The following is a 144,179-nucleotide window of genomic DNA, read 5'->3' on the forward strand; positions in this document are numbered from 1 at the left end:
GGACCCAGTCTGGATGTTGACAGTAAATATCTGCCTTTACACACACGTGCCTCTAAATGGATGGATGGAAGTTCCATAGAGTGCAGTCCAGTGACACCTCCCGCGGTTTCCAATGCAAAAGAGGAACGGAAGTAGTTTGATGCCTCCATCTAATTGAATACATTATTAAAAAGTGTTTCATAACAATGCCTTCCTAATTTTTATTTTTATAATTTGTGACTCAGTGTTCTTTTTTAAAGCTTAAATGGATCTTAAAAGCCTACCAACTTGTGCAGTATTTATTTGCCCTTTATTTAATATTCACATATTTCATGGCATTATACAACGATTTTATTATATAAAAAAAACATCAAAAACATGCGCCATCGTGAATGTTTTTAGTCCGAGTCAAGGAAAAATGCATTGTGGTGTGATTGAATCGGGGGGCATGTCTAATTGCCTATTTTATTCAGTTGACAGAATTTGCCAGGAAGATTAAAAAACACCCCTGCTGCCTCTCCTTTCTCGAGCGCTGCTATCATGCAATCCCATGGTTTGGAAACACATTTGCCCGTGGTTTTATGCAATAGATGGGGGGGGGGATTCTGTGGTGGTGGACCTGCCTGTTTTAATTTAAATCCTTTTGATGTCTGTTTGAAATCATGACTTGGTCTGTGGCGGTAGAGGCGGAAGCATTGGCCCTCTCTGCAGATCCGTCTGACTAAAACTGTCTGGCACTCTCTCCCACACAAAACACTGCCTCTATAAGCAGATCGCATTCCGGCAGCCGGCTGCATGCCCAGGAGCGCTTCCCGGCGGCAGCAGGTTGTCCGAGGTCACCGTCGGAGTTCTGTCAATGATGTGCGTTGCATGTAAAAGGGGCGCAAACCTTTGAGCCCTTTCATGTTGGGCGAAGACGTGTTGAATGGCGCATTTGCATTGTCATCGGGGTTGTCCTGTTCTCTAGGGGCTGTAAATGAGGTGGTCGTCAGCTTTGGAGGGGCGGCATCATGTGATCTGATGTGAATGAAGTCAAAGTACACTGCGCGGTTCCCATCTACATTTATTAATTTTGCAGATGCTTCTCTCCAGTGATGTAGAAATCAGAGCAAACAAAAGTGCATCAAGAACAGTTGAAGCACTTTGGACACACACGACTGATTATTGAAGCACAGCTTATTTGTCTGAGACCACCTTGCTGTTCGTTCACATCCCTCAAGTAGCTCCTATAGAAGTGACATTTAAAGAGCAAATACACAGATAATCATAGCAGATGGTGTTGGACTCATTTAAAGAGCTTTCAGGAGATCAGGAGAGAAACTGGTCTGGCAGAGATGGGTTTGAGACCCTTCTCAGATGCTGGGAGGGATTCAGCAGTTCTGTGGGACGGAGGGAGTTTATTCCGCCACTTCGAGGCCATAACATAGGGCTGTCATACTTTTGTTTTTGGGAACCTCAACTATTGGACAACTCAAAAACCAGACTTCAACGTCCCTGGATGCGGTCAGTGTGAGTGTCTGTGTAATCAGCCCTTCTACACTTACAGAAGGGTTTGCTGTAAACTACACATTTTATGCAGATCAGAAACAGAAAGTGTGGCCCTTATGGGGAAAGTACAGAAAGCTCACAGTGCCTACAATGTTCCATCATGAGGGATGTAGCAGCCAAGAGGTACTCCAAAGACCAGCACTTGGCAGCGCTGCAAAGCAAGACCTAGAAAAGGTCTCAAAATGTATTGACGTATGCATGAGAACAGAGAGTTTTTCAGGAGCTGGTATTTTAAAAATTAAACAAAATAACTAAAAATATTGAGGAGATGTGAAGCTGCTGCTCCATCAAGGGAAACTATAGACAGGGTGGTGAAGAAATGTAGAGGTTCTTACCTCTATCTATCTCGTAAGTGGAGGATCTGCAAAATGACACAGAACATGGCAACGACTCAGTGATCTCATCTCACCACCTTGTGGTATTGTGACTGTGACAGGTTTGTGAGGTGTAAGTGATGGCCTGTTATCGCAGCGTGTGCAGATCACCATTTGTACCTTTAACAGCCTCTTGACTGCTTGGACGCTTCACTCGAATTTAATTGGGCTTTGTGTGCAAGTCCTTCGCTGCAACTCAAAGGGAGCAGCAATTCAAAAGACTCACAGCTGACATGTTTACACCACCAGGTATTTTATTGAAGAAGTACACATTAGGTACCTTTCCGAAGATGTCTGAGTGTCTGACCTTGAGATTACCATGGTGTCCTTCATCACGATACTGCCTGCTCGCCTAATCTCCTACGACATCAAACCTGGCTCAGCAGTGCATTTCCATTGTTTCCAAAAAATCACAAGCCAACAATGAGAGCTATAATTAAATTGTGGCAAAAAAAATCAAGTGGATTTAATATTAACGAGCTGTTTAACAATAACAATAACATAAATTATGGATGTTACACAAACCCCGATAACTCGAACAGCGCTTTCCCACTGCGATGTATCAGGAAGCAAACATCACCGGCATCACTATTCTCTTAATGCAAATGTTGCTGTGATGTGTGGCACATTGGATCGCAATTGTTATCGCAGCTGTAATTTAGCAAAAGATGAAGTTTATTGCTGTTTCTCAGGTCTAAATCTACGAGTGTGCAGAACGAATCGCTGGTTCTTTTTCTGCTTGAGTCTGAGTTTGAAGGCCCTGAAAGGAGATCAATAAAACAAAAGGCTTTAGTGCAAACGTGGAATTGACGGAACGGTCACTGTTGGTTAGCTGGGTGGAAGGAAGAGTAGTCATGTAAACCCAGAGACCCAGGTCTCAGAATATTGGTGTTTGTCAGGCTTATTTTGCCTTTTTCGACGCCCGTCTCTAATAATCTGTAATACTGTTCGTCATATAACTTGTTCCAAGTCTTCCTCTCCCTGCCCTCGGCAGACAACAAGAAAGCTTGAATCATGATTTAATTCCTGAATATCTGAAGTATCTTTGCTTAAAATGCACAAGTTATGCAATTATTAATGTGAAACTCTCCCAAAAGCCATGAATTCTTAAACAAAACAATCTCCCTAAAATGGATTTTTGTACAAATCTGGACAGGAATTGCTAGGACTTATCAAGGTTAACCTGATGTTGTCTCAACATGAATTAAAGATCATTTCCAGTGTGTGCTCATACATTACCGCCTCTGAATTACAGACGTTTAATGTGGCCGCATTGCTATTCCATACAGGTGGTCTTTGAAAATTTCACAGCGATGCACATTTTCAGAGTCACTCTTTGCTGCCATATGACTGTGAAAACGTTCATTCATCAGAGGGGCACAGTGAATGGGACGTTCCCAAGCTCAACTGGAAGTCCTTCAATTCATCTCTGATAATCTGGTAGGCAGTGGGCACCGTCTGTGCATGTCCATGGCGGAACGATGAAGAAATCAACAGGGTCTTGAATTTAGTTTAAAAGTTTATGTGTTGATTATGTGTACATCTGTCATACTTTTTTGTTCTAACGCATAAAGGCCGCTTTTAAGAGATCAATCAAATCCTAAAAACCAAATACCTGCATTGGCAGCTGTTGCAGGCAAGAGCTCTGGCCACGCCCCCATCCGCAAGACTGACAGCCATACCTGGGTGGAGCTTTTTAGGTGGAAACAAGAACCAGGTGAGGCCAATTCAGGGTTTTGTTTGATGTCACTTCACAACCCAAACGAAATGTGGTTTGTGCAGGTTCCAGGGCAACATAAATCAGACTAGTGGCACATTGCAAAATTTCACAAATATCAATACGTGTATTACAAATGAGGGGGCGCGGTGGTGCAGTGGGTTGGACTGCAGTCCTGCTCTCCGGTGGGTCTGGGGTTCAAGTCCCGCTTGGGGTGCCTTGCGGCGGACTGGCGTCCCGTCCTGGGTGTGTCCCCTCCCCCTCCGGCCTTCCGCCCTGTGTTACCGGGTAGGCTCCGGTTCCCCGTGACCCCGTATGGGACAAGCGGTTCTGAAAATGTGTGTGTGTGTGTGTGTGTGTGTGTGTGTGTGTGTGTGTGTGTGTGTGTGTGTGTGTGTATTACAAATGCATAATAAAAATATATACATGATATAAACAAATAAGACGAGGGGACTTCAGTCAATGGATTCCAAGGTAGGAGTAACATTTTTTCAGTTTGACGTGTTTGAAAAGCCTCGACATGTAAAGAAAAGCTCATGATGGGAAAATGTGCTTTGTGTTTTTAGACGCTGACAGTATGTTCTGTTTTTACCTCACTGGTAATTTAGTTGTGTTTATGCTGTTTTCACCTTCCTAATTTTATATATATATATTCATATATTTCTATATATATTAAATGAAAAAAAAAATATATATATATAGGCCTGCTCTGTGGTTGGTCTCAGGTTCAACTCCACAAGGCTGAAGGGGGAGGGGACACACCCAGGACAGGATGCCAGTCCATCACAAGGCACGTCAAGTGGGACTCGAACCCCAGACCCACCAGAGAGTGGGACCTGGGCAAACCTGCTGTGCCACCACACCTCCCATGTCTGCATGTGCATGTAAATTTTTTGTTTTTTGTAATATATAAATATTTACTTTAACATTGAGTTTTGGTTGTGTTGAAGGTACGTTTGGTACACTGGGACAATAAGGAAGGCAGCTTTTTCCCATTGGAAGGCCGTGTCTATAGCTACAGTTACATTTTTTCATTGGGCTGTTGCTTTTCTCTAAAGCAAGTACCGATTTTAAGATACTTTAAATTACTTACCGAATTTATGCAGCTGGAATATATTTCACAGATAGTATTATAGTCTGTCAAAGTGTCAGGTAGGCATACAGGTACAGTATATTGGACGTAAAGTGTGGGGAATTCACTGAGGACATATGAGTCACAAATTATGCCATATATACTGTATATTTAAAGGGTTATTTATATGTGAGTAAAGTAAAATGAAACCCATTTTGTGCATCTACTATAGTAATAAAAAGTAATATCAATTAATTATTTCCTCTGGCAGATATTCTCTTGCTCAGGGCAAATAACTTAACTTCCATTTCAATTAAATGTCACATTTCACCATTTCTGTTTTTAGAGCTGAATATTCAATGGACACATTTAGTATGGTAAAATGAAATGCTATAATCAGTAGTCTGGCTTCAGTGCCTGTGTCAATTTTATCATTAATTACAAAGCTTCACATTTATCTTTTTCAAGCCATAGATTAATACATTCAATGAATGTAGTGTAAAAACATGCAAAATTTTAAGCCAATTCCATCAATGCGCTATTTGGAATCTGTCTCAACGTCGGTTTAAATTTGTATTCCTTTCCAAAAATGTTGCTTCTCATTAACCCTCCAGGTAAAATTGACAGAGAGAAGGTAGACTTGTTAATTTGATCAAAGTCTGGGGAAAACACATTTACCTTTCACAGATTAATTTCATATTGCGCTCATTTTGACGGCACTCAAACCACTAGCAGAAAGTGAAGTCTTTCATCTCGTTTAATTACATTTAATTGGGGGGTGAGATTTTGCTGGAAAATGAGACCTGTTTCTCGCGAAACGTGATGATTTCTCCCATAACACTGGAAAGGGGTTCACTTTCCAAAGTACACCTTCCGTATTTATTTCCTTAGAACTTTCTCAGTAAAAAAAAAATAAAATATAAATAAATAAATAAATAAATAAAAATCCCCAGGAAAGGCCACAGTTGCTGTGACTTGGAGCTCAATTTCTTTGGCATGCCAGTCCCATCGGGGAATTTTATTCTTACGGATTCCTTTTGCCTTTAGCTCTCTACTTTTCTCTTCTTTTTGCGCTTTCTCCTGACAGTTGGGTTGAAAGATTTCTCATGTCTTCCTCCTGCCATGATGCTCGACACTGTCGATGAGGTGTGCCTGGCCGCTCGGGACTCCTTCTGTAAGTCCTATAAACACGAGGAACCACGTGGATTTGATAAGAAGCCCCAATTCAATGGCTACGTTCCCGTTACAGACCCATCGAAGGATCTAAAAATAGCCCTCTGGTCCATCACGTGAAGCTGTAGGCCTCCCTGAAGAAATATGTATCCCATCTGGCTGGTAATCAATACGACGGAGAGTCAGCATTTTGGAATCGCCGGCACGGAAACGTCAATGTGTGTAAATGATTTTCCGCTCTAATGGTCTGTTTAATACGAGCCACAGTAGTTGCAGGGTTAGACGTTTACCTTTGCACGCCTTGCCTATTTGCATGGGGAGTCGAGCCTTTGCTTAAGCGAGGCATTCATTCTGCCAGGTAGGAAAGCGGAGGTGTATAACCCCAAGACTCTTGTGCTGAAATTAATGTTTGCTTTGTATAATGCTTAACAGATCTCAAAATCATGACCATACTTTCGTTCATGAAGCCAATGAGACTTTTGAATATGATCTGCATAAAATGTGTACCTGACAGAAAACCCTTCTGTAAGTGCAGAAGGCCTGGAACAAACTCCCTCTGTCTCTCGGAGCTGCTGAATCCATCTCCGCATTCAGAAATGGTCTCAAAATCCATCTCTTCCAGACCCATTTCTCTCCCAAGATGATAGACAGCTACATAAATGAGTCCAATATCATCTGCTATGATTATCTATGTATTTGCTACTTGAATGTCGCTTCTACAGGCAACTACTTGAGGGATGTGAATCAGCAACATGGTGGTGTCAGAAAAGATCATCCTTTTGTTGATACACTTTTGTGTGTTCTGAGTTGTAAGTCACTTTGAATAATTGCATCTGGTAAATGTATAAAAATCTACAGTATAGGCAAACTTGCAAGGTCTTGAGCATTGGAGTTCTGATTTTCTCCACATTTTACCATTGGTAAACTAACTTCAAAATTTCTGAAAATATTACTGACCCTAAAGGTCATTGTATCATGGTGAATGGTGTTATGCTGCTATTACTCAAACTGAGGCTTATGACTGTTAATCGTAATGGGTCAGAAGAACTGTGTCTCATAGTGTACTTAATATATACTATATACTGAATATAATTCAAAAACTATAACAGGGGGTTATTTCAACACTGTGGCCAGCCCACATAGACCCATATATCACTTTCTTTAAATGACAAGAGAAATATTTACTTCCCCCTTACGCAATAAATCGTTTTCAAAAATCCTCTTATTTCTAATAAATAATTCAGCATAATCACAAAGCTGAGATATCATAATGTAGCACATCAGACTGTACACCCATAAGCTGCTGTCCTGTTAAAGGACTCCTACATCTATCTGAAAGTTGGTGCTTTAATTATTGTTTCACTAATGGTGGGCAGTATAAATCTGTATGTATGAAGAATTGGAACATTTTTCTTAGGTTAAATGACTCAATGATCTCCTATTACACATTGGAAATGTTTTTTTCTTTTTTTTTTAGAAGTAAAAGGCCTTTACTGGTACAGCACAGCTTACCTTCGAATGAAAACCACATAAAATTACTTAAAAGATGCCGGGACTGCAAAATATTGTGGCAGGAAAAGTAAAATTCAAATTTTTACATCTGAGGTATGCTGAATATCAAGGGAATTTACAACTAATTTTGTTACATTTTTATGAAATCAGCTAAAACAATATAATACCTATTGAAGACCTGCAGCATGAAACAAAGAGAGTTAATGATATGTTTATACTATACTTATATTTTACATCATTTCACTTTGACCACAGTCCAACAAACGGTACAGTAACTCTAAAATTCAAAAAACCAGTCCTGTGGCAATAATGAATACCTGACACAACTTTAGAAAACACTTCTAGTTGCTTCTGTCACCACTGTTTCTTAAATTAGGTAAAATAAAATGAGCTCAATCTATTGTCTTATCTATGAGTTCTGCATTAATAGAAGTGATTCTCAACCTCTGAAACTGTGTATGATGGGCTAATAAGTATGGAATAACTGAAAAATCTCCAAAGGACAAACTAAAGATGTATCTTCAGTTGACACATATGAAAATGAAAAAATATATTGACCATATTGTGTTAGATCCTGGGTTTTTATCATCCTGTCATGTCCCCCTGTATGTCTTCTACAGTAGGTCATATATCTTTATTGCCTCTGATTAATGACCTTCCCTTGTTTAAATTTATCGAAATCTTATTCAAAGAAGTATGAAAGCAATTAATACATCTCAGCTTGTGACAGACACACTGGCTTAGAAATTCAGGGAATCGACCCTGTATAACAGCATTTTTCCGTATAATATGGAATACATTATATATAATTCCATCTATTCATATCCGGTTAGATAAGCATAATCAGATCTGGAATCCCTTGGAATCCTGTTTTTCACTGATGCCATCATATGAGACTTCAGCCTTTGCAAAAAAGGGACAAAGTTCATGCAATAAGCTGAGAAATGATGTTCGAGACTATTGATGTAACTACATTATATTATATATGTATATATATATAATATATATATATATATATATATATAAATAAAATATACATATAAATATATGTAAAACATACAATTATATAATATATAAAAAAACAATTATATACAGTATATTACAATTCTATATATATACAGTATATATATATTCACGATTTTGAATAAACAAATCTACATACAGATTTCAGTTTGTTTAAACTCCAGAAGCTTAACCTATAGAATGTCAAACATACTAAACATATTCCACATAAACACACACACACACACACACACACACACACACACACACACACACACATTGGTTGAAACCGCTTATCCCAAGCACGGGTCGCAAACCTGAGCCTAATCTGGCAACACAGGGCGCAAGGCTGGAGAGGGAGGGGGCACACCCAGGACGGGATGCCAGTCCGTCACAAGGCACACCAAGTAGGACTCAAATCCCAGACCCATCGGAGAGCACGACCGTGCCCCCCACCCCCCCCACATATATATGTTAAACTGTAAACAAGCTACATGGAAAAAAAAAATACAATAAAATTTCATCTTAAGTGTGGAATTGCTGCGGAATCATTATTTATGGCAATGAAATGATTTTTAAAAATATTCACATGGACTCCAGAATAAAAAAAACTTTGCTGAATTTTTACCGATGTAATTTGTTTAACTACTGTCCATCTAATCCAATTTGAGTTCAGTACATATTTATTTAGGATTAAATACAGCTGTAGTCATTGAACAAAAGTCACGTTCGCTGTGGATATGGGTATACAATAGAGTCGCCGTAAAATACCATGTGACTGAAGACTGCGAGCTTCTTATGATAGATATAACACGTGACACTCCAAGGAAGGGGACAGTGCGGCTGGCGGCCTCATCGCGTCCACCCAGCTCCACAATGCCGACTCTGCAAAAATTCATTAACTCCCGTTGCAGCATTCATCTGCTTCTCATTTAGTTACTTATTATTTATTCATTTATCTGACCCTCTCCTCAGAAGCAACGTATAGTGTTCAGCTACTTACACTAATTTAACCATTTACACAGCATGGTGATTTTTACTGCATCGATTCAGAGTAAGTGCTTTGCTAAAGTGCAGTACAGCAGGAGGGGCGATTCAAACCTGGGTCATTTGGTTTTAAGAAGACCTTTCTAACGGCTACGCCACCTGCTGCCCTTACTTTCACATGAAGAATAGTGGAAAATAACAACAAGATTAAAATGACAAAAATAGCTCCTAGACAATAAAGGTGGCATCAAACAGTCTGAAGGGAGCAATACATTTTGCAGAATCAGGAGTCTTCTGTATGAAAAGATACGTTGAAAGTAAAAGTTTATGGCTTCCCCATATGTTTAAGCCCAAAATATCATCCAAGTGAGATCATTCGCTCATGTTTATAAATAGTACCAATAATTATGGAGTTGAATGCATGTGTCAGAATGTATCTCTGATAAGTTCTCCATCTGCTGGTGGCATCTGAAAGACTCTTAAGAAAATTTCTATTTGTTGAATGAGTCTTTGCACAACATCGGGCTGCGGTCGGGCTGCTTCTGTCCCCACCTTACAGTATAGTAAAGCGCATCTTTGAGGAACATCAGCAGAACACCTGCTTTACCACATATATTTTATGGGCCCCATATTTCATATTCATATGTACATATCCCTCCTAGTCTCCCTGTTCTCCCTTTATGTTTCATCCACAGCAAAAACATACCCGCGGACTAACACACAATAATCTGTATATTAATTCCCGTATTTTGTAATGTCAAAAGAATCTCGAGATGCTGTTATGTACGAGTTATTTTGAACAGGATGTAAATGGGTCCTCATTTCCTCGGAATGGTGCGAATTAATCGGGCACGTCGTTCAATCCAATCAAAATAGACTCATTCCGGCACGTTTGGCAGGCCTGCAGTCGCATTGAAGTGGCGACACGAGATCCCTGCTCGGAGCAGCCGCAGTCTTAATCGTCCCATTGTGATTTTACCGAAAATAATAACGTCTCATTCATATTTCAAATTAGTTTTGAAGCCCTGGTAAGGATTACAATACCGCAGCTCTCTATTTCTTCGCGAGGCGACTGAGATATCTCCGGAATCCACTCTGCAGAGAATAATTTGAAGACAAGGCTGCTTTTTTTTCCCCCCGCAGCCCATGCAGCCTCTCTCTTTTTGAGTTCTTTGTAAATAATTGAAAGCGAACCGACAGCAGCTGGATCCTATAAGGGGCGACAGAAATAAATGTGAGAGGGACTTGTTCTGGATTCCTCCAGCACGTTCTCCAGGAGCCGCGACGTCTGTAGTGTCTGAAGCTACATATATACTGTATGTTTATTTATTACTATTTTTTGCTGCCAGGAAAAGTAGATTGAAATACACTGCCATAACCTCAGTGAGATATAGAGTTCAAGTTCAACTTCAAGGTTTTTTCTGAAGAACAAAATTGCATTTGCAGCCCATCAAAATAAAATCTCAGAATTATTAAATACAAACCATAGTGAAGAAGAGCACGTTGCTGGAATGCTCTTCATGGAAATAAAATGCCAGTTATTGATATTCTTCTGCCCAGAGCAATGTTACTCCAAGACTTTTTTCTCCTTCTCCGTATTAACAGAAAAAAAATTTGTGAGGATGATCCATATCTAATTGCAGTGGTGCAATGGGTTTGGCCCATATCTGCTTTCTGGTGGGTCTGGGGTTCGAGTCCCGCTTGGGGTGCCTTGCAACGGACTGGTGTCCTGTCCTGGGTGTGTCCCCTTCCCCCTCCAGCCTTACTCCCTGTGTTGCTGGGTTAGGCTCTGGCTTGCCTCGGGACAAGCGGTTTCACTCAATGTGTGTGTGTGTGTGAGAGTATGGGACCACTTTATTCAACTCACTTTCCCAATATTTACCACTCAAGTGGGCATTCCAAAGAACTGATGATTTTGACATGTTTACAGGATAGCTCGGTCGACAGTCAACACTGAAGATGACAAAATACTTTCAGTCTTTCTAAAGTGGTTTTGTTTTGAATAAAACTTGAAAGGTGATAAAAAAATAAATTATTTTTATTCACCATGGCTTTAGTTGAGGTCTTTTACAGAACCCAACCTGCGAGTAAATCAAGGGACTGTATTACTGCAATTGGGATGATTGTCACTTAAGAGTAAAAGTGAGTTTAGAGTTATGACCAATATGAATTATGAACAGACCTTTGCTCCCAGTGCAAGTGTGTAAAATGTTTAATCTGTGCATTTTGGCCAGCACCTCAGTCTAGGTGAACAAACAGCTGAACCGCTATTTACTCTGCACTGGGACCAGTGCTGGAAAGAGATTTAGTTGAACCTGGTCTTCGACTAAAAAGAATGTTCAGTGGAGAATCCCTATTGACAGAGCAATTTAGTCCCAGACCGGGGTAACTTAATCAGTGTCCAGAAAACCAGCCCTAGATGTGTGTTTTTTCTCTTTGCTCCCATTTCAGTGATCACATCCAGAAAATGCATGTATTTCCCACAAATCATCATTCCATTTTAGCCATCGTATTACTCATGCGGCAAGGGCTGTAGAGCAGATCAGTGGCAGACCTGAGTGCATATTAGATTGGAATTGAAATGGACTTCAAGTAGAGCGCTCCGTGTTTTCATTGGACTCCATTTACGCGAGGAGGACACTGTACTCACAGCAGTGATGAATGGTATCCCCGTACCTCAAGCGCTGCCATTTATTTATTTTATTAGGAACTTGCTGCTTTTTTAATAATTCTTCCCTGCCGAGATTTCCGCTCCTGTTGAAGATGAAGCTTTTTCTCTATGTTACTTCCCCCTCTGCGTCGGCGGAACAAATTGCCCCCTTGTGCAAAATAAAGATTTATCGATTGGGTAATATTGACTGGAAATAATTAATGTCCTGCGTGTTCCCGGAAATGAGCGCACTTAAAATAGTGAGGAACGAGGGTTGGAGTATGAGGCAAACAGGAGGTCTGCACTGCAATGAATCAGCACAAGTGTACTAGTAGAGGGAAGATTTGCTTTTTTTTTTTTTAAAAAACACCTGCAGAAATATACCATCTCTCTCACACACACACACACACACACACAAAGAGCACTGCCTGCTCTGGATCATACTATATATCTCCTATCTGCTCTTTGCAGCCGCCCCAACTAATTTACCTGCAGCGTCTGCCTGTTGTCCCAGAGGCAAGTGAGGCTGAAGCCAAATAATTCTAAGGGCCGTAATCCACCTCAAGGTGAAACAATGGAGCACTCTGTTATGTGAGTCTGACATATTCAGGTCCCACATAAAAGCGCAGACGGTAAACTGAGGTAATGCGTGATGGTGGGGTGGTGTGACGCTTTGCCCATGAAGCAGCTTTGTTTATTTGGATATGAAGTGGCAATCGTCAATTCAGTCTGTGGGGTGAGAGAGGCAAAGAGAGAGAAAAAAAAGTTTAATTTGTCCAAGTTCAGATGCCTTCAAATAGCACAGTCAGCAAGGTGGCATTAGGGACAAAGCCACTGCAAGGCTTTGTGTGTCACTTTTTTCGGAAAGGTGAAGCTCATGATTCATTGACTTGAGTGATGAATAAGTGATTGAGGCTGAAGAGTATTGGCAGGAGAGCAGGCAGGGCATTAATCCCCTTGAAAAGGGGGGTGGGGGTGTTCTGTGCTTATCACTGCTTGCTGCATCTATCCATCCATTCAAGTTACCAACCAACCATCTGTCCATCCATCCATTCAACAATCCTATCAATTAACCATCCAACCAACAATCCATCGATCTAACCAACCACCTAACCATCAAGATGTATCAATCACATGTCATGGACATGGTGCTCAAGGCTGACCCCTGAAAACAACGGTCAAGGGCAAAGTGCTGCAAAACACCATGAAAGCTGTCAAACATGGTAAAACACTGTGCACCATCTTGACACTCCTGCCCCGTTTACATGGCGGGAGAACACATGAGACCATTCCAAACACGAAGTCGATGATTCCTTCCGAGCTGAACCAGACATAAACCCCTGGCCTCTAAAAGATAAAAGACTTAAAATACTGCGCTTGACGCCCACTGCTGCTTTTGCATTGAGACGAAACAAATTTGCATAAGCAATAAAAACTGATATGTAAATACATCACAGGCAACATACAGCGGCTGAGGCAGAGGCTTAACATATGGAGAGGAAAAAATAAAGGGCGTGAGGATTACCAACGATGCTCGCCGTCAGCTGAGGGGGGCGTTACTCTCACACCTCACTCTGCTCCTAATTCCTAAACATAGATCTGGGGGGCATTTAGAAAATTAGCACAAGGTGCAAATTTATGCAACCCTGAAGCACAACATATTAAGAAACACACACCTAGTGGGAAATATGTCAAGATGCTCATTTTATGGACCTGTAACAGGTTATTTTGGCATGGTGAACATACCTGCATGTGCTACTGATGGACTGCAGATTATGTGGCTCTTTAGTTTTTTGCCCTAACATTTCAGTTGCATTCTTCAGAATGAATAAAAAAAAAAAGGTAAATGTGTCAATAAACAGGGCGTAGAATGAAAGACCTTTCGACCTCTGCGAAGAGTGACTAGAAGAAACATCTCGCGCACCATGTAATCGTAGTCCATTGGCAGTCGCAAGGTGGTGCTTATTGATCAGTGTGGAAAATAGCAGTCTGGCAGGTACCTCTCCGCAGTCAGCTTCTGAGATCTTGCAGACATAGGAGAAGCTTTGTCTGCCTTTTCCGTCCCCTTCTCAACTGACTGAACTACAGTTTTTCTACCGTATGAACAGCAGTTAGTACAATGGTAGTTACAATTACTGGGGCAGCAGATGGTGCAGTTGTTAAAGCCAGTGCCTTGCAATTAAAAGCACCAGGTTCAAATCCCCCTTCCTGCTGTAAAACCCTTGCCCAAGGCCCCCTAAATTGATCTGCTGAAAATTGGCCAGCTGTATATTTGGATATTGGTGTAAACCTGACACTGAAAGTGACTTTGAAGAAAAGCATGAGATAAATTAAATGATAAAAGGGCTTAACTCTTCCCATAAGGGTTAAGCATAGTTATTACGTATTAAAGCATGACATTCGTTTTTCGGTAATTTATATTCTTGTGGACATGTAGATAATTGCAAGCAACTTAGCATAGTGTATGTAGCCCTTCCAGCTTTGGATGCAAACAGCTAAATGCGAGGTAATATTAAAAAATAAATTTTCTCGGATAGCTCTACAATAAAGCCCATATGAAATGTTGCATGGTACGTGACTCCACAGTGCCTAATGCAAAGCGTCAGAAGGAAGCGGGATATCGCACTGTCACGGCCGTCCAGTGTAATACCCAAGGACAAGCAGTGTATTACAAAGCTGAGCAAAGCAATCCGGTGCGGTCGATAATTCAGAGGGTGGGTGGCGGAGTGAGGGGTGGGTGTGTTGCAGTAAAACCTAATAAATCACTGCAGCCCCTATTGTTTTTAACCCACAGCACTCAGTTTACAGAGTCCCCAGTGCGTCGTGCAGAGCGCACAATGGCATAATGTGCACCGCTGTTCTCAGTTGCAGTACCAGGACATGTTGCATGAGCTAAAGGCCGTTTTATTCATAAATGATTCACTTAAATTAACTGATACTTGTATAATATGCTCTGCTGCTCTATTCTGCTGCTTGGAGCTTGGACTTCCTGGCCATAATACTCAAGCAAATGTTCCTGCATAAATTATTTAGAGCTTAGCCTCTGCCTAAGCTGCTGAAAACAAACACACATACATGGCACCAGTGTAATTTAACAAATATGTTCAGCTGTGGCTCAAAAAAAAAAAGAATTTTCAATGGAATGGATCAAGTACTTCTTAACTGGTGGTAACAATCGTAATAAAATAAATTAGCATCTGGACTTGTCGGGGGGGTAGGAGTACCACAGTGGGAGTTTTAGGCCGACCTCTGTTAGAACGTGTGAGAGTGGAGCGAATTTGAAGGATGACACGGTGCTGCGGCCGGAGGCAGTGTTGAAAGATCGACCGTTTGAACAGGTCAGCGGGCAAATTCCCACGGGAGGCACAGAACCCAAACTGCCATGTAGGTCACTGGGGATTTTTTTTTTTTTTTTTTTTAAATGTGGTAAGCAAATAAAATATAAATAAATACAAATAAGCACAGAGACATCCTGCCGTGCTAGCAGGCGACGACAATGAGCGGCTGATTAAAGTGCTGTAAGAGGCGTGCGTGCTGTTGTGCTTTAATTTACTCTGACGGGAGAGATGAAGTGACTGAACAAAGCCGGGATCCGTCAGTGCTTCTCCCCTTGTGGGAAGACCGCAGCATCAGGACCGCTTCCCGCTCTAAAGCCCACTGACGCACAGCTCCCATTCATCAGGCCGCCGCTCGCTCCGAGAAAGACATGCTGATTACCCGAAGAACAGAACAAAACAGGAAAATAATGATTCTGCATACTGCGCATCATCCCACCGTCTCCGCATCTATGCGACTATAATATTTTCTGTCATTTTGTACGCTTCACAACTGATAAAATACCCTTGATCAAGGGACTTACCCTGAAGTGATACAGTAAGAATTACTCAGCTGTATACATGGTTAAATAATTCTAAGTCTAAATGTAATATTTTATGCCATTTTGGGGAGAAAAAGTTTATAACAATAGTTATAATAAAAGAGATAAGGTTTATTAACTGAGTTACATGACCCACCTATTCTCTGTTTTAGGATACCTTCCATTTTCTGTGTCGGTGAGAAAAGCATCATACCTGCCTAGAAAAATCATCTCAACAATATTTCAGTGGGCATTCTTGTGTCCTTTCTGCCCCTGGTTTGGACTTGTCTTTGCTTATTTTTCACCGCACAAACAAAAGAGGAAAATTTTCAAAGCTGGATATTTCAGTTTAGCATTTCCATTTACTTTTATAATGAAAATGATTACCCATTTACATATTAAGTATGTGTTAACCACACACAAAAAAATCCCATTGTGAAGTGTTTGGTTGGTCAACCCATTAAACTGCAGTTGCTGTCGGGGGGGGGTGAACACTTTTGAGTCCCACTGTAAAGGCTGTTCACTGACACAAAGCTCCCCTTAAAAAGAAAAACTGCTAATTTTTCTGAAATTTTTAATAAATATAATTGTATAACAGCCCTCCTGTTCCAACAGATGGGGCCCCTCACACACATTATACTCCCAGGCCTCCATGTAAAGCACTCCCTGCTGGTGAGCTGTGGGGACGGAGTGGGCTGTGGTTGGAGATTCTTTCCGCCCGCTCTCACCTTGAGAAGTGTGGATTCAACATTCCTCACCGGAGCGCCGGGATTTTCCAGAAAGCGCCGCTCTGCCTTTCCTTCTGTCGGTCAACTATCAAGCAGGAAGATAAATGGTTGTACTTTCAGCATGTGCTTTAGGGAACTGCCGTCATCACTCATTGGGCTTAATATCACAGTGCAAAATGGTCCTGAAACTGTCAGTGAACTAAGAATATCAATACATTTAGTTTTTATATGAAACTCAACTATTCAATATCCCTTATGGCTTTTACCTTAAAGGGAAATACAGCTCATATTACACAGATGTTAAAATGGGTATGACCTGTATAGAGATGTTTAGGTGGAGAAATTCATTAAAATGTTAAATACACTACCACACTTACAGCTTCCTGATGGCTGTTGAAACCTAGTGGTTCCCACATTGGGAAACATGCAGGTGTAAAATGACCACGGCCATGTTCTACTGCACCATCCATACACTGATGTAAAATGCAATGAGCAACAGCAGAGTTGAAATACAAGTGCATAGTGCTAACCAGGAACTGAAGTGCATGGGTGAAATGAAAGACATGGAACAAAGAGACACAGAATGTTATACAATTAGTAAACAAGTGATGCATGAACAGAACTAATACAAAGAGAGATGACAAACAGGACCCGGATGGGACCACAAAGGATAGGAAATCAGGTCAGTAACCATCATCTAATCACAATAAAGGGCTTGACAAGAATCCATCAAGCACTGTAATGTGACTTCAACCCCTTTATAGGGCTGGGAACTGATTATCAGGTAAATCGAAAACAGGTGTATTAGCTTAATGACATGGATCTCAGGTGCTGCCTCTGGTGGACCTCAGGGCTTTCACCCCCTGCGGCCGTGACACATTTTATTGGCACGTGACACATCTGATTGACTTTTGTTGGATCCAATTAACTTTTTTTGTTTTTTTTTTTTTTTTGCTGGAACGGTTCTTTTTTTTAATCATTGCAGAGTGAGCACCAGATTTAAATAGGCTTGCGGTAATTTATCAAAACTCACCATATGGTTGTCATCAAATGCTTCAAGGTCTAATTTACCAGAACCGAATTAGATTTAAAATGTCAACATTTAACTCAATTCAACATGGAGTGAACAGATAGGTGATACAAAATAAGTATGTTTCATTCCAGTTGTATTTTAAAAAAATTAATCTACTGTATGTATGTGTTAATTGTTTTTTTTTTTTATATGTGTCAATACAGATACATTAGCATTTTGGATTAATATATTCAGGTTATCACAAATTTAAATTTGACACATCTTAACATCAGCCTCAAAACACCTCATGTCTGGAGTTTGTGAGAGCAGAGTTGATTTTTTGGGGGGTTTGCTTAGGGCTTATAATGTTCATTTCACCCAAAAGGCTCCGTTGGTGGGAGGTCCTTCATCACTGCTGAGTCTCACTCATGTGGAGATTCCAGAGGAGAGAAATTAATTCATACATGGAGTTCTGGGGTGACTTCCAGCACAGATCATGAGCAAGAGAGGCATGCAAACACTTCTCAGCATCTTCCAATGGCTCTCATTCAGAATGAGGAAAATTGCATTTTTAAAACAAGCAATTAAGTCACTTGGCACACAGATATGTATCTTCTGTGCTGTTTAAGTAGCATTCAAAATGTGTTAAAATGAACAAAATCTCTAAATAAGAGCAGTTTAAGACTTGTTCAATAGTCTTAGTAATTCAACAGTAAATTACAAGTACTGTGATAATATAAAGACACCTTGGGTATTAATTATTCCTAAGGATTATTTCTGAATGTCATTAATGATACTTTCATGTTTTAGTATGATAAATATGGCATCAAGGATGCTCTTGCAAGCTCCATGGTGTTATTACAAAGAAAAGTGATGAGGTTGAGCAGCAATGACATTGGGCACTCCTGGCACTGCCAATGGCTGCTTCTTACACTGACAAGTCACCTGAAAGACAGTTCTCTTAGCCAGTGGCTGCTTGTTGTACTGACAGGTCCCCTAAAACACTCTACTATCAACCAATGGTTGCTTGTCATACTGATGAATCCCCCTGAAAAAACACTACTTCCATCCATTATGGCATTTTCCATCCAATTTCTCCCCGTTGTTATTTTTCTTCAGGAAATACATTCTTATTATCATTATTATTATTATTATTATTTTATTAGTCATAGTTTGATTTCAACTTGTGAATAAAACTGTGCCAAGAGCTGTTTGGTTCTCTGGACAAATTTCACATGAGAGGCACGGCACAGGAGATGTCAAAGCAGCATTTTGCCATCAATAAATGAGGTGACATCTACACTGTGGTTTCCCCCAGAAGGGCTCCCTATTCTGCATCTGGAGCGGAATTAAAACTTCAGTAACACCCACAGGCAGTACAAATCTATCACGAGTAATTGGATACGATAAGTCATTTGTCAGGGCACTGATAGCTATATGTTCACATGTAGCACAAGTGCTGTTGGTACTATTTCTAATTTGCACACAAAATGAAAAAAAGATTGGATCATGGCCTCTCCTTTTTTTAAAAAAAAGAACTCCATAGATTGTTTAATACAACATACCATATTTTCAGTTTCAACAGTTTTAACATCAATAAAATAATGTTGCTTAAAAAAAACAGAATCTGCATATTACCTTTATTGCACATAACAATCAGAATGTATTTTTATCTCCAAATTTTGTTTTTGAATTTTAAAGTATGTTTTAATAAAAAGTTGGGACAGACTACGCATTCAGCGTAGCCTTGGGTAAACATTAAAAAAATAAAAGAAAAAAACACTTGCAGTGAGTCTTGGAATTAAACTGGTGGGTGGGACAGGGGTGTGGGGTTGAGGGCAGTACAATAGACACTAGGCAGTACAATAGGAATTTGTTTAATCAGTACAGAGCAGAATGGGTTGTATCCAATGGTTCAGAAAAAAGAATCTTATTTATATAGTACTGTCAAGGCTCGAACCATCTGCTGCTGAGAAGGATGCAGGCTATGTCATCGCTTTCTAGCCTGCACCTCCAGCCCTTTCGCTCAAGCCACAGGTTCTAATGTTACCCGTTATCAATGTCGAGCCAGCGCTTGCATGTGCTCCACCAACCGTCCACGGAACAAACTCTCGAGACGCTGAGGGCTCCCTTCATGTAGCTGCGATCACTGGCGAAGACGACCTTTAAACTTCGAGGACCACACATGGTACAAGGACAGACAACTGCTATTCTTCAGGGGTGGTTCACTTAGAGAAAAATCATTTCTTAATGTAAAAAAATAAGGAAATTAAATCTATTCAACTGACTTTTCAGCTGATGTTTTTTGCAAGGATCTGTACTGGGAAGGTTTTGAAGGTTGATGAACACATTATTTTTCGAGCAATATTGAAACTACAACATTTGTTTGACAAATGGACATGTGTGAAGCATAATGGATAGACAAACGCTGTATTGTTGTAATTGTGTTGCATAACACGTAAGGGGTTTGCAGGAAACCAGCAAGACATTTCGATACGGTATCTAACAAGATTAGTTCTCCTTGCAGCAGCACAAGGGCTGGAACACCTCCATGTCAGAAAAGAAAAAGTGCTTCTGATGTCGGCTGGCAATCACAGTGGAGCTTAGAAGAGAGATGGGATATTCTTTGATGTTGCCAAGCAACACTTTACGGAAAGAAAAAAAAACATGGTTTTATCCTACATATTCAATTTGTAGGTTATGCTAGCGTATATCATCTTCTGACACATCTTCAGTTTTTTTCAACCATCTTTTCAGAGGCTGTCATACAGATAGATCTGACATGTTACTTAGATTTATGCTTGTATTTCGCTACAACCTCTCTCTTAAACATAATCATTAAAATTTTTAAAAATGCATACAGCCACGCATGCGCACACGCACATACCCCGCTGAAGACTGAAGACAGCTGCCCAAGACTTTATACGAGTTGTGTTTGAACAACATACATAATTTAGTTGACAATAGCTCACTCGAGTTGCTGTATGTGCAGGTGTCACCTATTGCAGCTTCATCATACAAAAACTGAAGGCGTGAAGAAGAATTCTAGGACAACAGCATGGCCTTGTTGTACCATTTTATGCAATGGTACGACTTCCCCAAAAAGAGAAGAGCCACACTAACTGTTCAGTTGCTGCAACTCTTATCAATCGACTTTCACTTTGGCCGAAAATAAAGTGCACGCATAAAGTTAATTTAAAATAACTTTTTAAATAATCCATATTACAAAAATTAACCTTGCGTTCCTTATGATTGTCAAGTCTGGTTTTTAATGATACATTTATAAATGACTTTATTATTTCTTTATGAACGTATTTGTGTGTAACACTTGACTTATTTACTCCTTGTTAATGTAAAATAAATGAGTCGGGAATGTTTGCATGCAATATGGTGATGCATAATAATGTGCTCATCAACCCATTATTTAATTGTTTGGAGTGTTTCAACGAAGCATACAGCATGTTCCCATTTTCATTAAAAAAGAACAACATATGAAAAAACAGGCAAAAGGACAGCAAAGGATAAAGATGATCTGCCTTTCGCATTCCAGCTGATGATAAGAACATTTAGAAGTGTTTATTTATTTTTTAACCACTTTTTTTTCCATAAAAATCCACAAGAATCAGAGTCCTTTACAACAAAGTTTGCTTTCAAAGTAATGGTCCCTGAAGGCCGAGCAGAAATTGCCATCGAGAAGAGGCATCTGCTGTGATTTTTTTCCCCTTGAATTCAACACGCAATGAAAGCAATGAGAATCCCTCCCCAACGTACAAGTCAGGAGCAATTCCAGCAGTCTCTCTCAACGTTCCAGGAGTGGGGAGCTTTGTAGGAGAGAAGGGGAAATTCACAAAAAAATTTTTTACGCATTCTTTTTTTTTGAGACACATTTTCTTTCCTGTATTGACTAGTCCATCATATCATTTTCATGTTGAACTTCCTGGGGGCATCTGCAGCAGTGCTGCTTATACCAGCATCTGATTTGCGGGGCACATACTCAATCTCGATGTTGTGCTTCGTGTTGCCCTTTCCGCGGCTCCACAGGAAAAGGAGCACGAGGCAGAACAGGACGACGCCCAGAAATGAGATAAAGCCCATGGTGGTGGCGATGATCAAGGTCTTTATGTCAAATGGGAATGGGGCTGTGGCCCTGGTCCCATTGGCACCATTCTCATTGGGCTGGTTGGAGATGAAGGCAAAAGTTTTGTTGGGCTGGTGAGGCCAGTCGGGTGAGTAGCTGTGTACGTGCAGGTGAGCAAGTACAGTGTCATTGCCCCCTGCGTTGCTGGCGATGCACACGTATGTACCGTTATCCTGGATCTGAGCATAGCGCACCTCCAAGGTGCCATCGGGAAACACAGTCAGTCGTCCAATGGTTTTGGTAGTGATGTACTGTTTCCGAGGGGACAGCCACATGATGGCCGGAGTGGGATCACCATCTGCCTGGCACACAAAGTGAACAGTAGTCCCTTCATCCACAAATTTCTGCTGGGCCTTGTGATCTTTGATCCTGGACTTGCGGCAGGTGAAGTAGTTGGGCTGGAGAACATCTGGGAAATCCTTGAACTCTTTGCCTTGCACAAATTCCGGTGAGGCACAGGTAGGCTGCTGCTTGTTGAAGTTCAGTCTCCAGCGGCGGCGGAAGACCCACAATAGGCGGCAGTCACAGGCGAGCGGATTGTCGTACAGGGCTAGGGTCTCCAGGTTGCCCACAGAGTGAAAGACAGACTCTTCCAAGGTAGTCAGGAAATTACTGGAGACGTTGAGAATTTTAAGATAGTTAAGACCCCGGAATGCGTAGGGCTCAATGGAAATTAACCTGCCTCCAACTAGGTGAAATTCCTGAAGTCTCAACAAGTCATGGAGCTTGTTACCTTCTATGATGGCAATGGGATTATAGGACAGGTTCAGGAAGCGCAAATATACAAGATGCCGAAGAGCCACGTAAGGAATGCTTGTCAGGTTTCCGTTAGTGATCGTCAACGATGTGAGGTTGAGCCCATAGAGTGAATTGGAGGTCATTGTGTCTAGAAAGGGCCAGTTGGCTATCTCCAGCACTTTGAGTCGGTACAACCTCTTGAAGGAGTAGTCCCTGATGCTGTTGATGTTAAGGTGCCGCAGCTTGAGGGAAATCAGGCTGTGGAGGTGAGTGAAGGCCTCGGTGGGTACCAAGGTTAGGTTGCACTTCTCCAGTGTAAGGTGCTCCAAGCTGCTGAGGCCATGGAAGGCGCGATGGGAGATAAAGACTAGGTCATTGTCACCCACCTCCAGGGACCTCAGGTTATAGAGGTCCTGGAACATGTAGTCCAGAAGGATGACAATCTTGTTTTCACTGATGTCCAGATGGGTAAGGTTGCTCAAGCCTGTAAAGACGCCTAATGGGATGAGCTTCAGCTTGTTGCTGCGCAGGCCCAACGTCCTCAAGCCGTACAGGTTGTTGAAGGCCCCGGGCTCGATGGCCGAGATGGTGTTCTCGTTCAGCTCCAGCTCTTCCAGTTGGGGGAAGCTGACAAACTCGTCTGGATTGATGGTCTTGATACGGTTTTTGCTGAGGTCCAGCAGTCGTGTTTCGGATGGGATGCCCTCAGGAACCGCCATGAGCTTCCTGCGGTGGCACACCACTGAGCGTTCCTGGGCATTGCACTCACAGCGGGAGGGACAGCCTGTGGCGGAGCCTGACAGCACCGTGCCCAGCATCAGGATGAGGATGGGCTGCCAGCAGGCCACCAGGTAGCTGTGTCCGCTCGCCTCCCCGGCCACCATCCTACTTGTTACCTGAGAAGAAGCAAAAGAAGAATGGAAACAGCTGTGAAAACAGCAAAATCCTTCCGTTTACACTTATGGTTCTACTTTAATTAGAAAAACACTGACACGTCATTCCCTCGGATCAATGCAAGGAGCGCTGACAAAACACACATGGCAGATCTGCCCTTCATTAACCCTCTGGCGATACACCAGGCCCTGATCCCACTCCGCCTGCCACCGTGAGTTTAGTTTTCGTCAGTCAGGCCCTCATAACTGAAATGACCATCGCCGCTAAATTAATCTAGGGCAACTTAATCACTGCAACCATGTTGTCCCTAGAGTTTGCGGGTTCAGAAGTTTAGCACCTCAGACTGATTAATTGTAATTTAATGTATTCCACAGATCCAACTTGTAAAACAGGACAATATGATGAGCTGCCATCTAGCTTCGCTTCCCGCAATGTAGATTTAATACCCCTAGACTGAGTAACTGATACAACATCTTAGTTGCAAAGAGTAAAAACAGATGTAAACTGTGGCCTGCAAGCCCTCCGACAATGGAGACCACATCCTTATCATGTTTTTTTCTCCATGGATGGCTATGCTTGTCATTATATTAAGACGCATAAAAACAATTATTATAGCGGCTCCTCTGATGCACGGAATTGCTTTTTACATCAAAGGTGAGCAGAATGAAGATGGGAATTTGTGACACACAGAAAAGGGTAATGAAGATGATGTGTAATGGAGAGAATGTTTGAGCTCAAATTCCCGTTTATCGGACCTTTGCTCGATACACACTTTGCATGCAGAGTGCTGAGTTGTGGATGGATAAAAAAGGATGGAGGACACGCAGGCGGGGATACCTCCGCTCTTTATTAATTTTTTTATGAGATTTTGACATAAAGCTGTACTCCGACAGCCGAGCCAATTCCACTTAAGAATTAGCAAGCACTGCAGCCTCTCATCTGATCTCCTTAACCCATCTCCCGAAGAAATGTCTGAAGGTAACAGCCCTAGTGAATCGCCACTAGGGAGAATCTTTAGCTGGATGAAATTTCCATGCTCCGTTAAAGATAAACAAAACATACTGGGCACTAAAATGGCAAACAAACGTCCGGCTCATGGGTGAGGCCTAATGTGGGAAAAAGCGGCATGCAACTGTTTGAGTGTAAAGGGATAGAAAGCAACAATTCTTGTAATGCAAATCTTGTTTTAAGAAAAAGGCAACATTTTGTAACGCCCATGCCTTATTAAAGAGTAGGAAAGAGCACTGAATAAGCGGTAGCACAATTATAAATAGGTATAGGACAGGCAATCATTTAACATGCACTAAGATTTCAGGACAAGGCAGAGAAATTAAAGGACTCAGATTTAGATTAAATCACATTATTATTTACATTAAAATAATCAGATCCTTGGAAACTGATCGTTGGAAATCGGTGTCTTTCTGCCTATCCAGTAAAAAAAATATTCTCATCAAACAGCTTTGAGACATGCAAGTCAAGGTCAACGAGCTGATTGGTATTAAGCAATGGCACTTCAAGACGGAGCCAGGTGCTGGCAGAATTGGTTGAATTTCTCAAAAAATAATCAAAGTCACACTGTGTCGGGCCCACTAACAGCAGGCACATATGCGGGATGTATGGTTTGTGTAAATTGTCTGTTTTTTTGCCTGGCTTTGCGCGTGTGATGGGTGACATAGTTATGGGGGTGGGAGGAAGAATGAGCTGCAGCAGGGCACCTCTGGGGACTCATGGTGACAAGTGTGTTGCGTGTTCTTGTTTTAATTCTTTTTCTCCCTGGAAAAATGTGGAAAAAGAGTTTCCACTTTTTAACTGACATCAGGTTTTCGTTTCCTGTCCATTAACTGTACGCTGCACAATTGATTTTGCCATTAGGATTTTCATTTTTTATGCAAAGGCTCATAATGGCAAAGTGCTTATTTGTATATTTATTGAGCCAGTGACTGTTCAATAATGCAGATAATCTCAAACTTCTTTTTTCCTTTCACTTATCCCAGAATAAATGGCATCGCCGATGCAGTTGATCATTAGGTACAATAAAACAATGCAGTCATTTATCGTTTTCTGCGTTAATGCATAAAGATATATTTTGCTATTAAAAAGCTAAATACTCTGACAGTTTCCCAAAATCTGAAGGCTTAAATGGATGAAGTACTGCAGTGAATTACATTGCATGGCAAATTAAAGTATCAATATTATGTTAAAAATTCTTGAAGGTGGGTATTTTTTTCCAGAGTGACTGTGAGGTTACAGTTTTACATTATAATCATTTATGTGACATGATTTATTAAGTTCTTTAAAGTTTAAGTATAAAAAGTAGAAAAATATTTGAACTGCTGCAAAATGTTTTGGTTTTTACACATATGTTGAAGAAAGGAATTAATGCTGCCTAAAACTAAATTGATATTTAAAATGAAATACGCAAGTTGCAGGGTATATGAAGCTGAGTCGAAGTTGAGTCTTGCCGGCCAGTTGCAGGGTTTGCACGTGACTTTAGAGCGTAGGAGGAATCTCACGGAAACGCAGGACGAAGATGCAAACATCACGCAGACCAAGCTAGATTTGAAGCCAGGTGTTAAGCACAGCCCTTAGCAAACAGCTACCCAAAGCTAACATTTGCAAAATGTGTATAACTATCAGTGAGCATCATTCACTCCTTTTCACATCCAGGATCTTTAGCATTAATACGACACGTGAAGTGTGGAATCCAACTGATGTGATTAACACTTGCACATTGCTGTGCATTTTGAAGAAGAATCGCGGCTCACTCGAGCAGTTAGCTGTGCAACCGTTGGCGGCAGTCCCATCCCGGCGACCCTTCCTCTCCGAATCATTACTTCTTTGCTCCTCGGAGGCAGCAGTGGAACTTTAAATGGGATTTCATCAGGAGGAGAGTACAGTCAGTATTGCTGGACCAGAGTGCCGTGCCAGTAGTGCTATAATAAAATGTGAAAGAAAGCTATGCCCACACCGTTCCACCGCCTCATCAATTTTCTAATTTCCACTGGTGCCCTGAGTCAGTTTCCGTTAACCTGGCATCTTACTTGCACAATGGTCCCCTGTCTCCATGTGTTTTAACCTCTCCTTATTAACCCGTACCATGGTGTCCCATAACTGAGTGTAAAGGTTACTGTTTTGGCTCCATGCCGCAATAATCGCGGGCTGGGAAACATCTTCATCTGAACCCTGCTGGTATGCGGTGGTCTACCTTAGAAAAATCTGTATTTCTGGGGTATTTTGTCAGACTTTTTCATTTACTTGAATGTCCTCCTCGTAACATTGGTGTGATCTAGACGGGACGCAGCTGAGAAACAGCCAGGGAAGTTCTCTCATTTCTCACAGGTCACTAATATTCAGACTTTTTTCCCCAAGGCTTCTGATGACCCCCAGGAAACACTTTCTGAGTGAGATGTGATAGGAAGAAAGTGACAAAATCACATCCCATGTGCTGCTCTGCCCCAAGGGCTATAGTTCATGCACTGCAGCAAACAGTGGAAAGATGCTGGGAGATATAATGGTAGAAACTACATGTGTCAGACAATTAAAAAGGAGAGTCATAGCAGGAACTAAATATTCTGGGCAAACAAAAGAGTAATAATAGAGAAAACTACACTTGTGAGAATAATGGCAGTAATGGTAGCAATAGCAGGAATTGTAAATGCTGAGCAAATAAATGGGGAATGATGATGGGAACTACATGTTAAGCAAATAAATAATTCTGTTTTGTACCCGATGTGTAAAACAGGGGTTTAGTTCTAAATGAAACTGATTCCCTCTCCGTTCATTTTCACGTAAGATGCTTTTTAAATGCTCGGCTCCATGGGTGTCACTGTTCATATTTTCAAACGGCGAGCGCATAAACACTGAGTCAGATTAGGTTATCCCTGCATAAAGAGAAAATATTCCATTTCCAAATGTTTGAATTCATAATGTTAGATTCTTTCCCACAGTGTGATTAACATAACATAAAGGTCACATTCTTGAATAAGTCTTATCATGGCTTTGCAGGGATGTGGCGTTCCCGTAATTCCTCCTGGCAACCTGTACGCTAGTTTGCACTATGAGACACAAATTAATTGCAATTAGGCACCAAACTGAGCTTATCGAAAATGCAGGTGTGGGGATTTAAAGTGTTGAGAGCCATCTAAGGTAACATAAGGTACCACAATGATGTAAAATTCTGAAACCAGTTTATCCCTATGGAGAGCATAGTATGCATGTAGGTGTGTATTTATGTGTTAGTACTAGAGGAACAACTGGCAATTAGACCAGTGCTGGTATAATATGAGACTCTACATTTATAAATAAACTGAAAAATATAGCATGGGGGGGGGGGGCTAGAAATACAGAATATGATAGCAAATTTTTACAGCAACTAATTTTGGCTCTGTCATAAGAGAACAAATTGGTGACAGCATCCATACTTGGAACAGCTCGAAGGAACACATGACACTAGCTATTTTAACCTGTATTATTTGTATATTTAGCGGGGGGTGCGGTGGTGCAGTGGTGCAGTGGGTTGGACCGGGTTCTGCTCTCCAGTGGGTCTGGGGTTCGAGTCCCGCTTGGGGTGCCTTGCAACGGACTGGCGTCCCGTCCTGGGTATGTCCCCTCCCCCTCCGGCCTTACGCCCTGTGTTGCCGGGTTGGCTCCGGTTCCCCGCGACCCCGTATGGGACAAGTGGTTATGAAAGTGTGTGTGTGTATTTGTATATTTCTGCTTTGAATTTCCTAATTTGACAACAGTCATGTGCATTGTGCTCAGTCTCCATACTGTATTTTCAAGGCTAAATTCCCAGGTTTGCATTTACATTTCCAGACGGATTACAGATCTACTTGCATGACAATAATTAATCTGCAGAGGTGCACATTCAGTACTGAGCATATTTAAAATTATATTAGTAAATAAAAATTATCCATTGGACTGATCTGAAGATTTTTCTACTACATTAAAGCTTTCAGTAAACAGAACGGACTAAAATGCAAACTAAACTGAAACATGTCCATAATATGTTGCTTAAATTGACTGCAATTTAATTAACAGTAATGTACTCTCCCATCTCATTAAAAATCTATAAAAATCAGTAAAATCAACCCCATATATGTGCTTCAGCTGTTGTAATAAGATGTATTACATTGTGCATTCATGTGTTAATCATTATGACAAAATTATAGAAAATATTTTCATGATATGTAAGCAGTTACTTAAAAATAACCTGTTTTCAGTGTAGAGTCACTGAGTACTTAAGACTACAAAACAGCTGGTAACATTATACAAATAAGCTTGTGCTAATGGAATTGCAGTGTGGAAAATAAATAACGTTGAATTAGCAAGTGTGCTTTTTTTGCCTGTCATAACTCATGAGTGCAGATCCTGTTAAACAATAGAATACCTGTGATCTCCAGGCCAATCCCTCTTATGCTGCTCCTAGCAGGTGAGGCACTAAGTGCTAAAAGCCCAAGGTAAGGCCAGATTAGCATGTATTGGGTCTAATCTGCTGAGAGCTGCTCCTTTGTCTTCCGGCTGCTCTGTTTTGTCCATTAACTTGTCTGTAAAACTCTATTTTATCTGTTTGTGTATTCATTTGTGTATGGCTTCCCATATTTCATTGGCTTTTGAACCCAAGTCGGGACTGGGCTCTGTGTATGCCATCCCCTGTGCCCCCCTGCACTCTTGATTAATTAAGAACCGTTTGACCAATGTGTGCCTTTCCAAATAATGTTCAGTTAAATTTGTTTCACATAAGGAATACCTGTAAAGATCAGAAAATTAGTTTTTTTTATTGGTTAAAATGAATAATCCTCTGGGAATTATTTCAGCTAGATGTGTGTAATCGCTCTTAGCCTTCCTACAACAAAGCAACTAATTCAAATGAGCTTGCGTTCCATTTTGTTCAGCGTTGTGAAAGTTTCATAAAAGATCAGATAAATGAGGAATATTTTACTGGGGCTGAACCACCTGCGATGCTTTTGTTTTAACCTATCACAAAGTCGATTTCACGCAAAAGTTTACTTATTCCTCCACGCCTTTGTTTCTGTGTTTTCAGCTGTGTGCTTGATTGAATTCAAGGCTAAATTGCAATGTATTCATGATTCTTCTCCAAAAGCTCAAACACAAGCAGAGATATTGGGCGAAACTGGGGTGGATTTACCCCAGGATCCCTAGTATTGCAACCTTCAGGAAAACTCTTAGTAGTGTCCTTAGTCCTGATTCCATGGAGCTGTGTGTTGTGTCTTTCGCTTTGTATTAGAGAGCTCTTAGCAACTACGGTAAGCGCAGAAGACCGTGTAGAAGAGTACCACTAGGGACAGAGCGACATCACTTGCAAGTGTTAAAAGAAGGTGACATCATTCTCACAATATGTGACTTCCACCAACTCAATGCTGAAGGTGACCAGTCCTGAACACTGTGCAAAGGTCCATCACATGGTCCGCTGCGGTCTCAGCTCTCCTGACATACACTGGTGTGTACTGTGCCTCTTCACCGCGAGGTTCGTACCAGCCCCATTCCATCGCTTCTCCTGTTTGCTGTCTCAGTCACTGTCGAAGGTGACCCCCACGTCAATGTGATTGAAAAGTAGATCAGGGTGGTGGGAGGGCCCGGGTCCGGTGCGATGCGATGAGGCTCAAATCGGGGCTGACGGCCGACAGATGGGTGGTGTGGCCCTAATCCTGCGAAGGCAGAACTTGGCTGGTACAGCAAGGCATGGGATTCCCAAGGTGAGCAGCTGGCCTTGTTCCACCTGCAGTTTGCAGGGCTGCTGCAGTGCACCCCCGAATGCTCCGGGCGAACGGTTTGCAGTATGAAGACCTGTAAGGGACAATCTTAGAAGCAAAATCGCAGCCACTGCCCTGCAGTAACTGTATTTGTACACTCCTCCAGTTTATGGAATGCAATTACGAGGGCTTTGGGTACTGAGGTTCATTTTTCTGTTCTTGCAGAGGCTGATCTTTGACTGCTGTAACACAAACCCTTCTCCACCGCAGAGATATTCACACTCATAATGCTGATGTGCTGCCGAGCAAGTCAGCTATATGAAGGAGAACGAAGGCCAAGTGCTGATAATACTGGAATTATACACCACTGGCAGTGAATGTGGAATGTGAAAGGCGAAAGGGGCAGGCTGCGATAGTCGCTGGCCCCCGAGGCGACAGGATATGGACCCTCTTTGCTCGCAGCCTTATCTTTCATGGATGAGCAGTAAGGATTCTGCAGTGGTCTGAGGGTCCCATTCATTTGTATGCATTCGGATCTTGCTGACAGCCTTGACTGTCCATGTGATTTGTGAAGCAAACTTCCACCTGCGCACGGAGGTCCTGGGATCGGTTAACCCTTCGCCTCCACCCTCCCTGCACTCGTGGATCCAGTGTCCAGAGATGGAGCGCTATGCAGTGATCCTTGCATTTTATTTTTTCACACCTTCCAGTGCTCATATGTACGCTCTGAGAGAGCAGTATTTATAAAGAAAATGTTCTTCTCCTTTTGGCAGTCACCCAGTCATGATGTCTGCATTTCCTTACGTCTTTGTAATGCAACTTCTCAAAACAATTGCAATTACCATGTCCCAATTTGGCATTAAGGCCACTCTCCTCAACATCAGACATAAAGAGACTGCATAAAAAGGGTCTCCTGGATTTCCATACTGAGCTCCAGCAGCCGAACTGAACAAAATCAACAAACAAAAAAGAGTTCGTGTAAACCACCCCACGATAAATTAAAGTTTAACGTACGTTAATGTTCAAAATAATGATGCGATGAGGACATGGAGGGGCAGGGGGAGGGTGACCCGAATTTCTCGGTAGCAAGGAGATGAGACATACATCAACCTGAATTACACAGGAAAAGCAGACAAATAGCTCAAGAGAGTGCTGTGGGCTAAGCCTTGGCGATTACTAACTGCTGAGGACTTGAGGGTGGCGTTGGGGCATGGACAGGGATACGTCCCACTTGGAGCACATTCCCTGTGGCACACATCCTGATTACCATCAGTCCTCACTGGCCACCTTCCCCTGTTCCCACATCTCTCCTGTGGCATTCGGTCTTCACGGCCACACTTTTCCAAAACCAAACCAGCGCTCCGCTGGGGGAAAACAAAGAATAATTAATTTAAAGGTCACCTAGCCAGCTCAGGTGACTTGGGCCGATGCCATGTTCTATATGAATGCACCTCTGCTGGTCCACCTCTTTGCCCAAGGACGTAGGAGACCTTCACCGATTTACACATCATCATACATCAAGCATTATGCTTGCTTCTTACTAAGTGTAGGCAGCAGTCATGCAGCAGCTTTTTGCCATTTCTACCCACAACTCTATTGAGAAAGGAAACGGACATTTTATGGTAGCTACCCTTTATGTACACCACAGATTTCATTTCGAGCTTGTTATCGACCAAAAGGAGAATTCACAGCCATCCTTGGGCTGTAAGCATTGTGGCTATGACCTTTCAATCAATAAAAATCCAAATATCCAGAAATGTCCCTCCCCCTTCTTTCTACAGGCAGAATTATGGTTCGAAATGAGCATTTTCTTGCCAAGGCAGTAAACCACCCCAGGACCCGCATTTAAATAACATCCAGGAACACATTTCATTTCAAAGGCTCCTTGAAGTTGTATTCTCATAAAATATACATACATTGATTTTTCTCTTTCACTTTGAAGTAAATATGATTAACATCCCAGCTACTTTTTGCCGTTGACCCTGTCTGTTGGAATAAGGGGCTGCTCTTCACTTGCCAGTCTTGCTGCACTGCATGAAGCATCATTAAGATGGAGATCTTGAAGCTCACCTCCTCTGAAGACACGGGCTGGAAAGCCAGCGGAAGAGGACAGGAAACCAGCCCTCAAATCCTGACTGTACTAATGTTTATTGACTTTGTATCTACTATAGCTATGCGCAGTTAGCAGATGTAATACTGACTAATGTTAATTGGTGTTTGCTGCAGTAAACGGTATTTTTCGAGGTCTGTTTTGTTCTCTTTTTTCTCTTTGTTACCAAATTTTTACAGGAGAAAATCAACATTTAATGTGACGACAGCATGCTCTAGGCTGTAAAAACTAACACAAACACGGAGGGTCTTATTCTCACCAGCATCTCTGGGCGACTGACATTCCATCTTCTCTAACTCTAATCACAACAGAGAAGGCTAAAAACGAACACCTATGTTCACATATTCAGACCACTGACTCACTATTTAGAATTACTTTGCCTCGGGCAGGGTCCAGATCCTGTCCATGGAAAGATATTATGCTAGGTTAGGAAGGTAAATCTGCAGATCAAATGCCGATCCATTGAACACTTACCTTGTATTTTTATGGTAAAAATGACCCTGCTGTATACATGGGTAAGTTTGTGTAAGTATAGGGTGAAAAATAAACACTCTTAGTCACCTTGAAGAAAAGCATCAACTAAACAGATAAATATACAGTAAATGCAATGAAACATACTGCTATGGAATGCGGTTGGTAAAGGTAGGCTGAGTACAGAGAAATGGAGCACATCACAAACCACAGCCGTGACACATGCAGCAATAACATATAGCACTTCTTAAAAAATTCATGAATAATACATAATGCATTTTGTCTAATACAGTACTTTTAACGTGTCTTTTTGGGTAGGTCTATGAAGCACAGTCATTCATGCTTTATTGTTCATATTCATGTTTTCATGCAAAAAAAGTTCAAAAGGCCAAGATGTTTAATGTCTATTTCGTCCTGTTTAGAGGAATTGAGCAGTTTCGAGCGTGTCAGATGTTAGTACATGTATGTAGCTATAAACACTGAATATCCATCTTTGAGAATAAAAAAGGGGGGCAAGACCCACCAAAAAGATAAACCCAGCAAAGTTTTTCTGCATGTAACTGTTCACACATCTTTGACAGTATAGTGGATTTCAGCACAAATTAAATGTTGTGGCCATACTTTTTCCACTTGGAGTCAAACAGGAGATCAGCGAGACTTAGTCTAACCTAATTCATATTGTAGTACATTTATGAGTAAAGCTAACATGATCTGTGGCTGAGGCCCTCTGTATCTATCAGGTGGAGAGGCTCCAGCCTCAGCAGCTCTTACAAGGACCCCCTATCACCACATCTACCTCTTCTCATCCTGACGTCTTGCACAATTCCATGATACATGACATACACACTGAGTCTGAGCTGCTGGTCAGGCTGACCTTGTGGAGACTGTGTCATGCGGTGCCATTATGTGACTTCCTTTTTAATCACATCCTCCCATCCCTTCCTCTCCTGCCATGGGCTGCAAGCTACATCAGAAGTGAAGCACTATTATGCCCACTGGAGAAGTGACCCCATCTCACCGAACAGACTCATCCCAACATAGCTGTCACTTTTATTATAATAAAATGACATAAATATTTAAGTGAAATGGGCGGAACTCAATAAGAGTCGGGTCAACCCCCACCAACTGGAGCAAATGCATACGTCAGGAAGGCTCAGAGTGACACAAGCAGGGTGCTCCCATGATGCAAGTACATGAACAGTGAATGTATCTTTTGGTTCTTTAACTAGAATTTGCCTGAGGAATGAAACGTCGGTGGTGAAAACGCTAGAAAAATGCTGCAATTGCACAAGTGTGCTCGAGCGGCTGATAATGAAGCGGATAAGGGCCGTGGTCCAGGAGATAATACACTCGAACCTCTTCAGATCCACCATCAGCGTCAGGATCTGTAAGAGGGGTTAAAATGATTCAGCTGCTGTGTGAGAATGAGGGCGCCGGCTTCGCTTGCCAGGAATTGGAGGGAAACTGAAAATGGGGTAGCTAGTAGCCTAGTTGTTAGAGCTTCTGCTGCTTTTGGATCCAAAGGTTGCCAGTTTAAATCTCACCTACAGCTGCAGTACCCTTATGCATGGTACTTACCCTAAATTGCTCCAGTAAAATTACCCAGCTGTATAAATGAGTAAATAATCATAAGCAGCTAAACACTATAAGTCACTTTGGAGAAAAGTGTCAGCTAAATAAATAAATGTAACTGAGGGCCTGGAACACGGAGCCCAATCAATGCACTAAAACACACGTGACTGGACGGATAACTGAGACACTAACGGTAAGACTGACAAACACTGCATTGCATTTAGTAACAGCCTTAGACTGGGGGGAAAAATAAACATTCTTTGATTCATTTGGAAAAAAGAAATAAGTGCTGAAAAATCTGGTGACATCTATTATTTAGATCTGCCCACACTTTCATTGTGCACTGTGAGCTGTCAGAAAGAAAATATGACAACTTCCCTTTGTCATAGAGCTCTGGAGCTAAACAACGGCCAGAAGTGACAGCCCGTTTGAACACACAGGGTTCATGTAATTTTAACAGTCCCGGACACTCATATGGATACTAATTTTGGTCTGTTTTTATAAATATAATTAATGTGCCAAATACACACAGGTTCCTCGGGTTATGAAAGTTATGCATTTTCAAAAACAGACATTTTCTATTTTAAAACGCATTTTATTGCATTTTTTTTTTATTTATGATGTGAAATCTCAGTTGATTCCTGGAGGTAACTGTCATACCCATCACTTGGATCACGCAGTGTTGATTGGCTCTCTGTGTTAACAACAGTTCAGTTACGTTTTACAGAATACCAGTTTGTTCATTCAATATTGAATGGATTTCCTTTACTCATCGATTTTCTGTTTATAACCTGTGTTTATCCTGTAAACCAATAAATGGCAGTTAAGAGACCCCTAACAGGAGTTGGGAACACCTTAATTCACCACTCTTCTATAGCGATTACAACGTGTGTCTTGCGTTCCTGTGTGTCAGAACGCTGCAGTCTGTATTTGTAATAGCGACGTTGCAGTTATAAACAAAACAAGTTACAAACTGCAGCTCGAGGTTAGGTTCATAAGTTCAGGAGGCGGTGTAACTAACATTAAACGCATCTAAATGTGAATAAATGGGGATGTGGATTTCAATTCTTTTGGAAAGACTGCGTCTGCACTCCCTCTGCTGCGTTCAGCAACAAAAAATCCAGAAGAAAGGCCCCGTCTCTGAGACTGGAAGCTTAATCCAGTTCCTCAGAGAGATTCCTTGGAAAAAAGAGGGCCTTAATTAGTCAGATAAGCTCAGTGAACGAGGGTATTGATACGGACTTCTAACTGATGACTAAGCACAATGAAACAAAGCCATTGGGGGGGGATCAGGAATGATGGAAGAGCAAGGTCCCTTTCTCAAGTCCCTTTCTATTTCCTACCCCTCCAAATCTCTGCCAGATTCCCCACCTGCTTTAAGGGTAAGGAGCTTACACAAGAAAGTGCAAACTTGCTTACGTCTGTCAACAAAAGATTAAGAAAAGAATAAAGGAACATGTTTTCAAATCATAACAGAGAGAGCAGATGGGAGAGATGGGTAATTAAGGAGCCGTGTGTTGTCTAAGCTGTCCTTCAGGGGACTTCCTGGCTTAAAGGACTCGTACCTGCGTGTACATTCTTATGGAGGGATGGCAGCTGGTGGAGCCATGATATGGGGTGAGGTGGACTTTCTGGACCATATTACCTGATCGAGGCCAATTCAGCCTAATGAAGACCAGCTGCCCACAGTTAAAGTTCCTTTTAAACAGGACATTTAAGGCAGCTGGACTGAAGTAAGGGATGAGAGAGGTTGAGGTGCATCATAATTTATGGCTAGGGCTTAGAGGCTCATTTAGTTTTATGTTTCTGGAAGAACCTTGATTCCTTTTTGGGTAAAGTATACTGTCCCAGGTATCTGTCCCGCCCTCATATTACCATCTTTGCTCCACCACTGGCTAAAATACAGATACCTGAGATTTATGTTAGTGTAAAAGCCGACTCTTACGACTTAACATACAAAGACAGACCTTCTCTTTGGCTTGGAGCCTTGAAGCACTGTCAAAGAATCCTGTGGACAATTGGACAGTGTTTAATTGGTCTAACCCACACACAAAGGTCAATCTGTAGTCTGCTAAATTGTAAACCAGATTACCTCTCACACACTGCACTGCTGGAGTGTTCAGAGATCCTTTGGGCATTTAACTTGGCCCTTTTTAACGTGTACGGCCTTTCTAAGAATCGGACCCACGGCAATACGGATGCCCTCCAATGAAGCGGTAGGTTGCGAATCTCCGAGTCACAGTGGCCTTGGGGCCCTTTCAGAACAGAAGCGGTTCCGGGGGACGCAGCTGGGATCGGACCTCACGGTCTCCCAGTCCCCCTGTGGTCACCATTGCATGGCAGAGCGCGAGCAGTGAGAGCGAACAGCAACTCATGTGGAGGCCGCTGGGAAAGAGAGCCTGAAGAAGCGGAATTATTTATACGACATTTGCATATCAGCCAAGGGCTCAGGCCGGGGGAAATTGTATTAGGGGAGATTAATTCCGAGCTCCTTTCACACATAACACGGCCTTCGCCAATTTACCGAGCCCATTACTTGTCATCTTAAGTAAAAACGCGATGCATAAAAAGAGGCGAGTTCAGTTGTGGCGGAGACCTACAGGGGACAAGCATTTCTTCACCTGAAACTGACCTTTAACTTGGCTTTGTCCAGTTTGCGCTTGTAAATCAGTGGCGCGTTCCCTCGTCTGTCTGTTCGGTTGAACGACGGGACCTGATCAGGGTTGCGGACGCCGGGTGGGAGGGTGCCGCTGCTTTCTGGAATTTGGAGCGAGCAGGACAGGACAACTCAACGCCGGATCGTGGTCTCGTTGCAATCCAGACACTGCTAGAATGTTCCGCCCTTAGACCTCAACTGGTTTATATCGCTTCCCACTAGGGTTTGGCTCCTTGGCAGCTATGCCAGCGCCGCTGTGTGTGTTCAAGACTGACTGCTGAACTGTGAGCCACCGTTACGTAACGGAGCGACACCGGGCTATCATCTCATGGCGTCAAGAGGAAATATTTCCACTCAGGCTGTAACACACGCAATCTCCTTCAGATGCCATGCCCCAAATTCCGTCGTCTGAACAGACAGCCGAGGGAATGCGCCACGTTAATTTACATTTCGATAGGACACGGGGTTTCAGGAACCCCGCGAAGACACGCTTTCCAGATAAAGAAGTTGTTTACGACCTAAGTGAATGAGCACCAAGATGGCAAGCTATTTCTTCAGCATTAGAACTCCACCTCCTCAACTTACAAACAGTAATCTGTCCATAATTTTTTCTGTTTGCAACTTCGAAGCCACTTTTACTGCTAAATTGCGTTCAACAAAAGAGTAATAACACAGACAGCAAGATTTATTTCTTGGATGGGTCTGGTAAAAATCTCGGACAAAACTGTAAAAAACAAAGCGTTTGCAAGTCCCTGACAACTCCTCTAGGAGCCAAATGAAGAGCCAGATAATTTTACAGCCTCCGATTACTATTTTCATCTACTACTCTTGATACTGGGGCAAGGTGTGCTTTTGCAGTATTTGGACTTTTCTGGCCAGGTAAGTGGCTGCTGTTGCACCTCTTCAAAGGAACCTGGAGCAGAATCCTTTCAGGAAATATCCATATTCATGGGCAAAATGTAAGATAAGGTCTGACAAGGTTTTACAGAAAACAAACCCCTTGAAACCCAGTACTGCTGCAGGAAAAGGTAAATTGACACCTGGATTTTATTTATATATAATGTTTTCAAAAGCAGACACAGCTTCAGAAATGCAGCGCACTTGTACTAACCGTGTGTTTCGACGCCAGCCTGTTCACCTCGTCATGAAGGAAATGTGTTTACTCTTGCCGGAGACTGTGTGGTCCCCCCTGAACACGACTGTGCGCGATGTCTGACGAAAATGATGAGCCCAGCATCTTATTAGGCTCCTGGAGGCAGCTGCCACACCTGTCGCTTGGACCACGCCGAAACGTTTTTACCGCACTGTTTAGTCTCTGTGTAAATATTTTTCCTCACATTTTCTATTAAATCTGTGCCTTTAATTAGTAAATTGCAGGAAAAATAGTTAAATAAGAGAAGTATAAAAACCAACAGACTTTGGCATCCCCTGAAGTTTTTGATTTAAAAACCTTTTTAACAGTTATATGCTGGCTCCTTGTGTTAAACAAAATTGAAATTGTGATTACAAAGGTTTTATGGTTTATATTTTAAGTGGTATTGCTTCTATACGAGAGGGGGTGCGGTGGCGCAGTGGGTTGGACCACAGTCCTGCTCTCCAGTGGGTCTGGGGTTCGAATCCCGCTTGGGGTGCCTTGCGGCGGACTGGCGTCCCGTCCTGGGTGTGTCCCCTCCCCCTCCGGCCTTACGCCCTGTGTTGCCGGGTTAGGCTCCGGTTCCCCGCGACCCCGTAAGGGACAAGCGGTTCTGAAAGTGTGTGTGTGTGTGTGCTTCTATACGGAAGGGGGGTGCGGTGGCGCAGTAGGTTTGACTGGGTCCTGCTCTCCGGTGGTTCTGGGGCTCGAGTCCCGCTTGGGGTGCCTCACGACGGACTGGCGTCCCGTCCTGGGTGCGTCCCCTCCCCCTCCAACCTCACGCCCTGTGTTGCCAGGTTAGGCTCCGGCTCCCCGCGACCCCGTACGGAACAAGCGGTTTCAGATGATGATGATGTGTGTGCTTCTATATGTTTTTTAAAATGTGTGTTTGTAAGGGACCAAATGCAAACTGTTGACTCTCCTAGCTAATAGATGGAAGGAAAGAGCATCTAAAAGGAACAGTGTGGGACTGCTTTGATTCCATTCACTTCCACTGTGTTTACAGCTCGTGTCTGATGTTCTTGGGTATCGGTAGCAAGTTAGCATCGTGCGCAATTACAGAAGAAATTGATCAATAATCGGCATTAAATTGGAGTTTGTGGAGAACCTTTTTTTTTTTTTTTTTTTTTTAACTGTCAGTTGCTACTTTTAAATCAGTTTTTATGCTAATGGAGCTCAAAGTTAACCATAAAAATTAATAATTGAAATAAGAAATATCTGGTAACTTTTTATCACAGCTTTAGCTGAGATTTTGACGGCGCTTAAGCCATAAATAAATCGAGGGTCATCTGCGTTATTTCATTGATTCGGACTCAGAGTGACATAAAGTGACTTTGGAGTTATGAATAAAATGAATTTGAATTATGAACAGAGTTCCAGTCCCAGCTGTGTTGCTGGTGAGGAGCCAGTGCAACGTCCTGTTCGAAATGCAGCACGTTGCACACGTATGGTATCGCTGGCAGACGATCTCAGACAATCTTCTCCTGCTGGCATTAGTCCGTCACTCAGCATTACTGCTTTTGTGCACCGTTTTCGAAAAATGGACTTGTGGTATTATATCATTTGAGCATTATGAGCAGCCGCTTTGTGTCTTTCATTTCTGTCTCCTGTGTGCTTTGGAACAAGCTCTCCATCATACACCTCTGCTCTCCTCGCTCCACACAGTCCAGATCCTTCACCAGGGAACACCTCGCCTCTGTTTGCGTGCCGTGCCATGCCATGCCCCCCCCTCCTCCGGCTTTGAATTCTTTGGTGCCTCAGATCTTCCTCTGACCCCTTTCTGGCCTGGCATTCTCAGGTCCTCCTCAAAGCCTTGCTGGACTCCTCAGAACTTGGAGAAACCTTTCAAAAGGCCTCTGGGTTCAGTCCTGTTCTCTTCCTTTACTCATTCTCCTCTGGATGATCTCAGGGTTCAATCCTAATTCCTCACAAACAGTGACTGAGATCTTCCCTCAAGCAAACATCTCATGTCTACATTTATCTGACACATACCTAGAATTATTTACCCATTTATACAGGTGATTTTTTTCTTTTCTTTTTTTTTTTTTTTTTTTTTTTTTACTGGAGTTATTTAGATTAAGTACCTTGCTCAAGGGGACTGCAACTGGAGGTGGGATTTGAACGTGCAACTTTTGGGGCCAAAGGCAAATAGTTCTAACCCCTATGCTATCAGCTATTTTCCTCTCCACCAGAGGACCCTCAGCTCAGAAAGGTGGCCTTCCTGTGCCCAACCCCCCCCACACACGCTACTCTGCACCGGTGGCCTTGGCTTGAGCGACCGTCTTCGGAAGCTCTCTCGCGGACCCCACAGCGACGAGCCGCGGCGGGCCGCAAATGAGCTGCGATTACGGGCTCCTTCTGGCGCAGCGTGCAAATACGTGCGCCGTGTCAATGAATGCGACTCCCCCCACCCCCCAAGTCCCGATTATCCCACGCGTGCTGCCACGGCTGTTTGCTGTCGTATTTCAAAAGCACCCCGTTGGTCTGTTCATCAAAGATAAGTCGTGGTTATGAAAAATAGCGCGTGGGGTGTAATAGATTTTGCTAAGAACCGAACCTCACAATAACACGATCGTGGTGACCAAGCACGATTTATACAGGCCTATTTATCATGGGACTAAGGCCACCGACACCCTGCCAGAATATTCAAACTAAACTCTAAAATGGACTTAAAAGCATCATTGTTCCACGGTAAAAGACACATTATGGCAAAGCCATGAATGCTTGCAAGACCCATAGTGCACTGGTGGGGGGGGAGCACCGAAGCATCACGATCAAACAGGGAAGTGAACAACAGGTTCAAAACGCATTAGGAATACTCACACAATCAGAATAAACTGCAATTCAAGCACCGAGGGCTCCAGTATGACAGCATTGGCCCAGATGGAGTGTTAGTCTGCACATCCCTCAGATGTGACCATCCAGAAACAATTCAGTTCATGTTTTATATATATATTTTTATAATACAGCCTTTATCTTAAAGACATGAAAGCAACCCACCATAATCTGTTACATTCTCTTTTTAGTTTTTTGTTAAGGCTGTATTTAATCACTACTGCTGTATTAATTCTGAACTCTCCAGATGCAGAAGGGTGTGTAGAGAGTAATGCAATCACCTTGAAATCAGCAAACTTTGGTTGGAATCCCTCTCCCTACCCTCAGTCAAGGTGCTTAATCTGAATCGGTGTAGTAAAAGTTTCCCAGCTGTGTAAATAAATCAATGTAAATAATTTAGAGTACAAACTTCACATAGTAAGTTGCTTTGGATGAAGGGGCCGGCTAAATCATTACTAGTAATAGTGTGTTATAATGCTTAATAAGTTTTTAAAAAATGAGAGAGAGAGAGAACAAAGCCAGCCAGACGTCATTGTGGACGGGTACTTTCATGTAAAGGCCACACTCATCGATTTTTCTATGGTTGTTTAAGGGCAATGAGGCTTTTGGAAAGATACCGCTTTTCCAAGAGAAACACGTTGAAATAAACCATTATAACATTGTCCCCGCTTAGTTATGCTTTGGTGAACAATTAGTTCTGCAATTGAACTCTTTCTTTTCGAGATGTGCAAAGAAATTAATGCCAAAAAAAAAATGAAAGAACAACTGCCGCAGTTATTGCCTGTTATGCTTCGCGGGCTCAAGCTTTCAGAGTCGTTCCCGTCGTCTGCTCTTTCTCCACGTTCAATCTCGGGGATGCTCTCGCGGCAGAGCGCTCCCTGTGGGCTGCGTGGGGATATGGCGAATGAATAAATGCCATTAACCACTGCGTTTACCAAGTGGGCGCTCAAGAGGGTGGATGCTAAAGAGGGAATCCTTGTGTGGAACCGCTGCTCATTGACGCCAAGCAGCAAGTCCCACACGTGTGGTTCCTGCCGTCTTTCCAGTTTTCAGACAAAGGACGAAGCGGACGTCCCCTTTTTAAAGTTTGGTCGGTAGTTGCATCGGACATCTGCACTCAACTGATTTCCTGGGCAGGTTTTAAGACTCTGGCGAAGTTCTCTGAAAATAGCACGCTGAGATGATAGCCACACCCCCATTATGGAATTAACCAATCAGGCTCCACAACCCCTGGTGAGATGCATATAAATTAGCGGAAGTGCATAAGTCAGTATGTATAAATGTCCTATATAGAAGAGTAAATCATTTTAAGTCGCTTAGTGTACAAACTTAACATTCTGAGTGACAAAGAAAAGCATCAGATGAAGTAAAAGTATTTACATTGAGATTGTATCTTCCTTTATGTGCTACTGTGTTCTATAACTTATGTGTTATCAGTCGTCACTATTGCCTCTATGAAATCTTGCGTTGGTCAGCACCTATACAACACACACACACACACACACACTGTCTGAGACATTTTGTCCTGAGCAGGGTCGCAGCGAACTGGAACATTACCCAGCAACACAGGGCGCAAGCCTGGAGAGGAGAGGGGACACGCCCAGGACGGGACGCCAGTCCCTCGCAAGGCACCCCAAGCACGACTTGAACCCCAGACTTGCCAGAGAGCAGGACCCGGCCGAACCCGCTGCGCTGGCGCATCCCCCACCTACACAACATTAGCTACTTATTTTTTTCTAAACTGTCATTGATGTGCAACAGTCCTCAATTTCTACCATGTTTTCACATTGCATCAGAAAAACCTGGAAGCTACAGAATGGACAAATGAATACATGTGGTCGAAAATAAAAGGCCTCCCCTGCTCCGCACCATTTCTACATCCAGTCTACAGCAATCACCTCCTCTAGATGTTCGGTTCACTTCCGGAGACCAGGGGCACTGATCTGAGCTCACTACGGACTTTCCATTCCAAGGGACTGTGACCCGGCACAGCCAGTCCTCTGACACCCTCCAGCTTTGACCCCCAGTTTAAGCACAGCATCACTATCTCTGCCGCTGGAGCGCCGGGCACCTTTATTTCCCTGAAAATGACAGGGGCGAATTGCTCCCTGTGGAATAAGCTGCCTGACATCTGTCACTTGAGCAGCAGGTGTGCGAAGCAGGAGCAAGCTAAGAAACCTTGATTCCACAGGGGAAGTTGCCGTTAACATGCCGATCGCGTTAGCTTCTTCAGGAAAGCCACACGAGTCCGGCGGTCCCCGTCTGGCACTGAATGCGGCTGCTCTTTGGTTGATGGCAGCTCCACTGAAGCTCCAAAGTGCAGGTGGAAATTGGGATGAAAAAAGGCATATAGAGTGTCGCCTTTGGACAAAGAAGTGGCGTAAATAATGGTGGCGTGTATCTTGCCATTGTCCCAGCGTGTGGCCCTTGCGGTGTCTTGGAGATGCATCATCCTCAATGGGTACCGCTATTTAAAGGGCAACCAGGCACTGTGGGATCTCCGCCCGCGGCCCACAACCGTGGCACATCAGGCACCGGTGCCCACATCTCCAAAGCGTAGCAATGATCCATTTTCATACAATGGGACGAAAAAGTTCAGAAAAACAGAACTTTGGCTGCAGACGGCTCTGAGAGTCGTTCCTGGCTGGGAAACAAATTTCCAAAGAGGTACCTGCAGTGCATTATGGGTAGCGGTGTCAGAGCAACACGGCACGGCAGTGCATTAGGCAACGGTTCTGAGCCGACTGCGTAACCTGCGCGAAATGGACGTGCGCTGCTTGCACGATGGGTATCACATCTGAAAATCAATAGTGTGCCGTGGGTTTATCATTTCTGTGTGCATTTCTAATCAGATCCCACAGGAGCGCGGTGCTCAGCGCCGCCGGTGACATTATTGGTTTAACGAGCTCCGGCACGGACCGAGAGGAGGCGACCGAAGAGGGTTTGTCACTGTTTTGCAGCTGTCGCAGTAAATATCCATGACGTTTTCAGGCGTGCTCTAATTGCTTCTGGGAGTCTTCAGCTGCAGCACATATCACCATCGCAGCACCGCACACTTATCCCTTTATGCCGTTACTCCCCATTTACGCCTTTCTGTGCTCTTCATTATAGCCACCGTCAATACCGAGATAAACGCTTATCATCAAAACTGCGCAAACTTTTCCTCTCATGGTCGTTTAGGGCAGCAGGTGGAGTAGTGGTTACCGCGGTCACCGTGTAATCCAAGGACCTGGGCTCGCACCCTGCTGCGGTCCTTTTGATCAAGGTACTTACCCTGAACCGATACAATTAAAATTACCGTTACATAAATGGGGAAAACAGTGTAACTAGCTTCACGATGCAAGTTGCTTTAGAGCAAACCATGAGATAAATGAATAGAAAATAATATTAATATGTTCTGTCTCGCTGTGGCATCCTAATAATGTGCAACAGCGCATATTAATAAGGGCCAGAAGGAGAATTCCAGCTCTCCATGGTGAAAACCCGTCCTTGACACGTATGTGCGGAGCGCAGAGGCTGGGCGTCCGACTCGGACGAGCCGTCTGCCCGTTCTCCCGCTTTCCAGGCTGCCTGAGAACAACTCCGGATAATTAAATTGACGGCGGCTGGAATAAAGTGGCGCTGTGTAGAAAAGCTGTACGTAGAATAAGAAATCCCAGGGCGAACCGAACAGATGTTCTCCATGGCCTACAGCGCTGTTGGAGCCCCCCCGCCCCCTGGAGCCAGCAAAAAAAAGCTTCCAGCAGGGGGCGGTGCACGTGAGTCTGGGCTAAAAGAGTCAGGGGTCTGATTTGCGTCTATTAATTTAGGCCACGGGGGAAGGGGGACTCGTTTCTCCATAGACCACTGCTCAGCCTTAATGCACCTGAGCATAAGCAACAGGTGAAACAGCAGACGGAGCGACACACTCCGTTTAAAGATTTGCGTATCAGCCATTCTATATTTTGCCGCTATGGGTGACAATATGAAAAAAAGAGATATTCAAATTTAAAGCAACAGAGGTTTTAATGATTTATCCCGGGAGAAAGTCGGTTATACACGCCTTTTTCTGCACAGAGGAACGGGGGGCAAGATACTGTATTTTGCTAATGATCGATTAAGATTTTTCTCATGGCAAAAACGTATATTTACAGATGCTGGGGGGAAAAAAAAGGGCAGAGACACGAAGCAGAAATATTAAAATGCATCAGATTTAAAGCTCTTTAATAAAGATACGCCTATTGGCAGGGGCCATTAATAGACCTTGAGAATTCCGTCCATGTGCTCCGTGACGGGCTGTTAGCTGCGCGCCCAGAAAGAGGGCAAATCAGTAAAAATGCCGGTGTGACAAAGGGATGGCTGAGGAGATTAATCCGGTGCCAAATCATGGGAAAACTACGTTGGCTTAACCTCAAGCCGTGTGGTAAATCTGAACAGCTTCAGTTAACGTTGAGGAGTTATTTGCCGACGACATTTAAAGCTGTGATGAAATAACCGAACAGAAATTTTGTTCATATTAACTATAGCAGGTATGCTGTTGTGCTTGGACTGCTTTGGGATAACGAAAAACACGGGCTGGATTTCGAGTAAAAATATTGCCTTGACGTGGTGGTGTCACAACGAGCCCCTGGCCGAGCGGCTGCGACGTGCGACCTAATTGCCCTTCCAGCACCGCACAAGGTTCGACTCCACACCGTGATGAGCGTCTCCGGGAGATGCCAAGGCTCCAGAGATCGTCACACAGCAACCGGCCGACCGGGCGGGATTCCCTGCCAGCGGCCACGAGTAATTAACACCGCCGATGCTGAGAGGCCGTGTTACCCCGGCGTGAACAAATACGGCGGCAAGCGGAGTCAACTGCCAGTCCGGTGACCCGGTGATCATGGAGCCCATCCAAGGAGGAGGACCTAGCTGGAAGGAGTATGAACACGGCGTTCCAGCAGCAGCAGTTCCACAAAGATATCGAATTAATAAAATGTGATGCGGTTTACTAGTTTAAATTTTTACCTCACTAGTCCCATCAACACATACATATTCATTAATTTTATTAATTAATATTTATGTCTGCTTGCACTAATCAGGGTCACGGTGTTCCAGAGCCTATCCTGTAAGCGTAGGGTGTTAGACTGGGGAGGGCACAGCCTGGATGCCAGTCATCACAGGGTAGCATCTCTCTCTCGCTCTCTCTCTCACACACACACACACACACACACACACACACTCTGATGGGAGCTCATACAAGCTCCTATCAGTACTATTGTTGCTATAAGAGGTTTATTTCCTCCTGTCTGATGGCAGTCTGGAGCTTTTGTTTTTTTCTCCTCCGTTGCCAGCAGGCCACCTCGTCATCACTTCATCGTCATAAAGTACATCGCTGAAAACTCCGCAGCATTTCTTTCATGTTTACTGAAATATTTCTTAATTTATCGAACTCTTTGCTTTTTGTCTTTCTTACCTCCGTTGTGCTTTAATATACTATGATGTTCTGCAAAATGTGTGTTATTCGCGATGCTTGATTTGTAGATTCTTATGCCTTGCGAAGGAGCTCTGAGTCTTCAGGAGAGGTGTACAAATATAATATCAGAGTTATATTATAACGAGTTACATTGTAGACGGGTCACCAAGTCAAAACGAGATAAAGCTACTCAGGGTGCCGCTCTTTTGATGCACGGAGCTAATTTTGCTGACTTGTTTGGACCGAAAACGAGGCGTTTGGTTTCATGCGGAGGAGCTGTCAAAAGCAGATTAAGGAAGGAGAGAAGTGGCGTGTGGAAACGCAGAGGCTCAGCAGCCTCGCAGCCTCGCAGCCTCGCGGCATCGGGTACAAGCAGCTCCTGGAGCAGTAGGAGAGCCTGGCGGATCTCGGAGGTCTTTGTGAGGGCGGTGTCCGGAAGCCGTGAGGGAACGAAGGACGTGGGCTCGGTGTGAACAAACTAACTGAGAAGGAGACAAACAAACAGGCCACACCCTTACAGATGGCAGGAGTCGCTGCAAAGATTGATGTTTCCGAGCAATATGATTGGGGGTTATGGACACGCTCCTGTATGACCCCCTCCAACAGGTAGACATATGGTCACGGCACATTCTAGAAGGGTCTTCAGGTGACGCTCTCTTATTGGTCCACTGATGACCAAACGAGAACTATAGGGCGACAGGATGCGAACCTAACACCCATCCTGACACAGCTGGTGGTGGTGGGGGGGTGGGGTTTGGGCTGTCCGGGAAAGCAGGGTGCAAGGAAAACACACTGAACAAAGTGTGTGTGTGTGTGTTGGGAGGGGGGTATGAAAGGGGTGCACAGGGGAACGGCTGATGTGTGTGTGTGTGTGTAATGAAGGTGTGTGTCGCTCTCTCTCTCCCTTTTCCATCTGTCTCGTCCTCTCTCTTTATTCTTTATTTCTCTTCCCCCCACCCCCCAACACACACACACACACACACACACACACACAGTCCGCTCCGCAGTTCATCATGTTCGGCACCGCGGAGACACCGGTCCCCCTACCACACCCTACACACAAACACACACAGAGAGACCGCACTGGCAGCTGAGTTCTAAATATACCCGAGGACTACAAACACACACACACCCTCTCCTGAGAAGAACCGCATATGATATGAACACTCCATATTTTATTCTGATATACCATGAGACTGACACGATCGATCACACACACACACACACACTCAGCGCGTGCACATCGCCGAACTTCAGTCCCCCGTTCAAACACGCAGTGTTTCATGCAGTGAGTGTGTTAAAATGTAGCTCATCGGTGCCCTCGCGCAGGGACGCGTCCCTCGGACCCGCAGCCTTCTGTCTCCCTCTCCCTGTCAGTCTGCGGCTCGCGCCGCTTTGCACTGCGGTCCCTGCGATGATTTGAAACCCTCGAGTCCACAAGTCGGTCCGTTCGCCCTCCCGAAGTCATCATCAGCATCATCATCATCATCATCATCATCCTCCTCTCCCTGACGGAGCCGCATCCTAAGTAAGCACCCCCTCCACCCTCAGCATCCCCACTCACCTCCAGCCGATCGCGAGCATCCCCACGCAACGCGCCCCACAGACACTCCCACGCAGAAACACGCACGGACACGCAGCGAGTCCCGCAATCCGAGCGGCACTATCATCCGAGGTCCATTTCTTGGGCAGCTCCTGCTCGCTCCCGCAGATCCGTCCTCCGCCGCCGATGCTTCACTGAGAACAGACGGTCCCGCGGCTCGCTCCCATCGCGCACGCCCGTGTGCGCGCTCCCGTCGGCGCGCCCCCGGTGGAGAACTCCGTTTACTCTGCTGCCTGTTCCGACTGCGATTCCGGGCGGAGGATTAGAAGAGCGATCTCTGTAAACGCCCGCACGGACCCGCGCACACGCGCACGGAAGCTTCTCAAGGTTATTGAACCACTGCAGCCTGACTGAGGAGAAAAAGGGAGAGAGAGAGAGAGAGAGAGAGAGAGAGAGATGGATGAACGAGGTAGATGCAGAGTGAGATGTACAGGTAGAGGTACAGGCAGATGAACAACGTAGATGTACAGGGAGATGTACATACAGGTGGTGGGACAAGTAGATGTACAAGGAGATGTACAGGTAGAAGCCCAAGTAGATGCACAGGTAGATGCACGGGGAGATGTACAGGTAGAAGTACAAGTAGACGTACAGAGGCTGCCCAGCTCCTTTCTGTTTCATCACACTCCACAGACCTCCTCCCAAAGAGTAGAAATAAAATTTCAGACACAAAGTCACACTATAAACACAGGGTTATGGTACCATAGCAGTGTCCAGAATTTACTATTTAATATTCCACAAACAACAATGACCCATAATGACCTTCATATTCTCTATGCGCTGGCAACTTCTCAGGGCTCTATGAACCCGACGTACGGAAATACTGCATAATCATAATTGGAGTCAGACATACAGAGATGTAAAATGCATTCATGCTTTATTACCCTTACAATAGCTTCTGCTTTTTCTATTAGTCATTTTAATTTCTATGGCAAATATTAGCAGCTGTCAGGGTCGGCATTATAGATTAATAATGCCATTTTTAGGAACAAATACTGGTTTGATTCTCAAACTGGCACCAGCACATATTTCTTTTACATGGAGTGCATCAGTATGAGTATGAGGGGTATGAGTAGGAGTAACATGAGTGTACAAGGAGCATAATTCTGAGGGGTATGAATATGAGTAGGAGGGGGCACAGTGGCTCGGTGGGCTTAGGCTGGTCCCGCTCTCTGGGGGGTCTGGGGTTCGAGTACTGCTTAGGGTGTCTTGTGGTGGATCGGCATCCCGTCCTGGGTGTGTCCTGCCCCCCTCCAGCCTTGTGCCCTGTGTTGCCGGGTTAGGCTCCAGCTTGCCGTGACCCTGCTCGGGACAAGCGGTTTCTATCAGTGTGCGTGTGAGTATGAGTAGTATAAGTATGGGGTATGAATATGAGTAGTGGAGGGGTGCGGTGGCGCAGTGGGTTGGACCAGGTCTTGCTCTCCGGTGGGTCCTGGGTTCGAGTTTTGCTTGGGGTGCCTTGCGACGGACTGGCGTCCCGTCCTGGGTGTGTCCCCTCCAGCCTTGTGCCCTATGTTGCCGGGTTAGGCTCCGGCTCCCCGCGACCCCGTATGGGACAAGCAGTTCAGACGGTGTGTGTGTGTGAGTAGTATAAATATGAGGGATATGATTATGAGTAGTATAAGTATGAACGGGTATGAATATGAGTAGTAAGTATGCCATCATGCAGGGAAGGGGGACAAGTGACTGACAGAGCTGAAACCCCTGTGCGGTTCAGTGTGTACCCTGGTATTCATAACCCCGTTTGGGCAATAACACGTATGGTATGTGAGCGGTGGGGTCTGAAGTGCTGCTCTGGATGTCACACTCCTGCCGCTCGACACTAGCAGACAAAGCGGGGCACCGGGATCCCGGAGCCTCGCTCATCCTTGAAAGCTTCCCGTCGACAGTAATACCGCAGTAGGAAGGCCTGGTGGCACTGTGGGCTGCGGGACGGCCGGGTGCACCGACATAAAGCAGGAAGACGTCTCCCTCCGTCTCCACCCCCCTACTCTCTCTCCCTCTCATTTTTTTGTCAACTTAGTGTGTTTTGTTGACATTACAGTCAACTAGACATGGTTGAATCGTTTTATGAACAAAATGTTCTTATGATAAACCATAAACAAACAGATGAATGAATGAAATAAACAGGTTAAAAGAAGTCAAACTGATACCTGAAATAGTATAAATAAGAACAAAAACAATAATTTAAAAGTAATAATAATAATAATAATAATGTAATCATAACTGGGGAGCGCGGCGGTGCAGTGGGTTGGACTGGGTCCTGCTCTCCGGTGGGTCTGGGGTTCGAGTCCCGCTTGGGGTGCCTTGCGACGGACTGGCGTCCCGTCCTGGGTGTGTCCCCTCCCCCTCTGGCCTTACGCCCTGTGTTGCCGGGTAGGCTCCGGTTCCCCATGACCCCGCATGGGACAAGCGGTTCAGAAACTGTGTGTGTGTGTGTGTAATCATAACTTTGTCTCTCTCCTGAAATATTCCTCCACTTTTTTCCGTCTCGGAGCCGAATCCAGAAAGGAGGTGCTCAGATCCCCCCGGCGGAGCCCAGCAGCCTTTGTTCTTGCATACGACTCTGAGTGACGCTGCTGCACGGAGACGACGGCGCATACATTTTTAAAGCGTTGTGTGATATGAATGTCAGAGATAAAGGGTCCCAGACAGACACGGGTTACCGGGCAGCACGGGGCCTTGTTGCGGGGCTGCTGCGTTTGGACAACGCGCCGTTTTCGCCAATCCGACTTTTACGCATTTTAGTCCTCCAATCACTCCGTCGGATGTGAATGTACTCACTTGTCAGCGAGCCTTTGGGCTCGAACCTTTTCGCACCTGTCCGGCCTGCTCTTTAAAACCCGTGCGCGTCAGAATTAGGGGCAGGGAACCCATCCACTGCCGGGGGAAAAGGAAACTAATTTCTGCTGGATTCACGTTTACTGATTATTCTGATGCTTTTTACAAACTTACTTACAGTTTTTCACCCCTTCGTACAGAAGGTAAATTTTCACTGTATTAATTCAGGATGAGTAAATTAATCAAGGATACGACAGCAGGAGGTGGGATTTGAGACCATCAAGTGCAAGGAGGTAGCTCTAACAACTACCCCACCTGTTGGCCTTGCTGCTATATTAACAGTTATTAATTCAGCAGACACTCTTCTCCAAAGCAACATAATAAAAATATTATTTTTATTATTACTGTTGTTGTTGTTGGTGGTGGTCATTTTTGTGGCTAAAGAAAATTCATTCCTTGGATCACCTCTATACTGTGAACAAAATATGACGGCTAAATTAATAAAGTTAAAGGAAAGGAAGATAACAAAGGGCCCAATAAATTTCAAATGCACCGTTGATTATTAGCTAATATTCAATAACTATTATTTGGTTAATGCTGTTATCCAAGTAAGCACTGTTAGACATACTACAGTAAACTCCCTACAGTCATTCACAGGGCACAACAACATACCACACTTGCTCACTCACTCTCTCTCTTGCTCTCTCTCTCTCTCTCACACACACACACGCACGCACAGCCAGGGCAATTCAGAGTCGGAAACTCAAATGGAACATGTCTTCAGACTGTGGGAGGAAACCAGAGCACCTGGTGGAAACCCATGTGGGTGCGGGGAGAGCATGCAAACTCCCACAGACTGAGCTGGATTCAAACAAACGTCCAAAGGCCCTTCGGTATCCCTTCAAACCAAACGCCTCCACAGCTGCACCACATTCTAGGGAGCCGCAAAAAGGCCCTTTTCTCTCCCTCGGAACCGCACTGATATCTAAGACACACTGAGTTCCCCGCCTCTCTCCTCTTCTCGCGCTGCCACTTCCCAAACTCCTTCACTTTCTCCTTCCCGCCTTCTCTCGCCCTGCTTTTGGCCGACTTCATTTCCGTCGCCGCCGTCAACTTTACCGGAGTCGAGCAGCCACCAGTAATCAAATGGACTCTGATTGGGCCGAATGAGATGGCGATCGGAGGTAATAGGATAAGGGCCAACGCTGCTGCACGCGGTGATAATAACGAAAACCCCGGCCCGTGGTGCTCGGCGGCTCGACCGAGAGCGCAATTGTATTTGTTTTATGGGAAAGACGCGGGCGGCGGAAACAGCATCCCATCTCTCCGTGGGAGTCCTGCTCTAAAACGGGCTCATGCTATTAAGGGGTAATGGCAATTTAATTTCCGCCGTTGCCGTGTATTTTTCCCTCGGAAATCAGAAATTTAATCCCTTTCGCGGTGCAAAACTACAGTTATTTATGGGAAGCTTCATCGGACAAGGAGATCCTGTGTGTCCATGCGGACGACTTGACGAATAAAGGTATGATAATAATAATAAAACCCGCGCAACTTGCAGCCTTCCTCATGTGACCATGTAAACCGAGGAATATTTTGAAACCGTTTAACATTATTAACAGCGGAGTTCAATGGTTCACACATTTTCCAGATTATGAAATTTCACAGCATTTTCTTCACATCTTTTTTGCTGTGAAGCAAATGTTACCTGTATTTACCCTCCAGGCTGATAGATGGCAGTTAAGAGCACCCAAGCAAAATGCCGGGGGGAGTCCATCTTCATTCAGTTCACTTCCACAGTATTTTCGGTCTTCTATTGACTGTTCCTGAATGTGTTCATGTGATCAAACATCCCTGAATATGAGCTGAAAATAGTTCAACATCTCTCCTCACTAAAAAAAAAAAAGGATTAAATTTTTTTTTTTTTTTTTGACTAAAAAGTCACTTTGGAGCTATGAGCAAAAACGAGTTACGGACAGATTTGGGCTTGGCGAGAAGCCCCATTATTCCTGGCAACCAGTTTCACGTTACACGGAGGAACCTTTCTGAGCCGATAACCTTTAATGTCTTTTGATAGTCCAACGTGGTGCCTGACCTTCCTCCTGCCATTCCCACTTCAAATACCTGACTTTGCTTCAGTGAAAAAACCAAAGTAATTTCAAAGGGGGGGGGGGGGGGGGGGGGGGTTCCACGGAAACTGGTGTCATGTTTTTGATCCCTGTTTAGATCCTTAAAAGAATGCTTCTGTCGGCGAGTTTAGCCACTGCTGCCACTTGCTGTGTGCAACAATGCTGCTGTTTGGCTCTCACTCAGTCCTCCTTTGGCCTGAGAAATGTGCATCCCGGAGGAGGGATGGTGTTCCGGGCCCACCGGGACCCGGGGGTCCACGCTTGTGGATTTGCTCGGTGTAAAACGAAAGCCTTTCTGCATTTATTCCCACAAAGAGGGCCGTGGTCTCATCGCCCAAGCGGCAGTTTTACGACTCTAAGTGTGTCTCATGAAGGATGATGATGGGGTGCGGAGGGAGGCTGCACTGACGCCCGAGCCCATCTAATCTGGACACTATCAGATCTGGCCCCTTTGTTCTCCACTTGATAGGCGGGGGAGGGGCTTCTTACTGCCCTCCATCAAACGTGGGAGAAACTACTGCCTTCCGAGGGGCGTCTTTCGGGCGACTTCACAGTCGATTCTTTTAAAAAAACAAATAAACAACAACCCTCGGGCCAAGCAGATAACAACTCCCTGCTGGCTGAAAGGCCTTTCACGAATATAATATTCCTCACGTTTTAACACGACGAGAATAAAAGCGGTATTTTGTAATACTCTATATAGGATGGTGCTGAGTACAGTACCAATAGGCATAATGACAAATTTGTGTGCGCCTTGTTTAATACAGACCAGGCTTAAGAGAGCAGTGTCACAATATTCAATTACCTTTACATTTATTCATATAATTTTCCACTAATGTGATGTACGAAACAGTTTATTCCACACCTGAAGAAGAGCTTTAATTGCAAACCTTTGTCGAAACGCAGCCTGTTCGTTCAACACCAATGTTTCTGCCAGCACAAATCAGCTGAGTAGCTGGATATGGAACTGATAAGAAATATGAAAATGGTTTATACTAAAATCATTATAATGATAATCATTATAATAAATTAATGCAAATTTATTAAGATGACTCCAACTGGGTGTGAAAGAGATGAGTTCTGAGACTCTTCTTGAAAACTGGGAGAGATTCAGTAGCTCTGAGGAAAAGAGGAAGCTCATTCATCTAAATTTCATCCAAAACCAAAAAGCTGCAGACTTTCGATTTCAGAGCTACTAAATGACCAATAATAAATCTTTCATACAGCCAGTGTGATGCAAAGTTTAATGCATCCAGATCCAGGAAGAAGCTGAATTAATTCCATGGAAACAGTGTTTCGGCAAGGCTCAGAATCGCTGCAAGACCTGCGAGCAGAGCACATGTTGTCGACACTCTTGATATTACCTACGGAACTAACGTCAGACTCTCCGTGCAGTGATCTGGACATAAATCATATCTGATGTGATGCAGTTCAGAGAGGGAAACATACAGAAATGCATATGAAGCCATTGGAATGAAACACCGGGAAGTGCCACCGGCTACATGTAAAAATCCCATCATTAGCTGAGCGGTGAACTACAGACACACACACACACACACACATTTTCAGAACCGCTTGTCCCTTACGGGGTCACGGGGAACCGGAGCCTACCCGGCAACACAGGGCGTAAGGCCGGAGGGGGAAGGGGACACACCCAGGACGGGACGCCAGTCCGCCGCAAGGCACCCCAAGTGGGACTAGAACCCCAGACCCACTGGAGAGCAGGACTGCGGTCCAACCCACTGCACCACCGTGGGACAAATTACACATTTTCATATTTTGACTCAAAGAAACAAAAAAAATCAATCTTTTCTGCCACAGTGACCGGATGGCTAATGGAAACCCAGGCATCTGATATTATTGGCTGCATTTCTAGAGAAGCCACGCCCCTTGAAGTTGTTTACAGAACTTCAGTTTGAGTTGTCACGGCAACAAGACCCCTTCATGTCGCCCTTTTTCCTCTTTGACAGTTGCCCGGCAGTTGCCATGGTTCCTTATGTTCATCACACGGAGCAACGTTATTCATCCACTTGGTGGCGATGCCCAGCACAGGGCTCCGCCCACTTCTCTCTGCTCTCCCCTTTAACAGATTGATGCTGCCCTGGGAGCAAAATAACGACTCCTCTCAACTTGCTTGACCGTGTCCCTCGTTACTGCTACTGCCAACAGCCAACACCCTGCATTGCACACACACAAATTATTGAAATTATGAAATTATGGAATACAACTTGCTCTTTTGTCACCATTGTCACCACGTTATCTCCTTTTGCTCCTGGACCAGACTACAGTGACGATTGTCACTATACTGGGTATTACAACACGCGGCCCCAGACTATAGCAACCCAGAAGTGACCGATTAGCAATTACCCCACAGTTAGCCTTAGCAGAACTCAGAGTGGTGCAGAGGACAGAGGTTTGAATCCTTTCATGTTCATCTGTAGTCCTAATTAATCTGGGTTATAAGTGAAATCCTCACCACAAAATCATGGCTAAATTCAGCATTTTCTTGTCAAAGTCCAGAAAAAAATTTAATGTTTTTATATAGTGTGTATATATATTTACTATATATGGTGTTGCTATTTCACCAGATAGCAGAATGGTCATATCATAGACAACCTTAGTTATTCATTCCAAAGGTGTTAGTTACACACACACACTTTCTGAACTGCTTGTCCCATACAGGGTCACGGGGAACTGGAGCCTACACGGCAACACAGGATGTAAGGCCAGAGGGGGAGGGGACACACCCAGGAGGGGATGCCAGTCCGTCACAAGGCACTCCAAGCAGGACTCGAACCCCAGACCCACTGGAAAACAGGACCTGGTCCAAGCCACTGTGCCACTGCACCTCCAGTGCTAGTTATACATTTACATTTATTCATTAACAGATGCTTTTCCTCCACATCTCAGACTCCAACACAGCTGGCTGCAGGTTCAGGTTACCTGTTTGTGGTTTGTCATACTGTGTGTCCAGAATGTGTGTATTTATATGTGCCTTTATGTGTGTTTTTATATTTCTATGCTTTTATTATGTTGATACTTTCTGAAGTGACTTAAAATTTCTGCTGTTTATATAGCCTCACATTTCAGTTGGAGGAGTTAATTTTTAGTACCTGGGAGAACAGTACAACAGAATGGGTGTTTTGGCTATGTGAACCAGCAACCTTCAGGTCACAAAGGTGTCTTTAACTGACCTGGCCAACCTGGTGATATGCCGGAGGGGGAATGGAATTGAAAACATCAGGCTGGACTGACAGCTGAAGGCGTGATAGAAGCTGCGAAAGACGAACCCGGACGAAGACAGAAGTGATGGACAGACTCCCAAACATTCTGTCAATAAATGTCCATTCCGCTGCTTTGCAGCTTCTCGCAGCTGGGAGGAATTCTAAGAACGGACACGCCGGAGAGACGTGCCAGAGGAACGATGCAAGGCCATGGATTCCGAGCCCTTTTGAACTTCTCACTGTGCACCTTAGAGATGTGGCGGCTAAATATATATGGAGGTTAAGCTGCTTTGGTGTTCCTATCTACAGATCTGGAGAGGGTGGAAGGTTCCTCATACAGGCAGATTGGAGATGAGCTCAACAGCACAATGTGTGTGTCGATGTGAGCAAACGCAAACTGGACAGAAGGGCTTTCAGCCGTCGAAAGAGCATGTGTATGTTTACGCGTGTTGAAATGTACACACGAAACGGTGGGCTGCCTTTGAATGGGATGCTTCATGGGTGCCATCTGCACAAGAACAAAGGAGTTCCTAAAGAGGGAGTCATGCTGTGTTAGAGGTCCCCATGGGACAATATGTTTTGGAATCTGCTGCTGAGGGCCTGGGTGTGGTTTGAGGAGGGACGATCATCGATGCACATCAGTACCGTGGTGGAAAATAAGCTCCAAGCTGACCATAAGGCCCAGAGATGATCAGAAAGGACCAGGTGGTCCAGAGATGATCGAAAAGAACGAGGAGTGGCCAAGGAGGTTCAGAGATGATCGGGAAGAACCAGAAGTGGCCCAGGAGCGGCAAAGGAGGTCCTGAGATGTTCAGAAAGAAACAGGAGTAGCCCAGGAGTGACCAAAAAGAACCAGGAGTGACCAAGGAGTTTCCAGGAATGGCTTTGATCCAGCAGTATCCAGGGCAACTCAATAGCCCATGTTCATACTTCTCTCCAGAGCAAAAATCACTCAGTTAATGGTGTTAAATATTATCCACACATCTCATTCCACTCAACCCCTCTTACCCCATCCCAATAGACAGGAGGTACAAAAAACTTATTTCACACCCCATTAGGGAGTCACATTGGACACAAGCACCAACAAAAATGGAAAAAAAAAACTTTAAACGGTTCTTCCTTCGAATAAGAAAAGGTACGAAATCTGTGAGAACCCCCAATATTAATCAGTAAGAGACATGTTTATTAGTATTATTACAGACCATTATTAACACTTTTCCAACCTCAACCCTCAGGTTTGTACTCTAGTTACACTGATTTATCCCTTTATACAGCAGGACAATTTTTACCAAATCAAATCCAGGTAAGGATCTTGTTCAAGGGTCCTAGAGCAGGAGGTGGGATTTAAACTCTGGTCCTGAAAATTACACAGCAACAGCTCTAACCACTATGCCACCTGCTGCCTGAGGTTGGGCATGCCTTTAAAAAACAGCAGAAAATTTTAAAAATATCTTTTCTGCTTTTGAACAAACCTTTGCATCCCAAGGTAACGTCTCGTCTTTCTTTTATATATATAAAAAAGAAGAATACAAAGGTCGTGCAGGAAGAGCTCAGCCCGGCACCCTCCTATTCACTTGGAGCGTGCGTCACCAAGCCCCTGTCCCGCTGCTCCCGGCGCCCTTTTCTTACGACTGCATTATTTCTGCAATTGTCAGACACACAATCCAGTGCTCTGCTATTTTGCGCCGTACAGTGGGGACGGGTCCCTCTTCAGAGGCCATTTTTCAGCGATGCTTCATCGTAACCAAGGGACTCTAAAGGGGAAATTAAATTGTTACCACTGATTCCCCCCATTGAAGCCCAGACTGCATGGATAGTGTTTGGGTGGGGTCTCGACTCAATATTCGGAGTATCCTGATGGTTGCGGTTCTAGCCCATTCATCGGACAGTTTTACTAGTAAACCCCCTCTGCTTACTTTTTAAACCCGACGTTATCCAAAATGCTGCGGTAAAGATAATAACTGCCAGTACTGGGGCTGCATTATATAAAATCCAAGAATAAAATAATTATAAAAAAATTGACTTAATTGGTCATTTTTGTAGAACTGGAGTATCCGGTGAGTCAAGTGTAAGGTCACAACACACCGTGTATGACGAGTGTATATCAGTAATTCACAAGAGCTGCTGGCTGTTTAGCCACCTTGATTAGCTGGGGGCGGGGCAGCAGCAGGCGGTGGGTGGAGCCACATCCTGATTGGCTGCAAAGGTCTTTATCTGCTGCTTCTTTGATTCCAACCTGTTCGCTGACTGTCAACCTCTGAGCACGAAACCCCCTCCCTACATGCTGCCCTTCAACTGCTCTATATAAACTACTTATTTTTAATACAGCATTATTAAAAATTATTAAAAAAATTTACTTTTTATAATCAAATGTTCAAACCGGTGGATGAAATGTAAGTTAAATTATTAGATAGATAGATAGATAGATAATCTCAGCTTTTTTGAGAAAAAACACACAGCAGGGTTTTACTCTTTGTAATATTGAGCTGCCGGAGTAACTTTTACTCTTGGCTGATTTCACCTGAGGATTGAGGATGTGAACTGACAGGGCGCAGCTGAGGGTGATATTGATCTCGCTGCGTTTGGAAACGCGGTACACGTCTAATTAAATGTGGGCGGCACATTAAAGAACGCAGGATTAAGTGCGATAATCTCAGTGAGATTATTTCCAGGTAATGAGATTCTGCCTTGCGTGCTGGTGCGCCCGGTGATTCGGGTCTAAACCCGGAGCAGTGTCTTGGGATGGGGTGGAAGTCGTGACCATGGCTGAAAGCTCTCAGACGGTTGGCAGACAGGCGGTGAAAAATACACTGCTGATTGCCGCCATCTCCCGCGGCCTGGAAGTGAGTGATGGGAAAACTGCGCTCTCGACATCACTCGGTGTGCCCAGTAGGGGCGCCGACCGTCACGGGGGATGTTTACAGATGAGGAGAGCGGAGCTGCTGGTGCTCTGGGCCCAGCGGGGCACTCGGCTGACCCCAGGCCCAGCGGAGAGAGCAGGTGAGAGCCTGTCCTGTCGAACTCAGTGAGGAGCGATCAGACGGCAGCGCGGTAATGTGCTTGGCGTTGCGCGGTCGTGTGGATGATCTCATCTCAAGCCCAACAAGCTGCACTAATTACTCACGGGGAGTGCAGTACCCCAGGAGAGAGCAGGAGAAAAAGAATTTTTTTTCTCGTAAACTTATATGTGGCTGATATTTTAATTACTATACTGGCTACTCAACTTATGGACACAAAAGGTGCAGAAACTGTTTGTAACTCATTTTGTTTATAACTTTAATTCTTTTTATTGTTTGCTACCAAGCAACAATCAGTTGAAGGTAAGCAACACAAAATATCCCTTGGTTTATTTACAGGTTATGTTTTGTAAAAATGCAAGATATGGCTACAATAAAGCTTTTTCACCTCAAGCTACATTAAAACTAATTTAAAATGATGGAAAATACAAAGTCGTCTCAAGAAACTTCTACTCAGCCCCATAAACATCTTATTATGCTCTTACTTCTTATAGGAAAAATGAGCGATAAACACTATGGAAGTGATCTGAATAACAGCAGACCCCTGCTTTGGGTGCTCTATGCTGCCACCTATTGCCTCGGAGGGAAAACGCAGGTCGCAGTCGCGCCATTAGAGATGAAAATTTTTAGACACGAGCTGAGTGAGGAAAACGTGTCTAGAAATAAATAAACTTCCACTTGTTTTCTTTGCCCACTTCTGATCACTCTTGGGGCTGCAGCCCCTCTTAACCCCGACCCCCTGCATCCCTGCAAGCAAAGAATCAACGCAGCTCATGGAGCAACAGTAGGCGTAGCGGTTAAAACTACCACCTTGCCTTTGAAACACCCAGGTTCAATTCTCCCCAGCTGCTGTAGTACCCCTGATTCGCAACAGTGAAAACTACACCGCTATTTAATAAAGGAAGTCATGGTAAGTAGCTTTGGAGAAAAACGTAACATGAATAAATACAAATGTAAATAATGTGAATGCAGCCCGGCACATGAGTGGACTCTGTATGCAGAACAGCCTGACTTCTCTGTCAGAATTTTAAAATATTTCATTTTTTTCTTCCAGCCTGAATATGTAAATGTATGCCAGGAAAGAGCTGATGGTTCTGAATTAATCACTGGGCTCCAGGCAGTATTGATAAAGTATTTGTATTCTGCTGCTGGTTCCGAACGACTAGACATTTGAAGGCTGCATAAAGTCTTGTGCGATACCTTTATTCCAAAGAACATCCAAATTCTAGTTGAAGACGAGCCTTCCATTGAACGGAGAGCATTACATGATATTTTGTATAATGACTCCGCTGTTTTGTAATGGAAAACCCATATTTAAAAATTAAAAAATATTCTGACAGTACGTATTAGGCGTCATCATGCCGACAGGGGTGCGCTGGCAAGTAAAGCGTACAGGTCGGCTACAGCACTCCGCTGATTTATGTCTCATGATTCCAAAATGCCGTGTCCTTGCTTGCCATGCCCTCAGTTGCCCTCCAGTGCCGCGCCCACCCACATCATCTCTCCTCAGGTGATGGTCACCTCAAGGTGCCCTGCTTACTGTCCCCATTGTGCCTGCCCAGGACTCTGTCTTCTCTAATGTCAATGTGGTCCTAATCCATCAAGTAAGAGCTGGTTCAGAACTGGCCAGCAGGTGGCGTAATGGTTATAGCTTTTGCTTTGCCCTCGAAACACCCAGGTTTGAATCCTACCTCCATCTGTAATACCCTTGACTGTGGTACTTACCTTGAATCCTGAGAGTAGTTACAGTTTTCTACTGTGTCATCCTTATTGGATTTATTAATAATAAATTGCAGAAATGATCACCATGCCAAGATCTACTGCAGATTTAAAAGCAAGATGGTTATGATACTTCATCGTATCATATCAGTCAGGGAGGGTTTAAATTTTGGAGCGGTGGGGTGTGTAGTGGTTAGAGCTACTGCCCTGTGTTCAAAGGCCTCAAGTTTGAAACCAACATTCTGCAGTAGTACCCTTGGTCAAGGTACTTACCCTGAACTGATACAGTAAAAATGACCTTGCTGTATAAATGGGTAAATCACTGTAAGTCACTTGCTGAACAAATCAGAGTTCTAAATGGGATCAGAATTACTTCAGACTGATTCATCGCAGCTTTGTTGAAAGTCATCGCTGAAATGTATTGTTGGGGCAGGAACAGTAAAGAGAGCAGAATTGAACGGAGATGGTGAAGACACGCTGTTCGAAGGGATGTGGACCACCTAGGGTGGCCGGACGAGGCTGAGTCAGAACGGCTGACTCAGAACTACTGTGTACAGACACAATGGGACAGATGACTGAGGTCGGATCAGAACAACCAACCCAAAGGGCTTCAGATGCGCTGAGATCAAGGTCAAGCATTATATGTATGTTTTATGTGCAGCTTGTTTTGCACACCAACACCCCTACCATATATTGAAAATAATTATACTGATTTGTATTCACATTTTGAACAAAATGATTGTGCAGTTAATTAAACGAAGCCCAGAGAAACACTCTACATTAAATACATTTATTCTTTAATCTGACACTTTCTCTACAGTGACTTACAATGTTAATCTACCTACAATTACTTACCCATTTATACAGCTGGGGAGTTTTTACTGGAGCAATTTAGGGCAAGTACCTTGCTCAAGGGTACTACAGCCAGAGGTGAGAAATGTGTGACCTTTGGGTCCAAAGGCAACAGCACTAACCATTACATCACCAGCTGTCTACTCTAAGAAGCAAAGGTTCAAAAAGACACTTTACACCATACGTTGAGGTGTGAGTCCCTCCTACTCTTGCCGGAATTATTTGAAGAATCGTTTTTTCTCCCTAAACTGGAAAGTCACAAATTATTTTCTGGTTTATTTATTGCTAATAACATGATACCATGACATCAATTTTTTTAAAATTTCAGTTTGTTGTGGAGCTAATACAACCTGTCTGCACCCTCCACACAGATAGATGGCAGTAAAGAGCACTCAAACAGAAACGGTTTGAAGGACTCTCTTAATTCCACTTACTTCCACGGTGTTTACAGTTTCTGAGTGGCATCCCTGAGTGTTGGTGTCTTTGAGAGCAAAGCTCCGCTGCTGTCCACAAAGATCCTGGACAGATGTATTCAACTTTCTCATTATTGTTTGCACATTTAGCTGACAGTTTTCTTCACGGTTAAGCTGCTTACACTGAATTTATACAGCAAGGTAATTTTATTCTCTCGATTCCCAGTTAGTACCTTGCTCAGGAGGATTCGAACTTGGGTCCTTCAAGTGAAGGGTATCAAGTCTAACCACTGCGTCGCCACTGCACCTTCCTTCCTGCTTAGCATCTCACCTGGCGCTTTCTCCGAGCTCTTCAAATTTGCGTCCTTCACTTCCGCCGTGCTTTCAGAGTGTTATTTAATTAAATCCGTCTCACTGTAATGTTCACAAGGTTCTCTGCTCGATAACGGTCGGCCAACACGGCGCTCAACATGTTGGCCCAAATTATCTTTTTCTGATAAAGCGAGTTGGATAATTGTCTTATCAACACAATTCCTGGGACTGAATGCGTTCGCGTTTTCTCAAATTCATCATGTCAGGCAGAGAAGACCGTCTTGATGCGGAGCAGACACTCATCACAAGTGCGATATGACTATTGAGAACATGACCCCAGCCGCACCATGTCATTATTGTCAATCCCTTTGGCTCGGCTCTCCTCCAAAGTGCATTTTCAACGTTGGCAGATAAGCTTTGACTGAAGAGCTCAGTAAATTATTGGAACGAAAGCTGAAAAGCAGAAACACAATGAATCAAATTGCTTGAAAATCCTACAATATTTTTCATTAACAGCTGTTATATGATGCGTCTGGGCTGATGGCTGGAGTTCGTGGAAGAAAGTCATTCGAAATGAGGAGCGCATGTCCTCTATCTCAGTCTTTCTCTGCCAAAAAATGATTTTTGCGTCAAAATGCAGATTTATGACCGGAGATACCGCCGGCTATGTCTGGAGATGGAGTTGGATTTACATGGGTCGGCCACTTTGACTTAAAGCATCTGGTCGCTCAACCCATGACCCTGGACTCATGCGTCCATTGGGTCTCCGCTACACCTCCGGGGAACAAGCCTAAACCACGGGAGTTTGAGTCACGACTGATTCATGGCACCAGTTCCCTCCTGGGAGCGGTCCTCCTTTCCCCTGGCAGCATTCAAAGTGACCCGTCATTAGGGCTGCTCTGTCAGCGGTCATAAACCCTCTTCGCGGCCTGTCAATCAAAGGGCAACCATCTTCTCAGGACAATAAAAGCAATCTCACGGGCCCGTTGATCAGTTTTTAGCAAAAGCCTTCATATGAGCTTGAAGTTCCAGAAATACCTTGTTTCAGGTACGGTAAGTAGAGGGCAGGCTTTTACCCCTCTTCCTCAACAAAAAAAAAATTCCTGTATGAGATGAGCGTAAAATAGGACATGACCTGGTAGACGTGCGGTGGATATCTGAGCAGCCCAGAAAGAACAAAGCAACAGCTCCAGTCCTTTTCTTTCGGATTTTTCTAAAAACAACAGAAGAGGAATTTTAACAAATACCCACACTGACTAAAGCTGCTTGTGCCAGGCCACGGCCAGCTGGAGCCTAACCTGGCCACAAGGCTGGGGAGGGACAAACCCAGGACGGGATGCCAGTCCATCACAAGACACCCCCAGTAGGACTCAAACCCCAGACACACCAGAGATCAGGCGCAGGCCAAACCCGCTGTGCCACCACACGACCACGGAACTTTAACTTAACCATCTACTTCAAGATAAAAAAAATATAGCTCTCTCTCTCTCTCTATATATATATATATACACACACATTTTCAGAACCGCTTGTCCCTTACGGGGTCACGGGGAACCGGAGCCTACCCGGCAACACAGGGCGTAAGGCCGGAGGGGGAAGGGGACACACCCAGGACGGGACGCCAGTCCGCCGCAAGGCACCCCAAGCGGGACTTGAACCCCAGACCCACTGGACAGCAGGACTGCGGTCCAACCCACTGCGCCACCGCACCCCCCTACATATATATATATATATATATATATATATTTATTCAGTCTTAGATCTGCGCTGTTAAAACTTTGAATTCCAATAACATTCAGTGAAATCAGTGCACACTCACTTCATTACAGAAGAATCAAGACCAAAAATGATTTATGGATGATGCTCCGTATGATTTATAGTCACGGATAACAATCATCAATGGTGACTGCATCAGTTGACACCTGTTTCTTTCTTGACCTGCCCATCGAGTTCCCACTACACTGTCCATTCTCCTGATGGATTTTCCCACACACCATCAAGCTAGATTTATGGTCATTGGATTGAATAGGTTGGTCCATAAGGGCAGGGAAACCATGATGGGGGTCCGGTCCAGGTGCCCTAAGGCCCGCCCAGAACCGCTGGACAGGGAATCCATTACGCCTCTGCTTACTGTCACTGGAAGGGCCCATTCTTTACAACAGTTATCGTCACGCCCAAGTCCCATCCTTCAGCCTGCTGTTCCGCTGTCTCTTCCTGGCACGATGGAAGATCTGACCTGCCCTTCAGTCACCAGACAGACCTGTCCCCGCTAATGGACCGCACTCAGGTGTGACCGATACACAGACGCCATGGAGCTGCAACCATTACTGTGTCTCAGCTACGGCTCTGTGCCCCAGAAACAAACCACACGTCCCGAAGGACCACCAGGTTGGGGACATGTGTGGAAGGTGGGGGTGGGGGCGAAAAAGCAGCCAGAACCATACACGATGGCTGTTGGCTTCGCTGCTGTACCTTTGAGAATCTTGGCCCGAGTCCCTTGTTTAAAAGGCAGGAAAAGATGTGGATATTCATTGCAGTATGAACAACATTAACTGTCTGTCTGGATCAAAGTGTCTGAATTGATAAAATAATAAATCTAGCGTTTTTTTCAGTGATTAATTCATTGTTATGCTTAATATTGAAATATTGAATAGCAGGGAAAGAGGGGTATGAAGTCATTGCTTTGTCAGGCTTTTCTTGGATGTTTTTATTCTCAGTACATAGGAAAGGGATTTTTTTTTGTAGCAGTCCCTCTCTTTTTTCATAAATCCCTCAGACATGTTATTTGTGATTTCATGTTGTTTTTAGAGTTTTCATGTTCCAAATGGCTCCTATTGTAGCTGAATGAATATAAAATATACACATAAGCACATGCATGCATGTATCTGCGTGCGTGTTCGTACCTCTGCGTGTCTGTACCTCTGTGTGTCTGTGGCTGTTATGCATTATGTATAATGATATTTTTGCTCACAGATAGCCTGAGATTCCCCTTGTGTGTGCAGTTACTCTAGTTTCCCTGCACTTTAGATAGGGTTTCCCTCTTCCCACCTCGGCAGAGGGAAAAAACTCAAATGTAATTGGAGCCAGAGGTCCTCCACCCCCTACCCCTGCCATACAAACACACACACACACACACACACACACACACACACACACACACACACACAGAGTCAGGCTATCTCCCTGTCCCCTCCATCCTCCTTCCATCAACCTTGGATCCTTAATGAAGTCACAGTGCACTGCACCTCCCAGCTCTCCCCCCTCTCGACCTCGGCCATCGCGGGACGCGGTGCCCTGGACTGCTGTGAGGCTCCTCTATCTGTGCGGTGGGGGGGTGCCCTGACCTACCTTTGCTGAGATCCATCATCGACACGTCCACCTCGTACACTTATTTAGGGCCAGAAAACACGGTACATCAAGGGCGTCAGCGACAGATGACGACCAAAGCACCTGAGGAGCAGTACTGTTATCGCACATCGAGCATTGAAGAATAGATCAAAGTATTGCGTCATAATTTTGTGGGTGTGGGTGGGTGGTGTAGGGCAGCCAGAGGCCACGGCCGATCCCTTGAAGCTCTCCAACGTGAAAGCGAAGACTACAGAGAGAGCGCCACCCTGAGGAGCTCAACGGGGAGGGGGCACCGGGCGCACCGGGGGCGTTCAGCGAGGAGCGCGGCGATTCCCGGAAGCATGTGGGCGGTTCATTAGCCATATCTCTGCCCTCCACACAGGCGCAGAAGCCATAAGCCTATTGGCCAAACCCCGTGGAAGCAGTCTGTGCCTGTCGATGAAATGCTGAGCACACCCTCCAACTACCGAAACAACGAGGCTCTTCAGGAAAGATGTTTCCACAGGAATGTACGCCAAGGTAAAGTCCTTGGGTGGAGGGCGCTTTGTCCAGAAAGGTGGGGCCCTCCAGCTCCCGAATTTAGAGGGAACGTTCCAGTCTGCGTGAAGTTCGTGTAATTTTCCGAAAATGAAGATCAACGTCATTCCAGCACAGTTGTACTCTCTATATGAGCACATTTCCCAATTATTGACCCGACCGAAAGGCAATATAATTAAGTGAAGTGAATGGCAGATACGGCGTTAATCCCAAGGTAAATCCAATATAATCCACGCTGATGAAATACCGGTGTCGCCCAGCCGTCCGGGGAAATTTGGATGACATCTCTAAAAATAATTGTAGGCTCAGATGTTTTTGTGCAGCGGAATGGCCGGGTTAGTTTGCTAAAAGGCGGTCAGGTCCCCACCTGGAGCCGAGTTCCGCTCGAACGGGCGTCTAATCGGACCGCAGTAACTGTGGGGCTTTCTCTGTGTTAAAGCCAGTGGTATTACAAGGGGGTTGAACCCGTGTGCAGATATTTGTTTTGACTCCGGTGCCGCCTCTGTTTGATCTCACTCTGAACACGATCAAAGCTCGGCCTGAGAAATGACATACCGTGCTGCTGAGAAATTGGATGCGGCGCTTTTATGCAGAAAGGAGCAGGACCCTGTGTGCAGAAAGAGAACCGAGCCATGGTTGTGCCTTTAAAATGGAAACCGTGACCCGCTCATAACACGCATCTTAAAACCGACAGCCTCCCAGAACCTTTCCCTGAATTTGCGGTTCCACTGAGAAGGGCTCCCGGAATTGAGCCATGCTGGTCGGTGAAATAAGAAAATCGGATACTTCGTGGCTCAGAAAGTGCCGGGTGGATGCGACGGGTTGCATCATAACAGCTTCAGTTTAAGGGGAACCCAATCCGTAGCAGCCAAAATAGGAGGTTTGGTAGGTCGGCTTTCCTTCTCATCCATCTCCACTGGCTTCCTGTCACTAGTTTTGTACAGTTCAATATTCTGGTTACAGCCCATAAAGATGGTCAAATAACTGAAGCGTAGAGGTTGTGATCAATCCCTGTATCCCATCACAGAGCTCCTCCAACTCCCATCGCTTGGTGGTCCCACTCACAAGGGACCCAAAAATGAAAATCAGTTCTCAGTTTTGACCACAAACTCCTTTCATTCTTCAGAGCTGCGGAATCCCTCCCAGCACCCAAGAAAAGTCTCAAACCCATCTCTGTCAGGACCGGTTGTCTCCTGATCTCCTGACAGTTGCATAAGAGTCCAACACCATCTGTTACGATTATCTATCCTTGCTGTTTGAATATCACTTCTAGGCAGCTACGTGAGGGATGTGAACCAGCAAAATTGTGGTATTAGACAAAAAAACCATTCTGTTGCAGACTAAAGCTCTTCAGATGTTGTTGATGCACAAAATTTACTCTGTGTTCTACATCACTTTTCATAAAAGCATCTGGTTAATCTATAAATATCTACAGTGTGGACAAACTTGAAAGATATGGACCATCAGTGACGGGAGCATTCTGGTTTGCATCAGTAAAATATTAATTTCAAAATGACAAAGTATTTTTGACCTTTGAGGTCATTATGTCATGGCAAATGACATTATTGTGCTATTACTCAAACTCAGTCGTGGCTATTAATGTGAGGGGGCCAGAAGGAGAGTCTACCACAGTTGTTTTCAATACTGAGTATAATTTAATCATATAATGTTGAACACCTTGAGTTAAACATTACATTTATTCATTCAGCCGATGTGTCTCTCTGCAGCAGCTTACAATGTTAAGCTAATTACAGATGTTCACCCGTTTATACAGCTGGGTAATTTTACTAGAGCAATTTAGGCTAAGGGTACTACAGCTGGAGGTGGGATTTGAACTTGCGACCTCTGGGTCCAACACTAGGAGCACTAACCACACACTACCAGCTGTCCACTCCATTACTTTAGAGGACATGGCTAGAATTTGAAAAAAGGCAAATATAACTAAAGGCAAAGGTGTCAATTGCGGTCACAGTGACACGGGAGGTCAAGATGGAATAAAGGGGAGGGCAGCTGGGGTCGGTATCATTTTAATCAAATTGGTGGCGTAGATTTCAGTGCAGTGCAGGTCTTGCTGATGTCACGGCGTTCAGCTGCGAACAGCAGGATGCAAAGATCTTTGAAGGCACGACGGGATCAATACACTTCTGAGCTAATTGCAAAAGCATGCCGCAGAATCCTTCAAAAATGAAATGCCATGTGAAATTAATTGAGAACGCTTCCAGGGTGATGGATGAGATCAGGGTCGCAAATAGCGCACGCATCAAAACAAAGTCCGCAGCCCACATCAGTCACGTAGCGCTCCCGCGCGTTGTTAAAACGCACTCGGCACGCGTAAATGTCAATTATCGGCAGAATGGCTTTTCCGTGGAGGTCGCTATGAAGCGCTGCTAATGGGATTGTCACCCTTTGCTAACAGGTCACTCGAGGGGGTTTGACTGGAAACCACACAGATGCTGCAGACGCGACTCGCCTGTTGTGCTCTGCTCATTATTTTCTCCAACATGAGCTCAATACATGTAATTTTGTTTTATTAAATGCCCCCCCCCCTTTCCCGCTTTCATGGATTCTCCTCTGCCAAAAGAGGACAAGGCTCCTTTTCTTACATGCAATGTCAGCATCACTATACAGTAATTCTATAATAAAATTAATTGCATATTAGTCTTTTGAGAGCAAAGGGAAAAAATTCAGAATTAGATGAATCAAAGGTCAAACAGGAGCTCCTGAAGAAGAGGTTAAAAAAGGCCAAAATACCACAATCCAATGATTCCCTGCAAGAACACATTTAAATGGAGAGCATACTTTCATAACTGCCTAAAAAAAAAATTGCCTTTTTTATGCATGCTCTTCAGAGCAATGTACAATATCACCATTATATACGATGATACATTTATTCACCTATTTATACAGCTGGGTAAATTTTACCATATCAGTTCAGGGTGAGTACCTTCATCAATGGTACAACAGCAGGACGTGGGACTCGAACCCAGGTCCCTCAGGCTGCACGGTGAGATAACTGTCTGGACCATAGTGTTTATGATTGTCAGATGTGTTTCTGTGATTAACCCATGAATTTCCAATCAGACAGATCATGGTAAACACCTGGCTGACAACCAGATGGATAATTTATGCCGAACAGAGAGTTTGCAGAATCCACAGGCGACATGTAGCCCAGATAATCCATGTTTTTGCAAAGAGTGAGTGGCATCTTCAACATGGTTTTAATTTGGTTCTATGTGATTTTGATTCCTGCAGTTTAAACCACCACTTCTACCAAGCAATTGAGTCTGAGGACAATTTACATATAGATAGCCATATATATTTCAGCTTTTATGATCACGTGGAAGACATTGCAGATTTACACAGGGAAGTTTTTATTAGCATATTTCTAAATCCATCGGAAATGTATCATGCCACAATAAATGATGCATTTAAAAAATATACTTATATACAGAGATCTGGAGTATGGGTTTAAAACAACCCAAAACCAGCCGACAGGCAGATGGATGATAACACAATTAATAAAATAAATAAATTAAAAAATGTTGCAGTTTTGAATAAAAATCACTCTTCGTTTTTTAAAGCATTTTCAATATTTTTATATCTATATGTGGCAATGGACAAAGTTTTACGGAAAGGCGGAAGAAAACCAAAGCTGTTTGCTCGGGGGCGGGTCATTTATTTGATGGCAATTACTTATCCACATACATAGAGCAGTTTGAATGGCCCTAGAAATGGACTGCATTCATTGTGAACAACACAAAGACATTCCTGCAAAGTGCACTAGGGCGCAGAGACGTCCGTCTCGCAGTCCGCCCACGAGCTGCTTTTCACGAGGCTCCAAACGCTGGAGCTCCTGGAGATCTAGCACCACCAGACACATGGAAAGCACTGCTGTTCTGAGATTCTTGTTTCTCGCTTCCATTTATTCTTGCCGACAGACTTCTCCAAAGCAGTTTACACCGATTTAACCATTACACAGCAGGGTAATTTTTACTGCATCAATTCAGAGTAAGATCCTTGATCAAGGGTAGTACATCAAGCTGTGGGATTTGAACCGGTGATCTTGGAGTGCGAGCTGCTGGCTAATGGACTAGACTGCTCTGTGATTGATCCAGTATGATTACATGTCATAATCATCCTGTTTCTTGATCGGCAGTCGATCTTAGTGATCAGTGCATTGATTTATTATTATAAGAATAAAACCGAGTTTGTAACCATTCGCACATTTCTTTATGTCAGGGAAAGTACCTTGAGCAAGGGTGCTAGAACAGGATGTCAGATCTGAACCCGGGTCTAAGGCTAATGGTAGCAGCTTTACCCATCACACTACCTTCTTGTCACCCATCCTGAGCCTGCATAGAAAGACAATGAAGTGCCGGTCATTTTCTGTCCCTCTTTATAATGTCTGCTGCATAATCATTTTAGCACCGCAAACACTGGAACGTGCCACTAAATTAGCCGCTTACAGTCGCTAATGATGCAGCGCCATCGTCAAATGGGAGAATCTGTCAAACTGTCAGTTATTCGCAAGACCGCAGTCCTTCAGGACCCCGCTGGTGTCTGACTGAGATCCACAGAGCTGAAATCCAGTCTGGGGATGTCCAGCTCTGCAGGAGACACAAAAATCTCCCAACGTGGTGCTTAACGGGAAGCTATGCAGATGCAACAGGGAAAAACTGAGATGAAGCTGATGGAGTGGCCTGGAAGCGGTTGCCCGAAGGTCAACTGTCAATTTCACAGCCAAAAACAAGACATCTGAAAGCAGAGAGCCCCTCAGCCCTCAGATCCATTTTCCACAAGCCTACTTTTTGCTAAAAGGCCCGACCTTTGTTTGCGCTAATGTGTGCACTGACAAAATGTGACACGTGCAAAGAGCCAAGGAGCATGCCAGATGGATCCATCTTCAATCGCGTGGCCTTTATACCACCCAGGCCTGGCCTTTAATTAAGAGATTAAAAAAGGTTTCATTTTGGCACTTTAATTACCCATTTCGGGCTCTGTCTACTCAAGCAAATTGCTTTGTCTCGGCCTTGTACGAGCCTTTGATTTTAATGAAGCCGCCTGCTTAACCACCGGTTGCCCCGAACTGTGGTCGGATAATGTAGAGCCGGGTTCTCTAATTGAAAACAATAACAATCAAATCAGTTTTATTCCGCGGGAAGGATGAGGCATCATTAGTGTGTTCGCATGGACCTTTACATTGTTTTTTCTTTGTGTTGTTAGGTTTTGCTGTAGCGCGCGACGCCTGGCCGGCAGCATTGCCAGAAGCTTCGATGTATGACTGAATGAACGAATTAATGAATGAACGAGAATGTTATTGATCCTGAAGGCAACTGCACAAGGCTACAACAGCGTACACGCAACAGTAGAGGGAGGAAACAACATACAGTGCATTGAATCGCATCCATCTGTCCGGATGGCGGCTGAAAGCAAGAGGCATTTCTCAATTGACGCTTTGTTACACTGGTGGTCAACATTCAGCAGACGTAGGAATTCCACTGAAGGGCGGTGGTGAAAATGGGGACGGCGTCCCAAATTTATACAAATGTGAAGGGTAGCTAAACCCAGCTCCTGGTCCCCACATCGGCCCTCTTTGTGTTTTTTGTGTCCGCAGAACAAAAGGTAAACTGAGGCCTTTGAAAAGTGCACTTAATTTGCAATCGGGGCCATGAGTCGCCTTCATCTGTTTATCATTTCAGTACTCTCCTCCACACTGCGCCGAGTCCACAACGTGGCGGGATACTGCACAGTTGCCTCTAAAACTGGAGGAAAACACGGTCAAAGAGTTGCTAAATAGTGACTGTGCGTTGTACAACCATTCTGTGCTAAAGCATGAGGTGTGTTACAGCTACAGTTAAGCTTAAAATCAAAGAATTCTGAAAAATCATCATCATAGAAATTGTAGTGGGTCAGAGCCAAGGGGTAGCAGGGTTGCTAGCTGCTCAAATGCCTCCTAGTTTAGAATGCAACACATATTAGGGGGAAGTGGCATATGAAGTATTGATGATAATGATGATAATAATAATGCTGGGTGTTCAAGAAACAATTCTTGGCCTTGTATACATACATCATATTATCTGAAACAAATAGTCCAATAAAAAAAATTGTGAAATTAAATAGCGAAAGAATCCAGCGGAACAAGCACATGTCTTCATGTTTCAGAAAACTTCTCTGCAATCTGGGAATGTCTTTGCTTCGCTCCAATGCCCTTTCATTTATCCGCAGCGTATGAATGCTTCGCTCGTCTACTTCTGCTTGCTTGGTGGTCCCACGCACGAAAGGTAAAGCGCGGAGGTTCTCAGTTCTGGCTCCGTTGTGGTGGAATTACCTCTCCCTCTCACGCCCGAACACTTGGAGGACCCAGGTTCAAATCCCACCTCCTGTTGCGGTACCTTGATGAAAGTACCTGCCCTGAACTGAATAAAAATTACCCTGCTGCATTAATGGGTAAACCATAAGTAGTTTTGGAGAAAAGTGTGAGCAAAATGAATAAATAATAATATTACCTATCACACGCAGTCGCCCTGAGATTTATGGCAAGCGGTGCAATTTCTGCACAATTGTGTACAAATAAAAAGAGACACAAAGATGGTAGAAGAGCGAGGCCACAATTCAAAGCAGAAATCCCAGGGTGAAAATATGCTGTTCGTTATTTACAGTTTGTTCAGCGTACAGTGGCTGTACTCTGACAATCGATGAGTGTCAGATACATAATCCATCTGCAGAATAGGATATCCAGCACCTCCCATAAACGCATGACGACCGCCATAAGACGTTGTGAAGCATGAGACAGTAAAGCGCAATCTCCCGACTGGAGTGTCTCTTTGCGATGAGACAGCTATAAAACCTCAAAGTTTCATGACTTGTGAGAAGCACAGCCTGGGGTACAGGCTCTGGTCCCTCTGTTGGCCCTTGGGGCGTCTCTCTGCGTCTGTCTCTCTCTCTCAAATACTGATTTATATTAATGAAGCGCCATCCAGCCTGGTCCATTGCATTAATATGCATATTTTATATTCATTTTATCATTGTGTTAAAAAATTACTGTATTCATAATAATTTAATAATAATAGTGTATAATAATACAGTCTGGCCGAAATAAGTGTCTGAATTGCAGGAGATTAATACCCAAGATTAATGTTTTGGTTTGGGCAAAAGGTTTGAGAGCTGTCTTTGGGGTGTGTCCTCGCTTCAGGTTCTTGAGGGAGTTCACGAGTGTAAAGAGAAACGATCATCATTGCAGAGGTTCATCCTAGTGTTCAGGAGGTCCACTGAAGAACATCTCTGGTGACCCATTAGCGCTAGACCCTTTCTCATCGGAAATTATTTATTTGACGCTCGTCTATATATTTTTGAAAACCGCATTAATGTGGCTATTAACATATACCATATTGGGATTACTGTCATAGCGCAATCCTCTGCCAATAGGATTTCCTTTACCACCAGGTCACTGCAGTGCTTTCCTGCAGATTCCACTGATTAGTCGTTAGCCCATATTGAACGTGGAACTCAGCCACACAGATCTCCCATGGTGCACATGGGTGAGCCAGGCGTGCACAGGAATGCTTTCTTCAAGCAGTCCTGGGGTGAACTCAGAAACGTCCCTATCTTGAAAAGTTCATAAGTGGAATGTTTGTAACTCAAGGAGCTGCTGTGTGTCCCTATACAGAGGCTTGCTTCTCGGTTTAAACATTGACAATATTTTAAACCCATCTAATATGAATAACTTATCTCTCAAAGACATGGGACAGGTTTAAAGAGCCGTGAGGATCTGGGAGCTGCGGTAACTGCAAAAAAAGGCAAGTTTTTCTAACCGCTTTTTTCAATCACACCATCGTTTAGATGGGTGGTGACATGTTTCTATGGAAATGCCTGAGTGCAAAAAATCAGGGGCCTGAGCTCCGCCGCAGACTGCTTCATGGGGCACCGTCTCTTTAAACTACTCACCTGTCGAACTCAGGCTGCTTGGCTGGCAAGAGATTATATTCAAATTTTTTTTAATTCGGTTCGTGAACAGTACTGGGTCATGGAAACGGTACACGGAAAAAGTGCAAAAGCACTGCACTGTCTACAAAGTTCCTGACGGGAGTTGAAACATTCCAGAATTCCTTGTCCGGAACTGTCATTCAGATCAAATGTTCATTTTTCCAGAGAAAAAAATTGACATTTTATATTCTGCTCCACCTGCTACCGAATGCTCGGGTCTGTTTCTATTGCTGCATCTGCAAAAACCCGAGATTTCTGATGATTCCAGCTGACACTATATGGTTTCCATATATAACCGTGGTAACGAACCACGTGCACCTGGCTGAGACTATGGGAATATAGGGAAATGATTGTTAAATCACAGCAGGACGGGGGGCTCATTTTGAGTATGTCTGTTAGCCCAGTGCCAATCTGTTTCCCCGAATCTCACACACACATACACACACGCAAGAGTACTTACAGCTAGAGCGAGGCTGTCGATCGACGGGAAGCGCCTTCTCACTGCAGGAAGGTCAGAAGGTCGCAGTCGGGTGAGCTCCGCCTCTCCTTGGTCCTCATTCCCCCCCCGTCGTGATCAGCTACTCCTGCAGATGGGGTCACACGCACATACACAGCATTAGAAGGCCTGAAACACAGGTTTCCATGGCTCACTGAGATACAACCAGCTGTACCAATCACAAATCTGAGTACACCCGGGCAACGTCATCAACACCTGTATGGGACAAACTGCACAGAGGAGTGAAGACGAAGCAACACGCAGGCGTCCTTCATCAGTGCGACATGCTGCAGAAGAGCTGGAGACGCATGGCGCCTCCTTCTCTGATCAGACTTGGCGAAAACAAAGTCATTACCCCCCTGCGGACTCACTTTTGACTGGTACTGTAATGGTTACGCCGACACGGACAACTTATTGTGGGTGACCGGGAAGAGGCAGTGCAACAGTCCAGAGGAGAGTAGATGGACACGGTCACTGTGTGGTAATACTCAGGATGAGGGACAACATGTACGCTTTGCTGCTGATGTTCATCAATCGTTATCATAGATATTATTAAACTCTATTTGTTTCTTTTATAAAACGCAGCAAAATTGGGTAATTTTTACTCAGTTCAGTTCATGCTAAGTACCTTGCCCAAGCAGGAGATGGGATCTGATCTTGAGTCTACCAGATTGCAAGATGGCAGCTCCAATCGCAGTGCCCCCTGGGGGCAGTGATACATTTCCTTAGATGTCATAACCACAAGTATCATGGATTTACACTGATTTACTCTGCTCCAGTTGTTATTTCAATTAAGCACTCATTAGCAGCTAATTAGAAAATTCGCATTGTTTTTGTTTTGTTTGCTCCCTGCACCGCAGAGGCCTCCAGAATTTATGCGCTGAATAGAGAAATTCACCAGGCTCGGTGAGTTTGGGCCGCCGTCGCTCCCCCCAGGGTTCGGGTTCAAGAGAGCACCGCCGCTGGGAAGACGCACTTCCAGGGTGTTGGAGATGTCCAGAGAACCTGATGGGTGCTTCAAAAGAGGGGCATCTTTGCTCCCTTCTTGCCACGGTAAGGGGAACATGTTTATACTCTGGATATACATGTAACGTCCACTAAAACCCTTGACTTGGGCACGAGAACAACAAACGGCTTCTCACGTGCTTTTTCCAACAGATAAAATTAAAAACAAAAACACCTTCAAGGTCAAACAGTTCTCGATGAATTTAGCCATGAATCTGAGGTCACTTGATTATTATAATAATTACCGTTTATTTGCCAACTCATTTAAAGTAGGAGATAATTAACTATATATTGTTTAACCCTTTATTCACCAGGGTAACCTCTATTATTATTATGAAACAGGAGTTTTTGCCCCTGAGAAATAATACTAACATAAATATTTTCAATATATAGTTTTTTCGATACGCGGTCCATTGGTGGTCACATGAGAACACAGCAGGTGAACACATTTGGTGAAGAGGTTTATAGTTGCGGGTTTGCAGTCGCCTGTGCTGGTCGCCTAAGGCCACATTGGTGGCGGCAAACTTAGTTTTACACGAAAATGCCCTGCACGGGGATGAGCGGAATTGAATATCGACCAAACCCGGGCTCTTTCAGGCCAGGAGCCCTCCGGCAGAAACTTTCGTCTTTAACGTCGGCCGCTCTGCCGCGTTCCTCTGCCTTCTCCCCTCACCGGAACGTGGACCTCTGTTCTGCGGCCATTGATCAAATAATCAGAGGTAAAGCTGATGGATTGGTAAGCTATTGGCAGACGACGCATCAGCCCTTCAAGTCCGTACATGAGCCATGAAGTCTGCCTGTGTGATGCATGTAACCGCCGAGGCTCGTAATGACTTTGCTCGTTGCAGAAGGTTCCCATTCACCTCGGAGCTCTTGGGAAGGGTCACGGCATGTTCGATGCCCCCAGCCTGCATCAGCTGCGCCCCAACCAACCAGCTCCATTCAGGCCACAACATTCAGAATCCATTCACTTGCTCCTTGGTTTGTACATGCTGAAGCTACAAATTTCATACAAAAAATAAATTGAATTAGTTAATTAGAATACATTTTTTTAAATTTCATTTTCTTTACAATTATTCACATTTCTGTTTTCCAAAATCTTCCTAAAAACACGAGCTGCTTTTAAGCACCCAGCCAACAGGTGTCAGTAAAATGCACCCAACCAGAACCGGAGCGTGGGGCCACCTCAATCCAGCTCGCTTCCACTGTTTCAGCCCCTCATTCATGCTCCCGACTGTCTCTCATTGTGTAAGTGCCATTCAGTGTGATGTGTGTCTGTTAACAAGGAAATCAAAGAGGCGGTAACAAGCAAAGCTGAAAGTGGCACGAAACTCGTGCAACATAAAGACGACAATGTGAAACAAAACTTTTAACACACACACACACAGAGGAAACAATAGTTAGATACAAAACCTTTCCAAGAGTAGGTGGATCACAAGCTAGATCACCAACAGGCCACCCAACCTAAGGTTTTTTTTAACCCCTCCGGCAAATACAGTATCTACAATGAAACTCAAACCTTCGGTCCAGGATTCATTATTTTTAAAGAAATCAATTAAGCCAAAGCAAGCAACCAAATAAAAACTGTGACAATCAAACGGAGACCACACTGGCAGGATTAGAGGGAAGTATAAAATTATAATAATTGCAACGGTGGCGCCGAACAGCGTAGGAGGCCGTTTTAAAAATGGAGGCAAGGTGCAGTAATTTCCTGTCGTCTCTGTAAATGGCCGTTGGCAGGACCCGGTGCGGGATCAACGCCGTTCCCCCAGTGCGGTGACCATCCATCAGCAGTGGGGTAATTATTCCAGAGACAGCTCCATTAGGGTGACGTGACCACTGTGGTTATTCCCCCTTCCATCCGCACGCCTTGTGTAAAAGTGACTAATCCCCGGCACTTTGGAGCGCACCGTGAGGAAGGGATTATTCAAACCATGTTGGGCGGGGATGGAATAAATCACTGCAGTGGCACTCTCAAGGTGTGTGTGTTGGGTGGCAGAGGGGTGACTCAGTCCGTTGTTGAGGGACTCTGGCACCTGCTTCTAAATAAGAAGGTAAGCGGCGGGAGGAAGCTGTGTGTGTATGTGTGTGTGCGTGCAGGGGGTTGTTGTGATAAATACCCTCTCAGTGGGGGGGGGGCTCATCTTAAAACGCACAATAAAAGATAGGAAGCCAGCAGTGCTGTGCAGATAGATAGAGGGCCCTGGAAGAGAAGGGGACGAGCACAGGGGCCGTTTCAAGGTGAAGATAGTGGCTCAAGAACAAGGAGAAACAAATAACTGGAAGAAGAAAATCGGCAAAATGCTCCATGTTTTTTTTTTTTTTTTAATTGAGCACAAACCCCTCCTGAGGTGTGTGCTTTGACCCTCCCGAGATGCTCTGTCCCCGAGCGTCTGCCCCCAGATCAGGATATCTCCATGTGCACATGGCTTGCTGTGCTTTTTGGGACTCCTGTGCTCTTGCCACCACCACTCTTTGCTCACTTCGGGGACCAGAACAGTAGGATCGGGGTTCTCTTGACACACACCCCTCCTGCTACCCCTAGTTAGGGATCTGACCTCCTGCTCCCAGCCCATCAGGGAGAGAAACTGCATCTGTGGAGGACAACTCATCTTATGGGTCACAGCTGGTCCCTTGGTCACAGGACGCTTACTGGACAGAAATACTTCCTTAGAACCGAGGGTCAAAAAGTCGAGTCAGAAAGTATTAAAATAAGAATGCAATACATATGAAATAAATCTTAAATCGATATGCTAATGACAAACACAGTTGGGTCCAGAATTTTGTCCATAACTTGTTTTGTTCTTAATTCAGATTTTGTTTTTAGTATGAAGTCACAGTTGATAAAAGCTTAATAATAATAATAATAATAATGATAAGAATAATAATACAACCCCATCCCCCCAACTGTTTCATAGGTCAGATTCTGCAAAATACAGGTATAATGGCTTAAAATACTGTGGACGAATTTCATATTTCAATGTTTTTATTAGACTTTTCAAGACTTAAAATTAATTTAAAATGAATGAAAATAAAAAAAAATACTCATATACAAGGCCGACTCTTGACAAATTCACTCCATAAACACGCACATCATTGCTCATTTTTTATTGACAAGCTGCAGTAAGGAACACCACGGTGGACTGTAAACACTGGGGGAGTGAGTTGAACTACAATGGTCCCACAAGTCTACTGTGTTTGGGAGCTCTTTACCACTACTGGTGGGTAAGCACAGGTTATGTTCTCAGAACAAAACAGAAAATAATAAAAAAATAAATATAAAAAAAAAAAAATAAAAAAAATAAAAAAAGAAAAACACTGAGCTAGGGAGCTAGGCTGTTCGTGACAGTGTATACCGTGTGTGTCACGCTGTGTCATGTTGCCTTGCCTTCGCCAAGCATTTCCAAAGCATTCCCGTTAATTTTTTGGTAGCTTATCTTCAAGTACGGTAACCTGCGCCTGGCAGTTTTAGGCACCAGATGTACACACAGAAACACTCTTATCGCACCCGTGCTGATTTGAAATTCCCCCGCTGTAAGCACGTTGTAGCCTCTAATCTTTCGGGGAGATAAACTTCATTCTATCATCAGATGACATATTACACCACGACTTTCCCCGAAACTAGCACCAGTAATCCTTCCTTAAACTCCTTAAATTATGGATCTGAAAGAATATTTTAAAAATATATATATTGACAGCATTTTATTTTGTGTTGCTTGTCTCTGGGAAGTTCTGCGAGATCATCCTGGACTCCTGTGCGGAGATTTCAACTAATCGTTCCGACATCAGTGAAATTGCTACACCTACGTGATCGTCTGTAGATCCCTCCGTTGTATCGAGAGAGCGCTGTGACACGACAAATCTCATCTCTCCACTACTGTCAAGGTTAACAGGTTAAGGAACCGCTGTTTTGGGAGGGAAACATCAGTTGCAGATTTCCTGTTTCTTATGACTGTCTTCATTTCACCTCCCAATGGAGGCGGCGGCGGGGGGGGGGGTGTTTGTACCGTTAACATCTGATAAAACAGGCATTACAGGCTCTTCTCATGGCCTTACCCCTACCCCTTTGTTCTTGTCTTCAGCCAGTGCTATACAGATGACCTCTTGACCTCCTTGGCTCCTCCTCCTTGCTAATTTAAGTCTGGCTTCCTGTTGCTTCAGCTCCTCCTCCTTGCTGATTTGACACACCTTTCTTCCTGCTTTAGCTCCGCCTCACTTTGAAACTTTCTTCTTGCTGCTCTGGCCCCTCCCCTTTGCTGCATTGACTCCTACAACTTGCTACCCATCACTGAAAGTTATTTGATTCAGTCTCTCTCTAGATGTTGTTCTAGTGTGAGTAAGAGGTAAGCAGAGCTTGATGGCCACACCTTTTCAGTTCCTCTGTACTCCTGAACACCGATTTGTCTGCAGTGAGTCTCTACTTTTATTTCTATGCTCATTAATATGACAACTAAGACAACCATTTAACTGCCTCATTTATGCCCCCCCAATAAATAAATAAATAAATAAATAACTAACCAAACTTTCTCGTCAAAGTCAGATCCAGAGACTGGCAGGGCTTGGCTGCCGGTTCAGGATACGTCTCAAAGCCTGGGACTCAATTAGTCACATCTCTAATGAGCATCGAGCCGTTTGGGGTGAGTGGCAGGGGCGAGGCCGCCGAGCCAGAGTCCACTTTAATTAAAGAAGCGACAATCAATCAATTACTCATTTGTTGCTGCTGGGTAATTAATCAGAATTTGCAGGATTTCATTCTGATTGGTCTCCACTTTCCATTTGCCTCCGACGATGTGCCTTCAGCAGGACACGGGTTCAATTGTCCTCACTAACAAAATATTTAAAAAAAAAAAAATGCATGGGTGCTGGAACCAACCAAGTATCAGTAGATGTCCAATCTGCATGTGATTTAATGCAAATTCATGACTTGTTACAGGAAATGCCAGGATTTAGTGTAAAGGAGTTCTTCCGGAACGTGAATATTTAAAACGGTCGGGAAACGTGAATCTGTCACTGATCGCCACAACACGATGCGCAATTCGCCGTGTTCCGGTGCGACAGGAATCTTTAATTTACCCACACGCTTGGAAAACCCGTAAGGGCGTTAAGGTCGTATGATTAATATAAACACGTTTCATTTTAGAAGTTCATATAAATCCAGGGAGGACAACTCTGGAAATGTATTAAAATGTATTGCAGTGTCAGTAATGTTGGTTACTATAATGTTGAAAGATATAAGACTTTATTGGTAACATTACAGACTGGAGTATTTACCCGACGACTCATCACACTCCATAAAACTCCATCACTTTGCTCAGGTATTACTGTGGTCCTTTCTGCCTGTCTCTTTTATAATTAACATTTTTCTTACAATATGAGGTTTGTACATTGAACTATTTTTGGTAATTTACCCATATACATAGCAGGGTCACTGTATCAATTTGGGATAAGTACCTTGATCAAGGATCCTGCTGTAAGGGGGATTCAAACCCAAGTCCTCACTCGCTGCTATTCCATCTGTCACACCTGCATCCTGACGACTACTCCCAATTCCATCCCCAGTTATTTTTGTGCATACCTGCTCCACCTGTGTTGTTGCACTTAGATCACATGCTTTCATGTGCACATCTGTGCGTGTGCGTGTGTGTGCACGCGTGTCCACAGCAGCCAGATGGCGCTCTCACACGTTCACGGCCTCCTCCTTCTTCCCATTCTACTTTACCCGCCTCCTCCGAGGCGTCTGTTTGTTGGATTAATTATATCCAGGCAGTGCCGTGTGCCATGCGGGAGGCTGGGGGAGGCTGGGGGTGGGGGGACATTAAGTGATGGAGGGTGCTGTGGGGCCTAGATTGCAATTGCTCCACCCCCATCCACCTGCCCCGCCTCAGGCCAACTTGGTTCCATCACCGATTGTCACGGAGCTCCACAACTACGGTGTCAGGTGACAGCGAAACGCCACCAAGAGGGGAAGTCGACGGCAGAATCCCCAAGACGGCCCCTAACAAACGCGCTGCCCCCGCCGTCATCCGGAGCGATTGCAGTGGGACGTACTGCGGCCCAGTGCACTTTTATTTTAATTTCCGCACTTCACCTCCTCCAAGTGATTGATGCAAGTTCTGGTTACTGGTGCCACATTCGCTGCAAGGAACCCGAGGCATAATAGTTAGTCAAAATTACACGTAGGGATTTATAATACACACACTGAGCAGGTTGTGGTCCAAAAAAATGCAGAACTCCAAAGAGCCAGATGGTATGGAGTGAGCTGAGATTTACTGCATCGCTAAGGAGGATGGGAGGAGGAGAAAAAAAAAAAAGAGTCCAGTTTGATTCATAAGCATAAATGGAAGAAAATGCAAAGCAATGGCATTTTCAGGCCCCGAGATTAATGAAGGATGTCGTTGGTGTGCCGTATGACTTATTATGCTTTGCTTATGGGCAAAATTTTGAACCAGGACAAAATGCTATGGTTTGTACAGCGCAGATGTTCTGCAAACGTTGGGAAGCTTCCAGCTTTGAGCGCTGCTTTAAACGGTAGTGGACGTGGGATGATGGTATAGCTACCGCGGTGCAAGGACAGCCTGCGGAGGCGAGTCTACACTTTGCAGAAAGTCGTATTATTCCTTCGACGCCGGTGTGAGACTTGACCTAAATCGCAGCGCTTAAACTAGAACAGGAAGTTCCTTGTGACCCATTTGAACATTCGGTGACTTCTTAGACTATGGACCTCAGTCCTTCTATTGATTCAATGCTTTACACTCAATGTTTGATGCCGTCACTTTAAGAAAAAATGACTCCCAGCTAGACGTGATGCCGAATTGTTTTGGAAAATCCGAGTTGATGAAAGCCTCACTTGTAAGGTCGGTTGTTCGATTACACAGTGGTTGCGGACGGATCGGTGTGTTGACGCTCGTGACCATACGGTTGTTGTAGGACTCTGCAGTTTGTCTCAGCAATCGCACAGCTTGTTTGCTTTTATAAATAGCAGCTGCTTTAAAAAATAACTCCCAGCGGAAGATGAACACGCAGCAGGCACCCGGGAGAAGCTCTTCGACAGTCAGCAAATGAGTAAGTGAAGAGGAAACGTGAGTAAGTTACTTGGTCTGGAGGTGAACGGAGCGGCGGGCGCCCGTCCGTCAACTGCTAAGGCTGATAAGGGCTGTCAGTCACCCTGCTGACACACCAAGGGGATGCTGGGATAGAGCCCTCTTAGTGGCGGGGAGTGGGGCAGCTTGTTTCTCTGCTGACAGGTGCAGCATTACATCACTTCTTTGCCACGAAAAACCACCTTTACCTCAGTTTGGTGTTCCAAATAACTTGGTTTACTCTATTTTTTGCTTAATAGGAGCGGTCAAGTCACTCTGACTGCTTGGTTGGAAGAGCTATGTTTACCTTATTCCTTTGTTATCACTAGTTAGATTTGTAGAGTTTTATTTTTCAGGAGACATTTTTCTTCAAGGTGATTTAAGTGTGAGGCTCTTTCGAGAAGCTTCTTACAACAATTTACTCATTTATACAGCATGGTCATTTTTACTCTATCTGCTCAAGGTAAGTACTTGATCAAAGAGACTAAAGTGAGGATTTGAATGCTAGGCCTTCAGAGTACAGAATGATACCTCTAAACCACTGCACCAGCTGGTACCCATTGGTTTAGCTCATTTTTTTTGTATTCATCATCATCATCATCATCATCATCATCATCATCAACCATTACACAGAGCTACTTAGAGTGATTTGCCCATTTATACTGCAGGGGAATTATTACTGCATCAATTCAAGGTAAGCACCATGATCAAGGGTACCACAGGAGGAGTGAGAATTGAACCCAGACCTTTTTGCTGCAAGAGGTGTGGGGATTCAATCCCGCTGCAAAGAGACGACTCCAACCACTACACCACCTGCTGTCCCTAGCGGTGAAGTTTACAGATTTAAATATTTTAAACTGCTGCCTGACGAGACAAACACCACACCCCTTCACAATGAACATGGTTTGCAATATAACTGACTTATTAATAAGAAAAGTGATAACTTCGCCTAGTGCACGGAATAAATGCTTGTTATCTAGTTTATGGAAAGTGGTGCTTCAATGGTAAGGTGACAGTTGTAGCCACTACGCCACCCGCTGCCCAAATACGTAAATTATTTTTTGTTTTCATCAGCTTTAATACTATTCATTATTTAACCGACACTTTTCTCCCTGTTGATTTACAATCTTAGGTTTGTGCACAAAACTACTTCATTTACCCATTTGAACCTGGGTCCTTCGATGGCAAGGGGGGCCTTTTAACCATTACATCACCTGCTGCCCATTTCTTTGCATTCATCAGCCAGGATTGAATCTGGAAAGCCACACTGGGCCAAAGGCACCAAAGTGGTTAACCTTGATGGATTTTAATTTAATAAAAGAGTCGCTGGCATGTGAAAGGCGCTCGGGGCCTAATTGGAGCGGTCAGCATTTTCACATAGTTTATCTAAGAACACGCCGGCGTAGTTAATGGCAGCACCGGAGGAAGGGCTCCGGGGTCGACTTCCTGAATGGGGCGTCCGGGGCGATGCAGACAGCGTGACTAATCCCAAAGTTTGCAGAATGCATCAAGACGGAAAGTGCCGGTGCGTCTGGATTAGATAAGCGGCAAACTTTGGAGAGATAGCGGCTCATGGAGATAATCTGGCTCTCGGAGGGCGGCGCCGCGCGTCAAAACAACTACAGGGCACATTAGCAGACAAGGTGGAAGCAGATGGGAGAGCGGAGATAGTGAGCACTTTTGGCCACGGGCACGAACAGCTAGAGGTGTGATCCGCGGGTCCCGCACCACCAGCACTTAACCGGGTGCTTTAAAATAAAAATAAACAAAAAAGAAAAAAAGCATTTCAGCATCTGAAAAATGGATTTGCGTGCTGGGTGGGGACGAGGCTCCCTCAAGTGCTGTGGCTCCTTTGGCTCGGTCCCCATCAAGAACACCGTTCATGGGAATGAGTGACGCCATCTTCAGCATCTTAGACACCTTAACCACCTTCAAGACTTTCACCACCATCAGTACCTTAACCACGTTCAGCTCCTTTCGCTAAATCACCCCCCCCCCCCCCCCCCCAGGAAGCACTAGGCAAAGGCCATAGCTCTTTGCTCCCAGCTGGGAAAAACACAGACGGTGCAAGATAACACACTGTCAAGGTAATCATGGGCTCACCATTAACAGAGAGCAAACAATGGAGCACAGCAAAGAGAGATCTGCAGAAATCTAGTCTCACCGGAAACAGCCAAGAGGGATCAGCAGATACTGCAGGTCATGTGGTCCGATCGATCTATATATCTATTTGTTGCGCGTCCTGTATGTTTACCTGTCTGTATCTATGTGTATAGTGTAAAACTGTTACGTCGCTAAGGGACTTATTAATAAACAATAAACAACTACGGTTCATATTATCACGCTCAGGTAATTCTCATTTACTGGGGATATTGCACCACCGCTCTAGTTAATGTCACCAATAGACAATTAGACAAAAGCTATTAAAAATGTCTCCCACCCGAGTCAAGTTGACACAGTCTATGAAGAATTATCAAATGTCAAGTCTCAAAGTAGGAGTATAAAATAAGGAGCAAGAAAATTAAAACATGGAACAAATAAATGTGCAAAAATTAGGTTATTTAAGTAAACGGGCAGCGTGTTGCGAGAAAGATTTTGGACGCAGTGGGTGTAACCGGTGAGAGGATGCCCTGTAATTGGTTTGGATGGCGTGCGGTGTTCCGGGTTCGAGGGGAAGAGGAAACTCTGGGCTCTGGAAGATTTCTGCCTTAAGCATTCTGCCGGAGCGCATCCAGGCCTTTTGGGATCGATGAGTCAGGCGGCGCCGCGGAAACATCCCCCGCCGGGCGACGAACCGCATGGCCTGTCTGGGTTTTTTGTTTTATTTCTCGCCGCCTTTGTCAGCCGCGGGTGACCTGATGCTTCGCCACCTTCCTGTCGCTCCCACGGCGACACCGGGTTCCAGATCAGCCACCGAACGGTATCAACAGCGATGGAGGAGAGCGGATCTGCGCTACGAGGAGCTACGGTTCTCCATGGGGGGGCGGCCTGCTTCTCCGAACCTTTTCATGGAACACGGAAGCGTTCCTACTTATTAATAACCTCAGTCCAACTTCTGGCACTCCGGGAGGCCACCTGCTGTGACACAGACGGGAAGCAGCGAGCTCCTCGCGGCTCCATCAGCCCCCGAGCGATACCACACATGGGGTGACATCACCTATAACGGCGCAGAAACCATAACTGGCCTCAAAGAAACCCTGCAAATGTAGCACAATTTGTTATTCTGCCATCAAATCTAAAGTTACATTTAGAAACCCTCCGAGAGCCTGTGGCCCTGAACAGCCGAGCTCCGACATTTGCTCCGCAGTTGCAGGGAAAAGCGGATCCGGAAATTTCTCAGAAATGACGCCGAAACTTAATTAACTCAAAATAACAAATTAATCATTTTTAATGAAAAATGTAATCTAAACACGGCAACGCTCGTGATGGCAGCATCACTCACGAGTTTGTCCAGTGAGATCTTCCACAGCAGGAAGTGGAGTGTCTTAAAAAATTTAATCAAATTATTAATTTGTGCGCAATTTTTATTAAATTAAACAATGAGGACTAATGAGCATAATGATAAAGACACAAATGACTAACGGATCAAAACCTGCAGATCAAAGAAACGCAGTAACATGACCGACTCCTTGGCCTTCACCGAAAATTACTGCATTGTAGGTTCTACAGAAAAAGTGCAAATGTGGTTGCTTACCATGTGTTTGCTGCAAAAGCTTCCCCACAAATGACCTCTCATTCTTTATTTCCCCCTGTCTTGGCTCTGTGGGGGATAACACCGCTGGCAATAAACCAAATGAGAATTTCTGATTTAACAAAAAAACAAAAAAAAAAAAACAAAAAAAAAGGCAGAGGTATTTGTGAAAGGTTTTCGGAAGGTTCCGGGTTGGCCACGCCAAATCTCCCAGATTAACGGCTCGTGAAAAGAGGCAGCGGGCACCAGGTGCGGCCAACGAGAAAATGAACGAGTCCCTACCAATGGGAGGATTATGAGGCTTTTCATGCAGCTATTCAACGCTGAACACGAATTTCTGTAGCACAAAGCTGATTGACAGCACTTTCCGCTAAAACTGGAGAACGACCCTCGTCTCGATTAAAATCCACGACGCATTAATCGTAATCCTGTTCGCTAATTAGGAGGATGTCCCCAAGCGAGGTGGCAGGAGCCCCCCGGTCGCGGTGAGGTCGTCCGCAGAAAGAGCCCTTTCCTCTGCGACTCAGTTCACGTCCCGCAACAGCAAAAGGATTTTCGTTTTTTATTTGTTCCTTTCTTTCATTTCTATCCTTTTTTGTTCGTCGGGCAGCTGCCAAACACTGGCGCCGAAACAGAAAATCGACGGCGGCGTCACAGAACCGCGATCTCGCCGCTCTGCCCCTCTTTCCCGCACGCGGCCCCGGGGGGGCCCTCGCCGGGAGCGAGAAAGTCCATATTTTTAGCAACTTCCACAGTTCCCCCTGTAAATAATTACCGCGGTTGTTAGGAAGCCGCTGCCTGGTTACGGCAGGACGGCCGACACGCGGCGCACTTCAGAAGCATGCGAAACGGGAGCGGCCTCAGCGTGGTGTCAGGCCGGCTGCGCCATGTCTCCGAGAACGACGCTACGCTTCATCCTCACGGGGGTCCATCGCTGGGCAGATTTTATGAAATTTGTTTGCTTAATTTCGCGAGAAAAGAAGAGTAAAGCGAGAAAGCAGAAGAAAGCGTTTGCACTGGCGTGGAGGCGCTTTTGCAGAGAGAACGAGCGACTCGATGGGCCTAATTGTTTATGTTTTGCAAATTAGATAATGATCAAAAGCATGATCAAAGGAGTGTTATAGGTGGTACAATGAGACATATAATTAACATGTAAACCGCATGTGGTCTTCATCCCCCCCCCCAGGAATTGGGGTCTATTAGCTTCCACAGAGAGGGGGTGGGGAAGGGAGACAGAAAGGAATCAGTCGCTGTGGACACAAATAGACCCCATTCCTTTGTCTTAATGAATTCACACACAGCACTGCATGTGTGTTCGTGTGTGAGGGAGAGAGAGAGGGGAATTTTTTTTTTTTTATATATAGCTCCACAGGGGAAGTGTGAAGGGGAGGCCGTTGTTGTGAACGGCAATTTTTTTCCCGTCCGAATTCTAATTGCACAAGGCTTGTGTTCTATAGATATGTGATTTGAATGTTCTAGAAATGAGCATTTTTTTCATTTGCTTGGTGCTTTTCTCCTAAACAACTTAGTGTCAAGCTCTGTGCAGTGATTTACCCATATACAGAACAGGGTAAGTTTAACTGTATCAATTCAGGGTTAGTAAGGTTTACCAAGGGTCACCACCAGGAGGTGGGATTTTGGGTCCTTGAAGCCCAAAGGTAGCAGCTTTAACTACACCACCATCTGTCACGTTCTGTAAAAGTCTAGGATATAGCTATAATAATTTAAAATAAACAAACAAGGGTGTTTTAACACAACAGGTACAATGCGTCTGTGCTTTAGAAGAGGCGGGGTCGCATTTCATCTATGGCAGTGTATGTAAAACAAAATTTTATAATTTTTTATAAAATTGTTTATTATTAGCTAAGAGTCTCTGTCCATTTCGAAATGTCACCAACCTGCTGACATCCATAGTGCAATCAGGCTGTAGCCGAGACCCCGGTCTGAAGGCGCATGAGAGGTATGGATGTCAGAGCGCCGGCGATAGGTGTGTGGGAGGGGCCAAAGGCTGACGCAGCCAGTTAGAGAGCAGGATCCTATCCATCCCAAGGAATCCCTTCCGCCGTTAATCTCTGACAGCATCACGTTGCGAGGCCCCTGTGTGCAAAGATCTCGCCACGCCGCCCAGCGCATGACACTTTCATCATCCAACGTGGCTGCGAAAAGCCTCGACTGAGCCCCTCCGGAGCAACATGGCTGGGTCGGTGCCCTCTCCTCTAATGAAGTCTGGGATGAGAAAGTGTCCTGTGACATTCTGGTACAAAATTCTCATTCATAATCCTCAGATTTAAAATACAAACTAATCAATGCCTGTCAGTAAACAGGTGAATTACTGTATTTACTGCAGATTTAGGAACTCCATCGCTCTTCTCTGACAGGTCCACTGACCATCATTGCGGTGTGTTACGTATTCACATCAGTCGCCTAACGGGGTTAATTTGAAGCATGAAATCGCTCCGTTTGTCAAATTTCTGCTACTAGGGGGTCCAATAATTTTTTTGGGGGAAAAAAGAACAAAATGTCATCTGAAAATATCGAAATAACAAAAGTAAAACATTTATGCATGACAACAAAAACACAATCATAAAAAGTAAAAAAAAAAAAAAAAAAAAATACTGCTAATCATTCAAATTATTAAAACCGGTACCACAAATTGTGCAGAAAAGCTAATCATTTTTAGACTGTTAGTGTCACCTTTAAACTCTGACCCACAAACCACAAAAGAAACACTATTAATAAGTGTGGCAAATTCATATATTAAGAGCTGTTTCTATAATTTAAATTACTGTCGTTGAAATCTACAGTTTCTGAGAGCATGCACTGAATATGTTGCGTTAGCAGCGAGTTAGGTTTACCAGCCTCGGCTCTCTGATTGCAACACAAAGTAGGAAACAGAGTATAGAGAGTGTATAGAGTAGTTTCCCAATGCAAGAAGTGCAGCTTAGTTGAGTGAAACATAGTAGGCAGTGTGCAAAATACCTGTTATGCAAGTAAAATTACCATTTTACTGGGGAAGGAGCTATTGTATTGAAAAATAGGCTACCTGTATGAAAAAAATATGTACTTTCATAAGTCAGTTTTTTTATTGCATGGGATTATTACATAAGAAAATGTATCCAGAGCTGTAAATTTTCAAATATTTAAGTAACATAACTGAAATTGTGTTCCACTTTTTTTTCCCCTTTTTTGAAAATTCTGGAAAATTTATTAAAAATAATACAGCAAGTCACTGGACTGCCTGGTCATTCCTGTATCCGGTCACCCCTGCCATGGTCATACAGGGATGAACAGTCATTTAAAAAGGTATATGACAAAACTGATCAAATGTAACAGACTGATATCAAGTCACAAAGAAGCAGTTGCACACCTGGAAAAATATTAAATACTGACAGCTGACTTATTTCCACACGTCTCCCACTCGTGTACCTTTTTGGAAATATTGCAATAACACAGCAGCTATGAAGAATTCATGATTATGCAGAGACATCTGTCCATTGAGCAATATGCCGGTGCAGAGAAACGTCACTGGAACGTAAGATGTTGTTTATCAAGCGGTGGTCCTGTATCTCCAAATTAGTGGTTCAGTGTCATGAAGGTCATGGTCCAGGATCTCAAACAGAAGAGTTGTATCCCCAGGCGGACAGTTCTGTATCTCCACTGTTGTGGAGTTATGTCTCCATGACAGCGGTCCTGTATCTCTACCGTTGTGTTTCTGTATTGCCAAGGTGGTGGTTTGGCACCTCCAAAAGAGTGGTTCAGTATCATGAAGGTTGTGGTCTTATATCTCCAAAGTGGTAGTCCTGTGTCATCAAATGGCGGTCCGTTATCTCCAACACCTTCTCGTTTCAACCAGAACACTTGGGTTGGGCGAAAGATCTCTTGTGTGGGCAATGGTGATGAACCTCAGTTAAGGTCACTACAGGACGGTACCATGTTGGTTGACCAAACCGTGGTAGAAAGAATAAGAGTTCAGCAATTATAGATGATCAGAGACACTTCAGTCCACACTTGGACATCTGCGAAGGACACTTGTCCAACTGTAAGTTTCCGTCTGAAAGGTCTGGACACCTCATTTATGACAGGATGTTCTGAATGGAACAGGAACCGAGAACAAGAGCTTCGGCCTTCAGTCTCTAATTCTTCCCTTGGTGAGGCTGAAGGGTCTTTGCCTCTCGATTGACAAGAAATCTCTCATAAGGGAGAAATGGACGCAAGCTGTCAAAATTTTAATCTAAGAGAGTCGTCTGTGCTCGTGGCACAGGGTATGAATCGAATCCGCACCGGGGGGCCTTTTGGTGGAGCCACATAGGCAACATGGCTGAAGGTGTTCCTTTCCGGTCGGTTGCTGAAGTAATGCGTATGAGCAGTCAGAAAAAACCTAAAGAGTTGAAGGTTTAATAACCAAGAATACTTGGACCGTGTTCTCAGCGCAAAACCTTTGCCCTTAAACCTCTTTCCTGTACCGTGTTCCGCACTGCAGTTTACACTGAGACTAAAACGGATCACATACGAAAAGCGGTCCTTCCAACGTTTAAACCAAACCATTATTTAGTTTTTAATTTCCACATCGTTTAAAAGCAATTCCTCCTTAATTAAGTTCTGCCACGCAGTGTGGAAATTATTATACGACTTTAATTTAATTTGAAAACAAGGAATAACGGCGTCAGGGAACGTCCCGAAAAACGTCTGGGGTAAGGCGACGGAAGAGGTGCAGAAAATTAGCTCACGTAAGGAAAGGGGTTGAAATTGCAGCTGGAATGAACAAAATCTGGCTTGTTCACATTTATTTATTCAAATTCATTTATTTTCCTGACCATTTTCTCCATACAAGACTGTGGCTCCAACCGCTACGCCACCTGCTGTCCTTTTAAAGAATCCCGCAGAAGGAGCCCCTACATGGTGTGTACACTTGGGATCGTGCAAGATTAAGAATTAAATCTGAGACAGCAGGTGGCAAGCGATTAGTGCCGCCACGTCGCAATCAAAAGACCTGGGTTCGAATAAGAGTTCCACTGTAGTACATACCCTGAACTGATGCAGTAAGAATTACCGTGCTGTACAAAAAGGGGTAAATGAGTAGTTTACAGTACAAATCTCACAGTGCAGTTGCTGGAGAAACATATCAAATAAATTAAATAATAATGATGATAATATTAATAGGTGCGTGGGAAAGCGAAATCCGGGCCAGTTTAACTCACCCACGGCCCAGTGGTCCCGGAGACGGTACCATCCTGCGTGCTCCTCTCTATTTAAAAACGCACCCCCCGCTCCATTCCGATACAGGTGACGCAAACGCAGCAGTCATAACATGCGTGACCCCACACCCCCCATCACCCGCAGCCCCCCGCTGTCTCCAGCCAACAGACGCCGTGGCAATTTGATGCTCACTCTATCCCGTTAGCGGGCGCTTGATGACTCACCGGCTGCTCTCATTTCACAGGTTTCATAAAGAGTACCGGTACCCGCACCCCCGCCACCACCACCCCCCAGCCACACCCCCCACCCTGCGCAGCTCTGCTCTGTAGCTACGTCCCCCCTCTGCCGGGCTCCAAGCGCTTAAAATAACACGCAGCCTGAGTGAAGAAGGGCCATGTGAGCTGGGAGCTGCTTGGCTCGTACCGCGGCTCGGATGCTCGGAGGCGCTCAAGGGAAGCAGCATCCCAGGATGGGTCCCTGGGGAGGAGGAGGAGGGGGGGTGCTCCTACTCTTGCTCCCATTTCCTGATCCTTCCTGGGCACCACATTCTGTTTCATGGCTCTCTCACCGTAACGAGGTGGATGAGGTCGGCACTGTAGTCCTTGTGGTGGGGGGTTGTCACGGCGATGCACCAGCCCTGGAGCTAAGGGTCCACAGCCCAAAAGACCATGATGCCTGAGCTGTTATCGTGGTAAACGGGGAATTATCTACTCATTTATACGGCAGAGCCATTTTTACTGTATCACTTCAGAGTATGTGCCTTGATCAAGGGTACTATGGCAAGATATGGGATTTGAACCCACATCCTTAGAGAAGAATGAATCAGCTCTAACCCATCAGCTATGGAAGAAGACACCTGGTGCTTGTTCTCAATTTTTTCGTTGATTATCTGCCTCCTCACGACAAACTAATAGTCTGATCCCCTTACATAACAGGGTAAGTTTTGACATATCATTGGATACCAAATACCTTGATCAAGGAATAGAGCGTGAGCTTTTACTAATGACCCTCAGATTACTAGTCCATGTCCTTAACCACTACCCCTCCTGCTGTTCCGTAAAAGAAATCTTCTTTCACATTTATACAATTCAATCCCAATTTTCACCAAGGAGTGACAAAATTTGAACTGGTGGGAAGCGAACCCATAGCCATCTGGTGTCTTTGTACTGTAAATGGTGGAACCCAAGGGGCTCCTTAATGCCTCATGTTACCAAACTGCTGAAGCAAGTCCTCCGGTGTGAATATTTTGCAAGCAGAGAACACAAAATCTGAACTTTTACTGGATGTATAGTATACATACAAACACCCCGTCTGAACCGCTTGTCCCCTACGGGATCACAGGCAGCCAGAGCCTAACCCGGCAGCGAAGGGGGAGGGGCCACACCCAGGACAGGACTCCAGTCCATCGCAAGGGATCCCAAGGGGGACTAGAACCCCAGACCCACCGGTGAGCAGGACCCAGTCCAACCCACTGCACCACCGTGCCCCCTGGATGTATAGTATAAACATGTCCATATTTATATAGATAGTTATGCAGAAAAGACCAGTTCGAGGGCTACTGACTAAGCTGTTCACAACCCAAGGGCCCTTATCCAGAGCGCTTTGAGGGCTCTTCTCCCGCGTATTTACGAAAACACTTTGCGTCGCCCGCGGCGCAAATAAAAGATGCGACGGAAAATGATTGCGGATGAATTTTGACGGAGTCTAGATGGATTTTGTCCAGGGGCGCCGAGCCTCCGAGCTCCATTTATTAGGAGCGATGGGGTCGAAGCTCTAATTTATTGTGGAGATCAAAGTGTCGCTAACTATTTCAGTGACAAATAAGTGTGTGTAATGCCTTCGTGTGCGTCGCAGAAATTTATTTGGATCATTATCTTTTTTATGAAGGACAAAATAATAAAAAAAAAAAAAAAAAAAAAAAAAAAAAAAAACTAATTTCATGAAGCGACCCTCTTGCTTTATTTTCGGGAGATGTGCTTGAGAGCGTTTTAATCCCGTCGCCGTGAATTAATGACAGCGAGGGTTTCAGGTGTTAATACTCCGGTCCGGAAAGGACGCAAACAGCAATCGAAATTTCATATTATCGTTTTGTTACTTCAGCAATGATCTTTGACCCCTGGAATGATGCTCAACTGCATTTGTTTCATATAGCTGAATTGCTAAGGCACTTTTCCCTGTTTACTCCACTCACCCCCCTGAGAGCTCAGCTTGTTTTGCTTTTGACTGTTTTTGTAGTTATTAGCCCAGGTACATGCACAGTAAGATTTTCGGAGGCCGGTACGATGCGGAAACTGTTTAAGCAGCTATCGAAGGACAGCAGGTGGCGCGCTAGTTAGAGGTCATATTGCAATCAAAGGACCCTGGTTCAAATTTCACTTCCTATGTAGTCATAAAAATTAGTACTAGCCATAACTAACATTGTGACATAATAATAAGAATCTTTTTTATACTATAGTTAGAGTGTGAAGCCTGCTGACATGTGGGAGGTTCTGTGGATCCGGGCTAATTATGCTCAGTTGAACCCTGGTCACATCAAACCTGTTTTCCCCAGACTGTGTGGATAATATCAAAAGTTCCCTGGGGGTCATAAGAATGGTTATAGGATCAGTTTAAATTTTTTCCCCAAAATTCTTCCTAAATAATTGTGTATAGTATTAATTAATAGTACTGATCGCCAGGCTGCATATTTCATATAGTGTGAGCCATCTACACTGATTTACCACTTAAACAGCAGGGTGATTTTTACTACATCAGTTCAGGGTAAATACTTTGACCAAAGGTAGAACAGCAGAAGGTAGGATTTGACACCGGGTTCTTTTGGTGTCGCAGGTTCAAATCCAACCTCCAGCTGTAGTACCCTTGAGACAGGTACTCACCCTAAAATTGCTCCAGTAAAATAACCCTGCTTTTTAAATATATGGTGAATCGGTATAAGATTGTATATCAGTTTGAAGAAATGGGTCAGATAAGCGAATAAATATACATTAAAAGGTGGAAACTAACCACTGCAGCACCTGCTGGATCTACCCTGAAAGTGCAGATGGATGCTGGATCCCATCCCCTGCGGTCTTCATGCACATCCATATGTGCCTGATGTTTGGAAGCACCTCACCCGCATGCAAGTGAACCTTGGCCATGTTGAAGTGTCCCCCCTCCCCCACCAGCACGCGTCGTCTACCAAGCCAAGCCAGTCCTCCGCCAGCCGCCGCGCAGCGGCGCCTCCACTGTCACATCCCTCCATCGCGCATCGCAGGAACACAAGGAGATTACAGACAGATTAAAGGCTTTTCCTCCCCCTACAGCAACACGAGGCATCGCCGATCCTCCTCCAAAGTCGGCGCGATGTTTTACCCTGCCGACACACTAAAGCAAGGCAGGCTGGAAAAAGCGTCTGGAAAACTGACATGGCCAGCAGGTGGCGCAGCGGTGTAGGACTCGCCAGTGAGATTTTCCAAACCCTTTCCCATGCCACTGAGAGCAAACTGCTCCAGCATGATGTTGCTAAAATAAAGTGGGTAAAATCAGAATTGTTTTTTTTTTTTTTTTTTTAAAAAGTACTTAATGTAATGAACACTTACTGGTGTGTGCGCGCATATAGAGGTGTGTGTGCATGCACCACTCCTTCTCCTGGGATCTCATCTGATTGCTTTAAACGTTCATTTTCAAATGCTGTAAAAATCATTAGGCTAAGTCCTCGGATTGTGCTACTGGATGTGAAGTATCAGAAGGGCCTCTTACCACGGTGAACAACAGAGCTCGGGGAACACAGAAAAAACCTCCAGGAAACGCATAAAATCTATTTACTGCTTGAGCCCCATCGACGGGAAGTCGTTTTCAACCTGTTGGTAATGTTCAGTGCGTCCAACAGCCCTCGGACATTTTTACTCTGTTTTTTTTTCCCCCACTCTTGTTAACTGTACTTTCTGCAGCCATCCTCCACCCTCACAATCCCCAAAATTCAGTGACATGGCAGAGGTCAAAGGTCACGTAAAAACTGGAGATTCATCAGCAACCAAAGTTTCCACCCATGTGGTCCTGACACTCCTTTTATTTCAGCTTTTTAGTTCCATATTTTTCCATTTTGAACATTTGTGAGACATCACTGTAATATGAACTCTAGTATTCACACACACGGAACCCACATGGAAGAGAAGTTCATGGAGATCATGTTTTTATTTTCAGTCATTTTTAATTAAATAATAGTATTTATATGTTTACTAAGTCTTAATTCCTAATTAAGAACCTCACCCTAAACTACAAGAGCCCCCTGCTGTCAGGAATCCAATGATTGCAACTTAGTGATAAAATTCGCTTGAGTTACAAACAAATTGACTTACAAACAACTTCCACCTCCAGTAAACAACTAATGTTCAACTACTAGTTAACACGTACTTGTTTGCACAAATCACTGTCTCCATTTCTCTCCTTGACCCCAAGAGAGACAAGGACTGTGGCACTGCACCCTTAAGAATACTCCGGAAACACCCTTCACGAACGCTGATTTGATGTGATGGGCATTTCATCTTAAGGTAGCAGCCTGTTGCATCTATGATTATTTTGCCAATATCCTGAGCGGATGTTCCCCTTGGCCCTGCCCACCAGCCCCACCCCACTTTGGTGCACATGTCGATCCACCTTAACTGTTGTCCCCCCAGCGTGACACCCGGCACTGGAGCCCTTTTAATTGGCAGCGTTTCCAGCCCGGTCGGCATCCCTCTAAGCCGTAACAACGCCTAATAATAATTCCATGAAGAGTGCTTCCTAATTAATGCACTTTTCAGTGGAAATCCAATGGCAGCACAGCCTAAGCTGGTAATTACACACTTGTCCTCATGCAGACTGAGGGTCCCTCATCCACCCCAACTAGAATTGGAAAGTATGCAGCACACAAATGAGTAAAAGCGGAGAAATCCTCATGGCCCCGACCATATTAGGGATTCGCACCCGAGTCCGACCCCAGACGGACGCCTTTATACCCTTAATGGGCATTAGCCGGAAAAAGCATTTTGTTTCATTTTGCTGCGGATCTCTCCTCACTGGGAGGGGCGAAACGTGGCCCCGAGATGCAGGGCCTTTCCTCTGCCCGTTTAATCCCTCATAAATGGACATGGGCTCTTTAAATGGACAAATCCTAACCCTGTTACACAGTACAACTGTGGTTCTGTGTCCTATTCACTGGAGATGTTAAGAACAGATCCAGCTTTTCTCCCTCCCTCCCAGTAGGGTCCTTGGGGGCATGAGCACCATCATACAATAACCCTGGCGCCTGGGATGATGACAATGCTTATTACCATTACTATTAGCAATAGTACGATACAGGCATCTCATCCAAGGTACCCCCCTCAGCCTCATGCCCAGTGATTCTGGGATAGGATCCAGACCTCCATGACCCTGACAAGTGGCTAACGGAAATGGATGAAATATTTATAGCAGGAATGGGAATTCGAACCCAAGTCTTTTGTGGGGATACATAGAGTTAAAAGTCACTGTCCTGCAAAATTATATACAGTGCGTTGGGCCCTCAAGGCTATCCTTATAGCAGTTACCCAAGCAAACGCCCTTCAGTTCCTTTAATAAAAAGTTCATGCTCACATACATGTTTCAGTAAAATTAAACACTTCTTTGCTCTGCAATTTCTGCTGACTTCTTGCAGCTTTTGCTCATATTGATAATAAGGAAGTTATCAAAGGCAGACAGGAGTAGTCTGAGGAAGAACCTGCTCTTGGACCCTAGAGAAAAGAGCAAGCACTCTAGGGAACAAACCTTTAAGGTGTTTACCTTGAGCTCATACAGTGTATTTAGAGTAAATACAGATGTTGACTTAGCATTCCAGCAGCTCGTTCTCGGTTTCCACCAGGCGCTCTTGCAAACAGGGTGACCAAACCCTTGGGACTCCATTTCGGCCATGCAGACATCGCACATAATTTTTTTAAATTTATTTCTTTGGGTACAAAGATGAATTTTAACAGAAGGCAGAGAAATGAAAACTGACAGTGTTGTGAGATTCTTCATTTTTGTAACAATTTAAACCCCCTAAATGCATTAAAGAGGGATCATAAAGTTTAAAAATACTAACCTATTGACATATTGATTCATATAAGAGACATGCAGACAAAATCAATATTGATGTTTGTTGCATAAGGGATTAAACCGTGTTTAATTGATTGAACGAACACACACACCTCTGGTTACCATGCCCCATACATCTAGTTACAGTAATTAAACATCCAGTTGCCATGACTCCCCTGTCCAAGTTCCCGCCTGAAAAGAGACCCTCCCTTCCAACAAGAGACAGATGAGGACTGGAGAGCACAAGTCTGGGTTCGAGTCTCCGCCTACTGTTCCGATTCCCCTCATCCCAGACTCCTCACTCTCTTTTACTGCGACCACTTATCCCAAAACGTGGGACATCACAAATGCCTTTTAAAATTTTAAAAGCCAACACTGAGTGGGGAGGGAAAGGAGCACACACCTCAGGGATATCCTCAACGTGTCTGGGGACACTGGAAGATTTGAGACACTAATGTCCCTACCGAGACTGCGTTCGCACTGCAGTCCAATGACTGCTGTTTTCGCACAACCTGAATGTTAACTGTGCTGAACAAATGGTTGAGAAGAGGGATGTGGGGGATCAGCAGTGAACTAATAACCTGACTCGGATAAAGGCGGGAAGTGAGACACTGTCCACTCCCTGTCCACTCAAAACCTGCCTGCTGGATGCACGGGAAACACTGGTCTAATAATCGCCGCTGCCGATGGGTTTGTGTCTCGCAAAGCGCTGTCACTGTCTCCTTCGCGGGGGCTCTCATCAAGGCTGCACGAGGGCCCTTCCGACTCAGCAGCTTGTCCCTCATCCCCGTCACGTTGCCATGGTAACAAGGCAGGAGCCGAGGAGAAGGAGGGATGCGCGTCTAAATGTTGCGGCGCTGCAAGTGGCCGGGGATTCGAGGTGGGCGGCTGGAATCGAGAAGACGCTGGAAAGCGGTCGAGGGAGATGGGAGTTACGCCCAAAGGGCCGCTACACAAAAGTCACAAATCATCAGGCTGGAAATAAGTTATTTATCGCTTCCTATTTATTCACTCCCTCCACCAAAGAAACTTGCAACGCTGAGCTCCTTGCCATAATTTACCCCTTTATAGAGCAAGAAAATTTTTGACGTATCAGTTCAGGATTAGTACCTTGATCAAGGCAGGATTCAAACCCAATACCTACTGACTGTAGGTAACACTTCTCCAAGAGGCCTTTGTATGCTAACCTGCTTAATACTGATTTACCCCTTTACACAGCAAGGTAATTTTTACTGTATCAATTCAAACCCTATCACCTACTGACTGTGAATAAACAGCTTTAGCTACTGTGCCACCTGCTGTAAGCGACGCAGCATGTATTAGTTCAGCGTGAACCGCTGCCCAGAGATCTTTGGGCTGGACTCGGGTACGAGCAGCTTGTCTTTCAAAACGCCCCTTTCGCTCGAATACGAACCGATCCAACTTGTGGCAAACGTGCGTGTTCCGATCGCGGAGAGACGGGGCGCCTGAGCGGATAAATAATTGATGACGTTTCCTCACCCGGCACTTTCCCCACCGCTGCCATCCCTCTTTAATTAACGCGGTAATTCTACAGTAATTCCCTGGGCCACGCGATGGAGGAATGCCATCGGGGCGGGGAGGTGGGGGTGCCAGGGCAGCGATCCCCCCCCACCCTTGACTCTGCCTGCGTTCAGGACTCAACCGCACGGCTGTAAGACTCAGCCGGATGCGGACAGCAAGAGGCCCGTGCGAACGTGCAATTACACATCGCTGTAGAGAGAGAATACTGCGTTTTTCCTTTAATATGGAGATGCTGCATTCAGGAAGAGGAATGAATATAAAATATTATACAAAAACAAACATATAAAACAAGAACAAAGATAGGCGTAAGGATGGGATACGGTTAAAGTTAGGTATAAGGTGAGGGGGTGTGTATATTATACACACACACACACACACTACACTCTCAGCTGATATGTTTATATTTTTGTATTAGGCTGCTTGTAAACAAGTTATAAATAAATTCTTTTGTGGTGCAGCTCTTTGCTTATTTCCCCACAGAGGAAGTGGAAATATTCCCCACGGCGCTCTGCGCAGGACAGAAAGCTCGTTTAAAGAATTCAATTAATGCTTCAGCCCAAATTAATTTATTTACAACATTGGGGCCACACCCTCCAAGGACACTGGATTTCCTGGGGGATGGTGGGGGGGGGGGCAGACAACAAACTTGACTGTTCATTCATGGATTTCTATTCTTTCACACACAAAACGCACACACTTTGATACCTGTGATCCCCACAGTCCATTGTGCGTTGAGCACACGCTCAGCTGGCGTGAGAAACTGCGGTACCCTCGCACAGGGACCGCATGGGGACATGGCGTCCAATCCTAAGGATACTTTTATAAACCACTCTGCGGAGCTACTGGGCCAGCAGGGGGTGCAGTGGTTAGTGCCATTTCCTTACAACAGCAAAGGAATCAGCTCTGAATCCCACTCCTTGCTCAGACCCTTAACCAAGGTACCTACCTAATACAGTAACTTTACCAAAGCAGTAATTACCCAGCTCTTTAAAAGGGTAAATCACTGTAAATGGGTCTAAACACCCAGACAAATACCTGATAAGAGACTCAAAGTGCTCCAAGTCATGGAGTTACTTCCAGTGCCAAAGAGAGGTGCGCGTGTGTGTGAGAGTGGCCGACACAGCAGGATGTTCCCCAGGGGGGATGGGAGGAGCACCGTTGTACCAGACGTGTGCCGTCACACTGGTGGGATAGCCGAGAACTTCCTCAGCGACAGCCGTCTTGAGGTCCCTCCAGTGCAAGTGGGACCCGAGTCTGACTGTTCAAAGACGCTCCTGCTTAGCTGTCAGAACACCGATAATTCTGCAATAGACGAGTGCCAGCGCAAAGCTGCTTTACCTTCTTTTACCTTGTCTTTGAGGGACTTCCTGTGATCTTTATACACCCCCCCTCCCCCACCATCCCTGGCGAAAGATAGACCGAGGGCACAGCAATGTCATTCGTAAAACGTAGTAAGACAGGGTAACATCTTCTGTCCTTCTACCTTTGCTTTACACATTTCCAGTTTTTCAGAGTACTATTCCTGTCCATGTTGCTATGACCCAGTGCTCTTCATAAAATTATGTATACAGTATACATGTATTTAACAATATGCATTATATACATATGCTCTTTCATTTCTACTATATAATTATATCTACACACACACTTAAATGGTTATGAGAACACAGCCCTTTAGTATGCATTATACTATATTCAGTAGGAGCAGCTGGTAATGCAGCCGTTAAATGTCACAGGTTCGAATCCCACCTCCAGCTTTAGTACCCTTGAGAAAGGTACTTACCATAAATTGTTTGAGTAAACTTACCCAGCTGTATAAATGGGTCAACAACTAAGGCGCTTCGAACAAAAAAAGCGTCAGACAAATTAATGTAAATATACACATAGTCATGAAATGTATTTTTACCTTTACACTGTTTTCACTTTGGATTGAAACTGGTGACCGAAAGGTTCTTTGTCCTGCACTCATGCACAATTTGTAGTAAGCTGTGAGCCGCAGGTGGTCCGCCGTACTTTTGACTTTGCCAAAGTCCTCCTCGGTGAGGAACATTTTGGGAGGCGCTGCCCTAGAGGCTGTGTGTTTCGACCGCAGAACGAGCGAACATCGTGTCGCACGCTCATTTCCCTCTACACTGGTGAACGTGCAAGCTGGGCTTCAGAGGGGCCGCCAGCCCAACATCTGTACTGGACAATGTCAAACCTCTGGGCATATGGCACCAACGGTCCTTGGAGCTGTGCCAGGAGGCCATCGATAGCACCGTGGTCATCAGATGACCCACGAGCCTGCCAGCATCATTGGTCATCACACGGTAAGAGACACCAGCACAGTGAACGTGGGCTCATTCAGAATAATGAGTGGTCCCGCCTCCTAAATGACCTGGACAGGCTGTTGGCATCATTGGCCATGGCAACAGTGCCTTAGAAGCTGCTCGCCACAACAAACAGGCAGTTTAGTATATTAGTTCTGTTATGAAAACATAAAACTAAGACCTGTTATACAATTTAACACTTATTTGTTAATTGTTTATGTATTCCTATGGTTCCTATAGGACAGTATAAGAGCATTTTAGCCCAACAATGGAACCCATCGTAAGTTGAGGTCCTGTATATAGAGGAGTGGAATAAGGAGGGAAACACTGGTGGACAATGCCACCTCCAACCCCCCCCCACTTGCTCTTGGAAGGGGGGGAGATAATCATGCTATGAATCCATTCAACTAGGCAATTCTGTCCTTCACTTTGCTGTCAGATTTCCTCTCAGAAACGATCACCTGAAGGGGGCGCAGCAGGGTACAAAAAGTCAACGAACGATGTACCCAGAGACCCCGTACACATGAGGACTTGTACCTACTGTAGGGGCAGCCAATGATGGACTCTGGCGGAGTCACATACAAGGACTGGAGATATTGATGGCCGCTGTTGATTTCGCACGTCGCCCATTGGGTGCGATTACACGTGTAGGTGCCAATGCGCGCCTGCGCTCGGGGTCAATAATTACAGAATGTCATGTCAAAACAAATGTTTCACTCAACCGCAACAGACAGAGACAAAGGAGGAGTGCCTAGCATCTGGCTGCACAATAAATCACTGCGCTTTTATCAATATTCCAGGAGTTAAACTAAACTTGCGAATGGTATTTTATGGGAGTTATGACCAGGGGTCTAATAGGGGCGGGAAAATAAAATAAGGTCGAGGACCATCAGACCGGATGTATATGGTTCTCTCCCTGGACCCAGAACACTTTGAGCCTTTGAGATCGACGATGATTCCTTATTTACCCCCAGCCATGATGTCCATTGACACACAGCGCCCCCAGTGGACAGAATCCCACTGCTGATATTTCAAATGACGACAAGTCGCAGGATGCGGCAGAGATTTGATGTCCTCAAACACATTAATTTAAGAGAAAGATACAACTTACTCCTTTGAGGGGAAAAACACCAATAATTATATCAGGGACACTTGTCTTGGTTATTACAAGAATTTCCCTTCTTATAGGAAACTCAGGATGCAAGAAAGTTCCCTCAGACTAAGCTTGTTCGACGAAAAGCTCAAAAATATAATTGTGCTCTACACACGCGCGCACAAGACTCTATAATGATGCAAGGGTGTGTTGGGTTGTTAATGTGCAGGACATGTTATTAAAAAAAAGTTTTCACATATTCCACTGTAGAACCACAACGAGCATCACACTTGCAATTAGAACTATAGTAAAAGTATGTAAATGTCCTCTGTACTCTATTGCTGTAAGCTACTGCAGAAATATTGTTTCCAAATCAGAAAATCCAATTTGTAGCTGCACCTGTTTTGCAGTACAAAACATGGCACCTCTTAATATTTATTAAATTATTAATATTCAGCAGAAAAACAAAGGCTTTTTTAGCATTAGCGAGCTCATTTAAACAACCAACCTACCATAAACAAGTACCACCAACACCTAGTGCAATACCATGGGAACAGAAGTTATACACAAGCAACTGGTACAATCAGCAGAAACATTAATGCACCATGGTAACTCGTGAAGAGTAAATATTTTTTCGCAGTTATTTGTTACAGAAGCAGTGAACACAAATAGACTTTCCAGACTTTGGCCCTACAGCTCATTCCAGAAGAAATGAACTGGACATAAATGACATGTTACATCATTACCAGGTTGGCTTATGAGAAGCGAACCAGCAGGTGGCGTAGTGGTTACAGCTGTCACTGTGCACTTAAAGGTCCTAGGTTTGAAACCCTAGTTCCTGCTACAGTACTCTTGATCAAGGTTCTTACCCTGAACTAACACAGTAAGAATTAATCAGCTCTATGAATGGGTAAATCACTGTAAGTCACTTGGAGTACAAAGCTAACATTGTCAGCTATTTTGGAGGGAAAAGGGTCTCAGGAATAACAGCAACAATAAATGCAATAGTGAAGTGAGTCAGAGTTAAGAGTGTGGACTACCTGAAATATCGATGTAGAGGCCATCCCCACACACACACACACACACACACACACACACACACACACACACACACACACACACACACACACGGCTTTCTCAATAAAGAGCCGCCACTTTTATAGCTGTTATGGCGGCATATACATAGATTGCCTTCCAACTGGTTTATGACAGAACATTATCACCAAAACAGCCCACGTAATTACGGTCAATTATGGGTCTCGGTTAAATAAACGCACACTTGTTTGGCAGCTGGTAAATGGAAGGTGCCGCTTCCATTAAACGGAGAGCGCAAAGGCTATAGCTTTTACAGTGAGAGGTGACCGCAAGGTTTCTCCGCTAATGCGACGTTTGGCTCGAGCCCACGGTGCTCGCGGGCCTTGGATGAATGCTGGGCAGGGAGATGCTCTGGGAAGCGGCGCGTGTGTGTCAGAGCCCTTCTCCAGCTGGACGTTCTGCTATTGGAAGAGATTCCTCGCTTGGTCTGTGTTTGGTGACTGTGGGGGGGGGCATCAAATGCAGGAGCTCCATATCCTCCCAAGACCATGCAAAAAGTAAAAACGGTTTCTGGATGTTTTCTTTTTTTTTTTTTTTAAATTTCTAGGAAGGGGTTCAAGCTCCACCTCCAAACATTTGGTATCACTTAAAAGCATAGAATGTCCTCTATAAGGTCCCTTAGGACTCTGCAGCGTTGCATGTACAGTTTGGGAGAAAACTGGAAAAACCAGTGTCTGCTACAGTGAATAAAAATGAATGGTTGGGTCTTCGGACAATATGGACAGTAAGAAACACGTGAGAGTCAATTTAGTCATGATGAGATCAAGGTTTTGAAGACTTCTGCTCAGCTAATGAAGCAGCTGCTGATTCCAACCCATATGAGCTGGAAATGTTGGCATACAGTAGCTACACAAATGCGCTGCATTGACAGTGCTTGATGTTTTAAAATGTTACTCAGTCACACACTAATGGAACCCACCTTATATAGCGAGGTTTCGCTATCACAGAGGCTTGTTGGGTCCTTCTGATGTGGATAAGGAAACCAATGTGCTCGGTCAACACCTTTACCATCTGGTGTGTTCAAACATGTTCTCAAAAGGAGCCCTGCTGTAGAACCTTAAATGAAGCATTATGTGAATGAGACAATTACATACTATAATGCAGCTATTAGTACTATCACCTTGACTCAAAGGATGTGAATCCCACCTCTTGCTGTAGACCCCTACCCTCAACACACATACTGGCTGAAACAACTCGTCCTGGGGTCACGGCGAACCGGAGCCTAACCCAGCAATACAGGCTACAAGGCTAGCAGGGGAGGGGACACAACCAGGACAGGACACCAATCCATTGCAAGGCACTCCAAGCAGGACTCGAACCCCAGACCCACCTGAGAGCAGGACCCAGGCAAACCCACTGTGCCACCACACCCCCTTATCCTAAAGGATGCAGCAAATTTGACCATGTTGTATGAGTAAGGAAAAATAAGCTGTAGTTATTGTCCAAGCCTAACGCTATAAGCTGCTTTGGACAAAGTTGTCATAAAAAGATGATTAATCTTCTGCCCAGTTGAGGTACATAAAGGAAAAAAAAATGCATGGAGGTCACCTGATGAAATAGCAACGAAAAAGGAATAATAAAGCCAAAGTATGAGTTCCGACGAGCAGCCGCAAAATCAATTCAGATGAAGCCTAATGGCAGTGCACCTTTCTTTACCACATTTGCCAACCCTTTCTAAGGGTCCACAGTCCAGACAGCAATTGCTGAAGCCCTGTTCAATGTGGAGTCCACACACCTCACAGTAAATGTGATGATGTTAAGCACTTCCATTAATTCCTGTACTACATATTAACATCAAGGACCTAATAAGGAATAGGGTCACCCTTTACCTTCAGTAGAGCTTCAGTCCATCTTTAGATGCTGTCAAATAAGTCTCGAACAGTATTAAGAGGATTCTACACCATTCTTCAAAAAGAAAAGCCTCCAGCTCTTTGAGGGACAGAAGTGAAAACCTGCTTCTCATTATTCTGCCTTCCAGAACTTTCCATAAGTTGAATGACATTCAGGTCTGGTGATGAGGAAAACCACAAAAAGCATTAGACGACAACTTCATTGTGATGTTCATAACACCAACATCATCCAAGAACATGAAACCAAGTGAGGGAACAGCATTTGCACTGTAGGGTGCACTTGGGCCTGTAAAACAGCCTCATATTCCTTGTCATTGCACAACCACGGAAAGACATCATTGGCCCTAATGAGTCACCTATTTGGTGACTCTTTGGACCTCTACTGGTTGCCTCATGTTGCTTGGAAAAGGCACAAATTAAGGTGCTAATTGTCAGAGCTCTTTTATAGCTAACACAAACTGCTAATTGGCAATCAACCCTAATACGACTCACCTCTGCAACTGTGCTTGTAATTGAGATTTTATTACTTCAGCTAAACTCCTGTCTCGTGTGGTGTTTCCCTTATTTTGTCCACCCCCTCTACGTGAGCTGTAAGCATGTTGTACTGGGTCAGCGTTTCGCAAATATCTATTTACACAGTCGTCCCCTTACGTTATGAGAGCAGGTTAGGAACCTTTGTTGGTGTAAAGACAGTCAATATCAACCTGAATGCAGCATTCAGCCTTGGATTTTAAGACAATTCCGGAATCTCGAGTGGGAGGCCCGTCCGAATCGATCGCTCGATTCCTTGCATAACGCGTATCAATGCTCGACTGGTATCCATGGCAACGGTACAACAACCCGACTTTTGAACACGGCTTATTCCGCACTGCTCTTTGTTCAGGTGTTATGAAAACACTCTAACCGGGGGAAAACGTTTCACAACACACAGAAATTAAAACGTAAACCCGTAGCATTGGCCGAGTGTGAGGTTATAGTGAAGTTATTGACAAAATAATATTTTGGGAAGAATACACACACACATTTTCAGAACCGCTTGTCCCATACGGGGTCACGGGGAGCCGGAGCCTACCCGGCAACACAGGGCTTAAGGCCGGAGGGGGAGGGGACACACCCAGGACGGGACGCCAGTCCGTCGCAAGGCACCCCAAGCAGGACTCGAACCCCAGACCCACCGGAGAGGAGGACTGTGGTCCAACCCAATGCGCCACCGCACCCCCTTTGGGAAGAATACTTCTGGCCATATTTTCACGCTGGAAACATATCCAAGCTCCCTCTTCCATATGCTGTGTCCACGAGTCCCTGTATCAGAGTAGGGACTGCAGGCGGTATGGCAAAGACACAGTCCATATTTTATCCACACACTGCTTTTCCGTTCTTCTCCAGGAGTTTTAAATCATGGACCAGATACTGAAACTAAGAAAGAACAAACAAAAGAAATGTGTGGAGACAGTAAGTAAGTGAATTTAATGAGAGGGAAATAAAAGAGAAGCTCGTAGAGAAAGCAGAGGAGCTGTAAATACGGGGCGGTCGCACGTTCCTCCGGTCGACACGGCGCCAAAGGTCACCTCATTTGAATTGCAAACTGAGTGTCACCCACTGCCTTGGAGAGCTAAACAGGTAGCCTAGTGCCGCATGCTAATGCCTTGCAGCGTGACAACCTCCAGGACTCATATCGCTGCTTTACCATGGTAAACTGGGAGCACCTGGTACTGAAGAGATCAAGCAGAGAGATATATTTTCCTTGATCATTCATCACTCGTAATTTTACCCCTAAACAGGTGGACATTTAGCCAGGGCTATGACAGCAGGACCCTACCTTGGATGAGAATTAGGGTCTGAACCACAAGGACAGGTGGTAGCAGAGTAGTTGAAACTACTGTTCTCAACCAAGCGGTTATAGGTTCAAATCCCACCTCCAGCTATAGTATCCTTAAGTAATGCACTTTCCTTAGAATAGCTCCCATAAAGTTACTCAGCTGTATAAATGGTAAATAATTCTACCTCTAGAACATAAGTTCATATCCTTGACTCTACAATAACTGACGTGCAGATGCACAAAGTAATATTTTCAACATTGTGCTATATTAAAATTAAAACATTCAAAATCACAGAAAAGAAAAACTCTGTCTCCACAAACTCCTGTTCAAACCCAGGGTCGACTGATTTGTCCAGTAAACACACACAACGTTCATCATCTAGGTATAGATCACCAACCCTCAGCAACACCAGAAACACTGTGGAAGTGAGCTGAACCAAGACACACATTGTCTGAAACCACTTATCCCAAGCAGGGTCACAGCAAACCGGAGCCAAACCCAGCAACACAGGGTGCAAGGCTGGAGGGAGAGGGGACACACCCAGGATGGGACGCCAGTCCGCTGCAAGTCATGTCAGGCAGGACTTGAACCCCAGACCCACCAAACCGTGGAACCCAGCCAAGCCCGCTGAACCGCCGCGCCCCCCATGAACCCAGATACATACACACACACATCTTCAGAACCGCATGTCCCTTACGGGGTCACGGGGAACCGGAGCCTACCCGGTAACACAGGGCGTAAGGCCGGAGGGGGAAGGGGACACACCCAGGACGGGACGCCAGTCCACCGCAAGGCACCCCAAGCGGGACTTGAACCCCAGACCCACCGGAGAGCAGGACTGCGGTCCAACCCACTGCGCCACCGCACCCCCTGAACCCAGATAATCATACGTTACTATTGTGCTTGAGTGCTCTTTACTGCCATCTATTGGCTCGGTGGGGTACCACAGGTCTCATTTGCTCTAGTACGGACAGCAATTTGAGAAAATTAGATAAACAACAAATAAATAAACAGGAAAATGTTTAGTATCTCTGAAGTTTTTTAACTGCTACCAGTAGGAGCTGGTGTATATCTGCGCCGTACATCGAAGGAGGTTCTTACTAGCAGCAGCATGCGAATGCCAGGGACCCAACCGCAGATACAGCAGATAGTCTTGTGAAATGTGTGATCGAGGCCACCAACGTCCTTAATCTGTCCCCCGTCCTCCTGACCCGCTGCTGGTGAGTCCGAGACCCTCGGTCTGATCGACGTTCTTTTCCACCGTGTTTTCTTCGCTGCATCGATCTGCAATCCACTCAGAGCTGATGTCCTGGGAGCTCTCTCTCATATTTCTCGCAGAAACCCCCCAGAGTGGGTCGATGGCTGCCAGCTTGAGGGAGGCTTTTGGATTTTCTCTCAGCGTTGCTTTCCAATTTGACTTGGGCACCAGGCATGCAGGTGAGCCGGTCCTACCCACTCCTTTCGAACGGTCCGGGCCGCTCCAGTCTCCACGGTAATCCCACGTGGCCTCTGTCCCCTTCCCCCCTTTCAGCTGCTGAAAAGCCCTGGAATGCACTGAGCCTGCTCTACCTTGGGTCCTGTCTTGTTCATTTCCGTCAACCCTTCCTCGCACGTCCCTACCTAACACACGCACACACACAAAGGCTGATCATGTGTAATATTTTGCTTATCACTCACTGCTCATCTTAATAAAATACCTCTTCTACCGCGTCTGTCCCTCTTAAACAAAAATCGCTATCGCCGCACGTAATCAATAGTTCACTCAACTGATCTTCAGTGTTCTCCCGCACTGCCTGCTCATCAACACACACATTTAATTGTCCTGCATGGATGTGTGGGCGGCCTGCTTCGCAAAACCGCCATGACCGCTGCTTCCGCAGGAGGAACCCTCTCGCCCCATCTTCCCAAACATGTTTTGGTTCATGTCCTGCTTGCCTACCCCCGACCCCCCCGGGCACCGGAGAGACCAAACCCCGTTTTCTTGTCCCAAGTTCAGCAGTAGGTGCAGATCTGCAGCCACGATTCCTGCGGAGAACGCCGTTTGCTCATTTTCTTTCTGCACATATGACACATTTCTGCCGGCTTGTTTTGACTCAGAAGAGGCGTAGCAGAGAAAATCATCACAGGTAGATGTCGCTGAGTTTCTGGACAACTTCCAGCGTGCTTTAATCCCACGATCCACGGGCAGCCAGTCATCTCGGCTGCAGATGGCTCCATTTGGAAATGACACTTTCAAGTGGAGAAGGAGAGCTGATTTATATCCCTCGGGGGTGGAGTGGGGGCGGCAGCCATAGGAGTGATTCATAAAAGATGCTGCCGTATCTTGCCTGCCGGGTCCCTCCCTCCCCAGCGGTGGCTTGTTGGATCAACCTCCAAAATTTATGGTCTGACTTGCATCACGATAACATGCTGCGTAAGGCTCATATTGGGAATTATATTCACAGTCGGCATGAAAATGCCAAGATGTAAAAAATAAAGCATGAAATGATCCATGAATTACCATGAATTACCATGTTTTTGTCTCAGGCAAACTTTGTAAATCCCTAAAAAAACTCACAAACGGCTTCTGTAGCTCTATGTTGTAAATTGCTATTCTAAAAATCATAACATAAATGTAATTTTCGTATGTAATTGGCCTTTTCATATTTGTCTAAAATCCCTTCTATGCAAATGACAAGGGGTCACTGTCACTCATGGTCTTCAAAACGTTCATGTAATGAAATATGCATAAGTAAAAGAAGCGAGCTATCACTCATATTATTCCAAAATCATATTTTTTTCAGATGCAATGTGTCAGTTATGCACCACTGGTTGCAGGAGCTGAGAAAAGGGGTGTGGCCTCTGTGCAGCCTCTGTATCTCAGTGAACCAAATCGCCCTTAAAATGGGACCAGTCCCTGTGTGGGATAAATGGGTCCAGACCTCAGCAGCAAGAGATGAGCTCCCCGGGATGAAGATCATTTCACTCAGAGCAGGATTAAGTTGTCCATTTTGACCTCCGGATCACTTTTTTCCAGGATGCTTTTAAAGGGGCCATGCCCATTTTTTACTCACCTGTATTTATCAGACTCCCTTGTATCTTACACTGTCAGATGACTAACTTTCGACTGATTTGCCCATTTATAGCACTGGCTAATTTTTACTGTTCCAGTTCAGGGTAAGTAGATAAGTACCTTGGTTAAAGGTACTAAAATATGGGGATTCCAACGCTGGACTTTCAGATAACAATGGCACAGCCCTAACCGCTGCACCACCTGCTGATACCTTTCCGTGTTTCCCTTTTTTTGTGAAATAACCTTGATTTTAGGGAAACGCTCAGTCTGAGATACCATCATCGCGCCCACGTGGACGTCTCTTTGCTGGAGACGCGCTGACATTTATTCCGCTTTGTCTCGTACATCTGTCCCTGCTTGCATGTTGTCATGTTTGCCGACGCATTTAGAGAAACGCAGTGTACCTCCCCGGCGTCCCTGCAAAGTCTGCCAAAGAGACATTTAAACTCGGCGCAAACTCGATTGCTGCCTCGACACTCTTGCCAACAAAGATTCTTCTGCTGGCTTCTGCGAACGCTGTTTACACTGAGCGACTTGGGCTGCTCTGGCTGCCCGAGGAGTGGATTTTACACCCTCTGCCAGGTCGCTGAGGAACATCTCTCTCCTTGCCTGTCGTTTTTTTTGAACCCGTCCTCCTAAATTTTATTATTTTTCCACATATGAGCTTTTTCACTTGGCCAGGATAACTGGTGTGTCCAGCCTATCAAGGTCATTGTCAAGGTCAAAGGTTCCAAACTGCCCCCTTTCTTACCAACACCCTCCGCCTTCTATCTGAACTCATCCGTTTTTTATCAAACCCCACCCCTTTCTCACTAAACGTCCCTTCTTGCCCAAACCCTTTTTTAATAGTAAGCTCCTCCCCTTATTTACAAACCCCTCCCCCTTCTTATTAAATGTTCCTTTTCTGGTGGAGAACCTCCACTTTTCAACAAATCACACCCTTTTATTATCAAATCTGCTCCCCCCCCCTTTTTTTTTTTTTTTTTACTAAACTCACCCCCTTTTTTACAAACGCCTTCCTTTTCTTACAAAACACTCCTCTTTCTTACCAGCTCCCCTCATTTCTTACGAAGCCGCTCCCCCCTTTTTACCAAGCTCCTCCCCTTCATTTTCAGCCCTAACGATAACATCTCTGGCTGTTTATAACAAGCGGCTGCCTTCCTCTGGTCACCAGTCCTGCACTCGCAATATGTTACACCCGCAGGCCAAATATGGCTCTTGATTCGCAGCACCAGTTCAGGGAAAAAAAAAAAAAAACCTGAGTGTCTAAAGGGCTGAAAAACAACATACCTCCCGTGAGGAACAGGACCGGCAATCTGAGCTCCCTTGCCCAAAACTGAGACCCACTTAAGGGCTCAGGTACACCAGTCCTCAGTTAAGTGGGAGACCTTGATATGGACAGTGAGGGTTGGTTGGGGTTGGGGTTGGGGTTGGGGTTGGGGTTGGGGTTGGGGGGGCGTGATGGCACCAACTGCTCATAAACAAGACAAGGAGCACAGGCAAAAACGTCATTTCAAATCCATTTTCTCACTGCAGTCTTGGCATAATGAGCTGAACAGACTGTCGCATCCCGGTGCCGGCACAGTGTGGGGTCCAGAGGTCCGCAAAAAAGATTTTTTTTCCTCTCCTCCACTTCACATCCTGTGCATCATCTTTTCATTTAATTAACCCATGTCAGTTAAGTAATTGAATATTTACACATATTTTTTTAGTTGGACAAAAAAAACCCCTAATGAATTATTCAAGAAAAAAGAAAGTACATTTACAAAGTTGAAGTTTTTTCTCAAAAACCGGTAATCACCATGATTTCAAATTTAATGGTATAATTAGCCTCACATGGTAATTCGAATCTGGAGCTGCCACTTGCAGTCTCCAAGCGACAGGAGCTGCATCGCATTCGCTGGGTGAGGTGAAACGGTGTGTGGTTTCTTACAATGCATTTGTCGAACACACTGGACCAGTAGGTGGCGGAGCCGCTAAGGACCCGGGAACGCATGAACTACAAACGGATGAGACTGTAAACTTTTTTATTTGCCTTGACTACAGATGACAAATATTGTAACACTTGTGTGGGAGGCTTTTTCCAGCAGCTGAATATGTGTGATGCTCACTGGGCTGAAATGTCTGTTCTACTCTTTGTGTGTCTTGGGCGCACGACTCTCCGCTGGGGGTGGCTTGAGTGCATCTGATCCCTTAATCTCTCCTCGGTGAAGAATTGTGTTGCACCTTTATGTGATTTCTCCCCCCCCCCTCTCCTGCCCAAGTTCAGCTTTTATTTAGTTTTCTAGGCACATTAAGTTTCCGAGTTGCAGTTTAGTTCGGCTACAGTAAATAAAAACTTCACAATACGACCAGTAGCGTGTGATACTAGCCGTGGTGCCGCATGACAGCTGTCCTTATGATGTCTTCACAGGTCATATAGCGCACTTAGACACGCTTGTCCCATGCTTTGCGACATCTTACGGCAGCTAATATATTTACATTTATTTAGCAGACGCTTTTGTCCAAAACGACTTCCAATGAACTCTCTCTAGTGTCATCAGCCCACACACCTTATTCACCAAGGTGACTTATACTGCTAGATACACTGGGTCACTCATCCATACATCAGTGAAACACACTCTCACTGTGGGAAGAAACCAGAGCACCAGGAGGAAACCCACACAGGCACGGGTGGAACATACAAACTCCACACAGACTGAGCGAGGATCAAACCCACATCCTCTCGCACCACACAGGCGCTGTGAGACAGGAGGGCTACTCGCTGCGCCACTGGGATATTATATTATCCAGTGTCTTACCGTCATTAAGGATTATCATCGTATTTATTAACATCACATAAGACTGTAATTGTCCAGTGTCATATGATTACATCATTAAAGATTTTCACCATATTTATTAATATCATACACAATATCCTCATATGGATTAATATCCTATGCATATCATCATATGGTTTAATTATCATATGTATCACTATCACTAAGGACAATCATCATATTTATTAATGTCATAGGGAATATACACACACACACACACATTTTCAGAACCGCTTGTCCCTTACAGGGTCACGGGGAACCGGAGCCTACCCGGCAACACAGGGCGTAAGGCCAGAGGGGGAAGGGGACACACCCAGGACGGGACGCCAGTCCGTCACAAGGTACCCCAAGCGGGACTCGAACCCCAGACCCACCGGAGAGTAGGACTGCGGTCCAACCCACTGCGCCACCGCACCCCTATAGGGAATATAATCATGCACATTATAATCATTTGCATTACTTTTACATGCATTACCATTTTATGGATTCTTATCATATGCATATCATCATATGGATTATTACCATATGTATCTCCATCATTAAGGACAATCATCATATTTATTAATATCTTAGGGGCTTTCATCATATGAATCATTATCATTAGCATTACCATCACATCCATTATGATATAGATTATTATCATATGCACTACAAGAGCTGATCCATGCAGTCTTTACCTGGTTTGACATGTTCATGAAGATCATGTCATTTTTTTGCGGTTGAAGTTTGCAGTAATTCTTGCTGTTAAGACATTACACCCATTACACTGTATAACTCAAGTGTTATCAGTTTTTCTTATAAAAAGGAATGGCAAAAGATGCTCAGCAAATTTTAGATATTATCTGCAAGAACTTAAAGACATGCTTAGATCGCTCTTGTATTATATAACCCTGTAGAAGAGTGAATTATGATGTATGGCAATCACCTGACTACACCTGAAGACATGGCAACTTCATGGAAGAGTCCCTCGCCCTTCAACCCCCCCCACCCCCCCCATGCATCTACAATTCCGAATTAACAGTGTGGATTCACTTCAAGTGACACAGCCTCCATAACTGATGTGGAAACAGTGTGAAGAACAAGTGTTCTTAAACCTGAATAAGTAGCTGTGCAGGATTTAAAAATTGTTTAAATATAAGAATGGGAGCAAATTAGATGCAAAAACCAGATGTCAGAGTACAGATGTCAGAGTCAGTGACATATGTGATCTTGTGTGTTTGGTTTAGTCACATTGCTGATAAATAAACTAATCAATAAATCAGTAAACTGAGATGTTCTTGTATCGCGTTCATGCCCTTTGTTTCTGGGATAGGCTCTGGAGCACCGCGACCCTGGAAATGTTGTTACTGACAATGGATGGATGAATGAATAACTGAGTCAAATAGTATACTCTGACATCTTCTCCAAACTCTTCACAGATGGATTGCAAGGATTGGGTTCCATGTGGTTTATGGTGTGTTCTGTATGTCAATGGAGGTGGTGTCCTGAGGGACGTCCATCACTGCTGAAATCCTCCTCATCAGCCTCATTGAGTTTCCAGTAACCCACAAAGGCAAAGGGGCCCTCAGAAACTTCTAGATACTCACTTCAAGGCTTACTGTGTTCAATAATGTTAAAATAACAGGAGAGTTGAGTACCAGCTGAGGCCAAAGATGAAGGACGGGTGGGAAACTCAGTGAAAGATATCTTGCAACATGGTTTAGCAGGGCAACAACAGATGTGGAATGAACCCAAAGTCAACCCAGAATGAATCAGTGAGGACCCAATGAGGTCCAACAAGGACCCAGAGAAGACCCAAAGAGCTCAAGAAGAATTATGATAACCCAAAGGGCTTTAAAAATCTGAAACCATAACCAAAGGCCAAACAAGCACAGTTTAGAGCTCTGATTCATAAAGATATATAACTTACACTATCAATTTACTGTTGATTAATTGCTGAGTTTATTTTTTTCTGGGGGGGGTGCGGTGGCGCAGTGGGTTGGACCACAGTCCTGCTGTCCGGTGGGTCTGGGGTTCGAGTCCCGCTTGGGGTACCTTGCGACGGACTGGCGTCCCGTCCTGGGTGTGTCCCCTCCCCCTCCGGCCTTACGCCCTGTGTTGCCGGGTAGGCTCCGGTTCCCCGTGACCCCATATGGGACAAGCGGCTCTGAAGATGTGTGTGTGTGTGTATTTTTTTCTGTTGATATTGTTAAATATTGTAGCCATTATATAAAAATGAACATATGTGTTGCATAATTGACATCCCATTTTTCTGGGACAAGTTTCCCCTGCAGTGGGCGTCGATATGATTCATTTTTGTGTCAGAAAGTTTCTGAGCACCGCAGCGCGATGCCAGAACCTCAGGTGGCGTACACACAGCAGAGATCCAATAGCCAATCAGAGGAGGCCATGAAACACTCTTCCATTTAACTACCTGTCGGCCACATCACGGAATGCTAAGCGCGCTTATGGCCACGGCCCATGCGTTGGTTTGCATTACATCCCCGTCCCCAGGCCTAATTGGTCCAATTAGTTATTAATTCTGTACTTTTATACCAGCTTTTCTCAAAAATCACTAGAGCAAAATACAGTATTCATTTGGTGTGGGGCAAAGGGAGGCTCAACCATCCAATGTACTTCATCATGTAAAAGAACTTATCCAAAATATCACATTGGTTGAACTAATTATGTAATTACGATGAACAAAACGTGCATGCAAATGCCCCACCATGGACTGAGGATCTAGGAGTGCATCTGTGGACACCCAACTCGATTTCGTCCGTCCGAACCACTCGCCCCACACGGGGCATGGGGAACCGGAGCCTAACGCGGCACACAGGGCGTAAGGCCAGAGGGGGAGGGGACACACCCAGGACGGGACGCCAGTCCATCGCAAGGTACCCCAAGCGGGACTCGAACCCCAAACCCACTGAAGAGCAGGACCCAGACCAACCCACTGCGCCACCGCACCCCCTACCCAACTCGATTAGCATATTGAAAAAAAAAATACTTGGATTCATAAATATGACTCCCTCCATTTTGGCCTTGTACCCTCCTGGCTGTGAAGCACGGGAGAATTCCCTACAAAGGGGGCATAGTCGACAGAAACAGAAAGCATCGATTCCACAGGTAGGAGGAACACCGCTCACGTCCAGCCCGCTCCGACAGATGTGTATGACGCGCCAAGGACACGCAGCCCCAGACGATTTCGCCCGGTAAAAATAACACTCATTTGTGTCAAGTAACGAGACAAGGCCTGAAATGTTTCTCAATGAGCTCGGTTAATTAAATTTTCGTCTCCTCAAAATGCTGATTTATTTGGATCCATTAGTGCTGATGAACCAATCTGATATCGGAGGCTGAGTGCAGATTCCGTTCTTTTTCTTCCTTTCATTCCGCTTCCCCGGCGGAACCCTAAAGCCGGTGTTTGAATTCCGTGGGAATTGAGCGTTCTCACACTTGTGGGTATCAAAATCAAAATCTGTTGGAGGAATCCATGACAAGAGCAGCTAATTGAACACACACACCGCTACATGATGAATAACCAACCAGGAAGTGAAGCTGTAGCACATGATGGGTTGTGGATTCACTCGTGGTTTGTTGGGCCTTTGTTTTTGATGACATCCTCATTGTCTGGTCACAGTGGCTTCATTTTGCAATGTCCATTTCATGAACCATCAATCATGGACCCAGTGATTGACCCCTTATTGCCTTATTGACGGTTTAATGTCTATGGACATGAGGCTTCACATGAGGATCACACGTTCGGATGGCCATTACATGTGTGATGCCCATGGGACAATGGCTTTGTGGTGTTTCAACTGATTCATGATCAATACCATCATTATGTTTCCTGGCACAAGGGCTCAAACCCATTAGATTGTTATCAATAAAGACATTACAGCCACCAGTGCTGTGATGCTGGAGAACATTTCTAAGGACTCCATGGACAGAGAGAAAAACAAACAGGGACACCCGATCAGATCAATCCAGAACTCTTACTGGAACCACAAGTGATGGTTTAAATGAGGTTACCATATTTTGGACACATCATGAGAACGCTGGCTATTCTCAAAAAGACAATAGTGGTTGGAAAAGTTGGAGGAGAAAGAAAGAGAGGATGGATGGACTCAACCATTGTGACAATAGACACATGACATTTAAAACTAAGAACACAATTGGAGGAGAAAACTTTCTGGAGGACCTCCATGTATGCTGTCAACAATAGCTGACGTCAAGTCAACAGCACCTGACAACAATACTGGTATTTCAGACAAAATTACTGATTTCTTCTGGATTTGTAACACAACTTTTGTCAACTTTTTGCTAAACCTCAACTTTTTATTTTAGCGCACTGACCAACATATAGTTATGCAACCTCCACACAACCGAGGCATCTGTGACCTATTGAACCTCCTCTGAATTTCCCAGATGGTTTGAGCACCTTTAAGTCATCAGCCCAAAAAACTTAAGAAAGCGTCCAAGAATTGACTCAGAAAAATGTTGCCATGTGTATCCACGTAGACCGGCATCCTCTTGGGTGTGGACATCACAAGGTAAACAACTTGCAGAGCACGCCCCCTCAAGGGCACCAAGGAACCCGCACCGTCCCACATTTAGCCCCAAGCATTGAGTGATCCAGACAAATCGAGTCCTTTGAATCCTGCCCTGTGTAGATGAGAACCCCGCGTCCAACAGGAACATCCTCATGTGCTGTGGAGCACTAATTCAGCACCTTCCCTCCGCAAGAGAAGATAAATGGAAAGAGGGCGGGAGCTTAGCCCTCAGCCCGGTAATTTCATTTATCTTTTATCATTTTCCAAGCTTACAGTGTGCTATTGTGGCTCCTCTTCTGAAACGGGGACCATAATAAATATTGATGTCCTGCATGGTGAAGGCTGCACCCTTTGAAGAGCTTCACCAATCAATCTGCAGCGCTCTCTCGTTCCTCCGCATACATTTGCGTGTATCGGGAGACCCGACACGGGTGACTCCTGGCCACCACCCCCCCACCCCTGATGATATGTATGAGGGATTTGTGCTGGCGCTCACTTTTCGTTCTCAGTCGTCGTGAGGGGGGTAGACAGAGGAGTGTCCAGCGGGTCTCTTGGCTGTAGATGTAACTACGATGAGAGCCTGAGGGCGGGCTCTCGAACGGCAGAGAGGCGGCGACAGCGATGAAAGGATGCAGCCTGTCTGAAATGTACAATGGAGCTAAAAATAGAGCAAGTCGGCGCCGCTCGGTGCCGCTCTATTGCAAAAGGATCTTGGGATGAACTTGCCGGTGTTGCTGAACTCCCCTTTGCGCATCGGCCTGGGATCGGCGATAAGGGCGGGGCCTCCTGTTGCTGCACAACCTGTAGCTGCAGGTTCCCCCGCAGCATCCGTTGGGTCAGGGGCTAAATCGCTACGGTGGACATCTGGACCAATGCTGTGCACAGGAGAACCTTCACTGAGAACCATCAAGACCTTTAGGAATTAGTATATCTCTGCTGTGGACATCAGAACCACTTGTGAGGATGTCAGAACCCTTTTAGTGGCCATAAGAGCCTCTTCCACAGACATCAGAACAAGAACAACTGGAATCAAGACCATCAGACCCACTCTGACTACATCAGAACCAGTCCTGTGGACATTAGAACCATGGTATTTGACATAAGAACCACGAAGTTGGCATCAGAATTGTTAGAACCACTCCTCCAGCCATCAGAACCTCCAGTGAAGACATCAGAACTACTTCTGTGGACATCAGAAGCATTGCAGCTGACATCAGAATCATTAGAACCTCTACTACCCTGGACATCAGAACCACTCCAGTGGACAGCAGCATTATTGCTGTGGACCCAGTCCTGTGGGCATCAGAACCTGTCCTCTGGACTGCTGATGTTTCTGTAGGTTCTGGCAGTACTGTGACTGGATTAGGAGTTTCTAACAAGATCACTGTCAGTGACGGCAAAATAGTCGTACAACTCCGACACCCTCCCGTGTCCTCCGCATGCGCACACACACACACACGCACACACACACACACACACACACACACACACACACACACACACACCTCCACACAGTCCGATGACAACGCACAACAAAATGCCCCGTCCCCTCAGTGCCCTGTGCCAGGCGCTGCTCCAAGATAAGGTGCCATCAGATGGCCGCCCCGCAGGTCGCCTGTCCCCGAACCTACGGCAATCTGGGTCTTGCTCTCACCACCCGTCAATCCCCCCCCGCAGCAGACTGCCTCGTTTGCCAAGGCGTGCGCTTCCCATGCGCTTCCCGTGCGCTCAAAGAGTGCGAGACCCCCTCACCCACACCCACACCCCCACCCCCCCAGTGTGCTGAAGGACAGTCTCCCCAGGGTGGGATCCTTACCGTTATGGTCGCACTCAGAATTCCACGATGGTCCTCCTCATGCCGTCTTCCGACACGTTAAATCCCACAAGCCTCCGATCGGCAGAGGGAGACTGGAGGTGCCATTGAGGAGAGGAGAAGGGGAGGACCCCCCCCGTGAAAGGGCTCAGGGTTCGGCAGGGTCAGAGGACGGGCGCAGGCCGGGATATCCAGGCGTGCTGCACTGGGACAGTCCTTGTCCAGGTGCGAGCTCGCAGGCAGGAGCGGGAGCAGAAGCAGGCGCGCTGTTCGGCTCTGCTTCTCGCTCTCGCTCTCTCCTCGCTCACTCGCCCTCTCTCGCATACACACGCACACACTCACGCGCGCGCACGCACACACACTCACACAAACAGGCTGCACCTAGCTGAAAGGGGCTGAGCTATAGAGAGGGAGAGAGACAGAGAGGCGGGGGGTAGGACAGTGCAAGGTGGAGGGAGGAGCTGCGGTGCAGGGAGGGATGGAGAAGGGAAAGAGAGAGAGATGGGGGGGTACAGGGGGGTATGAGGGGGATGCTGCCTGATCGACAGAAACACAAGCAGCACAACTAATGACATCCAATTCCCACGTTTCATCATCAGTGTGCCTGCAAGAGGCTGGGGGTGGATCTGAGTGTGTGTGTGTGTGTGTGTTTCCATGAGCGAAAGGGACAGGTGGGTTTGCTTATGGAAATATAAGAATGTTTTTGTAATTATTCAATCTTCACTTGTATTAATTTATTAAATTAATTAATTAATTATTAGCCCTGTTCACCTCCTAACATCAATGAACATCATAGGTTGGGGGCCGGTTGAAACCCCCCGGGTGTCATCGTTAATGAGAGATGGGGCACATGGGATGCAAATTACTCTCACCCAGGCTCTGCATTGGGATCTGTTAATCTGGTATTGATGTTCAGGTCAATGTTTGAACATATGAAATACCTTGAAAGTTCTGTTTAAATCCATGAGGATGAGCATGAACTTTGACCCAACCAGAAATTTCATTTAACGATTGGGGGGATGAGGGTCGAGGGACCCCCAGGAGTAGGGCAGCTCGACCCTGGTTTGGAGACTGTCGGGCCACTGGGCCGTGAACTCCCCATGCAGGTTCTCATTTCCTGCAGGGTCGCGATGCAGCCGTCGCCCCTGGAGGTGGTCAACTGAGCACAGCACTGCCTGTTGGTGGAAACAGTTCAGCTGAGTAAGAGGTGTCAGGTTCACGAGCACCCTGCTGTCACACCTGGATCACAGAAACACCCACATCACACGGACGCAGAATCTGCAAACCGGTGCAGCGCTGGTTTCAAACCCGGCTGCCCTTTTACAGTCATGGACAGGATGAAGAGCGATGAGGAGGGAGGGTGTTGTGGGGGGTGTCGGGGGTGCACACTAACCCCTCCCTCTTCACTCTGCCATCATCCTGTCCAATATGGGACCCCCTCAGGCCGCAAGCAATGGCTCACCCACTCGCTCCCTTTAACCGAGTCCGTCTGCGTTCACATCTCGTAATTTATTTACTCGATTCAATCGGCGTTGCGTTGAGTCGCGTTGAGTTTAACAAGCGTTGAGGCACAAAACAAATGGCAAACGCGGATTTCGTTTCGGCAGAGAGGGGTTATGAGCCTCAGCCAAAGGCTTTCGATACCCGTCTCCGACATGCAGCATTGGGTTCTGGGGGTTTTGTGATGAAACGCTGCCTGATGTGGCTCCATTACCACCCAAACTGCAGCTCGGCCGACCGATGCCTCTCACGCTCCCTTCAGATGACTGATACAGTATCTTACCAGAGTACTTTTCTTGACTCAATCAAAGAAAAGCCCACCACAATAGTGAAACCCACCCAACTCACTGATAAAATCCAGTGAACAGAAGGGGTTGTACTGGATAAGGCACCATCTTCGTAAACACCAATGCACACCTTCACATCCCCTGGGTACACCATGAAAGTATCCTGAGTTTGTGAATACAATGTGCATATTTACCTTGTTTTGTCCCAGGGATTCTACGTGGACATGGTACAGTAGACAGAACTGCAGCCTCACAATGTGATGGTCTTGGGTTAAAATTCCCATCTCCTGCTTCAGTACCCTTGATCAACATATTTACCAGGAACGGATACAGTAAAAACTGCCCACCTTCTTGAATGGGTAAACCAGAGTAAGTAGCATCACACTCCAATTCAATTTGGAGAAGCCCCAGAGAAATGAATAAAAATTTATTTATATTTTATAACCATTTATATAACAATTTATTATATAAATAAGTTTGAATGTACGGACCTATGAATAGATCATTTTTCTTTACATTTGCTTGAAGAAAGTAAAGTTTATTCGTCAGCTGTATAAAGAAGTAAATCATGGAAAGAAGCTTGGAGAAAAAATCTAACATGGTAAAGCACCTTGGAGAAAAAGATCACATAAATACATATTATTATTATTATTATTATTATTTAATATAAAGCTGTACGATAGCCACGGCACCAAGGAAGCTGGCAAACTACCTAATATTAATGATGAATATTTATGATCCATGTGGTTGGGTTTTATATCAACGCATGAGCAGCTGAAATGTCAGTTACATGAGGAGCTGTTGTGTCGCTGATGCTCATCTAGACTGACGCCGCATTTCTCCATTTGCGACACACACGTAAAACAAAGCAAGCATTAAAAACGTAAGAATAAATAATCAGTGAAGCGGAGCATTTGCCAAAATCCTGTCCAGCCCCTAAATGAGAATTTCAACCTGTCTGTCCCTGACAGTCACCACCCCTCCGGGACAAAGCCAGTGGATCGTTCCCTCGGTGTTTGAAAAAACGCAGTCGCCGCCTATGTTTGTCGTTTCGGACGTGCCGGGTGGGGTGGTCTTACCTCCCCACCCGACCCCTCCCTCTGTGATATCGGGTGCTCCAAATTATCGCGCCACCCTAGGTGTTTCCAGGAGGAAGGAAAAGAAGGCGGGACTAATACGAGACCTCATTTTCAGGGCCACGTGACAGAGTGCTCAGTGGGGTACCACAGAGTCACACACGCGGCTCTTCGCGCACACACTCCTCTGCCAGGCCGGTGGAACAGATGCTCCCAGAGACTGTCTTATATGTCCATGAATAATTAAACAGCCCCTCCAGTAGAGCTGCATCCTCAGTCCTCCGGCTTCGCTCTCCACCCGAGTGGAAGCTCTTCCCCTCACTTTTATATATAGCAAAAATAAAAATAGAAATCCCGATCAAACAAGATGTGGCTACAACCATCTGTCGGCAAGTAAGTATAGGACCGGCGCCACCCCAACCCCCAAAGGCCTTGTTCCCCCATGACGCATACGACACGCACAGCCGCACCCCCGAGGACCTGCGGATCGCCGTAACCCCATTACCAGCTGTGTGCGCACACGCAATCGGCCCCACTTTTGCTGCCGCTTCGATGGATTGGCTTTGTGGAAAGTCAGAGGTCACATTTCCCGGCCTCGATTCTATTGGAGTTGTTTCTGGTTACTCTTATGAAGCGCTCGAGGCTCTACGTTTGCGCATAAATCAGTCGGTTAACGAGTCACCCGATCAGAGCTATCACGCCTGGGTCACGTCTCTACAAGGATGCGGTGGGGTTTTTCGAAAAGGCTGCTGTTAATCTTGGACCGATGGATACTGGAGGTCACTTCGGAAAGCTTTTCACTGTACCCCGTTGTTTTGGATCATTTTTGCGTGCTTTTAAGCCTCTTCCAAAGTCAGTGATACGTGGCCAGCGTGGCCAAAGGTGCCTTTGCTCGGCGTCTTCAACACTTCCAGGCCCCGGTTCCTCCAGGTGCTCCTTACCCTCAGGTATCCAGCGTGTCCTTGCGCCACCCTGACTTGAAAAGCAGTCAAGTGGGCCTCTAGGAGAGTCAGTCTGAGGTCCTGGAGCTGCAGCAAAATCCCAGTAAGGCTACGGCCACTTCTGGTGGACAACCCAAACGAGCCTGCATACCGGTGTAGGTGGAATGACCTGGACTTGACTGTGTATTTACAGGAATTAGTTTTTTCCTGATATAATTTCTTATTATTTATCCAACTCCGAAGCAGTTTACAGTGTTAGACAATCAACTTTACAATTGCCGACCAATTTATAGCACTGAACAAGCTTTACTGTATAAATTTAGGGTTAGTACAGTGGGAAAATAATGTTACTAATAATGTCAATGACACATGTAATATCTAACAACTTAACCAGGTTTCTTTATTCTTTATTTACTCATCATTCATTCAATAAATCAATACAAATCATTCATTTTTTTTCTGTTTTTTATTGAAAAATAATATTTCTAAAAAAAGGGGGTGCGGTGGCGCAGTAGGTTGGACCACAGTCCTGCTCTCCGGTGGGTCTGGGGTTCGAGTCCCGCTTGGGGTGCCTTGCGGCGGACTGGCGTCCCGTCCTGGGTGTGTCCCCTCCCCCTCCGGCCTTACGCCCTGTGTTACCGGGTAGGCTCCGGTTCCCCGCGACCCCGTATGGGACAAGCGGTTCTGAAAATGTGTGTGTGTGTATTTCTAAAAAATCTATGTATATATAATTTGTATATGGAATATTCCTTGTTTCTAGTATTCAGCATTAGCTTGTCCTTCTGCAAGATGTTCTAGAAGGTTATGAAGGAAAATTACCAACGGTGGACCACAGAGTTGTCAAAGGCAAGTGCAAGGGTTGTTTGTGTGTGTGTGTAATAAAGTTAGACAATGTCCAGAGAAACAAGAAGAAAATCATGGCAGTGACTAAGTCAGACAACACAATGTCAGTCACGCCCACAACAAGGTCTTGACAGCCTTTATGGAACAACACCGAAGCCCCGGAGAGAAAGTTTGAAGCAGCATCAAAACTGTTAAACGAGTCAGAAATCGCAAAGAACTGCAATACGCTAATCAGCTCACGTGCCGGCTTGGGCACTGGCTCTCTATTTTTGTGTTTTGTTGCACACAGAACAAAAAGTGAAAAAAAGAAGAAAGAAAACAACAAAAGCCACAATAAAACTGTGCCAGGGGTGCTGAGAAAACAGTGTGAAATGCTGACGTAGTGAAGTGCTACCTACTCGCAGGCAGAAGATGCCACCTCTGAGTAAACAGGCTGGCAAGGTGCCCAAGGCCCGAGTATGACGGATGACCAGAGAGCTAAAGTCGGACCCTCTGGCTGAGGGAAGGTCTGCAAACTGGCAAGGCGCTGTGGTCAGAAGGTGGAAAGAACTGGACGCCAACAAGTTAAGTCCTTTATGATGAGCTTGTTGTGGACTAATGGGCTGGGATTCAAATGTGTCCAGCTGTAACATGCTCACAAATATTTTGAGTTTCCTATGACTTATGGGAAGCTCAGATGGATAGACCGAGGTCACTGTACTTTGGAGCCATCATGAGAACATCGGATTCTCTCGAAAAGACAGTGATGTTTGGAAAAGTTGAAGAAAGAAGAAGAGGATGAGCAGCTATTTGATGGATGGACTCTACCACAGTGACAATGGACACACCACTTTCCACTCTATGGGCACAAGTGGAGTGCAGAACAGTCTAGAAGGACTCTTTACATCCATATATACAGTGGATGGACTCTAAATATGTGGTCAGCAACAGTTAACATCAACTCAACATTTTTTAGATAACCTGAGATGACTTTGAGTTGGGTTTGGATCTTGAAAAAAACATAAGTTCAACTTGTTTTAGATCTAACTTACATGAAGAACTGGCATCAGCCATATATGGTGCAGGCTAAAATTTCCAAGGATAAAGGTAAACTATGATAAGAACATTAAAAAAACCAACACAAGTGCTGGATCACATTGGGATGTCGGCGTATGTTCTGCAGAAGCTGCGCAAGGAAATTTTAGTTATTCCCCAGTCAATAAAAGCGCTCGTGAGCAATAGTCTCGTGCAACTAAACTGTCACGTCAATTAAACCGATGACGCGTGTAAAACTGAGGTTTGAGGCTTAATCGTCTTTTTTTTCTTTGATGTGATCTCTAATGGTGGTGGGAGAGTCATTTTCTGTTGCTGGAGGCAGATTGCTTTTATCTATAGGCCGCCAGTGTTTTCGCTGCATACTTTATGGACGTGCGACCGTGCCGCTCAGTAAACACAAACGGCAACAAGGATTGTCTGTGGGAATGGCGGCATAAAGCAAAGACCTCTTCAAATTCATGGCTCCTTACGCTTTTACATATATAACAGCATATTGTTGATATTGCACTTACAGTATATACGGACACAAACTGAATAATGTGCACATATAGAGTATGGCTGCAAGGCTGTTGCAATGGAAACAAAAGGTAAACAGGGCCAATAGGAAGTGGTGCAGTTTGAAATGTCACCTTGCAATCTGAAGATCCTGGGTTCGAATCCCACTCCCAGTGTGGTACCTTTGATGAAGGGGATTCACCAGAATTTATACAGCAAAAATTACCCAGCTGTATAAATGGATAAATTGTTAAGAAGTTGCTCACCTAATAAGTCACCTTTAACAGAAGAAGTGAAATAAATACATTAACAAGATTTTGAAGTAATTTATCAGTATTTTTGCAATACAGTAAGGGATATTTCTGGTGATTTTATGGCTATGTTGCAGCACTGATACAGAAATAGAATCTAAAAATGCACTGATTTCTTTGATCTGCACTGGTGCTTCCTGGGATAACAGTTAGAGGTAAAGACCATAAAACACCTGACCTGCACCGAGTTACGCTTTGCGGTAAATGAAAAGACAGGAGTGGTTAAGCTTAGGTTCCCTGCAAAAGCCTGAAAGACTCTGAATTGCGTTCAGCCGACCTCTCTTGGTCCTCCAGTCATTAATCCAATTCAGTTCTGCTCTTAAATCCATCAGTAATACCTCAATTAGTTGACAAGTAAATATATATATACTGTGTGTGTGTGTGTATATATATATATATATATATATATATATATATGTTTACCTGGACTGTAAAGATCTAGTTGTATTTAATGAACAGACGGCTCCCGCCTGCATGAATTGCTTATTTATTCAAAAGCACTGGACCAAAACCAGCAAATGATGCAAAGTAGATAGAATAGAAACTTCTCTGGAGGTTCGACTGGACACTTGAGTCATTTGTTTCCAGCGGACCTCTAAGCAAGTATTTCATGTATTTTTTTTTTGTTTTATTTAAAATTTTCTCTTTTTTTTTGGAAATTTTTAAGTATAAACGTTTTTCCGGGGTTTTAGCAAAAGAGATAGAAACAGCAGCAGCTGACGCACCTGCAGAACAATAGGACGGGGGGTGGACAGATGTCCATTTCACTCCAGTAAAAAAGGCCTTTATTATTAATTCAATTCAATTTATTTTTCAAGAGCGCTCGTCTCACACAGTGACACAGAGTGTGGAACAAAGGATTCGAGGCATAATACAAACAAAAGGTTGGCTGTACATTAAACGACTACAATAAGTGTGTAATTATTAAAGCTGTAAATAAACCAACTGTCCTTGGAGTAAAGGAAGAGAAAGCTCCTAACCGAAAGGCAAGGGAGGAAAAAAAAAAACCTTTGGGGGTCCAAGTGTTTGTGACCCCCCCGGAACATTCTAGATTGGGAAAAAAGAGACTTTAGGTCAATTTATAGGTGTTCATAACGTTTATTCTAAGTGCTAATAACTTAATATCCTAGTTCACGTAAGTGCGTCTCATCCACAATGGCATTCAGTCATCAGTGAAATGATCACTGACTGTTTATTGCTTTTGTATAGCTAAAAGGAATGATCAAAAGTTCTAAGACTTTTAATTTATTTCAGATGACAGTGTACGTACATCATTTTTCTGTGCCGTCCCCTTTTGGTTTCTGGCAAGGGAACACAGAAATGGCAGTATCACAGAAAAGTTTTTTTTTGTTCTGGGACTACAGTCAATGTTTTCTGCACCACGAAGTTCAATCTTACACTGCTTTCCCAAAAAAATGCAAAAAATTATTAAAATTTTTTAATTATTATGTGATGATGAATAATGTGACGGCAGAATTCAGTCAAATTGCAGCGGAAGACTGGATTCAAAAGTGGGAGGAATGATGGAAAATGCATACCATGGGTGGCGAGGGGGCTACTTTCAAATGAACAGAATGTTAAAATGCTCTCTGTTAATTATCCTCGGAGGTAAATGATAGGTCTTGTAAATCAGCCTTCGTTGCAGTACCCTGCAAAAGTAATAAGTAAAATGCTACTAACACATTTTTGATGCTGTGAAATATTAATGAACATGAATGACATCAGTAAAAACATGGGCTCCACGTTACAGGGAATATATTACATTCACAGCAAGTGTGTATCCACTAGAACTTATAGGAAGTGCATGTAAGTCACATGAGGTATCATGGTGGTCATGTGACTTGCAGAAGAGAAATATGTGTTATTTTTCCCCCCTTGACAGAGGTTTTAGTCCCCTGCGTGTCCACCCCACAGTACAACAGCACTGTCCCTCTCGTCTCATTGACGGAAGTGCTGTGGTTTTACCGAGCACAAAACGCACTGTCTGGGCACGAAAGTCAAGCAAAAAATTTGAAATGCTGGGGAAGTGACTGCAACTGTTTAGATGACATTAAAAGGGAGGTAAATGGATCTCGCCATCTGTTCTCTGCGAGACGCAAATGTACACGGCTAGACAACATAATTAAGATCAGATAACAGGATGAAAAGCGCTGCTACTGGTTGCAGGACGGCACTGGTATCACAATAACAATAACAGCCATGAATAGTAATTAGTGTAGCTGCTGTTGAGGGTTACAACAGTGGATTATACAACAATGACAAATGGACCACTTTCACCATGTTCTGAGTGAGATTGCATCACTGACCTGTTTCCTGTTGAGTCGTTGGTGTGTGACGCCTGCCCTTGTTTTAGAGTGACAACACCTGCAACCTGCACATGCATTATTTGCATAAAGCCGATGGCCGTCAGTTTGCTGCTAGCAGATAGGGGCGGGGGTGGCAGTCCTTATTCCATGAACCAAACGAGCACCAAACCATCGTTCAGAGAAGGCCACAGGTTACCCAGAGACCAAGACACATGAGTCAAACCAACCCCGTTAGTTTCATTAGTTACTGGTTACTGGGATGGTTTCTGGATAGTTTTTGTTGGCTGTCGGGTTTATTTTGTCCTATAAATCATGTGGTTAGCTTGATAACGTTGACAATATCCAATTATCAACCTCAAAATGCAGTTTTACAGAGTGCTTGATTCATAACTCAGTAATGTAAATTAGTCTGGCTTGACTAACCAGGCAGGTGGTTACCCTGCTTGGGCTTAGTGACTGTCATCTTGCCTTGATGCAAAACATTTCCAAATTGTTGATAAGTGCTGCTGAGTCAATTTTAACTGTTGTTGACCCCATATGTAGGGTCCATCTAGAATATTCTGCCCTCCACTCGGATCTTAAGTGTTGAAAATGGTGTGTCCGTAGTCATTGTGACTGAGTTCATCCATTTTGATGCTGGACATCCTCTTCTTCTTTTTCCTTCAACTTTTCCCATCATCACCATCTCTTCAGACTCAATCCAGTCTTGTCATGATGTGGCCAAAGTACGATAACCTCAATCCCAACATTTGTGGGAATTCTGTCTTGATTTGATCAAAAACCATCTGTTTGTTTTCTTGGCTGTCCATGGTGCCTTAAAAAGTCTCCTCCAGCAACACAGTTGAAAGGAATCCATGTTTTTCTGGTCCTGCTTCTTCAGCCTCCAGTTTTCACATCTACAAAGAGTTGCTGGAAAATCCATCAATTGAACAATATTAGTCTAACTCAGAAATCTAATCCCAAATTAGATGGACTAACCTCATGAAATATCCAAAAACAATCCTGTAGAGAAGAATCTTGGTATCAGTCCAGCATTTCAAACAGGTTGAGCCAATCACATTGACATCTGAATGAAGTGTGGTGGGAATAACACTAAACAAGTCTGAGGCACCGAGTCAGAATTGCAAGAGAGCCAGCAAACAAGTAATGGTTGAAAGCAACATTCATGGACACACTGTCACACCCCCAGCCGTGTGCCCAAAGACTGCACCTGTGGGAGATTAGGGAGGACAGTTATAAAGGAGGCGATTTGGAAACACCTGACTGCGGAACCTCACCCTGAGAAGATGCAAATTCGAAACGACTGATCCATGACCTCTCTCCCTTGTTTACTCCCTGATCTCTCCCCTTGTCCTCCTGTTTCTGGTATTCCTGGCTCTTCGACCCACGGCTTCAACTCTCTGACCACGGCTTTTGTTTTACCCCTTGCATGATGTTTGCTGATCGCTTAAACCTTGCCTGTCCCTGACAACACCTCTGTCTTCTCCCTGATTGGAATAAAGTAGCTGCGTTTGAGTCCGTTGTGTTGGCCTCCTGTGTCCCGCCATGACACACACAAAGCAAAGATTCCCCATTTATTCTCCACAGCAAGCTGGTTTTCCAGCAGTCAGAACCCTTACTGGAGAAATGAAGTTTACCTCTTCCTGTCATCCAGCACTTGCTGGATTCCCCTGCTTTGAAGTCTGCTGCCACACCCAAGTTTCTTCTGAAACAGATGCAGAACTCAGCTCTATTTTTCTGGTTTTACAAAAATTCACCGTGTGGAAAAATGAGATCAGCATCTCGCTGCATAACATTGATTTCTAAAGATGGTGAAATTTAGACCGTATGAAACTACACATCATTTCTTAGGCTTCAACTGTGCAAAAAGGTCCATTTAACATTAACGTGACCTGGAAGAAGATTATGGATCCGGGACATCTGCAGCGAGTCAAGACTGCTGAGGTAAAGGGTACACAATGCATCAATTCAACAAAGGGTGACAACAGAGAACATGGCTTTGGTTTTTTCATTCACACTCCGCACACTGAAAACCACAATCCCATACATCTACCCAACAACATACCCACAAATCCAGGTTCGACATAAAATGCAACATAAGACATGCATATGGTGAGCAACCGGATATTAAATATACACATACACAATAACTACTAGCTTTAAGTAAACCACTATTAACACAAAAACCACTAACACACACCAAGAGATGCTTATTAAATGTAATTAAAAAACATAGAAACTGTGCACTGAGGGATAATGGGAAGGACCCCACCATTCCTCTGTTACAATATTCATAGCCACAAATGCATCCACTATTTGGTGAGAAAACATGTCTTAGGACTGTGGTTCACACAAGCTCCTTCTACAAATATATGCTTTGTGAAAGTGTGTAACTTTCTTCCCCTAGAATAATTAACATTTGAACTGTATACCGTTTGGCACAAATTCTGGAATGTCTGCTCACCCTTTTGGAACTTCATAGATGGTGGTACATGATCACTTCTACCCCAGTGCTTTGTTCTACTGTCAGTAAAAAAGAACAAAAAAAAAAAAAATCACAAAAAAGGAAACGATCCTATGTACCATGTGCCTCATATCTATAAAGATTCCTCAAAAAATAAATAGCATTTGTTTAGGTTTGCCACAAAAATGTCTTTCAGGCCACTGCAAGCCTCTATTTGCCTCCTGTAATTATAACTCGGTATAGCTCTCAGCCAGGGTACCAGATATCCAACAAAGGGATGACACCGGATTGAGCGAGGTCCTTCCCCATGTGGTTATCATTGCGTGTTCCGTGATCTGAGCAAACACGTCTCCAGTCATTACCATTATAACCCAACTGTGAGGGCAGGAGGGGCAGTTGGTGCAGTGGTTTTTGGCCCTCACCATAGGGAGTGCATGCCGGCCTCTGTGACTGCCCCTGGCTCCATCTCATTAGCCTGACCTTTCACCCATGCAGGTTTAATAACCCACCGCACAGGTGGCCTGGGTGACCCATGCATATTTATAAACCCTTCATTATGCCATTGCTCAAAGTAACTGCCGTCCAGGGGCCCATTATGACAGTGCTTTGGCTCCGGCTGCAGGGGTGCGCCTTTATAGAGATGTGGTGTGGCTGAAAATACCTGGCGGAGCTCATGGCGCTGAAGACGTTACCACGTCTAATGTTTTTTGCTGGCTGAGCCAGCACACACCTTAAAGCCAGTAATCGCAGAATAATGAAATCCCTGAATAAAGAAAGAAGTATCTTTGAATCTCATATAAATTGAACATAATCTTTAAAAATAAAAAAAACTTTGTAGCCTGGGTTCTATATGAGCATTCGCATTGTGGCCTTAATGAACACAATGCAGCTGTGAAAGTAAATCCTCCCTGGGCTTTCTTTGCCAGGGAGTCAGCACAATGGAGACAACAATGTGTCTCGAGTCAAAGACCCAGCGTGAGCAGAAGATGAAGCCAAGGGTGGGCATCTCCTTATAGTACCTCCAGTCATGTTGCCGAGGAAACAGCAGCAATATAAATAAAAAAAACAATGATTTTTCCACCTGTTGCATCAGCCTTCGGACTAGACAGAGAGAACCGAGGTTCAAACACTCACCATACCTAGAGGTTGTTGTCTTGTGGCTCAAAAGGGGAGAGTTGGAGGAGGGATACTGTAACACAAGGTCATGATTTTGGTGTGCTGCAAAAGCTCGGGAAGCTCCACTAATTGCCTTGCGAGCATCGCTCGGGATTTTATTTGGAAAAAATTTGTTTGTTAGCTGAACACATCCTCATGCAGCTGGTGAAGCCGTCGCCTTTCATGGTTGTGAAACACACCTGAGAAATACTAAATGTCATGTGGCTGAGATGGAATGAGAGGGAGGAGAGCGGAAATAAGAGGAAACCCACCGATATGTCTTCAGGCACCGTCACCAAGGAGGAAAACTGCCACAAACAGCAATCAGTCCCATAATGTTTAATGGCTCGGAAATGTATTATATTTCCTTTTTATACAGCTGCCAGCGAATAGCCACATATCGAACACATCGACGATTCATTCATAACAGAACAAGAATTGTAGTGTGTGTGTGTGTGTGTGTGTGTGTGTGCTTTCCCTTTATTTCATTACAGGGGGCTGCCACAGCTCAGCTGTGTATATTTTGAGCTGATGGATCGTGTGTGTGGTGTATGGATTGTTATTGCAGCACTATTGTTTTGCGGTTTTATGGAGAACCCGCTGCCCCAGCTGGTGTCCATATTACCCCCTCGGGGGGCACTTGCTGGCAGGATAAGAAGCAGTGACCACAGATATAAGATAGGGATTGTACCTTATTGAGTAATTCGTGCCAGAGGGACCGGTCGTAACTACTGACAAGGAGGAACTGAGTAAACCTCCACAGCGAAAGAGTGATGTAAATGGACTTCTACGGAGTGAGAAAAGTCACACGGATGTGATTCCACTCTCATTCGGGTAATGGAAGTTGCATTTTCACACACGTTGCCGGTACACACATCACCAAAGGTGAATCGCAAATTAATTTTCTTCGCTTTGCAGATTCACACCCAACATGACAAATAATTTACCTATTTTTGTTCTGTTATTCTAAGCATGCATTAAAAACATGTAAAACATTCCCATATATAATGGATATCGAGCATACAGTAATGCCATAAAACCTGGGTGCCTTAAGCATGCTTATTACTGTTACTATCATTATATTTCACTTTAACTTTGTACTTTTTTATTAAAATTAATGGCAAAACATTACAGAAAAACTCTGAAATATTTTCAGAATTTCATAGCGTTTTGACTGGTTTATTAAAAATCTTTGGTGTTCTGCAGTCCTTGATGAGGACAGAGAAATTAGTTATCCAATAAATCAGCACAAACTAAATAATTCATCGACGCTTAGCGCAGGCATCTGACAGAGAGATGGAGAAGAGAGACAGCGTCGGCCTCACAATCTGGTCTTGAAACAAGCACAACGGGTTACGTTTCAGGTATGCCATGTTTTCAACAAAATCATCTTACAAGTTAAGTGTATTTTTATTTATATACTGTATCACAATATTGTTGAGTGATGATAATGGGATTATAAATAGGTGGAAGGATCACTATGCCAAAGTGTAACACACCCATCCATCCATCCATCCATCCATATCAAGGCTGTCTGGAGTCACACCCTGGAAAAGCCAACCACACAGTTACTAACCCCAACCTGAATGACAGCTGTTGGAAATGTGGAAGCTAGTAGACCTGATGGAAATGTCCACAAACACAACCTCAAGAAATGCAAACTGTGCTCGGGTTAGGGTCAGGGTTAGCTGATCCTCCATGACAACCGCAACACAACTGATGGGCTAGTGAAATCAATCACCAAATTTCCACTTTCTGCTTGAGCCTTCCTGGGCCATTTCAAAAAGAATATGTTATATGCTGCACCTCAGATGTGAGCCACACACGGGGACACGGGAAAGGAAAGAAAGCACTCGACTGTCCAGGTTGTGAAGCAACAGGCAGCGCGACCAAACTCTCATCTTCACAGCAGCACTGAAACACAAACATCCGAAGCCCTTTATTCCGCAAGAAACAAAGAGAAATGCAATTTTGCCTTTGCCTCTTTCCGCCACACGACACATTAATGAAAATTATTATAGAGGGTTATTAGTGTAGCTTATTAATGTTGCATAAATGCACACCACAAATTGCTAATGCTTTTTACATCAGTATACCTAGACGTGTGGTAATAAATCATGCTGTACTGTGGACACGAGAGAATGCTGAATGGGTTTTAATGCCCTGTAATGAAATTCGGCAGTGAAAACGTACTTCACTATGTCAGACTGCAGAGACCAATTAATTACTTCATTTTTAAAATTTTGTATTTTATGTTCTGAGCTTAGATATCTATATGGCACAATGAAATGATACACTGTACACTACTGTACTGCAAATGCTGTATACACTGTGTGAGATATATATCGAAATTCATCTCTTCACAAGAGACGTAATGGAATAATAAAGCAATAATTATGAAAAAACATAATTATGCAGCAAACAGTCTACATCCACGATTTGCAGCCTTGACAGGTGGTGTCCACTGACACCAACAATGCAAAACTGCATCATGAAAAGCTTCAAAATCCCTGATGTAACAAAATATTCCTGAAATTTTGCATTCATGCATTTAAAAAGGGCTTTAAAAATAAATCAGGTTTTCTACAGGCAGTCATTGCTGGATAAACGAACACATGTAAGGTGGCAAGAGCGACAGACTCAATGAGGTCACCTAAGACAGCAGAGGACATGGACATGAGGCCTGTTGTCTTACAGCCTGAAGGTTTGTGGTTCGAATCCACCTCCTGCTCCAAACACCCTTGATTTAGGTTCTTATCCCAATGCCACGTAGCAACAGTCTGCTGTATTAATAGGTAAATCCAGGTGTAACACTGTGAATCACGCTGGTACAAGGCATTAGTTAAATAAAGGATCATGTTTACATCCTGTGAGTGTTTGTTTCATTGATCGATACCTGGCTATGCTCTTAGCCAATGGTTGATGCCTATCAATATGAGAGAGACCGTTGAAATAATTGTCTCCTTACACCTATATGAATATACAGTATATGCTGGCATTTGTGCAGGAATTGAAGAGCCAACCTGGATTTCCTTTTCATTCACAGACCAGTGCAACACAAATGGAAATCTGTGGTATGGGAAAACCTGCATTATGGGAATGTCTATGAACACCGATAGCTTACACGCTTTTCCACATCCACGGCAGCTGCTGACCTATGAAAAGCTAAAAGAGACCAGAGGAGGTTGTGTGGATGCAGTGAGGGAGGAGGAAACCCTGACTCCTCTCCTTTTCCATCCAAATGTGTGGCCATGATCTCTGTACAAAACATAATGTTTTCTTCAGACAAAATGATACCTGAGATCTGCTGCTGTGGCAGCAAGTGTTGCATCGCATAACGGCTGAAGCTGTTGCCTGGCAGTCAAAGGCCCTGGGTTCAAACCCCTGCTATAGGACTCATGGTTATGGTAGTTACTGTGAAAACATAGTCAAAAACTACTCTACTATACACACACACACACATTTTCAGAACCGCTTGTCCCTCACGGGGTCACGGGAAACCGGAGCCTACCCGGCAACACAGGGCGTAAGGCCGGAGGGGGAAGGGGACACACCCAGGACAGGACGCCAGTCCGTCGCAAGGCACCCCAAGCGGGACTCGAACCCCAGACCCACCAAAGAGCAGGACTGCGGTCCAACCCACTGCGCCACCGCATCCCCTACTCTACTATATAAATGGGTAAATCAGTGTAAGCAGCTCAGTGCCCAAACCTCACTTTGGAGAAAAGGGTCAGTTAGAAAACAGCTGATATTAATAATAATAACCTTCATCTACCCCATTGGTGGACCTAAATCTTTGGTTTCGATCATCAGCTTTCAACTTCCAGCTGAGAAAGAGTATCTTTAACTGGTAAAACAACACTGGCAGTGCCAGTAAAGGGTCCCTGATCTTAACGATGGCAATCTTCATGATGCTCATGGTGTCCAGAGATGCCGGGGAGGATGGTGAGGTTGCGGGCTGTGCTCCAGCATCCTGAGCTCAGCCTTGACCACGTTCACTCAAATAATTATCTCGACCTTTTATTTTAGGCAAAGCTTACACCCATACATTACATTTGAGGCAACTGTTTCAGTTGCGGGTTCGAATTCCACCTCCAGCCATAGTACCCTTGAGCAACGTACTTACTCTAAATTGCTCCAGCAGAATTACTCAGCTATATAAATGGGTAAACAATAGTAGGCAGGTTAACTTTATAAGTTGATTTGGAAAAAGGTATCAGATAAGTGAATAAATGTACATTTACAAGGATAACTTGTGATAAAAAATGAACATACAAGGTTTTTCATATTTGATACAACATATTGCCACGGAGATAGGTAGAAATGAACACAAGAACATCAATTAACTCCTTAATACCCCTGTATGGAATATAAAATAAGAAAGTCCTCGATCGTTCTATAATGCAGATATAAACGGTGCCAAAACCCACATTTTCTCCTGTGCTAAATCGGAGACCGACTCGTCCTCATCAATTGCTCCATAAACGTGGCTTTGTTCAAATTCTTGCATCCTCACTTCTGAATGAGCGCTCAAAACGTCGGCGTGCTGAATCCTCCTTGAATTTTATTTGCCCTGGGGTCACGAGAGCAAGTGCCCGGTGGGATTATTCCCCACTCATTCCTTGCATTTTCAACGCAAACACGTTTATGACAGTGCAGCATGCTGAGTGCGAGGAGGCTGGGGAAGCCTGTGTTCTTGTCACAAGGTCGTTTTTTATCAGGCTTTTACCCATTCCTGTTTGTTCCAGAGGCCTGGGTGCTGTGCTGCTATTGCCTCTGCATATAAAAATGAAGATGGTTTTATTACTGAGACAAGTGGGCTGCTAATATCTCAGACAAAAAAAGGAAAAGGATGGCATTATAGTATGTACTAAAATGTATTTTTTCCCCATTTCACATCTAAAAAAAATGCTTTGGAGAGTCAACGTTCTCATATTAAAATATTTATTTTCAATGCCATTTTTGTTTCATAACCACCGATTTCCAAAAAGGCTGAAATATCATCAGCAAAGACATTTAAGACAATATTTATTGCTGTTCATAAACAGTCATTACAGCTCATTATGGGAGATATTAACGGTTGTAGCAAAGGCACATGGGGTCAGTTTGGAAGATTTTGGACATGTATAAATTAGAAAAATACAATTTTGTGGCTTCACTGTCCTCAATGTATAAAAAGCCTGTTATTTTGACTAGAAGTCACCAAAACAATGTACCAGAGCAGTGATTTCGTGCTGTAATGGGTTTTACCTAAATTAATCCCTTGTCTGATGCAGGGAGATGAGGTCTGAAGTAAACACACACACACACAACAGGGTTGCATCATCTACGGGGAGCTGCTCTGTCAAGCATTTCTAGTCCCTTCCGACAGCGACGCCACTTCCAGACGTACAGCGTCGCTCCCTCACGTGTCCAATTTAGCAGACGTTTATCCACGAGTTTGCATTCCGCCATCACTGCGATTACGTTCCGCCACGCTTCACGTTCAGGTGCGTCTGCCTCTCCACACACAACAAGGATTGAATTAACACGTAATGAGGTTTTGCAATCCATCCCGACACTGAGCACAGGCCAAAACCATATAAACATTTCTCAGAATGAAAGCTTAAAACACCAAAAAAGAATATACAAAAAGCATGTTATTTATAGTATTTTTGCATTTCAAAGGAATGCCCACATTGCCATGTCATACAGTACAAGTCTTAAATCTCTGATTTGCGTGCTTTTTCTTCTATTATTAATTTATTGCTATGCTAAGGGTTTATCCAAATGCAATTTCCAGTTCCATCTGTTTATGCAGCTTTTTTAATGAAATAACTGAGTAAAGTTCCTTCCTTCCAGGACTTGACCCTTAAACCTTCAGGCTACGAATTAGTATCCTTAACCATCATTCCTGAGGCCTTGCCCATGCAGATGCACATTAAATGTTTCTTTGCCTTGACATCCTTCCAGCGAAGCTGATATGCTGTTGGAGATGGAGCAGTATGTGTTCTGTACCCTGCTTTCCCTATTTATTCTGGTGAAAATGAAGCCTTCAGGATTTCCAGTCTCTGTCTCACTTTGCTGTTGAATTATGGCATGATTTTACAAGCGGGCCGTGCTCATCAGAGTGCTTAACCTGAGTCGTCATTCAATCAGGGTCAACAAACCTAACTGAAGATGTAGAGATTTTTTTTTCCTTTTTCATATTGTTTTTGCTTTCTGTTTTTTTTTTTTTCTTTTTTCTTTATGCTCAACTCTTATTTCTGGTATTTCTGCGGCCAAATGGAAAAATCGTGGAAAGAAGCCCATCAATAATCTGGTCAGCTGGTCCACAAGCCAGCAGAGCACTCGCAGAAATAACCAGTGAAATATAGGTGTCACACAGCTGCGGGAATCATTTGGGTGCTGACAGACAGCCATTAGCCAGCCCTATTTGTTGGGCTTTGTTTTTATGACTCGGGTCTGCCCGCGGCCAACTTTGCCTCCGAAATCGTTCGGCTTTGCTGCATGAAAGGACAGCGAATGACTTCTCATTACAGGGAGGACATAAGTTAAACCACCAAGGTGATACAGAGATTGAATCACACGCACGCCGGGCACTCCCCACTCAGAGACAAGCCTCTGATAACAAACTACAAATTCTGAAGGAGCATCTATCTTACTATTGACCGCAGAGGCAGTAATAGGGCCCTGCTCAGAAATCCTTGGGGCCGGACTTTCTCATTCTCATCTAATCCTTTGCCACTGTTATCGGGTCAGGCAGAACTCCGATTCCATTCACGTTCTGCATGCAAACCAAATTGGCCAAGAAAACATGTTTCCGGACTTGACTGCAAGTAAATATAACTACAACTGGGCTAACCAGACGATGGGGCTGGTGGTGTTTGTTGGTGTGACTCGACTAACAGGATCTGTCACTGGTGGCACAATTAGCACAATTTACCAGTCCGTGTGGGGCTGAGAGCGAGAGATGCGACGAGGAGAGCTGAGTGCTGTTTTTCACCCTATCTCTGAATAACCTCAAAAGGTTGTTTTGTTTGTACCTGCAGGGGCCTGGAGAGAAGGGGGGGGGGTTGGTCTCTGTTTTTTATGCCATTGTGAAAATAGTAAACAAAACCCTTAAAAACGTCTTTCGGTCTCCCACGTCTGGTCTCTTTTGAACGAAAAGCACCCGGCGTGCGAAGGTGATCAGAAATGTGCATTTGTCAACAGCTGGAACTCCTTTGACAATTCGGGTTCATGTGTTTATTTTTTGTCATCGAATGAAAAAGTCCTGGTGATGATCTGTTTGAATAACAATGTTTGCTTTTTTCCCTAAACACTAAGGGAAAAATGTCACACAGGCAACAAGTAAGAAATGCCAAAATGTTCTAACAAATGCATATAGAAAAATCATAAGGGCTTTGGGAAAAAAAAAAGTGAAACAGTGCACTCCCAAAATGATTTCTGTGATGAAGCTCTCATTAGCAAAAGTACAAAGTCATGGTTATATATTGTCACTCTATTTGGATGGATAAAGTTGATTGATCAATTAGAACTGAAGAAATTGTTGCATATTGTTATAAATATCAACCTGTTCATAATTGCGGTTGACTAATAACACTGATGTGGGATTTTGTTTGATTCTCTGTCGTTAAAAAAAAAAAAGGAAGAAGAAGAAGAAAAACTGCATACAGTGCAATTTTGTTGGAACAATATTTGCACCATTAGTTATTTGTGTGGGTGGCTTTTCTGCGGATAATGAAAGATTTTATATCCCTGTCCCCTGTCATACAGGCAGCGGTAGCTTTCTGCTGACTGTGCTGCTGGTTCTGAAAGACACCGGCACTCTGAAGACCATGAAGAAAGGACTCCTTCGTGTTTGCAGAAACAGTGACTATAAAGAGGGTATTTCCTACTCGATAACAGGTACGGCAAAGGGGAAAGCAGGTCTCAGAGTGCCGACCTGCCACACCTGACTGTCATATCTCGACAACAAGAGAGTTGAGTATGGCGGGGGAAGTTAACGCTGAACAACAAACTCTGCAGTTTATCCACGGATTTCACTTCAAATACTACCTGGAATACAGGATTTTGGGGGGAACAAAAACCATCAGTCTGAAATTATGACGGTAAGTTCAAAAATGAAGCAGAATGGATAGGCTTAGGAAAACTATTTTGGAAGAAACACCAACCATCCAGTGAGCGGGTTTGAAACAGAATCGGGTTCCGGTCTAATAGATAGAGTCAGCTTGGCTCTATGGACTAGAACTCTTATGTACTTTTGAAAGAAAGTTTGGTTTTTGGATTAAAAATTGCAACTGTTTCTCACAATGCCAGTGCCATGGAAAGTCACCCAAGTCTCAGTTCTAGAATAGTCTACTAGACCAGCTGGCAGTCTTCACTACTTCATAAGGGACCATCTGGGTATCTTTCAAGTCCACTCCCTTCAGTGAGCCATTCAGTCTTGATGGCTGGTCCCCTGCTACAATCCAGACAGAACAATAACAACCGCTGTACTGGACAACAGTCTTCGAACCCTACAGATTGCAGAACTCTCCACCACTTACATTCACTAAACTAACCAACCATTATTATATTGAAGAGCTTCTCCAACATACTTAGTCCCTGAAATTGACCACTAGCACACAGCATGAAACAAAGAAAACGAAAGAGATCCGTCATGGAGATTAAACAAAACATTCTTTTTTGGTTCCTTAATCTAATTTAGCACAACTGTTTATGTGTGCACACAGCAAAGCCTGCTGGGAGGAAAACCAAGCAGTTATTGAGCACGTGTCTATCAAGTGTGGCATTTAGGTTCCTTCACAAATTAGCAGTAATAGAAGCTAAGGGTTTCCTCTAGCAGCCAAGTTAGCTGCAGGAGAAAAGAGAGGGCGGACAACTGGCCAAGCATGGCCCAGAAACAGTGTTCAAACCCGATGCCTGAACTGAAGGTTACCAGCCAAACAGCTTCACTGTGATAATTGACATTTCAAGATGAAATGCCTCGCATGCAGTGCGTAGAACCGGAGAGCTAATTACCGCCCATCTAACTGTCAGTGGACATCATCTGCGCTCCTCTAAATGTCAGATTTACAGTGAGACGCTCCAAGAGCCATATTGCTGCTCAAGCAGATGCTGAGGGGCAAACCTGTAGAAAGGTTCAATCTCAGGTTCTGGAGGAGACTCATTACGGGGTCCCCATCCGGTTTCATCACCAAGAAGACCTTGGAGGAAATTATAAATATGTTGGAGACTGAATCCCCTAAAAACAAAATATGGGTTTTTTCATGTTTTCAAGTTTTTCCCAGTAGAACGCAAGTACAAGATTTCAAACAAGGCATGTCCTATTCCCTGTGTTATGGACCGTACCTGGGAACGGCATGGAAGCAGCAATGAAGAAGAAGTGAAACAGTACTGGAACTTTAGCTGCAGAAGATGAAGAATTTATTCAGGTTGCCAGCCATTGATAACACTGTTACCTGAATAATGATGCAACTGAAGAGGAGATCTCAAGATTCTGAATGCTACTCTGGCCTCCTTCTGACAAGAAAAGTATTATATTCCAACAAGTTGTTACAAGCCTGGTTGAAGCCACTATTTAGGCTATTTGAAACATTCCTTAAATAGGTAATGTTTACACTGATGCTCTAGCCTCCTGATTTTATGGGTTTAAAACAGTTTGGACAATCCAAGTGACATTCTTGATTTTGTGGCCAAATATGGATGGCAGACGACAAGTCCATTCCCTGTCAGGGGGTCTGCACCACAGACAGGGTCCGAAAAATCCCATAAATTTGTGAACACAAAGCAGATTACACAGAGTGTATATTTCCTTCAATATAAATATTCTCCAATCCCTACACCTGGCTGTAAAAAAAAAAATATGTTGAGAAATCAGCGAATTCTGAACACTGTGATAAATGTGGGGGGAGAAAAAATCAAGATATTGAAAAAGTGTACTGTCAGAGAAGCAACAAAAGACTAAACGGACAGAGAAAGGGGAGTTATTATAGCTTAAAAGGAAAATAAGGTTATAGTGCTCTGTTTATTTTGTTGTTATTGTTGATTGCCCAGCCTGGCTGAACTGTACCTTTGGGATATCTGCATTCAGAGGAGAATCCAGTTGAATTGCAGCGATGGGAAGATGCACTGATGTTCTGTCGAGTACCAAGCAATGGGCAAACACACTGAGGTAAGTCCCAGAAATTCAGTTGACTTCACACGCAGCCCCTGCTGCACCACAACAATGTCTGAATGAGTTAACTGTGGCTTGGACATCACGTAGCCAACCAGCTCTGATAAGACCCGCCGGGAGGTGAGGTTACTCACCGTAGAGCAGAAGGTAACTCAGGAAAGGATTTCATGTCCTACTTGTCTATAGCAGGACCAAAACCACAAGATGATCAGAACTGCAGATTGGTCGAACTTCCACACAAGTGTACACGTAACTTGCAAGTAGTTTAAAAGGAAATGCGAGTGAACAATTAAGCTGTGATGGAGAAATCTGCTATTGCATATACGAATGGTCAAGAAGGAGTTACCATCCTGGACATTTGAAGCATGTGTTCTGTGCATGGGGATGTCCTTACTACCTCCAGTTTCCATGTAAATTTTCAAAGCACTGCCATGTATTCCGTCATTTGGAATCCAGCAGGAGAATATGACTATGTGCTGAGACCATTCATGTGTGGAAAACGGCACATCGCTGGGATTTTGTGCATGCGCCTACCAAGGTGTGAGGTGAACAAAAATAATGGGGGATTTGCGGAGAACCGACACGGAACACAGGGACAATGCATTTCATTTCCATGTGCTGAATGCAACACCCCTCCTGTTCTTCCTCTCATTGTCTCACAAATCCCCTTCAGCCCTCAGGGTCTAGGTCACCAGAACACCCATTCACAGGCCTGTCATAATTACTTGGCCGGGTGATGAGCTTTTTACCACATTTGTGGTGGCACCGAGTCCCTGACTGAGTCTCAGGCAGCAGAATAACAAGCGTCCAAAAACCTTTTAGATTCGGCTTGTAAGATTCTTCTGCACTTTGGTGGTGGGGCGCCCAAATGCTTGTCACATGTATTATTAATGTGATAGACTAGAATAGGTCAAAATCTATGGCAGCTGAGGGACTAGAACCAGGATGAGGGAAAAGTGCGGGGCACCGGGTATAGCATAGGGCATCACACCAAACCAAGAAAGACCGTTCAGTCCAGCTTGTGTTAAGGCCCCAATTAAAGATGAGAACAAAACCGGCATCATGCCAGGGGACAAATTTCAACAGGAGATTAACAAAAATAGAGATATCACACCAGCAGAAGTGGAAGTATCCCTGTACATTGCACTTCTGCAAATCTCACAATGCAGAGGGAGATGTGGAAGCATAACCTTGATGTGACCTTCAGGAAAAGTGATTAGCTTTCTGTATGTGCCAAAGTTTCCCCCTGTATGCACTTCTTAGTGTTCTAGTACAAAATTTCATAGTCATTCAGATAATTTACTGCCGTACAATTTATTAAATTTTTTTCTGGGACTTATCAGTTCTGTTTTAATTGTAAAGCCAATCCTTTCACTCTGTTATGTTTTATTCTCAGAATGTGATATGATACAAGCTTACCGGAACAGTGTCCATCCAACCTTTAAAAAATCTTTAATAAAAAATTTGGTTTGTACATTCCGGGGGCACAGTGGCACAGCAGGCTTGGCCAAGTCCTGGTCTTTGGTGGGTCAGGGGTTCGAGTTCTGCTTGGGGTGCCTTACTACAAACTGGCGTCCCATCATGGGTGTGTTCCCTCCCCCTCCAGCCTTACGCCCTGTGTTGCTGGTTTAGGCTCCCGCTCGCCGCGACCCCACTTGGGACAAGCGACATCAGCCAGTGTGTGTGTTTGTATATTCCTTTTAAACTATAGTCCAGCTTCCGTTTTTAAAGTTATGAAATGTACATTGATCATGCTCACTTGGCCTGGAAATATATTGTATTGTTATGGTCCACACCAGAATCTCTCTCTTTATATATGTGGTTGATTCATGTGTCTTTACTCTACTATATACTGTATTTCTCCTATCTGACGCTCCCGCTCTAATAGTAGCGCCTCCACCCAATAAGCCAGGGCGTGGCTA

General features: G+C 44.5%; 1 protein-coding gene across 2 annotated transcripts; it reads right to left on the reverse strand.

Annotated features, from left to right (window-relative positions):
• Positions 1 to 19,361: 19,361 nt before the first annotated feature.
• lingo1a (leucine rich repeat and Ig domain containing 1a) lies at positions 19,362 to 120,072 on the reverse strand. Of its 2 annotated transcripts, XM_018765630.2 has the most exons (4): positions 119,686 to 120,072; positions 74,679 to 74,802; positions 47,868 to 48,256; positions 19,362 to 23,382 (listed from the first exon to the last, which is right to left on the reverse strand). In XM_018765630.2, exon 4 carries the CDS (start codon positions 23,368 to 23,370, stop codon positions 21,523 to 21,525), a length of 1,848 nt encoding a protein of 615 aa, XP_018621146.1. In that variant the 5' UTR covers positions 23,371 to 23,382; positions 47,868 to 48,256; positions 74,679 to 74,802; positions 119,686 to 120,072; the 3' UTR covers positions 19,362 to 21,522. The 2 variants fall into 2 exon arrangements, with proteins under 2 accessions (XP_018621146.1, XP_018621145.1); XM_018765629.2 differs by lacking the exon at positions 47,868 to 48,256.
• Positions 120,073 to 144,179: the final 24,107 nt, after the last annotated feature.

Source organism: Scleropages formosus, chromosome 5 (assembly GCF_900964775.1).
Source record: "Scleropages formosus chromosome 5, fSclFor1.1, whole genome shotgun sequence".
In the NCBI taxonomy this organism is placed as follows: domain Eukaryota; kingdom Metazoa; phylum Chordata; class Actinopteri; order Osteoglossiformes; family Osteoglossidae; genus Scleropages; species Scleropages formosus.

Bases quoted from the DNA above. Each gene is read 5' to 3' on its own strand.
- lingo1a (XM_018765629.2), bottom strand. From the start codon at position 23,370: ATGGTGGCCGGGGAGGCGAGCGGACACAGCTACCTGGTGGCCTGCTGG.